Source organism: Jaculus jaculus, chromosome 4 (assembly GCF_020740685.1).
Source record: "Jaculus jaculus isolate mJacJac1 chromosome 4, mJacJac1.mat.Y.cur, whole genome shotgun sequence".
Taxonomy (NCBI): Eukaryota; Metazoa; Chordata; class Mammalia; order Rodentia; family Dipodidae; genus Jaculus; species Jaculus jaculus.
Window position 1 is genome coordinate 39,672,374 of NC_059105.1, and position 144,179 is coordinate 39,816,552.

A 144,179-nucleotide genomic window follows, 5' to 3' on the forward strand; every position below is an offset into this window, starting at 1 on the left:
TTTTTTTTTTTTTTTTTGAAGAGGATGGCCAAGACTTTGCATTTTAACTCAACAATAGGTCCATGAAAATAATAAATAGATATGAAAAACTGAAGAGCTATATGCTTTTAAAATTCTTGCATTCATACAGTTGTATCAAATGAATGAGAATTAAGCTGAAGTTTTTAATTCTCATCACCACCTGCAAGACACAGTAGACATGGTCCATGTTCTCCCCTCAGCTTTGAAGAGCTGAGTCAGCAAGACCTTGGTGGCCACAGGCCAATAGCAGCCTTCCAGCACCGTCAGGACAACCCCATCCGCACCACTAGCTCGTTCGTTCCTGTATTTGGTGTAAGGGTTCGAGAGGAAAGGTCATTTCTTTAGGAGAGGGAACACACAGCAGGGGAGAGGATACACATTTTAGGAGCAGACAGATGAAAGCCAAAATTTCATTGACCTTTGTTAGCAGCGGCTCTTGGGCACGTTGAAGATCACCCGCACCTTCATTTCGTCTCCCTGCTACATTCACAGCGCATGGCACCGCGTGCCGTAAGCTCGGTGTAAACCTTGACTCTCCTTCCTCTTCGCCAGTTGTGCTGGAAACAAGGCCCTAGGGTTGCGCATCACACATGGATGTCAAGAACACTGGAAAGCAATTAGCCCGTTACACTCATGAGCTATGTCTTGCCTAAATCTCACAAAGCAGCTTATGCTCTAAAGCCATTTAAAATTCCTCCACCCTGCCTTCCACTGGAGAGATGGCTCAGTGGTTAAGTACACTTCCTGCACAAGCATGAGAGTCTGACCCAGCAGGAGTTCAAATCTCCAGATCCCATGTAAACATCTGACTAGGGCCACATGTGCCTGTAACCCCCGGCCTACAGAGGAGCAGAGACCTGAGAGTTGTTAGAGCCCCACAAGCTCTGAACTCAGTGAAAAAAGACTGCAGCTCCAACCAGACCCAGGCAGAAGAGCAATGGAGCAGGATACCCCAGCATTCCACTCTGGCTACTGCGGGCAAGTGACCCCTCCTGGAGGCAAGTGTGTGACACCACACACACACACACACACACACACACACACACACACACACACGCACGCACACGCACACGCGAAACATTAAATAATAAAAGAAATAAATAAGTAATATCCCCACCCATCTTTTTCTTTATTCTTTTGTTTTCTTTTTAAATTTTTTGTTTATTTTTATTTATTTAATTGAGAGCTGAAGACAGAGAGAGAGAGAGAATGGGCACACCAGGGCCTCCAGCCACTGCAAACTCCAGATGCATACGCTACCTTATGCATCTGGCTTACATGGGTCCTGGGGTAGCAAGCCTGAAACCAGGGTCCTTAGGCTTCACAGGCAAGCGCTTAACAACTAAGCCATCTCTCCAGCCCCTTGTTTTCTTTTCAAGAAAGTGTCTCACTGTGTATCTTTGGCTAGCCTGGAACAACCCACTATGTAGGCCACGCTGGCCTCAAACTTGTGGTGATTCTCCACCTTCTGCTTCCCAAATGTTGGGATCATAGGTGTTTACTGGCATTCCCAGTCTAAGAATCTTAAAGGAACAAAGTATTAAAAGGTAAACTAAATGTGGAGTTTCTTCCTGGTTTTCTGCTGTATATTCTCTTCCATTCTTGCTGGCCAAAAGTTTTACAATTATTTGCAAATGATCCCGAAGACTTGGAACTCCTGGTTTGTGTGTGCAGACGTGTGGCAGCAGTGGTGGATGGTGGGTGACGTAGAAGTCTGAGTGGAAGCTGAGAGTGCAGGTGGAGAGGAAGAAAGAGATATTGTGCCTCAACCAAGAGAAGTGGGCACCTAGCACTGAGATGATGAAGCTTGGTCTGAAGACATCACGGAACCTCGTGCTTTCCCTGTGGCAATCTGCATGCATTCGACAAGCATTGCGGAGATTCTATCTCTCCCTGTCTCTCCTTCCTTCTTCTTCACTCCCTCCTCTTCTCACTGGAAGTCCTTCACAGCCATCTAGCAAAACAATCCCTTTGCACACCACTTAATCGCCTAATGCCTGCTTTGGCAAAATTGATAAAATATTGCTTCTGCTTGAGCTTCTCCCTTATAAAGAAATTTAGTCATAACAATGTAGAAAACTCGCTTTTCTTCCATCCACAAGGAAAACAAGTTCACCTGAGTCTGTAGAATGAGCCATTATTCTGATAGTTTTAGGAAACTGATTCAAAACCACCTGTTGCCAAGTCACCTGCCGGATTTGCTGGGACCGAGTGGGAGGAAAGCTGGATGAAGGGTGAGGTGCTTTCTGAGTGAGCTTGCCCTGCCCCTCCAAGCTCCCAACTTTCTTAGTTCCCCACTCGCTTCTACTACCCCCACCTCCCCCCTTCTTTAAACTCCTTTGGAATTTCAGCCTCAGTGTAGCATTTATCCAGTAGTCTCCCTGCCTGGAGGTGATCCACCTGAAGGAACTTTCCAGGCACAAAAACCTGCTATGATCAGGGAAGTGGAGCTGGATCATGCAGACATACTGCATTCAGATCAGTGTCTTGGTGTATTTGTTTGCTAGTTGGGCTTTAAGTAAATGCTTGTTTTAAAAAATAATGTAGGGCTGGAGAGATGGCTTAGTGGTTAAGATGCTTGCCTACAAAGCCAAAGGACCCAGATTCAATTCCCCAGGACCCACGTAAGCCAGATGCCCAAGGTGGCACATGTGTCTGGAGTTAGTTTGCAGTGGCTGAAGGCTCTCATTCTCTCTATATATCTGCTTTTCTACCTCTCTCTCTCTCTCTCTTTCTCTAAAACAAATAAAATAAAAATAAAGTTTTAAAAAAATGATGTAAGTATATAAAACAAACATGTAAGATTCCTCTATGGCAACATTCACTTTTAATTAGCTATTTGCAGATTCTTTTGCACTTCCAGTTTGCTCATGAACATATGAATGTGCACATGCATTATTTTTGTTAGTTTTTAATTTCCTTTTTCATTTTTATTGATAAATTTAATATGTGAACATGTTGTAATTTGATTCCCTCTTACGTTCTTTTGTTCCCTTTCTCTAATCCCCATCCCACTGAGCCACCTCCTCATTCCAAGCAGTCCTTCTTCTGTTTAGTTGTCTTATTCCTTTTGTCCTCCTCTAGTCTCTGTCAAAATGTTGATGGGCTCAAAACAATGGAGGTATTGTGGGTGTTTCTGCAACCACTGTGGGGTTATGAATGCACCACTCAGTTCATATTGGGAGGACAATGCCTCAGTGTATCCCTTTCCACCTGTGGCTCTTATATCTTTCAGTCCTGTAAACTGCAATGTTCCCTGAGCCCTGGAAGGTGTGAGAGATAGATACCTCATTTAGTATTGAGCTTTCAACAGCCTCTTATTTTCAGCTTTGATGAGTTTTGAGTCTCCTCAGCATCTACTGCCATCTCCATAGAGAAGCGTCTCTGGCTAGCAGTGACAGCAGCATTCATATTGTTTCTGCCACCTCCTCTGCAGTGTCCTATGAACCCTTGTGGGTGGGGTGGAGAATGACCCGAGGAGGGCTCAGCACTAGGCTTTCTCTTCTTCTCATCACCTTGAAGAGTCTTGGGTCTCCCCAGTATTCACTGACATCTTTAAAATGAAGCTGCCATAACCAAAAAATGAGAACGGCATTAATCGGTGAACACAAACAGGTACGTTAAGGGCAATTTGATGAGCTCAACCTATTCATTTAACCAAAGAACAGTGGAAGCTCCCCTCTAGGGCCCATGTCCTTCCAGCCATAGGCTTTTGACTCAGTTCTTAATACCAGGCATGGATTTCCTCCCACTGATCAGGCCTCGTCTCCAGTAAGAGAGCAGTTGATTACCCCCGTGGCGTATGTGTCGCTCTTGCATCATTGGGTACATGTTGCTTGCCTGGCCTGTTGTATAGTTGGCAGGAGTCACTGCGAGTTGATACTGTTGATGACTTTTCTCCCCCAGCAGCCTGCATAGCACGTTCCAGTACAATGGTAGCTAGCCACCTAGGAGATCGCTTCCTCCTCAGTTCCATCTTGATTTCTCAATGTCCTATAGCAGCAGCCTGCGGTGTCTTCAGTAATAGTCTTACCATGTTGTTCTGGTGGATAATAAATGCTTTGACAATGGCCTGCATTGCTCTGGGGCCCTCATAAGCCTCTTAGACGAATAGCTCACTGGATGGAGGTGACCCATTTCTGGCACTGGCTTCAGGGTGCAGCTTTCTCCACCCCAGCAGGATACTTCTGCCCAAACTCCATCTTTAAGCTATATCTTTTAATTAGCTAATGAAAAAAGTAGGCTTCAATCATAATGTCATTGGTTTTGTGTATACCTTCCTTCCTCACTATCTCTTCCCTCCTTTCCCCTGTCATCACTTAGACCTTTCTACCCCCATATTCTCTCTTTCCCCTCCCCTAATTCCTTTCCACTTCTTCTTCCACCTCATTCTAGCTTACTGGCTTCTAGTACTGATTCTTAGTACAACTTACAAATATTCCAGGCAAGGGAGCTGCATAGAAGAGAGACCCATAGTATTTGTCATTCTGAGTCTGAATTATCTCACTTAGTATAATTTTTTCCAGATCTGGCAATTTTTCTGCAAACTTCATAATTTTTTAGAGAGCAAGAGAGAGAGAGAATTTGTGTGCCACAGCCTCAACCACTGCAATCAAACTCCAGATGCTTGTACCACCTAGTGTGCATGTGTGACCTTGTGCTTGCATTACCTTTGTGTGTCTGGCTTACATGGGATCTGGAGAGAGATCAAATATGGGTTCTTAGGCTTCACAGGTAAATATATATATGTATGTTTATGAGATTATCTATTTTGCTATACATCTAGTCATTGTTTTTGTTTTGTATTTATTCTTGTGTCCCTTGGCTGTTATTACATTTTTTTTTACTTTATCTATTTGAAGCATTTTAAAAATACAAGATCATTATTAGCCATCCAGCTCTTTTCTATTAGCCTATTATTTACCCCCAGAGCGTATCACTGAACAAAGTCCTTTATTTCATGCATCTTTTATACTTCAGGGTGGGACCTCCTGGCTGGCATTCCAGTGGGGCCTTCAGGAGGCCATTCCAGTAGTGTCTGAGCAGCAGCGGGGCTGTGTAGCCCAGACCACGCTGTGTCCAATGGTCACGTCCACTTGGCTGTAGATTATTCTGACCAGATGCTTCATGGGATCTCAAGATGGTGGGTTAAGCGAGAGTCTGCTTAGAAGGTGGCAATGGACATCACCACTGCAGACAGAAAAGGCAAATCTTTAGCCAGAAAATCGATATCTGTCACAGTGAATCACTGTGCATCCCAGGAGGGAAGGAGTTAATGCAGTCACCTTGCCGCCACTCAGCCATGCGGAATCGGGAGAGATGCTGCCAGACTGAGGACTACCTGGCTCTGTGTTGGGCAGATGGGGCACCCTGAAACTGCGGGAGCTCCACAGTAAGTGGGAGACCACGCTGCTGGCCAGGCACAGCCTCTACCTGACACCACGACTCTCCTCACACCGTGTCAGCACTGGGATGACTGATGAAAGAAGCTGACGTGACTTTTTTTTTGTCTTCTTCATTGAAGAGTGGCTTTTTCCATTATGACCAGTGATATACACATGTGGCCCATTCTCAAACACCCATTTATGTACTTCCTGTCCACAGTCCTCCACTCTTCCACCTTCCATGCCCTGAACAGATGGCCAAACCATTGCTACTCCATGATTGCTCTAACCTTGGGTCACTTCTATTTGACAGGTAAGTGGATAAGCAGGCGTGCTACTCGAAGCTCTACCCGTTTGGGAGAATGTGGCCCTCACCATCTGCTGGAGGAACATCGTAGACACATAGCACCCATCTTGTACTTGCATGTGGATCCTACCTGTGAAGCAAGCTCAAATGCCACCCACCCCTCGGCCTGTCATGGGCCACAGCCCACCCCCCTCTGTAGCTCTAGGTGTGAACTGACGGGGAGATGCTGAGGCAATAACAATGGGCTCTGGGGTCTGAGTTCTAAGTGAGCCTGACTACAGCTTTCCTTCCATCCCTGCCTGTGTTGAACTAGGATGCTCCACTTCCATCCTGCCTCATTGCCTCTGGGCTTGCATGCTCTATGACTTGCATCTGAGTAAGATGCCTAAGTTATGGCTGTGCATGTACTTAAGAGAGAAGCATTACAGATTAGCAGCCAAGTATAAGAAGGATGGGAAGGGAGAGTGCTTCCCAGGCAGAGGGGAAAAGGAGGCAGCTGTCAACAAGAGGGGGAGAAAGCACGAAGAACTCCCTGAGAACTTCCTACCCTTGCCTCCCACCAACTATGTATACACAACTCCCAGTGCTATCCTTTAAAACTGAAGCATGTTCTGTGACCTATGCTCATTTGTATCAAAAGGCCAAGTCCTGGGGCTGGAGAGATGGTTTCGTGGTTAAGGTGCCTGCCTGTGAAGACCAAGGACCCAGGTTTGATTCTGCGGTACCCACATAAGCCAGATGCATAAAGTGGTGCATGCATCTGGAGTTCTTTGTGGTGGCTAGAAGCCCTGGCATGTTCATTCTGTCTCTTTCTCTCAGATAAAAAAAAAATGATAAAGATCAAATTCTTATGCTGGCCTCAAGATTTTGCATGGCTGCCAGCCACAACTTCCCAATCCCCCCACCACCACCACCACCAAGGTTTTTCTCTCTGTAGATACTTTCAAAGAACTGATACATAGCCCACATACTAGAAATCTACTTTTCTACGGTGCTGACTCAGTGGGTTTAGGTATATTCACATGGTGTAGAATCACCATCTAGAAACGCCATGCTTCACAGCAGTCACCTCCCCCTTCCACTGCTCCCACAGTCCTTTGCAACCACCCATCGACTATGCATTTGTTGATTTTGGACAATGTATGTAGATGGAGTCATATATGTGGTATATGTGGTATTTCATGTTTTCTTTCAGTTAGGTGGTGTTTTTAACGGTCATGCACACTGCAGCAGGTATCAGTGCTTCTCCCATTGTATGGCTGAATAAAATTCACTTGTGTGGGTATACCATATGTTATTTATTAAATTTTGTCAGTTTATGGAATGTTCCCCCACCTTTTGGCTAGTATGAAGCTTACAATGAACTTTTTTTTTTTAATTTATTTATTTATTTGAGAGTGACAGACACAGAGAGAAAGACAGATAGAGGGAGAGAGAGAGAGAGAGAATGGGCGCGCCAGGGCTTCCAGCCTCTGCAAACGAACTCCAGACGCATGCGCCCCCTTGTGCATCTGGCTAATGTGGGACCTGGGGAACCGAGCCTCGAACCAGGGTCCTTAGGCTTCACAGGCAAGCGCTTAACCACTAAGCCATCTCTCCAGCCCTGCAATGAACATTTTTGTGTAAATTGTTCTATAAACATGTTTTAAATCTTTTGAAGTAATCTGTTCTGTGTTTAACTTTTTGAGGAACTGCCAAATTATTATCCACTGTGGCTGCACTTCTGAAATTCCTTCCAGCAATGGACAATTCACCTTCTCCATGTTCTTCTACACCCACTATTATCAATAACTGTTAATTACAGCCATCATAGCTTATGGGAATGGCATCACACTACAGTTTTGGCCAGCAATTCCTTAATGACTAAAAAGGTTAAACATCTTTTCATGTGCATACTGGGTTTTTTAGACATCTTATTTAGAGAAGCTTCCATTTCCTTGCCCTAATTTAGAAAACTGAAAAGTCATTTGTCATTTCACTACTTAATTCTAAGTATGCTGGATTTGAGACTATAAATATATATGATTTGCAAATATTTTCTCCTATGATGTGGGTTTCTCCCTAATATTTTTCAGTTCTGGAGAAGAATCAAGAGCCTTGTACATGTAAGACAAGTTCTCTACCACTGAGCTACATCCCCAGCCCCCACTTTTTTAGGGGGAAACAGGGTCATGGAATGTAGCCCAGGCTGGCCTGGCCTTGCATTCTTGTCCCTCCTGCGTCAGGTCCCAAGTGGACGGAGCTGGCACTACCTTTTCAGTGTTAATGAAACTCATCTTATCTGCTTCTTTCCTGTGGCCCCACAGACTCTTCAGACAGGGTGTGCTGTGTACTGACAAGAAATGGTGGGAGAGAAGGAAAGCAGACAGAAATGGCAACATTACAGTTCTTACTACTAATAAAGTGATTTAGAAAATCGCTTTCACTAGACAGTGTAATTTCTGTTGGTAGACACAAGCCATAGCTGAATCACATACAAGTCATTATTCCATTTAGCTGGATGGGTCCAAGGACAGAATAATGGAGAAAATCACCTCAGAGGAAACCACTTAGTATTACATACTATTCAAAATATGATTTATAAATTGCATGAGTACATCTATCAAATCCTGAAGGGGTTATTCATGCAAAAGCAACACTCCATGGAATGATTTCTGAGCTGAGAAAATCTGGCTTTCATAGAGCATGTTAGAGCCCAGAGACTGCATAGATTCCTCCATTGACAAGAGCCATTCTGTTTTCTCCAGAAGTTTGCACTTGACTCATACAGGTACATTCCAAGGAACATAGGATCCAGGTTTATCTCTTGGAATCTAGAATGGAAGAACAAATTTGGATGTTTACAACTTGAAAAAACGTTTATGACTTAGGTTTAAAATAAAACAAATATAGGGCTGGAAAGATGGCTTAGCGGTTAAGGTGCATGCCTACAAAGCATAAGGACCCAGGTTTGATTGCCCAGGACCCACGTAAACCAGATGTACAAGGTGGCACATGTGTCTGGAGTTCATTTGCAGTGGCTGGAGGCCCAGGTGCATCTATCATTTCTATCTGCTTTTCTCTCTCAAATAAATAAATAAATAAAATATTTTTTAAAAACCAGTAGAACATAAGGAAGACTAAAACCACCATGTGCAACTGGGCCAGGGAGAGGTCAGAAATGAAAGCATGTGAAGCACGGAGGAATCCTAGAGAGACTTTAGCGAGGGGCCCTCAAGCTATGAAACATGGAGTCCATGTGGGGCCACAGGATCCCACACCAAGCCTGCATAAGAGGAGTGCAGGAGGGTTTTCCCTACAACAAAAGGAAGAACTTTCTGGTAGTCAGAGAAGTAACTGGATGGCTTGGCTTCCTTCTGCAACTGAAATCCTGTCACTGATGTTTGCTCAGTGGAGACGCTACTGTGGGAGACATTCCTTGTGCTTGTTTTGGTTGAGAATACAAATATTGGTTGTTGGAATCGCCTGAATTCCTGGCTGGGTGCCTAAGGTTCAGGGAACACGTAGAAGTAGGAACACCTATTCCTGAGCCAGATGTCCTTAGCAGGCAGCAAAGTAAGGGAGAAACATAAAATTAAGAAACAAATATTCTTTATGAAAAAATATTTTTTATTTATTTATTTGAGAGAGAGAGAGAAAGAGAATGGGCACACCAGGGCCTCCAGTCACTGCAAACGAACTTCAGACACATGCACTCCCTTGTGCATCTGGCTTACATGGGTTCTGGAGAATCGAACCAGAATCCTTTGGCTTTGCAGCCAACGCCTTAATTGCTAAGCCCTCTCTCCAGCCCAGAATATTCTACCCCCTCTTCAAGTGATGCAGAATAGCATGGTGAGCAGGGACAAGTTATATACAAGATATAAAGACACAACCCAAGCTGCACAAGTTCAAGGCCATACTGTTCTTCTCCTGCTCATGGGCCCTCGGAAATTCAACTTCTCTTCCATGAATAACCACAGTAGTGGGCCAAATACTCAGCCATGAAGTTAATGGACAGAAATTAAGGAATTTATGTTTTTTGTATGTATTGGGCACAACATACCATTTTTGTGAACTTGTCTTCACAGGCCATTCTAATCTTCTCTGGAGTCAGTGGACTACTGAGCATCAATGGTTCAGAAATGCCTCTCTCCTGTCGGGCTGCGCACACTGCATCCCGGATGGCAAAAAACACTGAACACCCCAAGAACAGCCCAGATTCTCCCACACCCTTGAGGGAAACAAGGAGCTTAGATTATGACACACATACATTGTCTCTTACTCTCTGAATATAGCGCATATATGTATTTGTACACACATGTACTATATGTTAATCTTTACATTCATAGGTTATACACTATTGTAACTAAGTTATATGGATTTGGTATATTTGTGTCCACCTGTGTACACACTTTTATGTATATGCACGTATGTATACATGTGTGTTCATACATGTAGATGTTGATGTTGGGTGTCTTCCTCAATCTCTGCCTTATTTTTCAAGACAAGGTCTCTCTCACTGAACCTGAAACACATTGATTTGGCTAGACTAGCTAGCCAGTAAGGCCCAGGGGATCTTCTAGCCTCTGCTTCCCCAGAGCTGGGATTATAGGATCATAGACATGTGCATTCTTTCCCAGCTTTTAGGGTCCACATGCTTGTGTGGCAAGCATTTTATTGACTGAGCTATATCCTCAGCCCCTATTAGTAAATTTTGTAGTTAAAAGGTAGTTTAGCCTTTTGACCCAATAGTCACATTCTAGGAATTATGTAGCCCAAGGAAACAATCCCAAACAGAGCAAGAAAATATGGGCATGAAGATGACCACGGTAAGATGAAAAATCAGATACAGCCTGATGGTAACAGAAGTTCATGGTAGGTTGTGAAATTTTTTTGGCATTTTATCATGTTGCTAAATTACTTTATAACCAAAATGTTTAATAAGGACTTTTCTCCCCTATAAGAACATCAACCAACCAAGAGATGAATATCTCTCAGTCTCACAGATGTCAAATAAACATGGATTTATTCATACAGCATAGCTTACCTTAGATGAATAGAGGGTGTTTGAGTTTTCAGATGGAGGCAGAAAAGAAACGTGCAGCTCTGTGGGGACGTCACAGATGGCAGGAATCTTGTACTGGCTGGGGCCACGGGTGTACAGAACGCCCTGAGGAGAATAACTCAGTTCCTCTATTGTATACAGCCCCATGCCTTGAATAAATGCACCTTCAATCTGAGGGGAGAGAGTTTCTACATTTAAGAGAACAGAACACAGCCAAGAACACACAGCCGTTCAACTTCAGGGTGCTTGTTTAAATCTCAGAATTATAGCTGAAGAGGGTTTCTAGGACATACTGGAGCATGTCACCAAATGTCTGCCTCAAAACATTTCTATACATCTCACTCTGTGCTAAATTCAAAGTCAAAGGACTTGAGTTCTAATCTTGATGTATCTTTGACATGAGAACTCTAGACGAGGCCTCACAGCTTGCCCTGCCAAACACTTTCATTTTTCCCACCAATCCAAGTGGTAGGAACCCTCATTGGCTGACTGGCCACACATAGCTTCTAAGGGCTGGATTATCACATACAAGGCTGTAAACCAGCTGGTCCGGCATCTCTAGATTATTATGCCCTTCCCTGGAACATGAAGGGTTTGAACAATATGCTCTGAAAGCTTCCTTTGCCCCTGTGAAACGCTGAAATTCCCAGACACTGGCATATGGCCCAAAGCACCAGGGATCGACCATGACGTTAGATAACATCCTCAAACTCCAAGCTTTCTCCAGGGCATGCCTTCTCCACCTGCTCAGCCACATTCCTGTCTTTGTAAAACCGGTACCAGCCACTCCCTCTCCCTTCATCTAGCCCTAGCTCCCGGCTGGCCCTCTCAATACAGGACCAGGGACCTCAGCCTAGCCTCATGCTAGCCACAGAAATAGCATCTACTCTATACATATGTCTTCCTTTAGGTTGATTTACTTGACTCTTCTTCTATCTGAATGTCTTTTATCATTCTTCCCTTATCTACCTAACCCATACAAACTTCCTTCCTGAAGCCTCCTTTGACTTCTTTACTCCACAATTTTCTCATCAGTAACAACACAATGCTGTGACTGGAGACATGCCACGGTGGCTCTCACTTGGAAGTGGTAAGCTGAATCACCCACAGGCTGAGCTAGTAACACAAGTGTGTGAAGATCCTGTGTCATCGGCAAGCAAGAGTATGACCCTCCAAAGGCGTAACCAACAACTTTTGCCCCGTGGGAATGCAAGTCTCCAGTGCCAGCAAATTTTCTGTGCTTAAGAGAAGCTAGGTTATTGGTGACTTTTCAATCTTGTCACCTACTTCAAATTCAAATGAAAATATCAGCTTACAGCCTGTCAATAGGAACTGCAGTAATTACTTGAAGCCTCTGCCCAACCTGACTTTAAACTCTGCGAGCTAGAACCCGCCACGTGCCCAAGACTCAGCCCGCAGCATTCGTTCCTCATGTCCCAGAAGTCTGGGGCCTTGGGTCACCTCTAGGCTCTGCCTGCCTTGCTCAAGCTTTCCCATCAGATTACGTTTCTTCAAATACTGCCTAGAACAACTTGCCTCCTCCACCTTTTTAAACATTAAGCAATTTGTGTCCTATAGCATGTCTGAATAGAGAGACTGACTAGAGTGGTTCCTGGAGCATGCTCATGTTGGGTAGATGATGGAGAATACTGGGGAGAACCAGGATACATTAATACATCAAGGAGAGAGACAACTGTCTACTGTGGGATGGGTCACGTCCACCTCATCTGCCTGGAACCAGAAGTCACTACTGAGGAAATGGTGACATGAAAAACATTTTCATGGCTGGCATGAAAACCAGTTCCAAGGAAATAGTGACGAGTTCTGTGGTCACTCAAACTGCATCAAAACAGAGATCCAGAGGGTACAGAGAACCCAACACTAAACCAGATCTCTGTCTTGCCTGCAAGGCTCAGAAATATTGTGGAAGAGGGGGTGGAATGATTCTAAGAACCTCAGGATGGGCGGGAAAAGCCTGAGGCACCGTGTTTCCCCATCTCTACAGAGACTTCTTGGTCCCCACAATGAATACCAATAACCCTGCTGAAGCAGACCCTAGCAGAATTGGGGCAGGGGTGAAGGGCTCTAAAAGTACAACTTTTGTTAACAGAAAAATCAGTAAATAATTTTTTTTAATTCTTAAAAAGAAAGATTTTGACTAAAGGGGTAGAAGAGCAAGATAATGACCAAATGGACTTTTTCCCCAGCAGACCTCAGGACAGTTTTTGCCCTTTCAAACAGAAAGCATGGCAAATTGGTTACACATACCTGGCCTATGTCAATGGCTGGATTTATGCTGTAGCCAACATCCATGTCGATGTCTGTTCTGATATTCTAGTAATAAGAAAAAGTTGAAGTGTTTATTTTCAGGCAGGTAACTTAGAGAGAAGGAGCTGGGAAATTCTTTTGGCCAGGCTGGCACTGGGACTGTCTTTCTTGGGGCGTTATTATTTCAAGAGAAAGAAGCAATAAAGATTTTGTGACAAAGTTTACTATGTAAGGTTGCTGTTTGTTTGCTGAGATAGGGTCTCCCATATTTCAGGCTGGCTTTGAATTTACTATATAGTCAAGGATGCTCCTGACGTTCTGATCCTCCTGCCTTCACATCCTGAGAGGCAGGATTACAGGTTTGCCCCACCAGGCCTAGTTTATGCAGTGCTGGGGACGGAGCCCAGAGCCTCATGGGTGAGCACTCTACGAACTGAGCTGCAGTCCCTCAGCCCTGTTATGTAGAACTTCCTAAGTTACACAAATACTCTCCGCCAGCTTAAGCACTGCTGTGTTTTTCTTGGAAATAACAGGACAAAATTAGTATTCTGAGTTTGGGGTTGATTCCAGATAGGTGATACGAGAGGTTGAGTCTTATCCTCTGCAAGCATGGTGACAGAGCCATAGAAAGTATCTACGACCTTAACGGCACTATTGTAAAACTCTGTGGCTACCACACAAACCAACACGCAGAGTCCACCTGCTTCAGCGCAACATGGAGTTCCAGATGCACCAGCAAAACAAGCCTTTGCATCACTACCTACTCTTCCCGGGTTTCCATTTTCTGGAGTAGAAACAATAACAAAACTGCCATTTCAACTTGCTGTCTCAGAGCTGAAAAACTTCTGTGTGTCTACACTTGAAAATTCTCTGCAAATCTCAAGACAAGTGAGCCGGAGAGCCACTGGCCTGGGGAGTTGTGGGGAGCATTGAAGTAGTGAGTATTCTAATCCCTAAAATACACTCAGCCAGAGCTCTGAGGGCTCCTCGGATCTTAAAACCTGTAGTATAAGAATATCTTCTGAGATTAGACTAAAGGCCAGCATCTGTCTAGGGTGTCTTCTCACTTGTCTATATTTTTCCTTTTGACCCAGTACCTCTGGGGAAAGTCTGTTGTTATATTCTGAGGACACTAAGAGAGCCTGCAGACAGGTCCATGCTAGGTATGGAGGGAAAATCTGAAGCCTTCAATCAACAATATGCAGTGGAGCTTAGAAGCAAATTCTCTAGTTCCCACTGAGCCCTCATCAAATACTTGCACAAACTTCATGAGAAATCCCAAGCTACAGCCAGCCAGATAACCAACTTCAAAATATCTGACCCTCAGAAGTTGGCAAGTTTGGGAGGTTGAGGAGCCATCTGTTACATAGCAGTAAAAGACTAATAGATATTGGCTCAAAGTGAGGGTAATTTTGTAGGAATAAATACAGTTTTACCAACATGTAAAGAACGGCTAAGAAACAAACTTTTACAGAGAAGTTCTGGTAGACTTCCTTTTGCCTATGAGTGGTGCCTACCATTAGGCTGAATGGCTGGTGCTGTCAGCACACACTCAGTTTCCCTCCAATAGTTGGCATATGTGGAGTTTAAGTGCCTCATAAGTACAGCCAGAAGAGCTTCCCAGGTGGGACTGACCTTGTGATTCCCCGTCAGGCAGTCTACTTCAACTTCAGAACAGGCAGCTCCACACACAAAGTATTCAAAGGGGTGGCCTTCTCCTTTCTCCCAGTCTATGTTAGTCTCAAAACCCCTGTGGGAAACAGAATTCTTGAGGGGCATGTGAAGCGGTCAAGTCCTATAATCACAGTCAGCAGACTTATAGGGAGCTATGCAAATCAGAGGGATACATTTGTACAATGATAAGCCAGCACATAACACATGATCAATAAATGTGTCAGACAAGTGAATGTTTGTTTCTTTGTTATTCAACTTGCTCTGTCTAATTAAAACCATCCAATTATTCCTAACCAGTGAATCCTTACTCCTAGAGGTAAGCTTCGGGCTTTATAATTTATCCTGTTGCCTGGAGCTAATATTGTATCATGTAACTGTGATTAGATTTGGGAAATTCAACCTGCATTTTAAGCCAAAACTATTTCAAAAGGCATGCTTGCCTGCTTTTTCTACCCCTCTGGCTCTGGGATTCAATGTTCTGTGTGAGGGCTACGGCTCACCGGCACACATTCTCTGGCATTAACCCTGGGCTCTAAGCTTGGTTTACTCTCTGCTTTTTCTTTTAAGGACTCTAGGTGGACAAAATGGTATGAGAAGTCCACACTAGCAGTTTGCCAGTCATCTTTCTTTATTCTCCCCTGCTTCCTCAGCCTAGCGGTGGCATTAAAGGTGCTTCCAGAGCCTATTCCAGATAGCCAGTCAGTGCCCCAGGACCTCCATGACATGAGACAAAGAGACAAAATAGGGTAAGACCTGTTCTTTGATGGCATTCACTTTCCATTAAAATGGCATAATAAACTGTTTGCACAATCATCTGGTTCTCATGTTTCTACATCTTGACACTGCATGGCTATTGTTAAATCTCTTTTTGCCAGTCTAGCAAGTGCCTGTCTTCTTTCTGGTTTAATTTTCATCCCCCTGTATTTGCTTCTTAACTTTAGGAATAGATTATGTATTTAATTTACCCAGTACTGTGGATTCCAAGCAGTAATTCCCAACATATCTTATTACTATTACTTGGTATGACTTGACTTTTCCTTCAACTCAGTTTTTATCTCTATGCCTTTTTTCCTTGCAAAAGTCTTTTTAGACACTTGGATTAACTAGAAGTTTAATGTTCTTTATAACAGTAGATTAACTGAAAGCAATCTATCTCTTTTTTTATTTTTTGCCAAAATTGAAACCGAACTGAAACTCTTTCTCAAGATACAACTATTTTCTACAACGAAAAGAACAATTACCTGAAGTATCCAATAGCTGAAAGGCTGATGCTATTGTCAAACGCAGCCTCTGCCTGTGAAGGAAGCATATACCAGGATGCAGTAAGGATATGCAGAGGGAATTCCTACTGACTTCAGTTTTAATTGCATTGCGTGTTAACTAAAGCTATCTCGAGCAAAAAGTAGGAAGACCCAAGATGATAGTCTGTGCTTTTCAGCATTCTCCATCTACATAAGCATTGTGGTTTACTGTGCAGAGTAGCAGCATTTGTTCAATGCATATGATGGCAATGCCTGACTGCCATGGCATGTTACGCTTCATAAGCTGAACTATAATGTAAACTCATATCCTACTTACGAAGAACTTGGCCCAATTGTCTGGAAACACTTAGCCTATTAACATGGTCCACTTTAGGAAACAATGGTTGGCTGGACATTTAATTTTAATATCATGTATCTATAACAGTTTCAGTCAAGGGGAGTAATTTTGTTAAACTGTACCATTAACAGCCAATGATCTCCTGATTCTGCATGTGCGCACTGTTGTCTGCTAAACAGAAAAATGGGAGCTAGGTCTCAAGTCTAAAGGAACCAGTGGGAGGTGCAACCGTTACCGAAGAAAGTGGGGTGAGCAGCAGTGTCTTGTGATGTGGGGTGGAGGGACTCTCCTGTGTTACAGCTAGATGCCGTTTTCTCTGGCCAGCCACCTTCAGCAGTTCTGGCCCCAGGCACCACCGGGCAGAGGCAGAAACAAAGATGCCCAGAAAGAATTGGCAGGCTTCATAGTCCATAAATATTAATTATAGCATGAGTCTTTATGGAATAGTAGGGACCTTGGAGGGGTGCTAGGAAATGAGCCAGAGCCACAAGTATGTTAAAGTGCACGCGCGCGCACACACACACACACATACACACAGAGATCTCAGTTCCGCAAGCAGAACTCTCCTAAATAATATATTACTAGACTGTGTTTTAACAGCAAAAAAACAGATAGTGTAAAGTCAGTATGGCATGTACTCCCAGAATTTATGACGTATGTTCCACACCATTCAGTACTTAATCACCTACTAGTTTGAAAAGTTTTCTAGCTGACTTGAATGTGCGTCTTCATTTCAACTAGACTGCGAATGTACTGGGGAAGCAGATGAATATTCCACTCCACCTAGTGCCTGCTACTAGTTGAATACATACCCCGTAGCTTGGATTTTTTGAATGTCTATACTTAGACTTTACTCCAGTATTCCTGCATTATTATTATTTTTGGCTAGTAGAGTCCAAAGATAGAAAACATACTTACAGCTGTTATCCAGAAAGTACTTAAACATTCCATAGAATGAAACATTAATTTCAACGTTTTTTCTTTTTGGCTTTGAGATAGGATCCATGCAGCCTGGCAGGTCTGAAATTTGTCACATAGACGAGACTAGTCTCTAATTTAGAGTCTATCCTTTTGCCTCTGCGTCTTTAAGGCTGTGCTGGGATTATAGGTATGTGCCAGTATGCATAGCCTTAATTTAACTTAAAATATGAGTTGTGGCAGAAACACCACCTTTTTCTGTAATAGAAACATTTCTACCACACACTGGTAGGACTTCTTTTTTAAAATTTGTTTTAATTTTTATTTATTTGAGAGCGACAGACAGAGAGAGAAAGAGGCATGGGGGGGGGGGAATGGGCGTGCCAGGGCCTCCAGCCACTGCAACCGAACTCCAGATGTGTGCACCACTTTGTGCATCTGGCTTACATGGGTCCTGGGGAATTGTGCCTTGAACTGAGGTCCTTAGGATTCGCAGGCAAGCATTTAACCATTAAGCCATCTCTCCGGCCCTCTGGTAGGACTTCTAAATGTCAAGCACTAAGGACCGTTTCTTTATCATTATGCGATGGTGGTGCCTTTGGAGCTGTCCTTTCTTTAACATTGAACTCATACATACTTCTCCTACTTTCCACCCTCCTTTTGTTTTTCAAAGACAAAACACAGAGAACCAGTGGCTCTTACCCAATCCTTCCAAGTTCCATGAGGATTCTTGCTGATGATGGGTTCAAGGCGTTTTAGAAGTGTCTGACAAGCATCCTGGGGATAGATTTAAATTCAAATTATGGTGAGAACTTCAGATGCACATCAATTTCAAAGTAACATGTTATAGCAGCTGTAGACTTATCTAAGAGGCCCCTGGGAACGTGGAAAAGCAGGACACTGACACCGCAGGGGGACTGCGTGAAAGATGTCACACGAATACGTGTGCATACAGGTCAATCACAAGCACATCTCAGAGACGGCTGTCTTGTAAGCTACACTAAGTCAGAGCCAACAGAAAAAATGTTGGCAAACCACTGACCACTGCTTTCAAACAAGATCAGATTTATTTTCTGGGAAAGTTAACTCAGCATGAGACCAGGATGAGAGGCAGTGAAAACAAAGATGGGGAGACAAAAGTCATCCAATGACCCTGGACACTCAAGGTGATATAATGGACCATGACAAGGAAGTGAAAAGATGTTGGGACATTTTGAGACAGAATTAGAAGGACATGGTGGACAATGAAATATCCAAAACAAATCATAGGAAAAAGCATCATTTATGTCATAGAACTGCTGAGTGCCGTACTATGGACTGAGCCTGAGACTGGGGAAGACGATAAGAGATGAGCAACTCTTATGTTCTCTGAGCTCCACCTATGGATTTGGCCTTAACAGGGTTCATGACTCTGATGGCCCTACATTGGCTTTTACCTTTATTGCCAACCCGTTGAGATCTGCTGTCATGGACCCTCCAGTAGCATTTGTGTTCGGGACGGTTTCTGTACTGGTCTCACGTAGGCAGATATTCGACATTGGCATCTTTAATTCTCGGCTGGCTACCTGGAATTTTGAATAGTTTCTTTTCAAAGGCTTTGAATACTGTAGGCCTGTGCACATACCCTGGTGGTATCGCCTGTGTGTGCAATCCCTGTAGGCATGACGGGAACAAGGGAGCAGAACCCTGTAGCTAGGCTGGAATCGAAGTTCTGAACACACTTTCTTTTTCTCTACAGTGGCATCAGGAACAGGTGGTAAGGCTCCATGTCAGGGCAGAACACGTGGATCAGAGAAGGAGGCGATAGTGCTCAGGCTGGATGCCAGCGTAAGGACTAGGCAGCTGCTTTATTCTATATTTTTAGTGCTAGACAAAATCATTTCTGTTGATTTAAATTTAGTTTCTCCCAGGATAGCAGTGTGGTTTGATAGAGATGTCCACAGCTTGTCTAAGGACATGGACATATGGAGTCCTTCTACATGCATGGCTGTCAGAGACGTGCCTATGCAGACCACACAGTCTCCCAATGCTAAGGTCTTTGGTGGTTAATTGAGGAAACGATTGAAATCTCACCCCTAAAGTAGAGAAGGGTATAATAACTGGCAAATTTCCAAGTGATTGCTAGCAAGAAAGAAAACATATATTCAAAGTTTCTGTAATAAGAAAAATCTAAATTATAGCAATAATGAAGCACCTTCTAGAAAATTATCAAAATTTTTTCAACAGTTCTTCATATTTACTGTTAGTTAATGGTGTACTGAGATAGATAATTTATGGGATTAAATTTAGTAATATGTGTCAAGTAACTTAATATTCACATTTATGATCTAGTAATTCTAGCTGTGGTAAGCCATTTTAAAGAAATATTCACTCATAGAATTATAGGTTAATGTAAAAAAAATTCATTGAATTGGTTAACAATTGGGGCAGAGTTAAATTAATTTCATATATATGTGTGTGTATGTGTGTGTGTGTGTATGTATGTATCAATTAAAATTATAGTTGTTGATAATGCTTTGTTTATTTTGTTTTTCACATAGGGTGTCACTATGTACTCCAGGTTGTCTGGGAACTTGTGATCTTCTGGCATCAGCCTCCTGAGTGTTGGGATTACAGACATTCCACTGCATGCCAGCAATTATTAAGAATATGACAGGATACAGTAGTGACTCTCAGTAAGAGATGTATGGAAAAATATAACAGCTGGGTATAGCGGTGCATGCCTTTTAGTCCCGGCACTTGGTAGGCTGCGGCAAGAGGATCACTAGTCCAGCCGGGCTCTAGAGTGAGCTGTAGGTCAGCCCAGGCTAGAGGAAGGCTATGCTTGGGATAAAAACAAAATGAAATAAAACAAATAAGCAGAACAACAAAAAAGAGAGAATTGAGTTGGGCTAGAGGGGTGGCTCAGTAAAGGGCTTGCTGACAAAGCCTGGCTGCCCAGATCTGATTCCCCACTCCCCATGTAAAGTTGGGTGTGGTAGTACATGCTTCTGGCGTTTGTTTGCAGTGGCAGGAGACCCTGGTGTATCCATACTCACTCTTTTACTCTCTCTTTCTCCCTCACTCTCTCTTAAATAAATGAATAAATAAATATTTTTAAAAATTACAATAAAGCACAAAATTGCATGTTAGCAATTTTTTGAAAAAAACAGAAAGCCCCTAAAGTAGTATTTCTAATAAACATTGGCTAGAAGTATCAAACCTGATATATATTATTGAGTGTTTAGAGACATTAATATTCAAGGGGCAAAAAAATAATGTAACACGTTTGAATTTACTTATTTCATTACCCAGCAATGACTCAAAAAAAGGCAACACAACTGTTAAGATATCCAAAAAAAAGCAGGAAATAAATATACAACCTCTTAGCAATACAACGATCTAAGACTCTTCTGCCACATGCTCTCCAAGGGTTCAGCTATCAAACTAGCTAAGCGTTTGCCAGTTTCTATTAAATAGCTTAAACTGCCAAATCTAAAGCCTTCTATCCTTTGTTTTGGAACATAAAAAACATCCACAGACTTTCTCCCATGAGCATTTCTAGGAGGACAAGCCCAACAGAAACCACCATTTGCATTCTTACCTGAATCATTTTAGTGTGGACGCCCTGCCCCAACTCAATCCCGCCATGAGTGACCAGCACAGAACCATCCAGATAAATGTGAACCAGGGCCGCTGCCTGAGCAGAAGATACAAAAGCAGAAGGAACAGAAGACATTCTCTGGGTTACCATTAGGACCTGCTGTGTCCGTTAAAATACTCCTGCTCTGAGGAGATGGCTCAGTGGTTAAAGGTGACTGCAAAGTGTGATGGCTTGGGTTCAGTTCTCCAATACCCACATAAGCCAGATGTACAATGTGGAGTATGCACCTAGAGCTCGTTTGCAATGGGCAGGAGACCCTGGCGCACCCATACTCACTCTCTTTCTGTTTGCCTCTTTCTCTCTCAATAAACAAATATATTTGGGAGGAGGGGATTGAGGTAGCATCTCGCTCTAGTACAGGCTGACCTGGAATTCACTATGTAGTCTCAGGGTGGCCTCAAACTCATGGTGATCCTCCTACCTCTGCCTCCCAAATGCTGGGATTAAAGTCGTGTGCCACCACACCCAGTTTAATATAAATATTTTTACTTACTTATGTGAGGAAGAGGCAGATAGAGAAAGAAAGAGAGAATGGGCAAGCCAGGGTCTCTAAACACTGCAAACAAACCCAGAGGCATATGCCACATTGTATATCTTGCTTATCTGGATACTGGGGAATCAAACCTGGGTCCTTAGGCTTTTCAGGCAAGTTCCTTAACCACTAAACCATCTCTCCAGCCCCCATAAAAAAACTTTTTGTAAAATACACTTTGTAGTAATGTTTTTCCCCCTTCTATACCCTAACCCCACGCCTTTAATCCCAGCACTCAGGAGGCAGAGAGGTAGGAGGATTGTCATGAGTTCGAGGCCACCCTGAGAGTACATAATGAATTCCAGGTCAGCTTGGGCTAGAGTGAGACCCTACCTCAAAAAAAAAAAAAAAAAAAAAAAAAAGTTCTGCCAGGAGATCATCATCCCTCAAGGGTTACACAGAGTCTCGGTGGTTTGGTGTTTGTGGCGGGACTATACTCCCTAAGGTACTGTTTCCTAATCAGGGCACTCAAGGGCATTGGTATTCCCAGGGACCCCCATCCCTTCCTCAGGGATGAACAAGACTTTAATTTCTTTATTTGTGGGGGGTTCTTCCATTTTAAAGTGCAGATGCGTGGGTTGAGGGGACAAAGACCAGCTGTATACTGCAGCTATATTACACAGAAGCAGAAATGCAAAGAAGACAGAGACTCCTGCATTGTTTTGCTGGAAAATGGGCTAGGATCACCCTAAACTACCCTGGCACAGCAGAGCTTTGGAGTTGGGAAGAACTTGAAGTAGACATCATCTGTTTAGCTCTTCACAAGGACTCAGAAGCTACCAAACTGCTCACAAAATTAAAGGCTCCAGACAGGCATGGTGATACATGCCTTTAATCACAGCACTCAGGAGGCAGAGGTAGGAGGATTGCCGAGAGTTCGAGGCCACCCTGAGACTCCATAGTGAATTCTGGGTCAGCCTGAACTAGAGTGAGACCCTACCTTGAAAAACAAACAAAAAAAAAAAAATTAAAGGCTCCTCTAACGAGAAACACCCAGACTAAGGGAACCACCTTTTACTGCTGCCAGGCATGCGTCTTCTTGCAAGGCTGCCTGGGTCAGAGAATGAAGACTGCAGGGAACAAGAGCATTTACTCACTAAGCGTCTCGAGTGGAAGAGCACAAGCCTAGGAGCTGGAGGAAATGCTTCTCTGTGGCTCACTGTGACCCAGGAACACAGTCCGTGCAGCTGTTCCAGTGGAAACGCAACCCCACAGACACCGTCCCTTACTAAAGCTCTGTCAGCGAGGCTTCTTAATATTCAGATTTCTATATAGAACGGTAACAACCTAGGATTTTTCATTTGTTTGGTTTTTTTTAAACAAGGTCTTGCTGCATAGCCCACTGTGGCACTGAACGCACTTTGTAGCTCAAGCTGGCCTCAAACTCATGGCAATCCTCCTGCTTCATCCCCTGAGTAGACATATATGTCTATAATGAGCTTCATCTAAGATTTGTAAAGGGTAGATCTATGGAAGTCTGGTAACAAGCTGATTTCTATACTTTATGAAACTAAAATTTTACTATGCATTTATGACCCCTATTACTTATAAGCACCTCTGGTCATAAGTGAAAGGGGAAGGAACTGCATGTCAGTCAGTGCATAAACCCAAGCGAAGGTCTATTTCCAGGTCATTATCTGCCCACCAGGGGCACTCAAAGCCCCCAGGGAGCTATGAAACATACCTGGAGAACTGCCTCTTTGTTAAGGTCTGCCTTGTCCTGGTGAGTAAAACCCAGAAACCTCCATCATCCCAAATGTAATACTTTTCAACAGCAAAAGTGGCCTTTAGTAACCGGGTCAGCAGGGGTATACTAACGTCTTGGCAAAAGGGGGTACCACAGTACCCTTCGGAAACAAAAGCACTTGTTTCAAGGCCCAGTGGGAAGTCTTATAGCTCAGAGCCAGAGTAAGCGTGCCTGTTTTACTGACAGCTGACACGTGACTACTGGAATCTCATCTCTAAATAATGAGCTGCGTTCGGCGTGGAGAGCGCCGAGCTGGCGGCCCTGGGTTGCGATGCCAGCTCTCACAGTCACTTCTGGGCTCTGTCACATGCGTTTCACCGCACTCTGGCAGAACCACGTCCTCATCCCTCCCCAGGGATGCAACAGCTTCTCCCAGGCAGTAGGTAGGGGCTCATCTCTGGTACGTTTGTTGACTCTGTGTGAGGCCTCTTTGGCTCTGGCGAGTGTGGGGGAAATCAGTCCTTGGAATCAGCACACGTGACTGAGCTACAATTAGAGTGGCTTGTACATGTGCTCCATGGTGTGGCCCTGCTGGGGACAGCACTCTGCCAGCAGGCCCATGGCAACATTTGTACTGGAGACTGCTGAGTAATTTGTCCCACGTGGTGCTGCAATCTCTTCTGACCATTAAAAATGTCAAATGTGGTTCAGTTAAGTGGTGCCACCGGATGGCTCACTGTTAGGATCACAAAAGGTAATTCTGTAAAGCTCCACCTATAAAATTGGTACGACTGGAGTGCTGAAACAGATTGCTCTCCAGCATAAATACAGGACTTTGTTGGTGAAAGTTAAATGAGCGATCACTGAGTTTGGGTAAGACATTAGCTCTCTCTAATCTTTTTTTTTTTTTTTGGTTTTTCAAGATAGGGTCTCACTCGGGTCCAGGCTGACCTGGAATTAACTACGTAGTCTCAGGGTGGCCTTGAACTCAAGGCGATCCTCCTACCTCTGCCTCCCGAGGGCTGGGATTTAAAGGCGTGTGCCACCACGCCCGGTTTAGCTCTATCTAATCTTGAGTCATGTCACGCAACATTTAGGATTCTACTCTGTATCCATGCTGTTGTAAGGTCCCAGAAAGGCAGAGGTCAACTAGATGCCATCTGTGTCCATGGGGAGGAACTGTGAGAATAAACTGTGGGAATGAACCACAAGAATCAAATATGAGAATGTAATAGGGGAAAGAACTGTGTGAGTATTTTGTGCGACCTTGTGTGCTGGCATCACCTTGTGTGTCTGGCTTACATGGGATCTGGAGAGTAGAGCATGGGTCCTTAGGCTTCTCAGGCAAGTGCCTTAACCACTAAGCCATCTCTCCAGCCTCAAGTAACTCTTTTGAGATTATTGCTGTGAGATGCTGAATTCCTTACTTGTAACTTGCCCTAAAGTTAATTTCACAACTATGTAATCTACCTGCTTCAAGTAATGTGGTTAAATTTCCTCTGCGTTGGTGTACCTTTGTCCTGAACAGCAGGATGACCCATGTTGACAAGCAGTGTTTACAGACGCTGACTGATCTTAAACTATGCTCTTGGCCCAATTTCCACAGTGGCCTGGTTGGACTCTTGACTCAGAGCAATTATGCATGTGTAAGAAGTGCTGACCGTAGCACTGAGGACAATGAAGTCAGCCACTACGGTCCCAACAGGCAACAGGTGGGCTTGGTGTGATTGCTCTTGTGATCAGAGTGCATGTGCTTCTTTCACACATGTCTAAGGACTATGCAATGTCAAAAGTTCCTTACCCTTTGCTCATGCAATATACTACTTTTTCACCTACTACTGGGTTTTGGCTGTTTAATAAAAGTGTCAACGGGCACCTACATGCAGAGGAAGCCACAGCCGCAGTTGACATCAGAGCAGCAGTGACAGCAGATGCAACAGGTTTACTAATGGATTAAACTAAATGTCTCCTCCATTTCTTTCTCCTCGGGCTGCTACTAAAGACTGCCAGCCCAGTCCTGGGTTAGATGTACCAGGAGTTAGCTCTCCCACTTTTCAAGATCTGCTCCTAGAAGCAGTTTGTCCACTTCTGGAAAGGAAAGTTCTAGAAGTCTTATAAATTGAGGGCTGTGTCCTCCAAATAAGGCATGTGTGATTCTGGGTTCACTGTTCAGGAATTAAGGATTGTGTACGTGAGATAGACTTGACTCTCTCAGCAGATGAACAAGGACTGCTTCTGCCCAGGGAGGCCTGAAACAATGGACCTTGAGGACCTGAGGCCAGGCATGCTGGGAGGTCAAATCTTCGTTCTGCCACCTATGAAGTGGATGACCTTGGACATAAGATCAAATTCCTATGGCCTTCCATTTCACCTTCCAGAAAACAGAATCACAATAGAGCTGAGATCAAGTTTAGCAAGCAGGAGACTATCAACTTGCCAGATCAGGCCTTCCCTGGAGAAGTGACTCTAATCCTAGTTTCTTAGTTTGCAGTGAAATACAGTCTTTCATGTGTATGTGTTCTCTAGGAAGCAGCCAGTGACTTAGCTCAAATCCCTCCATTCAGCCCTAAGCAAGGCTTTTAAGCACAGAAAGTCCATGGTGGAGGCTTCCTCCAAGCTTTTGCCTAGTCTCTTCTCAGGTCAGCTGAATCTCACCTCAGTTCCCAAGGGAGCTTTGAAGAGACAGTCTCAGCAGCTCCCCAGACCCAAGTTTCAGGCCTAGCCCAGCTTCTACCAGCTGTAAAACTTCAGGCAGGTCACTATTAAACTCCCTGGGCCTCAGTTTTCTTTTTGCCAAAATGAGTAAAGAAACCTTATAGGTTATACCCTGGGGTATAGTAAGATAAACTCTGGATGGACTTAAGACATAGTGGGTGCTCAATAATCTCCTTGGTGAACCTGCCCAGTCTGCTCAAGGATGGCCCGACTGGCCTCGAGCTGCCTGCTGGATGGTTGTACATTTCCTGCAAAGAGTCTATCAAAATCCATTGCTCACAACTTTTTTTTCCCAGTGGGAGCTTTTTCCCCTCTCTTCCTTTTAAATACATGCTGCCTTTGATCTTCAAACATAGCCTCCTGACTACCTCCCTCATCTGAGTAGATCAATCTTGTTCTGATTGCAGGGCCCAACTGTCAACCTTCATTCCAATCTGTGCTTGGTCAAGCTGGTCTTGCTGCAGAAGGTTAACAGTTGGGCCCTGCAATTAGATGGCTAATGCAATACAAGGGAGGTTTCCTGAGCACCTTGGTTTCCCTTGGGTCTCTTCCAGGTGGCACTCCCACATGTGTTTTGGAGAACTGACCTGACCAAGGACAATTGAGCCAACACTAACAGGATACTTCAGGGGGACCATTGTCAGTCCTCTCTTCTTCCAGTAATTCTCTGCATTGAATCTTTCCACTGCCGCTCTCCTTGCAGAGTAGGAAGACTTGGTCATACACTCTCTCCAACACTGGATGAGGTTCTTAGCATTAATCTCCTGCTTGTAGTGTGTTTCATCAACTTCCTTGTACATATTTATTGCTCGAACCTGTGAAAAGAAGGTTAAAAAGTGAGGGGAAATTTGGCAAACACTGTCACATCTATCCACTGTTCTATTGCAATTCTGCCCATCTTGAAATGTCCAGGTTTTAGCCAGTCCTTGCTGAAGCCCTGCACAAGGCACAGGATTTTTCTTACCCTCCACTCAGAGCCCCATCAACTATGATAGACTCACTTGTCTCTATACTGTTCTTGTGGAAGTTCAAAGGAAGGATTTTTTTTTTTATTATATTCCAACATCTCACCACAGTCCCAATACATTCCTAACCTTCCATTCTTGTATTTGTGGGTATTTTTTGAAAGGCATCTGGGCTATGGGGTTTCAATTATTCAAATGCTATGGAAAGATGAGACTGCCTACTTCCAAAGCAGATAAGTAGGGACATGATTTTAAATATAACTGTTGGTTAGGAGCTAGAACAGATTAGAAGATTCCATCCCCAGATGTCTGAAGCCCTGAGCAGAATTTTCATTTTGTGTTCCAAACATTCACAACTAAGATCCCTCAGCTAAGAGCAAAAGATGCCAAGTACCTTTCATTCTCAGTTGAAAAAACTCTCACAGTTGTGTCCAGCCTCCTCCGCAGGCTGACAGAGGCCTTTTTCACATGCCTTTTCTCCAACCCACATCTAACAACTTCTCAGATTGTCAGAAGAGGGGAAGTGGAAAGTAATGAGCCATGACATTTCAGGGAAAGCAGGTTTTCTGTGTGTGTTGTGAGGTCACATTGATGGACAGTAAAGAGGAAACTTGTTAGGTAGTTAGGGAAAGGACCTTGAAAAGAAGCACATTTGTTGTTGTTAAAGTGACTATTAGGGTTCACACAATGAGATCAAAACCCTGAGAAAGAAGAACAGAAGGGCTCGCAGCTGGCAGATAAGGACAGGGCTCTAGGAAAACCAACAAAGCCTGTCTCAGCTGAAGCTGGCTCCCGTGAAGCCTTCTTGGTTTCTGGCCTTGGTTCTGTCTTACTTCTTCCTTGCAAAGCTTGCAGATGGGTGCCAACCCCTCTCCTGCCCGGTCATAGAGACCAAATAGATGAGACCAGTTCCCTGATTGGAAAGGAGACAGATGGATACTCTGTGGATACTGATGATTGAGTCAGAACTTCACTTCTCCTTCTCTCAGACCAGTCATTCTAAACATCAACGTCTTTCTCTAACCCAGAAAGCTTTAGAAACCCCGAGAAAAAGAAACTCACTGGCAACTCACTTTCAGGGACCCTCGCTGCATAGAGAGCTTTCTCCTTTTGTTTCTTTTACCTTTCAAAGGGAAACCTGTGTTTGGGACCTCTGTTGTATAAAATTTCCCCCTATGGGAGCTCTTCGGTCTACTTTTTCTATACAATGGTTTGCTCTGGACACTAAGCTTTTCTTTTCTAAACTTGTTTTCTCTCTGTAACAGCTTCTTTAAAACTCTTCCTTATTCTGAGACTCGTTTATGAATTTTCAGGACAAAAGAAACCCCTGAAACCACTGACTCTATGGCACTTTGGTGACAGTTCCAAGTCTGGCACCCTGATTCTTGAGTTAAGCCCACCTAAGAGGTAAGACTCTGTCACTCTCACAGAGACCCATTGCAACATGTGTGAGTGCATGTGAAGGCCAGGGATTGATGTCAGGTATCCTCCTTGATGGCTCTCCTCTTCATTTTATTGAGGTTGAGTCTTTCATTTGAGCCCTGACTTGATGATTCAGCTAGTCAGGTTTTCCAGGGAATTTCCTGACTCCGCCTCCCACTGCCTCTCCATGTGCTGGGACTACAGTTGGGCCACTAAGCCCACTTGGGATTTATGTAGATCATGGGGATCCTCATGCTTATGTGCCAACCTCTTCCCTTACTGGGCCCTAAAAAGTAGTATTTCAAGAGGCTTTTCTGGCAGGAGGTGGGTCTCTATGGCTCTCTTCCCTTCTGCTACCAAGCTTGAAAGGACATTGAGGAGACAGAATGTGGTGAGGTGGTCAAGGAGGGAGGGACAAAGAGCCTTACAAGTCTAAGAAAAATGAAGATGGCTCTTGATTATGGGCATACAGTCCAGTGTTAACAACAGAAGGCAGCAGATGAATTTGGGACTTGGGCTCTCAAAGGTGTGCCAGGGCATGGAACAAAGAGGTGTGGTCACCAGACAGAATGTGGCATGAGGTGCCAAAGATAGGACAGTGAGCTAGCTGGAAGAAGTCACTTGGGGAGAGACCATATACTCTCCCAAGTCTTCCTCTTTTTCTTCCCTGCCTCCATGGGAGCAAGGGCTCAGCATGACTCCCCTACCTAACTCTACTTTCTGATCTGGGGTTGGACGCGGCACCAGGCATCGAACTGCCCTTGCTAGTGAGTGAAGTTGAGGCTGAGACTTGAAGGATGAGATGATGATGATGTAGCAACTGAAATGGCAAATGTTATGGCAGCTGTCTGAGATGTTAGGATAGGCAAACACAGAGGGGGTCTGCTGGCCTTGGTGGCAGTTATACCCCATCCGTGGTTTGGATGTGGTCTCCCCTACCAAAGGTTGGTGAGCTTGAGGTGGGGTTCTCTGCAGTGGCGTTGAGGTGGTGGAACCTTTCAGAGGGGAGGCCTAGTGAGAAAAGTCTATGTCATTGGTGATTCTTCCCTCTGAAGGAATTAAGGTAGTTCTCATGGAAACCCTGATAGTTCCCATGAGAGTGAATTATTAGAAAAGAATGGGTCTGATCCCAAAATATCTCTCTCTCTCTCTCTCTCTCTCTCTCTGACTTCCTGTGATGATTTGAACTAGGTGTCCCCCATAAACTCATGTATTTTTTAAAATATATTTTATTATTTAGTTATTTGAGAGAGAGAAAGAGGCAGAGAGAGAGAGAGGAGAGAGAGAGAGAGAGAGAGAGAGAATGTGTGTGTGTGTGTGTGTGTATGAATGGGTGCTCCAGGGCCTCTAGCCACTGCAAAAGAACTCCAGACGCATGAGCCCCCTTGGGCATCTGGCTTATGTGGGTCCTGGGGAATCGAACTGAGGTCCCTTGGCTTTGCAGGCAAACACTTTAACTGCTAAGCCATATCTCTAGCCCCAAATTCATGTATTTTGATGCTTGTTTCCCAGCTGATGGCAGTTCAGGAGGTGGAGCCTTGCTGGAGGAGGTGTGTGGTCGGTGGTGAGCTTGCCAATGTTCAGCTCACTCTCCTGCTGCTATGGTCCACCTGCTGGGGCAGAGGTGCTATCTAGCCTCATGCCATGCTGTCCCTTGACAACACTGAGCTTCCCCTCGAGACTGTGACAAAATAACCTGGAACCACTGACTCTGGCACTTTGGTGACAGTTCCAAATCTGGCACCCTGATTCTTGAGTTAAGCCCACCTAAGAGCCAAGAGTCTGTCACTCTCAGAGAGAACCATTGCAACATGTATGAGTGCATGTGAAGGACAGAGATTGATGTCAGGTGTCCTCCTTGATGGCTCTCCTCTTCATTTTATTGAGGTAGAGTCTTTCATTTGAGCCCTGACTTGATGATTCAGCTAGCCAGGTTTTCCAGGGAATTTCCTGACACCGTCTCCCATCCCCTCTCCCTGTACTTTCCTCCCATCAGCCACTTTTGGTTGGGTCCTTTGCACCAGCAATGAGAAGGTAACAGCATTTCCTACCTTGCCATGTGACCTCTCTGACATAAGATCCTACCTGGCCACCCGTTATGCACTCCTCACAAGAACCAAGCAGAGACCAGCACCATGTTCTTGGATCTCCTGAGCTACATATTAAGAAAATCTCGCCGGGCGTGGTGGCGCATGCCTTTAATCCCAGCACTTCGGAGGCAGAGGTAGGAGGATTGCCATGAGTTCGAGGACACTCTGAGACTCCACAGTGAATTCCAGGTCAGCCTGGGCTACAGTGAGACCCTACCTCAAAAAAGAAAAAAAAAAAATCTCTTTTCTTTATATACATGTAGGTATTTTGTAGTAACGATGGAAAATGAACTAATACAATTTCCAACAAATAGAAACTTCTCACTAAACAGACAAAAAAAAAAAAAAATCCAATGCTTGCTTCTCAAAACCTGTGTCCAGGATTTTTGAAGAGTCAGTGTCTGATAAGGATTGCTCAACTTCAAAGTACTGGCTCTGTATTAACTAGCTGACTGGGGAAACTCAAGCAAAGCATTTACCCGTCTAGATCTCAAGTTCATCCACCTGAATGATCCCCAAAGCCCACGCATCTGATATTCAGCACCTTTGACCTATGAGATGAGCACTACCTGCTCAGGGGGGAGGCCACACTTGGCTGCCACTTCTGTGATGCAGGCTTCGGTGATGAGCCCTGCCTGAGGAAAGCCGAAGCCACGAAAGGCCGTGTTCGATGGAAGGTTGGTTCTGCAGGCCCAGCCCCGGCAGCGCAGGTTGGGAAACTTGTAAGCGTTGTCCATTTTTAGAAGTCCCATTTCTACCACCTGTAGAAATCCACAACAGGTATTGAGAAGGCCTCTGCGCTTCTGTACTGTTCTACCACTCTGGAGCCTCAGACAAAAGCAAGGCTGGAAATGGCTGTCTCTCTTCATATACCATGTCCCCAATTAAATTTATTTTGCTATAAGATGACTTTAGGGGATTTGAAAAAAAATATTATTAGTTTTTATTTTCAAATTTTAAAACAAATGCATTTTTTTACGTTTCAAATATTCCCCCAAACCATGGTAATGTGTAAATTATAAGCACTGGGTCTATAACATAGAAATAAAGAAGTTTTGTATTTCTTCTAATGCATTGGTCCTCAATCAGTGAAAATCCTATCATCTGTGGATAGTTAGGATTGTTTGGAGATACTTTTGGCTATTAAGACAAAGATGGGGTTCCAGTGACATCTGTAGTCCAAGGGTGCTGATAAGCATACTGCAATGCACAGGACGGCCCCACAACAGAGAACTGTATACTCCAAAAATTCTCTGGTGCCAATGCTGAGGAAGTCAGATCTCATGCTTGCATTAGGAATGGGAAATGTGCAAAAAACACAGGTGCACTTAGCCAAGACCTCCACATTCCACCTGTGGGTTCCAGTAAGCAACTCATGGCTTTTCCTGCAATGAGAGCCTCTATACTTTCACTTGCACAATTAAATGTTATAGAAGGATGGAACAGTTTCTGAGTTAAGAATATAAGCTTCCTTTAAATCATTTACCCATAGTGACTCATCCTGGGAGCTGCCAGCATTGCAGTAATGTTCCATGTCCAGGGCCAAGATTCTGCCATCCTTCATGAATCCAGCCTGGGGGAAGACAATCAACCTTTGATATTGGTGGTGGGAGGGGAGGATCAAGTCTCTAGAAGCTTTGCTTGGTCAATTGGGGATTCTCCACACATGGAAAATTCTTCATGACATTAATTTGACAGATGTTTCTTGGCTATCTAGCTAGCTTAGTTGGTCTTAGGAAAGCTAAGTAACCTATCTGGCTGTCTGTGAAATGGAAGTAAATCAGGTGATGCATGGAAAATATGGAAAAATGACTGACACCTAGAAGGTGCTCTATGCATAAATTATTAGTGATAACATTATCTGTATTGTTATCTACTGTTCTGGTATTATTCTCCATAAGAAAATGCTATGTTCTCATAGTGTGAATCACTACCGTGATCAGGGCTTCTGTTTCTTTAACCAAGTCTCATTCTAGCGAAGGCCATTTCTATTTCCATGTCCTGTTGACACCTCTTCCCCAACACTTGCACACACAAGCTCATCTTTGTCCTTCTTCCCAGACTGGTCCCTCCTTGTAGCTTGTTTCTTTCTTCTAGAAACCTTCAATACATGCTTTGTGGTCTTGGTCTCCACTGTATTTGGACAACTTTTTTTTTCCAAAATATTGTTTTATTTTATACAGTATGGGCTCCTGGACTCATGTGTGCCACATCTTCCTACCATCTCTCAGACCTAACTGCTTCATGTCTAAACACATCCATCCTGCATCCTGCTGGACCGTCTGCCCCATCCTCAGTCCTTCCAGACCATCCTGTCCATGGTCATCAAACTACCCTCCTCCAAGTGACCATGTCCAGTTCTAGTATGTGACTGACCAAGGATCTAGCCAGTCTCCCTCCTTCATGTGAAAGCAAGTTTAAACTCCTTATTCTAGGGCTCCAAGCCCTCCTCAGTCTGACATTACCTAACATGTCCAATCTTCTCTTCACTACTCTCCAGGAAGCACCATGTTCCAACCCTCCCTCTCCCATTGCTCCTTCCCATCACACACACACCATGTTCCTTCTACTTCCATATTTTGCCCTTACTACATATTCAACCTCATCACAATCGCTCCTCTAAGAAGTCTTCCTACATACTCAACCTCATCACAATCTCTCCTCTAAGACGTCTTCTTACACACTCAACCTCATCATTTCTCATCTAAAAAGTCTTCTTACATACTCAACCTCATCATCTCTCATCTAAGAAGTCTTCCTACACACTCAACCTCATCACAATCTCTCCTCTAAGACGTCTTCCTACATACTCAACATCATATCATCTCTCCTCACAGCCTTACTACATGTACTTTATCGTTGACCTGCAATCATTATGCCTTCATTGGTTTCTTAATGATATCACATGTATAATCCCCTAAGGACAAAGTACACTAAATCCCTTTGAACTGAACTCAACTAAAATTTCAGCTTAAGGAAAAAATAGACATATTTATTAAGTTCTCAAAATATGTTATCTAGGGGCAGGAGAGACTGCTTAGTGGTTAAGGCACTTGATTGTAAACCTGACAACCCACGTCAGAATTCCCAGCACCCAGATAAAGCCAGATGCACAAAGTTACACATTGTGGTGGTTTGATTCAGGTGTCCCCCATAAACTTACGTGTCCTGAATACTAGGTTCCCAGCTGACGGAGATTTGGGAATGAACGCCTCCTGGAGGGAGTCTATTGTTGGGGGCAGACTTATGGATTTTATAGCCAGTTTCCCCATGCCAGTGTTTGGCACACTCTCCTGTTGCTATTGGCCAGGGGGTGATGTCCACCCTCTGCTCATGCCATCATTTTCCCTTGCCATCGTTGAGCTTCCCCTCGAGCCTATGAGCCAAAATAAATCTCTTTTTCCCAAAAGCTGCTCTTGGTCGGGTGATTTATACCAGCAATGCAAGTCAGACTGCAACACACATGCTTCTGGAGTTCATTTGCAGTGAAGTATCCATATTCTCTTGCCCTCTCCCCCTCTCTCCTTGAAAATAATAATTTAAAAAATTTAGAAAAAATGCATCAAGGCATACCTACTATGATAAGAGTCAATGTGATGTATTCAAAACTCCCTGTGTTCGTTCATCATGGGCACCACAGGAAGACTACATTTTCTAGCCACCCCTTAAGGTAGGTGGCAAAGCTAATACTAAAGATGTCCGGACAAAATCAAAGTCCACCGCTTATAGGCATAGTACCTAAGAAATTGCCCACATTACTCTCATCTTTCCCTTGCCCTCTGTCACCTGAAGAAGAGCTTGGAGGGGAGGATTCAGAGGCCCTGGGAAGACTTCTACTAAATTCTGGGATGATGGCAATGTTCTGTGTCTGTGCTGTCCAATATGGTAGCCATTAACCACATGTGGATATTGTACATGTGAAATATAGCTAATGCAACTATGGAACAGATTTTTAATTTTTTTTTTAGAGAATCAGCATTCTTTTATTTATTTCATTTTTAATTTTTTTGTTTATTTTTATTTATTTATTTGAAAGTGACAGAGAGAAGAAAAGAGAGAGAGAGAATGGGTGGGCCAGGGCTTCCAGCCACTACAAACGAACTCCAGACGCATGTGCCCCCTTGTGCATCTGGCTAATGTGGGACTTGGGGAATAGAGCCTTAAACCAGGGTCCTTAGGCTTCACAGGCAAGCACTTAACCGCTAAGCCATCTCTCCAGCCCTATCTTTAATTTTTTTATTAGTTAATTTACATGGACATTTTTCACCTTATGGCTAGTATATTTTTTAAAACATCTTTTAATTTTTTTGTTTATTTTTATTTATTTATTTATTTATTTGAGAGTGACAGACAGAGAAAAAGGCAGAGAGAGGGAGAGAGGGAGAGAAAGAGAATGGGTGCACCAGGGCCTCCAGCCACTGCAAACAAACTCCAGATACATGTGCCCCCTTGTGCATCTGACTTACATGGGTCCTGGGGAATTGAGCCTTGACCTGGGGTCCTTAGGCTTCACCGGCAAGTGCTTAACCACTAAGCAATCTCTCCAGCCCTTATGGCTACTATATTAGACAGTGCAGTCTAAGGACATGGGGTGGCATTCGGTGAAAAACATTGAGTCTGAATCATTTTGTGAAGCAATGCTCTCCCTTTCCCACAACATGCAGGCTATGTTGAGCTGTTACTTGAATAAAAATAATAAGGACTTAAGGTCATAATAATTATTTATTAGAATAACCAGCTTTGAGAAATAAAATTATCTCTTATAAAGCAAAAGAAGAAAAAAAGAATAATTACTTTCTGCTGTAGAAACTTTTCTTGGAATTTTTGCGGCACAGTTTTGTAAGAATACTCTTGATCTATTAAAAATGAAGGACCATTTGCAAATAGCTGAAACTTCAAATAACACTATTGTTATGGGAATTATTCTATTTTTACATCTATTATATGAAGAAGTATAGTTATCAGATCTACTTTCATGGATATATATAGTCACAGGTTTTCCAATTATTCATTCGGTAATAGGCAATTCTAGCTAGTATAATTTTGGCTGGTACCTTCTCTCAAACTGACATCTTTGAACAAAGCAGAAAACTTTGTTGAATTAGGCAGTAATTAAAATCATCACAAGGAATAGAAAATTAAATAGAAGTACTATTTGTTGGTTTGTTCAGTGCTAGTCCTCATCAGAGGACAAACATTTATAGAATGCTCTATTTGCAACACAAATCCTTCCCCCAACCTGTTCTGCTCACTTTGTATTTCCCAAGGTAAGGATGGCGGCCTCCAGTTATTAACATGTCCTCTCCTCGTTCCAGGATGCAGCGGACTGCACGGCCATGTCTGAAACAGAACAAAAAGCAAGAGAGGTGAATTTTTGCCAGGTAGGCATTCTCTAGAGATACACAGATCCTTGTAGGAGCTTAAAGAGCATCCATGCACAGTACAGACCTCCAGAGCTACTCCCTACACTCAGCACATTCTGTGGTTTCCTCTCCTCTGCATCAGGGCTTAGTACATAGCACCTGACACTCAGTACTTGCTAGAAGGAGGCTCTGAGGTGCCACAGGCTCCAGGATATTGCTGTAGATATTTCCTACCGTGAGAACACCCTCTACTACAGGCAAACACGTCCAAGGACACATTTTGGACTGGTTACACGTCTGAAGTGAGGTCTGCTTGCCAAGTAAGAGTTTAGGTGAGGTCTAACTGCCAATTACTCCCCAACTGGATTGTTCTGGAATCAAGATCTTTTTGCTTCCTGGAATAGAAGGACTGAGCTATATTGCTTTACAAAGAAATGAAACTTTCTAGGTGTGCCTGCCCCCAAACACAATTTTCTCTGGTAATAGTTTGTGAAACTCAAAAGATAATAACAAGATAAATAAATGTAAGCCTAACTAAAAATGCATCTATTTAAATCAGGAGACTAAGGATATATGTATGCATGTTTCACAAGGTCATATACTGATCTAAACAAACATACATAGCTCAGATTAATGGGTGCTAAGGACAGGTAACTTCATCCTTTCAGAAATTTTCTGTTGCCTACCCGGGGGCTATATACTTTTGCAATGGCTTTAATTAGAGGCACAGAGAGAGTGCGATAGAGAATGTGGGCATGTCAGGGCCTTCAGCTGTTGCAAATAAACTCCAGGTGCGTGTGCCCCTTTTTGTGCAAGTGCGACACTGCATGCTTGTGTCACTGTGCACTTGGTTACGTGGGACCTGGACATTTGAACATGAGTTCTTAGGCTTCGCAGGCAAGAGCCTTAATCACTAAGCCATCTCTCCAGCCCTTATCTTGGTTCTTATAGTACATAGCTTGACAACAAAAGATAAAGACATTTAACAAGTAGGCAGATTGTTTCTATATCTATATGTTAGGTATAATTTTAGATAATCTTGGTGTAGATTTTTCCCTAATACAAATACGAATATTAAGACTGCTCAATGTGACTTCCTCTTATCTGTTTGGCAGATTTCTTCCACTTACTTGTTGGCTGCAAATGCGGTGATGGCTGCCATGATGCTGGTTTTGACCACCTTCCCCCCAAATGCCCCACCAACACGTTTTACATGACACATGACCTTGTTGGCTGGGCGCTTCAAGATGAAGGCAACTATATCCTGTGGATGACAACAATTTTCTTTAATTGGACCCATCATCAGCAGGACTTGTGACCATCAGTATCATACCCACAACCTTAACAAAAAGAAACCTGTCCCCTGAAATAGGAGTGTCAGTGCCATCGCCATGACACATCTTGATTCCATAACGTTGTATATGGCATGCACTGTGGTTATGCTAAATCACAGGAAACCATCTGATAACTTTGCCATGCATCTATAAGCAGTCTCACTGATATGTGGCTTGAAAACATTGCCAAAACTATTGTTAATATCAAGTAGTAGTTCTTTCTGTGCTAGTGAGATTATTTTTTTGTGCTAGCTAGGCTTTTGAGTTTCCCCTAAGAATTTCATCCAATGTGTTCTTTGAAACACTAATCCCCAGGGATAGAGTTCCTGGAGTAGTAAGGTTTCATGGCCTTCCCAACCTCATCCAGGTTGGGTCTATCTCCTATGTGGAACTCTCTTCACTGGCAGGCAAGTACTTTCTCATGTTATTACTAGGTTACTATGAAAGTTGACTAGCTGGTCTTCCTTGGATGCAAGTCCCATTCTTTTTCCATCCTTAACAACTGATTTTTTTTTTTTTTTTGAGGAGAAGCCTGAGATAGATGGATTCATTGTCATACAGGGAATGAGGAGCAGAACAGAATAGAGCAGATTTCATCTGCCCACCCCCCTTTTTTAACGTGAGAGAGCGTGACAGCAAGAGAGAGAGGGAATTGGTGCACCAGGGCCTCCAGCCACTGTAATTGAACTCCAGATACATGCATCATCTTGTGCATGTGTCACCTTGTGCATCTGGCTTATGTGGGACCTGGAGAGTTGAACATAGATTCATATGCTTTGCAGGCAAGTGCCTTAACTGCTAAGCCATCTCTCCAACTCCATCTGGCCCTTTTAAATGGTTCATCTTCCCCATGATCTTGTTGTCCAGACCCTAACATTCCCACTCCTCTGGTAGCAGCACTGGGTCCTTAGGACCTACTGAGTCAAGATCCCTCTGCCTTGTTTCTTGGTGCCTAAGCCTTAAACATTCACGCTCAGGCAGGCATTGTGCCAGTATCCTTTCTTACACGAGTGCCTGGGACACAGAAAAGAGGCAACAGACGTTTGCAGAAGAGACAAGTAAGTGAATGGATGAGTCACATCTGATCTTACTGTGGAATTGCCTGGAAATAGCCTCTCTCTCCCTCCCTACCATCTAGACAAACCTCACTCCTACTATCAAGCCAAACTTAAGTCTTCTCTTTTGTAAGACTTCTTGGATGATTCAGAAAATTCTCCTTTTTCTCTTTTTTCTTTCTTTCTTTTTTCTGAGGTAGGGTTTTACTCTAGCCCAGGCTAGACCTGGAATTCACTCTGTAGTCCCTAGGTGGCCTTGAACTCATGGCAATCCTTCTACCTCTGCCTCCCAAGTGCTGGGACTAAAGGCATGTGCCACCATGCCTGGCTTTTACTTTCTCTTAATTCCTGCCTTTACTGACTTAGTGCCTGGCTATGAATTGTATAATACTGCTTCTAATACTTTTTCCCAATTAGGTAATATAACCTTTAGAGGGCAGCTCTTCCTCATTTGTCCTTTGCTTCTTAACTGTGCCAAGAGCACATCAAAAGAGCTCAATCTGTTGATTGCATAACTGATTTTCAAGTCATGGACTCTAAACAAAAGGCCCCTACTTTAATAGAGCTCTTTTCAAAGTTAGGAAATTATATGGCTACCATTAGCCAAATCAGTACAGCTCTTCTTAATACTCAGTATTGTTTTAAGTCCCTGAGGAAATGACAGTTCTGCTTCTAAGGGCTGTTGGCACATTTTGCTGGAAGAAACCACTCAGGCATGTCTTCTCCACCATGGCCCTGTGTTACCTGTACATGTTTGGGAAACTGTGTGGACACATAGACATCAATTTCTTGAGCTTCTCCCTTGGGAATAACAAGCATGCTTTGGGTTTCCATATAAAAATGTTCTTGACCTCCCATATGAATTTCACCTGTGACAGAAAAATATTTGGAAGTCAAGGAACTGTCAGAAAGAACAGGATGTCCTCCATTATCCTACTATGCAGAAACCACTACCGAGCTCCTGACACAGCAGCAGCCGTGAGGAAGGGTGACACACGTCAGCGGTTAGCTTTCAGTATATCTACGGCTTTGAAGGAGAGTTGTATAGAGGAATCGGTTGTATCTGCCAAAATGTGAGACCACAGCGTCCTAGGGAAAGATGTGACATTTCAGAGTCAAAATTCTATTATGGCAAGGAGACTTCTAGTTCTAAGACAAGATGGACTAGAAGTATGTCTGCCTGTTCTTTCTGTTAAATGCATCTAAGACCCTGAACATCATATGCAAACTAATACAAGCAGCTGATCATGCAAAATGGTGTCATTTCTATCTTAACCCCACTAAAATGGTGTCAAGAGTCCCTAGGAAAACCATTTTAGCTGTATATGCTGGTTCCAAACTGTCTTTCAAGCCCAATCCAAAGCAATGAGGGCCTAACTGCACCTCCCAGACTCTTAAGTCTCACCTTCCAAGTACTGACCATCAGAACATGCTGACTGCTGGGGTGTCTTTCCCATAATCTCTGTTGTCAATAAAACCCTAACCTTTTCCTCGGTTCTCTAAATATATGGAGGCTATCTTCAGGTTATGTTTATCTCCCAGGTTGCAATTCAAATTCAACTTCCAAATAAATCCTTTGCTTGGAGATTCCCATTCTCATCTCATGCATTCACACACTGACTTTCTCCGTTTCAACATGTCAGAAGGCTCTAAAAGGTATAGAGAAACAAGCAGAGCAGGTTGGGATTTCAACCATATACCAGCAGTTAAGATGGGTTTTGGAGTTAATTGTTATCATTTTCCTCAAATGTGCCAGTCTTAGTTCTGGAGAAGCCAGAAATCCAAAAACTACAATAAGTGCTCATGAAAGCTAAAGAATCAGGAAAAAGGGAAGCCTAAGCAGCCAAAAGACATGGAGACTATTAAACAGTCTAGTCCAACCAAACACCACAAAAAAACCTGCAGCCCCATCCCTCCCCACTAAGGTTGAGTAGGGATCCTGGACTCCACCTACACCCAGCTGTAGCGAGGCTTCCCAACCTCCTTGCTTGGCCTTGTCAGTGGTACAATGGGGAATTTGTACTCTGCCCTTGCATGACAATAAGGTCTCTCCCCCCAGCACTAGGTTTGTTCTAGTTAACACAGACTATCATAGTATTCAAAATGTCCCAGATACTACAAATTCCTTCAGCATTCCAAGAATCAGGAAAATGTGAACTACAATGAAAAAAGTTAAGTCATAGATGGTGACCCCAAGAGGATACAGATGTTAGGATCATCTGAAGTAAAGCCGCCAATGTAAAGTGCTCCAATGAGAAATGGCAAAATTTAGAATTTCAACAGATATGAAAATATCAAATGGAAATTTTATAATAGAGAAATACAACAAGCAAAATTCTAAAAGTTCAATAAATGAGCTTGACAACAGAATAGAGATAACAGAGGGAATGATTAATAAACAAGAATAAGAACAATAAAAACTGGCCAATCATAAAAATGGAAAAAATACACAAAAAATTGAAGTTCCTTAAACCTATGTGACCATACACACACACACACACACACACACATATACACACATATACATACACATATATATGGACCTAGCCAGCTGTGGTGGTGCATGCCTTTAATCCTAGCACTCGGGAGGCAGAGGTAGGAGGATCACCATGAGCGCGAGGCCACTCTGAGACTCCATAGTGAATTCCAGGTCAGCCTGAGCTAGAGTGAAATTCTACCTTGAAATAAAATTTAAAAAATATATACAGACCTGAAAAAGAATTAGCTAGAACTGTTCCTACTTAAATGGCAAAGCTGGGCTGGAGAGATGGCTTAGCGGTTAAGCGCTTGCCTGTGAAGCCTAAGGACCCCGGTTCGAGGCTCGGTTCCCCAGGACCAGATGCACAAGGGGGCGCACGTGTCTGGAGTTCATTTGCAGTGGCTGTAAGCCCTGGCACACCCATTCTCTCTCTCTCCCTCTATCTGTCTTTCTCTCTGTGTCCTCTCAAATAAATAAATAAATAATGAACAAAAAATATTAAAAAAATAAATAAATGAATGGCAAAGTTTAGTACCATTTTATGTTGTATTGTCCACTCCTGTGACTCCATCCTGTGTCCACAGTGACCTCTCCTCTTTAGATATTGTTCCCAACTCTCTAGGTTGGAGACCAATTTGATCAGCTCCTCCCTGATACACAATTTTATCCTAGTCTGGTTTTAAGAGTGATTCTTCTAAGCCTAGTTGGATTTCTAAAACACAAGGCCCTTAAGGACCAAACCACAATGAAAATAAGGGTGTGTCTATCTGTACTGCACTCAATAGAATAGGCAGGGGAAAGGTAGCCCATTCCCACCTCTCTACTTCACTTGTGAACCCATGCCAGAGACACAAGGAAAAGCATTTGTGAATGAGGTGCCTGTCCCCACAGAGCTACATCCATGGAGGCTGTCAGATGATTTCTAGAAGGCAAAGGAAGCCTTAAAGTAGATGTCCAGAAATCTGGTTACTTCTCCATCATTCAATTTTTCAGAAAGTTTTACCTTCAAGAATTTGATCCACCATTTTAAATGTTTCATCAACATTTCCATATTCCAGTTTCCTCTCTGACTCGAAGAAGGACTTGTGTTGTATAGCCTCCTAGGAGAAGAGAAATGCAAGGCAACTTGGGTAAGAAATCCAGCTCCCTGGTAGGTGCCACAGCAAGGCGTATCAGCAGGGTTTGGGTAGCGTTTCTCTTGATGTGGAACCCCAGCACTTGGAGCTAAGCTGCCAACCAGACGTCAGACTCCCCGAGGGGAAAAAATGCAAATATGCTCTGAGTCCAAAGACACTGAGCACGCTTCAAAGCATCTGGGACCTGAGGGATGCAGAATGGAACTGGTATTTTTTTCAGGCAGATGTTTCTCTTCCACCAATAGCCCCTTCTTTTCCATCAAGGCCACTTAGATGGGACAGACCTAGACAGAGCCATGTCCATTTTCTCCACTGAGCAGCGTTTGACGGTGCGCCTCTCTGAGGCTCATTGGTACAAGTGGCGCACATGGCTCCCACAGAGCTGTGAGAGGAGGCGTGGAAAGAGCCTCATGGCGTAACGTGTCAGATCACTGCAAGCTCAGAAACTAGTGACCGGGGTCATGTGGCTCTGCCTGCCAGTTCCAGGCATTTCCTTTGGGGAGATAAACACTTCATTTGCACAAGGCAGTGGGGTGCCAGGGACCACTATCCCTGGACTGAGGGTCCATACAAGCCTCTGCCTGGGTACCTTAAACCTATTCACATCTGGCTTCCCTGGTGCCCACAGGGGGAGTACCTTGATACATATAATTAGGGATGCAGCTACAATCACCTAGGCTGGTTTCCTTATGAATGAATTCAAAACTGGTCAGGGAAATTTTTTAAAAAGGTCTGATTTTTAATCCTCTTGACATGATTTTATTTTAATTTGAAAATACTGAGGAAGGGCTGGAGAGATGGCTTAGCGGTTAAGCACTTGCCTGTGAAGCCTAAGGACCCCGGTTCGAGGCTCGGTTCCCCAGGTCCCACGTTAGTCAGATGCACAAGGGGGCGCACGCGTCTGGAGTTCGTTTACAGAGGCTGGAAGCCCTGGCGCGCCCATTCTCTCTCTCCCTCTATCTGTCTTTCTCTCTGTGTCTGTCGCTCTCAAATAAATAAATAAATAAAAATGTTATAAAAAAGAAAATACTGAGGAAAATCTCCAGAATGGAGTGTCCGGTTCGTAGGCATGAAGCAGCCTAACAGGACAACATCACACCCAAGACCATGTTCTCCTTGCAATACTGATCATGGCCAAGTCATTTTCTGCTTCAGGCACATAGGGAATAACTTATTCATGATGTTGTGAAGATAACATTGTTTCCAGACGACACGCAGTCTGTATGCACTGGATCTAATCTTACTCCCATGGGTTTCATTCTTTTATTACACAGTAAGTTATAAGAACCAATGGAATGTAGACACTATCATTTCATGGAGATGAGTCTTACAACTTCTGTCAATTTTCAGCTTCTGTCTAGAAATTAGGGTAGAAAATGCAGTCCTCCAATATTCAGAGTTGCCAAAATGCCCGCAGGCATCATATGATCGGTGTCTCATGGATATTTAAGATATGCATTGAAGAATCTAAAAGTAGTTCCTCTGGTATTTGCTTCATGGAATATCATTCCCCACTGTGTGCCTGCCAGAGCCTCAGAGATGGAGAACCCCAGCTGTATGGTGGATCTATCGTGGGGACTACCTGCTCTGCATTCCTCTCACCTTCCAAACAATGCTCCCATTTCGGTTTAAGTCTTCAAAATTCCTACACAGTCCAGGCACTCCAAGGAAATCTGCCCCCACCTCGATCTATCCCAACAGCTCCTCCGCTCCTCTGACCCATTTTTAATCCGATGATAGGCAGGGTACCGTTAATGAGTCTGAATGTCAGGACTTATCACTGAATGTGGATAGCAAAGCCCAGAATTCCAGGCTGCCATTTGAGCACAGGAGATAAAAGTGCTGTGGGCAACAGTGAGAACAGACAGAAGCGAACCTAGGCTTAAGGAAATTGCTAATCCCGGTAAGAGTTTGGGGCCAATAGGATCCCTGTGCTTTGGGAGCCATTCAGAGTCATATTTCTACACCAAAAGCCTTTTGACCAACCCACTACTCATATATGATCACCTGGCCTCTGGCCTGGCACCACCTTCAACTCATACCTCAATTGTTAGGATCAGTGGTTCCAAGTCTTTGTAGACAATCTTCACTCGCTTTGCAGCTCGTTTTGCCTGAATCTCAGACTCTGCAACCACGGCACAGACAAGATGACCCACGCATAGCACCTACAGCACAGAAAGCCTTTGTCGTCAAGGAGGACCGAGGACGGACAACAGATCCACTACTCCCCTTCACTGTGACCCCCCCCCCCCCGGTGCAGTGCCGCCACACACAGTAAATGACTTCACGTGCACCTGTGACTGCAGTCACAGCTGGCTCGCTGACCCCCGGTCCTGTACTGCTGCAGAGAGGTGGGGTGAGGCAGCTTTCAGGACAGCTGACGCCAGCTCCAGGCCAAGAAAGGGGGCTGCCTATGAGAGCCAGTCCCAGCCTTGACCTGCTGAGATAGGCAGCTTCTGCTCTCGTGCATAGGGAGGGCCAAGAAGTTGCAGGTCATCTCAGCCAGAGAGAGAAAGGGGTGACTTAGGAAGGGGTGTTCTCACATGGTAACAACGCACTGCGGGCCAGCAAGTCTGCCCACAAACTGTGTCTAGGCTTCACCTGAAGTACGGTAACCTAACCAAGCACGAAGTGTTCCTCAGCCCGAACGACAATCGCTATTCTTGCAGCTGCAGGTGGGTCGGAGGATTCGAGAGCTCTTACAGGGACGAGGGCAGACATTTGGATGAGGAAAACAACTGGGACTCAAGAAAGGCTTAACAGTTGTGACTGAACAGTTACTATGACAGTCAAGTTTTCTCTTCCACTTACGGCATGTGTCACACCCAAGATCATTTACTTTAGACTAGTATATGCCTCTTTTTTTTTTTTTTTCCAATACATACATAGCAGTTTTGTTATCAAACAAAATAGTATTCGGTCTGGGGGATATCTCAATGATACAGTACTTGACTTGCATGCACAAGGCTCTGGGTTCAAGCCCCCAGCACTGGGGAGGAAGAGAAAGAGGAGGAGAAGGGCAGGAGGGGGAAGAGAACAATTGAACATGTTGACTTCGGCACACACAAGAAGGGTCAGTGGGGAGAAACACGAAACAAGAGTGTCATGTTGACAGGTGTTGAGGCTGGGTGGCCGCACCATGGAATCCATTTTATTAGTCTTCTCTGACTTTGTGTGTGTACGTGTGCAATTTCTTCGATGCAAGATTTTAAAAAGTCATAAAATGCTGAAAATGACTGTTTAAAAAGGAATTAAATCAGCATAGGCAATTACTCACAACAGCCCTACTCCTTGCTCTCCACCGATACCTAAGTACCTCCAAATGAAGTGGCGTTCACATGTCGCCCCTGAGATGCTCACAATCTATACAGCTGCGACTGGGCAGCTGGGGAGTCTTGCTTGTTTAGTTACCATTTATGCAAAGGTCACGATTCTCATTGCCTCTGCCAGGGCTGCATAGCATTGCCCTGGGGGAGTTTCAACCTTGAGTTCAGACTTGTGATGGCCAAGTTTTCATTTTCATTAATTAAATCAGCCAGTGAGAGCCAGAGGTGGAAACTGTTTCAAACTGTGAAGCACTTTTGGGTAAATACTGAATTTGAAAGTCTGAGATATGCAAAAAAATATGCTGAACACTGTCTTTATTGTATTGGGGGAGCGAAGATGCAGAGGCGGGAGTTAAGCAAGAACAACAATCATTTCTCTGTTGTTTACACTGCCATGTGGAGAGCAGTGTATGGAATATGCAGGTAAATCAGCGTGGGTCCTCAGTAGAGGAATTACGGTAGGTAGGAGAAGCATGGAAACCATATATGTAAATAAGCTCAGTGCAAGGAACACAATGCAAAGGTCCACCTTGTCTCTCTTCTGCACCATAAGCTTTTATGTAATAAATGCACATTGAAAAATGCCCATGGGACATATGGCAGTATGAGTGAATGAGTCAGCATCAGTGCAGAGGGAAAGAACTTCTAGATCAAGGGGTAGGGAGAGACTTCAATGATGAGGAAATCAGTTGAATTCAAACTTGAACTTTGGACACATTAGGACTGATTATTGCAATAGTAAGGGATTATCAGGGGAGAAATCTGCTAATAAAGTTATAGTACTCTGTTCATTTATTTTATTGGTTTTCTGAAGTAGGGTCTCACTCTAGCCTAGGCTGACCTGGAATTCACTATGTAGTCTCAGGGTGGCCTCAAACTCACAGTGTTCCTCCTACCTCTGCCTCCTGATAATTTATTCTTTCAAGCAAGTGCCTTTAACCACTGAGCAGTCTTCCCCAGATTTCATTTACTCTTTCATCTTTCTTTTTCTTTTTCTTTTTTTGTTTTGTTTTGTTTTGTTTTCCAAGGAAGGGTCTTGTCCTAGTCCAGGCTGACATGGAATTCACTATGTGGTCTCAGCCTGGCCTGGAACTCACAGAGATCCTCCTGCCTCAGCCTCCTGAGTGCTGGGATTAAAGGCATGGACCACCACACCCAGCTCATATTTCTTTTTGTTGCAAAACTAGTAAGATCTTTATTTTATATGCAATATAACCTGTACACGACAAAGAAAAATACTCTATCACGGTCATGATCAATATCCTCTTGTTTCTACTTGGCATATGATTTGAATGCCTGGCATCATTAAGGTTTTTTGTTTTTTTTTTTTTAAATCACACACAAAAAAGACCTATACAGTAATCAGACTAACAACTTTCCCCAAATAATGAATTTTTTCTCTTGGGTAGTCAGACCAGCATCTATTGACAGGGTAATGAAATGCAAATCTGACATTCACTTACAAAGAAGACTTAACTGTTGCTTTCAAGTTTAGCTTGGGCTGGCACAGAGCCTATCTTGACTATCAGCCACAAAGCACCCAGGATGAAAACAAGAGCACTATGGAAAATACACGCCTTTCTGTAGAATTTAGCCCCTCAATCTGTGTGAGCAACTTCCAGGACACTGGCGAGGCAGCAGCCTGGCTCTGGGGGCCCTGTTGGCGGGGAGATGCATTAGTGTGCACTCCCTGCTGATCCTTTGGCTGGGGTTGGGGGGCTGCTCTCTGCTGGCTCTGCTTGCTCCAGTCTTTTGGACGCATGACAGATGCCTGGCAGACTCTGGGTTGCAATTCTCTTGGTTCCAAAAGTTTAGCTGAATCCAAGACGATATTCTGTCTACGTAGCTGTCCTCAGGACATGAAGGCCAGTCTGTAGACTGCATTGTGTACCAGCTCTTATGGGAGACAAAGCTTACTCCCTCTTGGCAAGCAAGCTGTGCATTCAGGCACCCCACCCTGGCTATCCCCTCTTCATGTGCACTCTCATAGATGCAGCCATTGAACCAGCTGTCTGCATTCATCTGGTTCCCGCCCATATAATCCAGAAACTCCCCCTGCATGAACCACCGTGCAGCCTTCGTCTTCATCCTATAAACGAAGACTATAATGTTTGCTCTGGCTACTCTACTGAGCTCTTCTTTTGTGGCACTTGTGGTAGTTTGAATATAAATCCCACCCCCATAGGCTCATATGCTTCAAACTTAATCATCAGATGGTAGTATTGTTCTGGAACTTTAGGAGGTGAAACCTTATTGGAGGAAGTACATTGCTGGGGGCGGGTCTTGAGGTTTTGCAGTCCATCCCTATGTGTTCTCCACTCCCCATTCCTTCCCACTTCCTCTCTGATGACTTGAGGGTGGGGTCCCAGCTTCCTGCTCCTGCTCCTGCCATGGCCACGTGGACTCCGTGAAACCATAAGCAGAAGTAAACTCTTCAAAAAATCAAAATCAAAATAAAATAAACTTTCTTTCCCTATGCTGTTCCTGATTGGCTATTTTGTCCCAGCAACAAAAGTGAGTGACATACCAGTCAGACTAATAAATTTGTGAGAAACTTTTTCACTTAACTTGAGATGGCTTCTCCTGTATCCCCTTCTGGGTCAACAGTGAGGAAAAGTAAAGTTCAATTTGGCAGTGATGGAATACTATGTATTTCATCCGCAACTTGAAGCATATGTTTCTAGTTCTGGGCAGACATCAGGACAATGAGTGAGGTGGACATAAACCAATACCCGGTGACCCAAGTTGTCCTTGTCAGTATGGGGCTCTCCAGCAGTGAGTTGTAAGGGAAAACAGTCCTTTACATAAAGGCTTGCCTCTGGTTTACTGTCATTCCGTCTCCAGTTTCTCTTTTCTTTCTTGAAGTACGTCATCCCTACCAGTAAAGTCCCTCCAGTGGCAAATGTGACTGCTAAAGATGCCAGGAGCCAGGCTACATGATTTTTCATGAGGGGTGTACGAGCTCTGCTCACCTTAGGCTCAGGGCTTGTTGGGGCAGGGGGGAGGGTGAGACCTCCTAGGCAGCAGCCCACCAGAGCCCCAAGATCTGCCATACCTCCTGGTATCTTGCACAGAATGACATCACAATACTTTCACAGGTCTCGTCATAGTGAAGGAAGAGACACTAAAGCTCCTATTTCTTAATAGCACACTGTGTTACTGCTAGTTAATACCAAACACTAACATCTGTACAGTCAGTCAACCTGACTGGTATAGAAAATGAATAGACTTGAATGCATTCAATACCTATTTGAATATTTATGCTTTACAAATAACTTTTCAAAGTAGGTTGGGATCTTATGATAACCAAATTAGATGCTACCTTTTAGAAAATATGACGGGCTGTTAACCAGGAAAGTTATTCTTCAAACAGAAAACAAAAATGTAATACCTCGTCTGTTGCCAGAAATGACTCTGTGGCGAATGAATTTACACCCTGAAGATGATCCGCAGTCAAAATGTCCACCACTCCTGGCAGGCTAAGAGCTTCTGACAGATCAATGGACCTATGTAAAAACACACACGCAGTTTCTCAGAGCAGCCGTAGGGCTCAAAGAGCATTGAGAATGTGCCTAGTCAGAAAATAATATATTCAGGGCTGGAGAGATTGCTCAGTGGTTAAGACGCCAGTCTATAAAGCCTAACAACCTGGGTTCAATTCCCCAGTGTCCACGTAAGCCAGATAAACAAGATGGCACATGCATCTAGAGTTCATTTACAGTGGCTAGAGGCCCTGGGGTGCCCATACTCACGTTCTCTCTCAGTATCTCTCTGCTTGCAAATAAATAAATTGTTTTTTAAAAGGTCTATTAGGAAAAAAAGGGAAATGATATATCCAAGAACTGTGGCAATAGTTCTGTGCCAGACAATGAGAGTGAAGGTTAGGGGACAATGAAGTTATTATATAGAAAAATATGTAATAAGTGTCCCATTTCAATTCCACTTCACCTCTATTCTACATCAAATAGGAACAGAAAATGGCTTCCCCTCATCTTTCACTTCTTGATTAGTGTGGTGGAGTCAGACTTAAAGGCAATCATTAAGAACACTTACACAATCTTAGCATGAGCTCTTGAACTAGTTACAAAAGTCAGAAACAGCTCCTGGTCCACGGCAGGCATATCATCACAGTAGATGGCTTCCCCGGTGGCATGATTAATACCAGACAGGTGCATGATGGGACGGCCAATAGGGTCTTGAAGAAGTTGCTTTGGGTCTACATCCTGTTTAATAACCAACATATAATTTTTATATTTCTGTAGAGAAAGTGGGGCTCATAGTATGCACATCTCCCATAATCTATACCTTTACTTTAGAGTGAAAACAGTAACTATTTGTGATGATGCCAGGAGAGCAAACTAATTACAATAATTCAGTGGGCAAGTTGGACTATATAGCTATGATACCATTTCTTTTTTTTTTTTCCACTTTTGGACTATAGATCTCAAAAATCTCTAGTGGAAATTTCATTTGTATAAGTAAATGAATTTAAATCTGTCTTTCTGATAATATGATACATTCTCTTGTTTATGTTCATGTATTTTACATCTGGGGACTCAGGATGAGCAAGGATTTGAAGCAGCACCAACATATACCAGCTCATCTGATGAAACTCATTTAAAAGCTCTTAGCAATTCTCCTTTTCTTTTCAAGAACTGAGGTTGTGACCAAAAGAGGGGGAAAAAGAAAAAGAAAAAAAGAACACGAGAGCTCTATCAGGCATATTTTCTCAAATGTTGTAGATGGTAAAAAGTGATTCGTCTGTAAGGTATGCCCCAAAGTTCAAAAAGCTTTGTCTTGAGAAGCAAAATTCTAGAAAGCTCATAGGCTTGGACACTAAAGAAAAAGACAAGAATCTACAAAAGCTCCTGGAGTTTTCTTTCTATTACCAATACCTTTTTCTGTATATAATGAAACACAGAACAACACTGAAAAGTCTTTACAAACTTTGCTGTGTGAGGGATCAGCCAAAAGACTGAGGAAATCTCAAAGTACAGAGTAGCCAAATATGAAAACGTATTACATATTCATATATTTTTAGTTTTTGTTTATTAGAGAGAAAGAAGAGAGGATGAGAATGAGTGCACCAGGGCCTCTAGCCACTGCAAATGAACTCAAGATGTATGTACCACCATCTGCATCTGTCTTACATGGGTTCTGGGGAATTGAACCTGGGTCCTTAGGTTTCAGAGGCAAGCACCTTAATGGCTAAGCCATCTCTCCAACCCCATATTCATATTTTTATACCTCTACAAAATAGTCAGTTGGAATGAATTTATGGGTAAAAGTACTTGGTTGCTTCCATCTGCTTGTCATGTGGCTAAAAGATACAGCAGATCAAGTCTGTATCTCCTCAAACAGGTGGTCTCCTGACACTCCGCAGTATGGAGGGATGTGGAATGTACCCCAAAAGGCCATTTATCAGACACTTGGTCCTTAGCTGGGTGCTATTGGACGGAAGTAGATACTTTAAAAGGTGGAACCCAGTGAGAAACATTAGGTCACTGGGAGGAGTGGGACCACAGTCTCTTTCCGTTTCTTACTTCCTGACATGAGGCTAACAGCTTGTACAGCCACCCACTCTTCACTGGCATCCAGCCCCCATGCCAGAGCCCTGAAAGCAATGGACCTGCTAGAGCACGGATTGGAGCTTCCAAAACCATGAGCCCAAATAATAACCCTTTCCTCTTGATAAGTTAATTATCTCAGGTATTTTTATAGTGATGGAAAGCGTTGTATTAAAGCCTTTTTCAAAGCAAATGACTGACTTAAGGAAAGTGTTCATTGCAAAGGTTAAGTCCTCTAGCAGCCTGGACATTTTGTGTGTGGCAGAAGCCTGAGGAAAATTAAAAAACTTATCGAGGGCTGGAGAGATGGGTCAGTGGTTAAGGCACCTGCCTGTAAAGCCTACGGACCCAGGTTTGACTCCTCAGAACCCATACGCACAAGGGGATGCATGCACACAGGTGACACGTGCACACAAGGAGGCACACGCACCTGGGGTTCGTTTGCAGTGGCTGAGACCCTGGCATGACAAGTCTCATTCCCCTCCCCCACTCTCATTAAAAATAAGAGGAGAAAGAAACATCAATGTGAGAGATGCTCTGCATCCCAAACTTTGTCTTGAAATCTATCAGAACAAACCCCGTTCAAAAGCATCTTCTATGAAGATGATCAGTTTTCTTTGGATGAGTTGAGCCATTACTTTGTTGTTCACTGCCAAGGCATTATTAGGGTATCTTTCAGACAAAGATTATGAATGCTATATTTTACAGAACACTGGGGAAGATGGCAGCTGTTTTTAGCTTCATGATGTTCACTTTCAATGCAGTTTGGCATATTTGAATTTTTGAACATATTGGACCTAAAACCTCCAGGGGTATATAGCTACGCCAGTGTTCATTGCAGCTGTTATTACTAGATCCATCAGCAGATTGAGCGTACTGATGTTTTGAGAACTCTTCCTGTTTTTGACTTAATAAACCTCTGATCAAGTTTCCTTTTCTTTGTCTTGTTTTTGTTTTTTCAAGGGAAGGTCTCATTGTAGCTCAGGCTGACCTGGAATTCACTATGAAGTCTCCGGGTGGCCTTGGACTCACAGCAATCCTCCTACCTCTGCCTCCAGAGTGCTGGGAGTGTCACGATGCCCAGCCTTGATCAAGTTTCTTGATATTAACTTCAAGGAAATACACATCAAGTCTTACCCAGTTTACCAAGAGGATAGTTTCAGGTGATATTTTCTTAAACTATGACATAAAATTCTATTTGAAAGTTATGAAGGGTGCAATTCTAATATTAAGACTTCATTAGGAAAAACTGGAAAAACAGTTCTTGGAACTCATGTTTGATTCCACAATAAAATTTTGAGTCTCAGAGAAATCACTTGCACAGGAGGAGCTCAGAGAGGAAAATATCTCCATGTTGGAACAAAATTAAGCAGTGGCTCTTGCAAAATTTGCACCACAGTCATCCTGGGTCCTCTGAAGTGAGTACAAAGCAGCCCACAGCCTGTCAAAGAATGCAGCTTGGAAATGCTTCAACAGCCGAGCTGAGGGTAGAAGCATGCTGTAACTGCCAGTTTTCCACGTCCATGGCACAGGCCATAGTACAAAAGACATGACCTTGAAGATCAAAGTTAGCATTTTTTTTTAAGATTATCATTATTAGATTTATTTTTATTCATGATTCTTCATTAGTTTTGACTTTTTTTTTCCATTTCTTGTTTTGAGCTACAAGGTCCAACTCAGGGCCTTACATATTATGAGGCAAATGTTCTGCCACTTATATACCCCTAGCCTGGTTATAAAATTTTAATTAACATTGAGAAGACTGACAGTTTACCAGAAGGGAAGCTTAAGTCACCAAGATACAGTGGGGACATGCAGATGAAGACACTGTAAACTCAGTCTCTGAGTTAAAAAAAAAATAATAAAAATAAATAAAGACCAAAGGCCACTCACGTGGTAAGTTAATGTACTCCAGTGATGTCTGGGGCGAAGATCTTCTAAAGCACTCTTAGACTTGTCTGCCAGCCTAGGGTGGTGACCTGGGTTCTGAAAAAGAGACAGTGAGGAGGATATAGAATGTACCAGAATGTTTTGGGAAGGAGGCTAGCATGTTTCTCAGCAAGCATCTCTACTTTGAAGTCTAGTATCAATTACGGGCTCGTCTTTTCAGAACTCTGAAGGATAAGCAGTCCCCTGACGTCAGGGTATGAACAGGGACATATCCTCCCACTCGGTAGAAAGAGCCATGCGGTGTAGTGGATCACTGGCTGCCACCATCTCTGTTTCTTAAGATTCTCCAACATGCTTTGCTAAGTAATTTCAGCACTTACCAATATAACAGGAAGAGAGAAGGGGCTAAATAAAATAGACAAGAGGAAATTTAATGAGGGAAAGAGTCAGAGCCAAAGTCCATAACTGTGAATATGCATGAAACTGGTAGGTGCCAACTGGCCAAATGGACAAAAAGAGGTATAAAGATAGCACTCCTGCCATCACCTCTCAGGATGCCGCCTTCTGATCCCCAGAAAGAACATTCCTTGGAACAGAGGGAAATGGGCCACTTGAGACTATGCAAGCAAGATTTTAAACAATATACTTAATGCTTGTTTGTTATAGTTAAAATAGCTTTAAAAGAAAATAAAGCTGACAACAGCTGTTATTTTTTAAGAGAAGTTAAATGGAAGACATATTGCTTCAGGAAGAAGTTTTAGATTATATCACTTTATTCACTAAGAAATATTAGTTGGCTATTCACTGGGAGTATCTATAATTGGGTCTATTGTTTTCATTCTAGATTTTCTTATAAAATATGTCACATACATGGTTTCAAGCATTAAGTCTCAAAAGTTCTTAGTTATGTCTGTCTATATTGAGAAGATATGTTTTTAAAAGAAGGCATCTATCGCCTTCTTTCTCCCTCCCTCCTTCCTTCCCTCTTCAATAAATAAATAAATAAAAATAAAAATAAAAGATTGAGAGACAGGCTGGAGAAATGGCATAGCAGTTAAGGCACTTGCCTACAAAGCCAAAGGACCTAGCTCTGGTCCCCCAGGACTCACAGTAGCCAGATACACAAGGTGGCACATGCATCATCTGGAGTTGGTTTGCAGCAGCTGGAGGCCCTGGCATGCCCATTCTTTCTCTCTCAAATAAGTAAAATAAAATAAAGCAGGCTTTCTGTCTCCTATTTAAAGTTACCATGTTAATTCCATACTACCCAAGGACTCATGGGTTCTAGTCTAGTTTGACTGGCTGGCTGTAATGTGGGGTTGATGAGGATAATAAGCTTTGAGTCCCCTTTGGGTCCATAACATTTATTTAGAGAATTTTTTTTTCAGTTGCATCCTCCCTAAGCAACAATCTTATTAGTCAAATTGCCATCAAGGACACCAGGCAAAAGAAAGTCTGCTTGTCACTGCTTTCATTATAGAACTACTACGTCTACTAAGCAGCTCCTCTGAAGCAGGGGGGGACCCCACTGTCTTTATCCTACAAAGACATTCCACAATACTCTCATAGGGGCTGCTATCAGCATCTCATCATTGGAGACATGAAGGTGAAGCCAGGGAAGGAAGTCCAGCATCGGTGGTACATTTCAACAGATGGAAGCTACTCGGCAGGGGCTTGTGTCTCCCCACCTTGGGTGTCGACAGAGGCCCTGGTACCAGAAAAGCTACTTGTACAACCAGTTCCATTTACCATCCTCTTCAGAATCTGTAACACCTCCAGGTAGAATTTGAAGAGGAAGCTGACGACGAGGGTCCTCTTGAACTCCACCTTCCCGCCTGGAGCTGAGCCTGGAAGGCAGATTTCATCCAAAATCAGCCTGCATGCGGTATCCAGCATTTCTTCGTTCCAGGGCCTGCGAGAGGCAGAGGAGGCTCAGCCTGACCGAACTCATTATCTCACAAGGCTCAGCTAATATGGAAGGCAAACAGCTCCAGTTTATTGTGGAAAATAATTGCTGGAGTGTAAGCACCAGTCCGGCCACAAGTTCAAGTCAATCAGTCTGCTCTCTCACAGTGCTTGGCCTGGATCTCACCAAAATCTCATCATGAAAAATCCTTAGCCCAGGAGTAACGGCCCCATCTATCACTAGGTCATTTACTGCATCCCAGGTTCTGCTTTAAGCAGTGTGTGGATGTTCCCTTATTTAGCTCTCTTAAATATCCTACAAGGTGGGCGTAATTCCCATTTCTGACAGGTAAGTAAACTGAAGTACTAGAAGGCTAAGCAAATTGACTGAGTTCACATAGTTAACAGGTGAAATGAGATTTGGGCCAAGCAATCCAGCTCATTAAAGGCTTAAATTACATGCTTTTGGTCACTATTCCATTAGTTTATCTAGTAAGTGCTTAAGAAATGTTAGCAGCTGGAATTACCTGTAGATGTAAGAAGTCATATGAGCAAGTATAGTTAGCAGTTAATTACAAAACAAATGTACATGATCTATTTTTCATTGTGGTAAGTTACTTCCCTACAATAAAGAATGCAAATTTGTACAACTGGAGACTTCTCTCCCACCCTCTCCCCTCTCACACATATACATAGTTATGAGCTTACACGCATGCACATGCAATGACTATGTAATATTTCCATCTGAATTCTCTAAAATCAAGGCATGAAAATAATTATGAAATCTTATTGGAATCCCCTGCCATTAAGCTTAAAGGTGCTAATGAGGCAATTTTCTTATCAATACAGCTCCTCACAGGAAAGGTTGTTCTGTTACCTGGAGTCTAAGGACATGACACCTTACCTTCGGATGAGCTCCTGGCAGGAATTCTTAGCACAGATGGTGGTTGGACCGACACCTCCATAAAAGACGGATAACTCTTTAATGATGCCATTCTCGTCTCCAAAAAGAACTCTCATTCCCGAGTTGACTATTGCGAGCGCATTCTGTTGCCTCTGGGCTTGTCGGAAGGCTGACACAAATTCCCACTGAAAGAAAAAGTTGACACTTGTAGAGCCACACTGAGTGACAACTATGGCTCTTTTGGTCCACACTGCATCTTCTTTTTTAAAAACATATTTTATTCCCCTCTGTTCTTTATTTCTCATCACATCTTTTACAGGCTATTTTGCATGTCCCCAAAATTCAAACATTGAAGGCCAGAGAGATGGCTTAGCAATTAAGGCACTTGCCTACAAAGCCAAAGGACCTAGGTTCGACTCCCCAGGACCCATGTAAGCCAGATGCACAAAATGGCACATGCATCTGGAGGCCCTGTTGTGCCCATTCTCTCTCTCTCTCTCTCCCTCCCTCCCTCCCTCCTTCCCTCTCTCTGTCTCTCTCTCTCCCTCTCTCTCTCAAATAAATAAATAAAATGTTTTTAGAAATTCAAACATTGTAATTTAGACCCAGGACTTCCATATTTGGACATAAAAATCTAAGCAGGTGACAGAGGAGTATGACAGGGGGTGAAAATAACCATACATATACACACACCCATGAAACAGGGATGTCACAGCACTGACTGAAGTGAGTGTCCATCCTCTGTAAACACATTTCACTGTTTCTGAGCACACTGACACAGGGAGAAATGAGCTTTAGGCTCACAGGTGACACCAGAAATCGAGAATGTTCTCACCTTCCTGGAATAGGGGATGTTCACTGAGACCAAGATTTCTTGAGGCTTAAGGTCATTTGCAGGACATTTGCGGAGAAACTGATCGTTCAAAGGGATCTGTCGCCCTCCTTCTATGGAAAGAAACCACACCTTCCATGGAATCTTTAGTCTGTTAAACAAACTTCCCAACCTTGAGAAATAATTCTACCAAATTCTCCAAGGAACCAATTCTTTCAGGGGAAAGAGATGTTCTCCAGTGGTATCTAGCAACATTTCTTTCAGGCTAGCTAACCTGCCCCATTTTTTGTTTTTCTTTAATTCCATGCTTGCTTATAGGTTATCCAAATAAATCAAAATTTCAGGTAGAATGGGACCTTAGCAGCATCTTCCTAAACCTCACATGTCTCCTGGAGCTCCACCAGGAGGGAGGAGACATAATATCCCTTGATGATAACCATCAAGTCAGTGCACAAGCATTTCACTTATTATTTATAACCAAGAACTCTATTGGCTACAGTGGTGATTTTTTTAAAAGGTGAAGTGTTATTTCATTTGCTTAAACTATTTCCCTCTCCAATCATCTAAATAATTTCAGTTCTTTGATCAATATATTCGAGGAAGGAACATAATAAGATATGATTTGAGGATAAAAGCTTTTGGTGTCTATAGTCCCATCACAAAAACTTGGTGCTTATGCCATGTTTTTTTTTTTTTTTAAACAAAGGGATGTTACTTAAATTGAATGCTCTGAATTTAAATCTTCTTCCTTAGGAGTAGTTAGTAGTTTAGTTGATATAAGGAGTAGGTGTTTTACAATAAGGTAATAGAAAATTAGCTCACATTTTTAAATGAAGAAAACCTCTAGGTTCATAGAGGACCGATTAGAACTTCCTAATAATTATTGGACAAACTAGAATAGAGGAAACCAAATTCTTATATTGAGCTTCTGTAACAAAAATGAAGTACATGAATATAGGCCGAGGCCCAGACCCTGTCCAACTGGAAAAAGACCTGCAGCGTAGGCACTCAACAAAGACCCATCACGCAGAAGCCTGAAGCATGCTATGGAGGCCCCGCTTGTACCACCCAACTTGTGTCTGCAACTTCGGACCCAATAGTTCACATAGCTTATGGTTCTTTCCAACAATCAGCTCACATCTGGGCATTAACCAGCACATGCATGTTCAATGTTGGGTGACCTATATGTGAAGACATCTAGGGTAAAGTCTCAAGAAGGAGCAGATGACAAGACTGAGAAAGAACCAACTTGCTCAGACTCCATAAAGGAATAAACAAGTTATTAATACTACAGAGACTTCCCCTTTTCCAAACTGGACTTCCTGCCACCACAAAGAGGAAAACAGAGGAAGGAACAGGTAAGGTTCAGTAATCCCCAAGTGTGACCTGTCACTTACCTTTTGACAATAAGTTGAGGGTACAGTTACCCACGGCCAGGAGGGGATTCAGATCTGAATCCAGATGTCTGCTCACGATGTGGCCCCCTAAAGACTTTAAAATATGGTTATTTTCACTTCTGCCAGGTAATTATAAAGCATCAGCCATGCTCTCAGACACACACAGCCATGTTATCAGATACATACAGCCATGTTCCTGATCTGGGACCCAGCCAGCGTTCTCAGGTGTTTCAGGAGAGCACGGAATGTCTGTGTCTTTTCTTCTGGGAGCTTCTGGACCACATCAGCCAGGATGTCCTTCACCTGGGCCAGGCTGAGGCTCGCACCCAGGGTCAGCCCTAAAATAAAATCTCATGTAAGTAATGCAATGTACTCGTGATGGCCTCAAAATATGGACTAATGCTGCGGACATGGACGTGGAGTCTTAGCAGTGATTGCATGCTGCTGCGCTTACTGGTGATGGTAATGGTGATGGAGGCAGTGGTGGGGGTGATGATGGAGGTGGTGGGGAAGTAAGGAATGCTGACTTCTTTTGAGGATTCACTGTATCAAGCACGATACTTACTACTTTAGATAACCTCCATGAATTTGAATAAAATTATAAGATATTAGCAGGCCCAATTTACAGATGGCAAAACTGAGATGTATGTGGAGTCCCTGCCCTAAGATCTTACCGCTTCTGTGTGTCAGAGTCAAGAGTTAGATTTCAAAAGCTGTATTCCAAATCTGTATTATGATGACTGCTTCGTCCCTTTGCCATTACATCAATTTTCTTTATAGGAATGGAAAAGCCAGTCAGTGAACTGCTTAACACACGAAGTTGTTTTGTTTGCTACCGTGTCTGCACTCTGCAGAGCAGAGACAATGCCCCATTCATCTTTGTCTTTTGTCCAGCACTCAGCATAGAACCTTCCTTGAATAGTTGTTACAGTTCTTGGATATTGCAGATAGGAAAGTTTCTCAGCAAAAATATAATGACTGAGCCAATATCCAGTGGAATTCCAAAGTAAATTATTTCTGGAGGTCCCCTGCCACCTCCAGAATGTTACCATTCTCATGAAGAAAATCTCTGTATATTATAACTAGGAATAATTCTCACTGTTTGGCTGTTGGACAAAATAACAAAATTGGTGAATGACTTTAACTAAGAAAGCAAGGGCCTTAAGGACTTACCATCACTCGCCTGGTTTACAACACTCAGTTCTTCGATTCTGTCAGGAGAAATTATGACTGGGTGGAAGATGCCTTTAAATTTTACTTCAGGCCCTAAAGGATTAGGGAGAAAAGCAAAACTAAGATAAATGAGGCTAACTGCCTCTTCAATTTTTTTTTAATTTTTTTTAATTTATTTATTTGAGAGCGACAGACGCAGAGAGAAAGACAGATAGGAGAGAGAGAGAATGGGCGCGCCAGGGCTTCCAGCCTCTGCAAACGAACTCCAGACGCGTGCGCCCCCTTGTGCATCTAGCTAACGTGGGACCTGGGGAACCGAGCCTCGAACCGGAGTCCTTAGGCTTCACAGGCAAGCACTTAACCGCTAAGCCATCTCTCCAGCCCTGCCTCTTCAATTTTGAAATTATGCTTCAATTGAGATTTTTGAACAAATGAAAGTTGCTTCTATCTATTGACCTACTTACTGCCAAATCACATGCAGAGAGAATGGCTAGATGGATCTTCATCAAACTTAAAAAACTCTGCCCAGTGGGCTGGGGAGATGGTTTAACAGTTAAGGCATTTGCCTGCGAAGCCTAAGGATCCCAGTTCGATTCCCCAGCACCCAGGTAAGCCAGATGCACAAGATGACATATGTGTCTAGAGTTCGTTGACAGTGGCTAGAGGGCCTGACATGCCCATTCCCCCCCCCCTCTTCCTCTCTCAAAAGAAATTTACAAAATATTAAAAGACAAAACTTAGCCGGGCGTGGTGGCGCACGCCTTTAATCCCAGCACTTGGGAGGTGGAGGTGGGAGGATCACCGCGAGATCGAGGCCACCCTGAGACTCCATAGTGAATTCCAGGTCAGCCTGAGCTAGAGTGAGACCCTACCTCGAAAAGCCAAAAAAAAAAAAAAAAAAAAAAAAAAACCTCTGCCACCATTGTCAGCAATAAGACCTGGGAAATAGGGCATAATCAAAATTCTCTTGGAGAAAACTCTGGCGGGGAGGGCACCTGAAAGAGGGGGCCACCAAAATGAGCCTACATTAGGTATGACCAGAAGACTGAAATTGCAGCTTAGTCAAACCCATCACACCCACTGAGACACCGCCCCGAAAAGAAACAGCAGTTTTAAAAGGAGACACAGAGCGGTGCGCTAGTGGAAAGATAGGACAGCTGTCAGGGTACCATGGCTACTGGTTTGCCAGCTCAGCGATGGCCCTGGAGATGTTATCCTCTAATGACAGGAAGGGTCTTGGACAGTACTGAAGAAGTTGAGCCCCAAGGACTGGAGAGATCTCAGACTGCTTTTCCCCATAACATACATCTAAAAAGCTATTTTCCCTCTCAGCCCTTTTCCTCATTTCCTCAGAAGTTCCTGCGAGCTACATACCCACAGAGGTGTTCCCCATAACAATGGGGGCCTGAGGATACTTGAATTTAGCTTCCACAAGTCCTGTCAGGGTCACTGGGGAAATCCATGTTACTCTGTCACCACCAAAAACTCTGGTTTTCTGTGGTTGTTTCTCGGCCATTATCTATTGAAAAAGAAAGATTTGAGATGCTTTGTGACAAAATCCCCATCTGTTTCCACTTTATTATTTTTTTTTTAATAGAAACAGAGACAGGAAACACAAGTCTTCTAAAAAAATAAAAGGTGAGACCTAAGTGTAGAGCTCTACCAAGAGTCTCAGGATGAAAGTACAAGTGCTTTGCTCATGGAAACAGTAACTCCCATTGGCTTACATCTCAACAGAATTGATTACAAATGTTTTAATAATATATGGACACGTTCCATGTTGTTATATCATCCTAAGGAAAAAAATGATCTTCAGCATAACTGGAAGCAGAAAACGTATCTACATCTACCTGTGTAGTGATGCCTTCAGTAGCAGACACCACAACTGCTTCTCACAGTCCACTGACCTCTCACGTGGCACCACCCTCATTCCTCGTCTTCTCCCGTGGTCCACACTGTTGACACCCTGAGGTAATGATCCCAAAAGGCTGTACTATTTGTCCATCAGCTTTAAAAATGCCCTTTCTGATATTCTACCATACATCTCAGTAGGGTGAGCTTAATACTGCCTTCCTTACCATTAGCTCCGGAGGAAATATCAGCTCTTGGGTTGGATCCAGTGGTAGAAACTCCTTTTCTGAGAAGAGTTCTAGACTTATCTTAAACAAAGAAAGTTCCAAAAGTTATAGTAGTGCCCCCTTATTCTCAGAGAATATATTCCAAGACCCCCTGTAGATGCCTGAAACTATGGATAGCATTGAATCTTACAGGATAAATATGTACGCTATATTTTTGTTTGTTTGTTCTTACTGTGAATATTAGCAACATACTCTAATACTCAGCACACAACTCTTCATTTCCTTATTGTGTGGAGAATAATACCTTTTCACTTAAAGGAAGCACTCACTTCATGGCTACTGGCATCATTAATTTTCTTCTTTGGGGGTCTTATTAAGTAGAACAAGGGTTTCTGGAGTACACCAACATGGTGATACTGCTGCAGTTAGGGTGGTAACCAAGATAACTGAGGAATGGGCAGGTAAGTGTATCCTGTGGATGCAGTGGACAAAGGGACAATTCACATTTCAAGTGAGACAAGAAAGAAACGCTGTGAGGTTTCATCCGGCTACTCAGAACAGGATGCAACCTGGAAATTATGAGTTACTTCTGGAATTTCCCTTTTGATATTTTCAGAATGTGCTTGAGTGCAGGTAACTGAAGTTGCATGAAGTGAGACTGTAGCTGAAAGGTAACTATTGATTGCTGTCAAACTCCTCTTCTTTAAACATTTTGTGGAGTGAGGCTGGAAGAAGGTGGATTGACAAGCCAGCTTTGGTAGTACCTGCCTGTTCTAACAGTCTTTCAGAGATAAAGGCAGGATGATTAAGAAGTTCAAGGTCATCTTTAACTGCACAATGGGCTCAAGGTCATCCCAGGTTATATGAGACCTTATCTCAAAAACCAACCAACAAAAAAAGATGGATCGACAGACAAATAGCATATAAAAAAAAATCAGCCTACCAATCACAATCCCTAAGCTCCCAGTCAAGGGCGCTGCCACTGCCCTTGACCTCTAGGCTTTGCGCAGTTTATCCGCAGGCCTCACCTCCCTGCGCATCCTCCCTGAAGTCTGGGGAGAGCAGAGGAGACGGGTGTAGCTGAACTGTCAGGTCCCTTTCATTATGCGCTCTGCCTGTTGTCCATTTCCTGACTTCTCTACTTTGCTTCTGACTCTTGAAAACATCTTCAAATTGCTTTGTAACACTTGAGAGGTTAAGAGTCATTGTGTTTTCCCAGTTGTATTTGAATGGAACTAATATCTGGAATGAGGGACAAAGTTGCTAGGACAGACCTTTATTCTGTTGTTTGTGTTTTCAAGGTAGGGTCTTGTTCTAGACCAGGCAATTCACTATGTAGTCTCAGGGAGGCCTGCAACTCACAGTGATTCTCCTACCACTGGCTCTGGAATGCTGGGATTAAAGGCGTGTGCCACCATACCTGGCCAGGATAGACTTAAAATAACATTTTTAGAGACTGGAGAGATGGCTCAAGTTAAGGCACTTGCCTGCAAAGTCTAAGGACCAGGGTTCGATTCTCCAGTACCCATGTAAAGCCAGATGTACAAGATGATGCATGGGTCTGGAGTTTATTTGCAGTTGCTAGAGGCCCTGGCATGGCCATTCATTCCCCCCCCCTCCCCCTCCGTCCCCCCCCCCCCGTCTCTCTCTCTGCCTCTTTATCTCACCCTCTCTGAAATAAAAAAAATTAATTAAAAAAATTAATTTTAGTGTGTGTGTATGTATATGGTGTGTGTGGTGTACATAAGGATATACATATATGTAGATACATGCATACACGCACACATGTGAGAAGACCAGAGGAAGATGTCGGAAGTCTTCCTCTATTGTTCCTCTACCTTATTTCCTTGAGACAAGGTATTTCACTGAACGTGGCACTTGGCCTTTTTGTTTGTTTGTTTGATTGTTTCGCTTCACTGGCTGACCAGTGAACCCCAGAAATTCTCCTGTGCCCACTCCCCTTGGTGCTTTACAGGCATGCTTGGAAACATCTGGCTTTTTATGTGGGTGCTAGGGATCAAACTCAGGTCCTTAAGCTTGCGCAATAAGTGCTTTTACTGTCTGAACCATCTCCTTAGCTCCAGAGATTTTTCTTTTAACTTTAATTGACCCACTAATTACATGTATTTGTGAGGCTGAGTCTGACATTACCACACATGTGCATAATGTGTAATGATAAGATCAGGGCAACTGGCAGATTCATCATCTCACACATTAATTATTTCTTTGTGTGTAGAACACTGAAGATCCTTTTTACTAGCTATTCTGAAATAGTCAACTAACTGTTGTCAAGTGCACTTACACAACTGTGCTACTGAACAAGTGGGGGTCCGATACCCAGGCACACCTCTGCATTGTTAATCTGCTTCTCTCTATTCTCCCTCTGCCCCTTCTTAAATTGAGCTTTTAATGTGTAGCGATGGTGTGAGCACGGCATTGGGAACATGTTGGCGCAGCTCAAATCAGCCAATTTGGGCAGCCAGTTATTCTTCCCAAGGATAGACCAGCTGCTGTTCATGTCCTGAGACTGCAGTGCAACAACCTTATCCTTCACTGACCTTGTGTTGTTCCTCAAATTCGGGCACTCCATTTACTCCTTGATCCAAACAGCAAACCCCATTTTCTCTGCTTTGACAACAGCTAGATGTCTAATAGGTTAAAAAAAAAAAAAAAAAAGCCCAAATAAGTCTGTAGGAATTTCATGGTGATTCTACTTTGTTAAAACTTGGCAGGCACAGTTGAAACATCATAACATAGAAGCAATATTGTCAGATATCATGAAAGAGATTTGTACTTCAGTATGTCCAAACTAACTCTAGTGAAAAACCAAGCTTATAAACAATTGTGAATAGAATTATAGTACTGATTATTAAAGTATATAAAGATAATATAACTAAGCCTGCTATGTAACAATACATATTAACCGTGATTATTAATACTAATGATATTGCAAATATTACTAATAGTAATATGATGTAGCCTATCAGTTCTTATTTATGATGTACTGATTTCATATTAAACTTCCAAAAGTAATTTTATTTCTTCATTTCAATGTTTTTATTTATTCATTTAACCTATTTCAACTAAGTAGCTACTAATTAGTGCATGGTGACCTGGCCTTGGATATGGAGAGCCTCTGTGGCCAGCAGTCCATAGTCCAGTGAAAAGACTAGCAAATGGACAAATGTACCATATAATGACCAATGCTATGCTGTGGCACTCACATTCCATGTTCACTGATGGCTACAGGGACACCCAGAAGGGTTCCTGACCCAGACAAACTGGTCAGGAGTGATTCCTTGGAAGGAATGACTTAGTTAAAACCAATGTCAAAGCCCTTAGGTGCTCATGATATAACTATCCAAGCAAGTTCAATGCATGAGGGTGAGCCTCCTGCTCAAGACCAAGTAACAGATAGGATTTGTAGACCTTGAAGCAAGTGACCTTGTGTTGGCAACATGTACCCACTGGTGCAATAGTGGCATGACTGTTATGGGGGTAACTAATTATTTTCTGCTTGGACTTGAGGCCTGCTCCACAGGAGGAAATTCAGAACTTATACTATAAATCTGATTTAAAGCTCATGGCTTGGGAGATCATAGGCCCTAGTGCAGAAGCTACTAATGTTGTTTTGCTAAATGGACATGTTGTGCCCATTAAACTGCCACATAAGTATCAATGTGTATGTTCAAAGATCAGTGCTACTCTCAGATTTGGTCAGAGAAGCTTCTTTTTGCAGTGGGCAGCAGCTATTGCAAGGAATAAGTACTGGTCAAAGTACTGAGAATCAATAAGTGTTGAGTGTTCAGTGTCAAGTGGAACTATCTCATCCCTTCCAAGGCTCTGGGAACATCAGAGAAGAGGAGGTGGAAAGGCTGTAAGAATCAAGAACAGGGAGGAGTGCTGTGGAGTGCTGTGTTCTGGACATGCCATGGCCACTGCACTAATGAACTCACACAGGTGTGGCTCCCTGCATAAAACCTGCACAAGACTGGGTCTATCAACATTCTGTCATGGGTGTGGGTGGGGAGCCTCATGAGGCCCCACCTGCTCTGAGAAGTTATTGGCAGTTAATAGCTGCTGAGGGGCGAGAAGGCATTTTTTTTTTAAATTTTTTGATTTTTCGAGGTAGGGTCTCACTCTGGTCCAGGCTGTCCTGGAATTAACTCTGTAGTCTCAGGGTGGCCTTGAACTCACGGCGATCCTCCTACCTCTGCCTCCCGAGTGCTGGGATTAAAGGCGTGCGCCACCACGCCCGGCTGAGAAGACATTTTCTTTAGTGGTATAGCCAGTGATAAATTACCCATGCTTCAGCACATAACCCCCTCTGCCATGCTCATGCAAGACGAAGTCAGTGGGTCACAAGGAAAAAAAAGATGGAAGTAGAAGGAAAGTAGTAGGGAAGAAGGGGCCCAGCAGTAGTGGGAAAGGGACAAGATAAGGTAATTGGGGATGAAGATGATCAAAATGTATTATGTACGTGTATAAAATTTTCAAAAATCAATTAACAAAAAAATCTACAAAAGCATACTAAAATGAAGAGAAGTCGTCCCGTGTTAGTAATAATGACTGTTGCTTTAATCATACATGCTGACCCATACGTGCTTTGTTGCATTGGAGAAAATAATATTGAGCCGTGTGTCCTTTTCTACTTACCTTACAGAAGGTCTTGCATGCATCAATTATGGGTCTGTACCCAGTGCAGCGGCACAGGTTCCCTGAGGGAGAAAAGCCCACCTCCGTTACCTTACCTTACTGAGCAATTTTGTTGTTGCATGATATTTATACTGTTGCCAACACTGCTCTAAGCAAAGTAGTAATTAGCATCCTTGCATCTAAATCTCTGTCAATGCCTCTAAATATCTCCCTTTTTGTGTGTGTGTGTGTGTGTGAGGTAGGTTTTCACTCTAGCTCAAGCTGGCCAGGAACTCACTCTGTAGCCCCAGGCTGCCCTTGAACTCATGGTGATCCCCCTACCTCAGCCTCCTGAGTGCTGGGACCAAAGGGTGCTCCACCACACCTGAATCTTCTCTGTTTCTGTTGACCACATCCTTGGAAGTGAAATATCCGGGTCCAAACTCAGTGACATGTTAACACACTGGCCTGCATGACACTCTGTCAAGCTTTATTGAAAGAACAGTCTAGAATTGATGAGTCTGTACCCCTTCTGTCTCTCTAAAATGGTTCTCCTAAAGGAAATGGTTAGAACTGGAAATCATCATGAAATACAAGTACATACAGCATGTTTTCATACATGGAATCTTGGGGTGAAAGACTTGTAAGTAGACATGCACCACTGGGGAAGAGGAAACGGGCAAGAGGAAGGCAGGAGAGAGTAATGGGATGAATATGATTAAAGTAAATGGTGCGCATATGAAAATATCACAATGAAACCTATGACTTTGTACACTTAAGATACTCTGATAAGCATATTTAATATACACCAATAAAAAGGAGAATAAAATAAGAAAAAGAAGAAAAGAAAGACTCCCTCATTATGGAAGAAACGGAAGGAGAAAAAACAAGGGAGGGAGGGGAAAGAAAAAGGGAAGAAGAGAACTGCAGTTGCTGAATTGAAGACATTCTACAGCACAAAGGTAGTTTCACTAAGTGTTGGAAACAGGCACAAAGATATCTTCACAAATGACCAGGACAGCGTTTCACTTGCAGAGTCTCTGTGTTTGTTGTCTGTCCTCAGTCTGAGATCTTATTCAAAGATAAAGCCAGAGGCTGGAGAGATGGCTAAGCCGGTAAGGCACTTGCCTGAAAAGCCTAAGGATCTGGGTTTGATTCCCTAGTACCCACATAAAGCCAGATGCACAAAGTGGTGCATGTATCTGGAGTTCATCTGCAGTGGCTAGAGGCCCTGGCAGGCCCATTTTCTCTTGTCCTGCTTGCAAATAAATAAACAGATAAAAGTAAAGCTATACAGTCAATCAAGCTCTCTGGTGACCGGTTCCCTAAAATCTTCATTATTTATAAATTTCCCATGTATGTCTTTTTAAAATATTTTATTTATTTATTTGAGAAGAAGAGAGAGAAAGAAAGAAAGAAAGAAAGAAAGAAAGAAAGAAAGAAAGAAAGAAAGAGAGAGAAAGAAAATGGGCACGCCAGGGCCTCTAGCTACTGCAAACAAACTCCAGATGCATGTGTGTGCATGTGGCTTTACAAGGGTACTGCGGACTTGAATCTGGGTCCTTAGGCTTCGCAGACAAGTGCCTTAGCTACTAAGCCATCTCTCTAGCCCTTTTTTTTTTTTTTTTTTTTTTTTGGTTTTTCGAGGTAGGGTCTCACTCTGGCTCAGGCTGACCTGGAATTCACTATGTAGTCTCAGGGTGGCCTTGAACTCATGGTGATCCTCCTACCTCTGCCTCCCGAGTAGCCCATATATTTTAATTACCCTAAAAATTTCAAATACCTTGTCACTTGTTTAGATTGTAAGTAGTTATGAAATAAGATGCACAATGAGACCTCTTGTGTCTCTCCCACTTTCAGTTTGCTCTGGTTGTTCTTGATACACTTTGCACTTTGCAGAGATAGTGTACACATGAGCTTCAGGTTCACAGAAGATAAACAACAAACACAAATAAAGCCAGGGAGAGTTTCTGCAGACTTATGTTTAGGCTATTATTTAGGGGGGCCAGTTGTGGTGGCACATGCCACTAAATAAAGTGCTGAAGAGCCAGAGGCAGGAGGATCAGGAGTTCGAGACCAGCCTTTTAAAAAAGAAAAAAAATTAGGGGAGCAAGAGAGATGGCTCAGAGGTTAAGGCATTTTCCTGCGAAGCCTAATGACCTGGGTTTGGTTCCTCAGTACCCACATAGAGCCAGATGCACAAAGTAGCACATGCATCTGGAGTTCGTTTGCAGTGACTAGAGGCCCTGGCATGCCCACTGTCTGTCGGTCTATCTCTCTCTGCTTGCAAAATAAATTAATTAACTGAAAATGGTTCATAACCTTATTGATGAACACACACACACACACACACACACACACACACACACCCTGAGCTGAACTTGGTGAAAGCATTTCATAGTGGATAAAGACCTGAAAAATAAATTTCACCAGAGGCTGGGAGCTTAGGTCGTCAATTGTTTGTCTTGCAATCATGAGGAGCTGAGTTTGATCCCCAGAATCCATGTAAATAATAAAACAACAGCCATGGTAGCACATGCCTGTAATCCCAGCTCTGGGGAGGTAGAGGTAGGCAGACCCTTGAGGCTTGCTGGCAGGCTAATCTAACCTCATTAGCTGAGTTCCAGGCCAGTAAGAGGCCTGGAACTCAGTACACAGCACTTGAGGAATGAAACCCAAGGCTGTTCTCCAGCCTCCATACAAATGTGCGTGCATGTGTATGCATGCTCCCACATACACGCACAATCCCCCGCCTCCCCCCGCCACACAGCTTCTACAGCCCTCTGGTACTTGATAAATGGTCATGAAGACTCAAAAGCTGCTTTTGCTAAGGGGCATGGACTATTGGCTGGGGCCCTCAGATGCTGATGGGGAACCAAACCCAGAGTAACACTGCCTCTGTTTTTCATTTTGTATCTGTCTCCTTACCTGGCTTAAACTTTTGGGTTAGATTCCTGTTCAACTCTCATTACTTACAAAGTTTTCTCCTAAAGTTGCTATTTTCCCTTCAAGGCTGAGCACACTACAATAACTAAGGTATTTTTTAAAGAGTTTCAGGGATATTTCCAATACACTATCCACACCCGTTTGAGTGGCGCTTAGAAGTCCTCAGTCAGGTCCCCATAGTTCCCGAGAGCAGTGAAGCCCTACAGCAGATCACCCATGATGAGCCTGCTCCAGTGAGCACTTGCCTCATGGGAACTACATCCATGATCACAGGCCCAACAGATGAACATGCTGAGAAGGAAGTGGAGATTATCCCCAAGCAGCTGCAGTGTCTTCTTTGGTAGCAAATGGAGAAATAGAGGCAATCTCCTTGGCACCAGTAGGACTCTGCTATGCAAAGCCCTTGACACTCACCTCTGGTCTTTTCCCTTTAAATCTATTTTTTTTAATTTTATTTTAGAGAGAGAGGGAGAGAAAATTGGTACTCCAGGGCCTCAGCCGCTGCAATTGAACTCCAGATGCTTGCGCCACCTAGTGGGCACATGAGATCCTGTGCCTGCCTCACCTTTGTGCATTTGACTTGTTGTGTCTGGAGAGTAGAACGTGGGTCCTTAGGCTTCACAGGCAAGTGCCTTAACTGCTAAGCCATCTCTCCAGACTTGCCCTCTAAATCTGAAAGCTCATGTCAGTGCCCTGAAAAATGGGGCTATGAGGTGATCTCCCTCCTTCACTCAGTATGATCAAGCTGAAAATGCCATTCCTTTCTTGCCTTTCACCATTACCTTTTCCGTTTGCTTTCAAAGATGAGTGCCTGGTTTGTTGGGACTGCCCAGAGTCAGGTCTTGGACCTAAGACTCTGGGAATAATTGCACTCCACAGGAAACAGTAGTGAGAGAGCAGCATATGTAGTTATCTGCTCACTTCCCAAAGGTTAATGAATAACCTAGCTTCTTGACAATTATCAATACAGTTAATAATATAAAGAGAGAAAATCTTACAAATTAAGCAATATATGAATCAAATGCAACATGTAGATCTGATTTGAAGGTTGATTTCAAGAAATCAACTCTGCATATGTGGAATACTTTTAAATAAATGTCAGTTTTTAAACCAGTTTCATCTTCTATAAAATGAGGATAATAATAGTACCTTTATGACAAAGTTATTTGAGATAATCTTTAAATAGCATTTAATTCAGCATGTGGCTGAATTTTAGCTGTCATCATCACTTAAAAATAAAATCATACTTACCACCAAGGGCATCAGTTAGCTGATCCAGAGTGGGCTCTGGATGATTCCGAAGCAGTGCATAGATGGACATCACCATCCCAGGGGTGCAGAATCCACACTGGGTGCCGTGACATTTGGCAATCCTCTCCTGGAAGTACAAAAAGGTTAAGACATGCAGAGCTTGCATGCTGCTCCACAGTGACTGACTCAGAAGCAGCACCCAACGAGGTCCCCAGGGGATTCTCATGCTCACTGACATGGGAGCAGCCGCCACCCCTGAAACTCTTATCTCAGGCGCCTCCCACTGGGCTGGGTCATCTGACCACTGAGCTGCTAGCTTCACTGAAAACGGAGGCCGTGGTCCTTAGGAATCGCCAGGGGAGCTGTGACGTTTCAAGGCCCCAGGAACAGCCCAGATCACTTAATTTAAAGTCTCTGGGGTGAGGTGCCATCATATATATCTTTCCCTTTTGGGGGGGTGTGTCCCTGGTACTAATGTGGAGGTCAGTAGGGTAACTTCAGGTGCTGGCCCTTGCCTTCCTCTTTGAGGCACAGTCACTCACTGTCCACCGCTGTATTTACCTGGATAGCTGTCCTATAAGCTTCTCTAGTATCTGCCTCTCATCTTGCCATGGGCATGCTGGGACTGCAGACATACGTTACTGTGTTGGGTTCTAATTAAATGCTGGAGATCTGAACTCAGGTCCTCATGCTTGAGCAGCAAGTGCTGGATCCCGTGAACCATCTCCCCAGCTCTGCACACATCTTTCAAAGAGTCCTAGGTGATCTTGATGGGCAGCATGGTTGTGAATTACTGTGGTACAGTAAGTCCTCCAGAGAACTCACCAACTTACAGTCAAGTTCAGAAACAGGAGGGAAAAAAATATCACCTTGTGGGTGCCTTTGATCTGCCCATGACGGTGCTAGGGCCCCAGTGTGTAGGAGTTGGTAAAGCACCATTCGTAATCCAGATAATCAAGATGATGCCATCATCTTTATTTCCTCCCTACCTTTCCAGTCTCCATCATTTCCTCTTGGAAGTCTGACTTCCCAGGGACATATCCACTTTGTCTGCTTCCTTCTGGCAACATGGTGCCAAGAGGTGCTCAGCGAGAGTTAAAAATGAACAAGTGTTCTTCTACCTGTGCTGAATCAAGACTCATAGCCTATCTAAGGCGGATCCTTTCTCTCTAGCTTAATGAGTTTTCTTAACATTAAACAGAGCCCAAGATTCTTTCATGTATAGAGAATCTGAAATTTTGTCATGTTCTAGGTGGCTCCAATCTTATCCTTCTTTTTACCTACTCCCTACAAATGATCCTCAATAACTAAATCAAAACAAGTAGCAATGGAGGATAGTGTATGCACGGTGGAAGGAGTGTGGGTCTGAAGGTGCCATTTCCCTGGAAGGAGGAGCTGCTTCAAGAGAAAAGCCACAGACTCTGTGGGGAGTGCCTGGCCATACAAGTCCTAAGAGGAATGCGTCTGTTCAGTGGATGGTTGTTTTAAAAATATTTATTTATTTATTTATTTACTAGAAGGGGGAGAATAGGTGCGCCAGGGCCTCTACCCACTGCAAACAATGCCAGATACATGTGCCACCATGTGCATATGGCTTACGTGAGTTCTGGGGAACCGAACCTGGGTCCTTAGGCTTTGCAGGCAAGTGCCTTAACTGCCAATCCAGCGCTCTCCAGCCCAGTGGCTGATATTTTGATTCACCTTTATAATAAGGTTATTTTTCACTTTCCGACAACAAAAACAACCCAAGAATTACATCTCTCTATGCACATGGCTCTAGTTTCTTTGTGAGCTTTGGAGGAAAGAGATGAATACACCCCATCTAATTAGAGCACAGAACTTGGTCATGTCAGCATTTTTTTAATTAAAAAAGGGGGGATCCTCTAGTCTTTCTAAAGCATCTTCACAAGAAGTAAATCACAAAACACACTATATCCCAATGTCCCAGGTTCATGCTGAGCTCCAGTTAGATTTTAATAGTGGTGAATAAGCATCAGAGCCCATGTTCTCTACTCTCCTAATCTCAGGGACTCATGATGCTATTAAAGGTCTGCTTTCAGATTCCTTCTAAAGAAAAAGGTGTGCTCTCACCTGAATAGGATGAATCCTTGTTTTAGTGCTTCCTATGCCTTCTACTGTGGTGACAGCCGTACCATACAGAGAACAGATGGGGGTCAGGCAGGCAGTGGCTGGATAATGCCTTCAGAATGCAAAACAGAGGCACAAATTACATCATGTCCAATGGAAAAGGAAGACCAAGAACTCACTGAGCACCTCCAATGGGCAGGTTTTGATTGCTGTCCCTAGGCTCTGTGTCTTCATCTCATCCTTAGCTCACATGCAGTTTACAGACATTGAATCTGAGAATCAGAAGCTTTTTTTTTTCAGGGTCACAGCTGGAGAGTGCCATGGCAGGGTTAAACTCGACTTCCTTGTTATTCCAGTTCCAGAAGTGCTTCAGCCAATGAGGAGTTGAATGTAACTGACCTCTAAACTACCATTTATTCCAGCTTCTAGACAGAGCTGAGTTAAAGTTTCTGAAGTCTGGTTGGGCAATAAAGTGAATTGATACTGCTCCTTCAAAGAGAAACAGTGTCAGATATAGAGCTACTCAGTATCACAAACCATTGTTAGAAAATGTCCACTCAAGCTGAGTGTGCTGGCGCATGCCTTTAATCCTAGAACTCAGGAAGCAGAGGCAGGTGGATCACTGTGAGTTCAAGGCCACCCTGAGACTACATAGTGAATTCCAGGTCAGCCTGGGCTAAAGAAAGACCCTACCTTGAAAAAAAAAGAAAAGAAAGAAAATGTCCAATCAAAATGACCCCTCATGTGCCAAACATAACTGGAGATAGGTAATGAATACATAAGGCAAATTTCAACTTCAAAATAATCAGGAGCTTCAAATTAAGCAACAAGAAACACCATTTTAATCAGATATAATGACAAATGGTTTCAAAAGTTCTATCTAGCATTAACAAAGGTTTGGGGAAGCGGGTCTTATACAGCTTGCAAGGATGTAAGTGACACTCTCCCAGAGCTGTTCTGGGAAACAGTTCCTTGCAAGACCAAAAAAAATTAAATGGACACACTCTTGTACTTTGAAATTCTACCACTATGGATTCGTCATAGAGAAATAGTCATAGACATGAATATATTTACATCCCGTACTGAGTACATAAAAAGCTTAAATAAGTAAATTCTAGTAAATGATAAGTCATCCCAAGAGAAAAGATATATCTGTTCTTTATATATATATATATATATATATATATATATATATATATATATATATATAACTATATATATATATAGTTGTTCTCTTCCTGAAATGGAAGAAGAAAGAGGGATTTGCCTTATATAGGGATAAAGAAGCTGGGCGTGGTGGCGCACGCCTTTAATCCCAGCACTCAGGAGGCAGGGGTAGGAGGATCGCAGTGAGTTCGAGGCCACCTGAGACTCCATAGTGAATTCCAGGTCAGCCTGGACCAGAGTGAGACCCTACCTTGAAAAACCAAAAAAAGGGGGGGGGGAATAAAGAGACTCCAATTAACTTTCAACAAACCATTAGGACCACATGTGGGTAGATATAATGGGTTATGATACAAAGATGGATTCTTCTCCAGCAGTGCTCACTGGGTGCTGGAGGTGGTGCCCAACAATGAGGGTGAGGAAGAATTGAAAGGAAATCTCTAGTCTCTTACACTACCATTTCAGCCAGGCCTCTCCTCCTCTATTGTACAGGAGTCAGGCAGCCTTTTCAACTTTTGACAGGAAATTCTTTGACCACATGTTATTCTCATTGTTGGGACATTTTTTTCAAATCTATTGATATTCTTGTTTACCATGGGATTCTCACGACTTAGTACTTACTGTTCCTTTCACATAGTAGGTACACAGTATACATTACCAAATGATGAAATGAGGCAAAGTTCACTAGAGTTTGTTGCACGTTACCTTATCTGCTTGGTGCTGGGATTATATCGTGAAATCATCACTGTGCAGGCACCACAGCCGCCCCCTCCACAGCCATACTTAGTTCCTGTAAGTCGCACTGGAAGAAGCTGGTCAAAGACAACTCATTTTCCATAATTTTCTTCCTAGAACAGCCATGACCTTAGAAACCAGCACCCAGACTCTTAAATTCAAAATATATTTATCCAAAGACATATGTATATCTAAGATGCTTTTTTCCTAGGATAAAGTCTTGTTCCTCTTTATATATTACAGCTTCTGTCCTGCCTTTGTAAGAAACTGGATTTTAGAAGCTTCCAGAAACAGAGCCAAACTGAAAGGAGGAGGAGGAAGAAGAGAAGAGCCTATGCACATAGGCTTTTGAGAATTTGCAGGTATGAACACATTGCATATTTTTTCACCTTTATCTGAATCTTTGATGACATGCATGGAAACTGTTAAATGGTAAACAGTGTGTGGAATACCAGCATCACTATAGCCACACAGTGTGTCGTATGTCTGCTTTTCATTGGCAAAAGCTTTTGGCTATTCCCCAAGATCAACATCTCCTTATTTCATAACAGTACAAACGTCCAATCTTAGTCACACACAGAGTAGAAAACGGATGTTTCCAACTTCCTTGTCACTAGATGGGGTCATAAACAATGTAGGGCAGTGAAATGCAAATACAAATAATACACATGGCTTCTAGGAGTGAAGGGTCCTCAAGAGAAGAGGGTGTCCCTCTCTTTGTGCATTACTTCTATTTTTTAGAATTCAGATATAGCAGTTGGGCCTCACTTGGTCACCTCTGACTGTGAGGAGAATGACATGAAGGTGATCTGTAACAAAGCTTTCTCACAGCCATGGGAACATGCCTCAGGAACAGACTCGTGAAACAGGGACGAACAAGTGTGTTGGTACAGAGACATGGAGTCCTTGTCAACTATCCCTTGTGGCTTTGATGTACATGTCCTGGCCAGACCAGCAGCCTAGGGCAAGGCCCATCTAATTTCTCCTAACCATTACCAGTTTGGATCTGCCTTGTGACCCAAGGGCTCCCCAAACCTTCCCTATCTATCCCCTACCTTTGTTCATGTAGATATTTCTCCTAACAAAATGTTGTCATGCAGTGGCTCTGGTTTTTGCCATTTACTTCCTGGAGAACCTGACCCAATTTAGTGACAAACAAATAAACATCCACCTTTTATCCAGTTTACTAATAGTGAACCCAACTTTAAAATCCTATATGTAGGTGCTATGGCTGACCAGAAAGTTAGCACTCATTGTTCTCTTGTTCAAAGATGTCAAATGACTTTCAGAAACATATTTGTGTCTTAAAAGTCATTATTTATGCTTTGCAATTTTGTGCTCTTTCAGGGAGTATCACTATTCCCAGGTAGAGAAATGTACTAGCTCCAATTATCACATAATTTTGCATAGGATTTAGTGAGAAAATACCAGTCTTTGGAAGCCTCTGACGTTTGTGCATAGCAAGCTAAGAAAGTTTTATAGTTATATGTTCAGCTGTAATTTCTCAATTTTTCGGTGATTTTTGGGATCTTTCTGATAAAGATTGGGCATTGAAGATAAAAGTATAAATGTCGTGACTCTTGATTCCAAACAATGTTTACTCTATCATTTTAGCATCCATCACTTTAATTCCCATTGCTAGTTTGTCTATTTTATACCATCTATATAGCTGCTAAAACAGAGATTAAAGAACTTGGTTCTTCTGAGAGCCACAATTAAAAGCAGGACCTAAACTGGGCATGGTGGCGCTTGCCTTTAATCCCAGCACTCAGGAGGCAGAGGTAGAAGGATCACTGTGAGTTTGAGGCCACCCTGAGACTACATAGTGAATTCCAGGTCAGTCTGGGCTAGAGGGAGACCCTGTCTTGGAAAACCAAAAAAAAAAAAAAAAAAAAAAAAGTAGGACCTAAGAGCTTCTCAAAGGCAAACATAAAAATGAGACAGACAAAAGTAAAGATGTTCAAAGGTGAGACAAAGATTCTCAGTGTGTGCCTAAAAAGATGAAACACCACCTGATGAGGACATTCAGGCTAAACTCACACATCACACGAAGCAAAGGATATGATTCTTCCTCAGGTAGGGTAACAGCATTGTTTCAGGGTCGACATTTTTTTCTATCACCTATGCAAGAGAATAAACAGTTATGCACACAAAATGGAGAGATCTAGTGTAGTGTTCACATTGGCAGGCTCGCGTTAATGTGCCTGAAATGCAAAGGATCAATCCTTCTACTAGTTGCCAATTAATTTCACCCGTGGCACACACATTGCCATTCAGGTGTGAGTCTGAACCTCCACCTCTCCCATTGTGCCTCTGTCCTTCAGCCTGAATCATGGCTGTTCACTAAGGTGGAGTTTGTTTCTACTAACACGAGGCCGACTCCTCCCCGACACTAGTACAGTGAAATAGAAGGGGTAGGGTAAGGAGGAGAAAAACAGAAACAGATTCGAGAAGTGTTGGACAAACGTTGCTTCTGAAAAAATGATGTGGCTAACTTGAAGGACTCGTTGTATATTGAATACATGGAGACCACAGCCAACCATGGCCCCAAAGTAAAGAAACAAATGTGTACGTCAAGCAGCGCAGAGCTGCGTGGCTGCGCACCCTCACACAAGTTGAGAGACTGCTGGTTGCATGCTCTGCAGCGGCAGTACTGAGGGGTGGCGTGTCTGGAATGTCACCCTGATTGTGGTTTTCTAGAAATTCTGTTTTTTATTTTATTTTTGTCTTTTTTATCATATGTATTTCTTTTTGGACATGAAATACCATTTTATCTCCTTGCCCCAGATTCCATTACCCTGGGGACCCTCCTCTGTGGGGTTATGGTATTCCCTGTGGGATCATGAAGGCATCGTATCAATCAGTCCCTGTGGGGTAGAGATGTGTGTAAGGGGAACTGTGCCTGCCCACTCTGTGGCTCTTACAATCTTTCCACTCCTTCTTCTGCAATGTTCCCTGAGCCACGGTAGGCTTGATAAAAGTCTGATGCGGTGTTGAGTTCTTTATAGCCCCTAGTTCATTATTAGTTTTGATTGAAGTTAGCATACAAAGTAATAGGCCTTTGGTATTTTCATGCTTATATGTCATTATATTTGGGTCTTACTACCCTCTCCTTTCTGTCCTCCTCTTTGCTGGTCTCTTTCCTCCCTCAAAATAATCCCCCTTTCTGGTTTCATGTCACATGTACTTAAGACTTCTTTTGCACTTAGAGAACAGACAGAAGCATGGCTTGCCGCCCAAATGTGTAAGCCCAAGTCATCCTTCATCACATTACAGTGATTTTCCCTTCTGGGAAGTAGATGAGGGGAGCCATATGCTCCTTTAGCACCTAGTCCTCAGCCACAGTCTACAGAGGAATGTGCTGGGCACAAGCAGGACTTACACCAGCCACCAGGTGGAGCTGAATCCCAGCGGAACAGGCAGTGGAGAGATGTGTGCGTGGAGACTGGATTCACTCGCTGTTGTGTGACTGTCCTCTGAGAACAACAACTATTGTCATCTTTATCAGAAGCAGTTGTGACAATCCACAAGAAACTGTCAAGATCTGGTCCCACTGATGTGCCCCCACAGAAGAGAGCTGGGAGGGTTACCAGACCCTCACTTGAGGCCCCAGGCACCCCTGTGCCAACTGTATTCAGTACAGAGGTCTCGTGCTCTAGAGGGGGAGGTGGTATATACAGAAGGTTGAAGAGCAGGGGATGGGAACTCCATCTATGCTGGGCCGAGACTTTCGATGCTACAGCTGCTTTGGGGTCTCATGCTCCTGGTACGCCTCACCCATGCTCTATAAGGAGGTCCAATAAATTAATTGGTGTGCCAGGATAAACTTTTGTGGAATTGGACTTGAGTCTGTCATGGGTGCCCTGCCTGTGGGAAGTAAGCACTTATCAGTCCCCTCCCCCAAGAAAAGAGTTCATAACACATGCACACATGCACGCATGTGCATGGACACACACGCACGTGTTCTGTAAGATATGAAAATAGGGTATCCTCAACTGGCTGTCAGTGGAACTTTTCATTTTAATTTGTAAGCTTACTTCTTCCCTTCTCTTCCCCATGCTGACTCATAGCCTCGCCTCGCGTACTACTATTTTTAATTTTCTTTCAACCTATTGCAACCAGTGTCACCAAGTACTACCACTTGCACTTTTGAAAGGATTCTCTAAATGCCTTTCACCACACTGCCACCATTAGCGGGAGCCTTCATCCTGGAGTCTGAACACCTGTAACAGCCACTTCACACCCCTCCCTGTATGAGCACCCTGGGTCTGAATCCTCCAGGTGCTGAAACACGGCTCTCTGGAATCAGACCTTCTGGAACAGGAACCAGAAAGTGTGCTGCATTAGTGAGCATGCTGGGCTTCGGGAAAGCTGTACTAGAGTCCCTGGCATGCAAGAAGAAATTTGAACTCTTTTTTAAAAATTTATTTTTAACCAGGTGTAGGAGGATCACCATAAGTTTGAGGCTACCTTGAGATTACATAGTTAATTCTAGATCAACCTGAGCTAGAGCAAGACTTGACCTCTAAAGCCAAAAAAAAAAAAAAACTATATATATATATATATATATGTGTGTGTGTGTGTGTGTGTGTGTGTATGTATGTATGTGTGTGTGTATAAATATAAATATATATATAATTAATATATATATACACATAGATACATATATATATTAATTATTAGAGAGAGAACAAATAGGTGCTCCAGGGCCTCCAGTCACTGCAAAGGAACTCCAGTCACATGCACCACCCCGTGCATCTGACCTAGGTCCTCAGGCTTCACAGGCAAGCACCTTAACTGCTAAGTCATCCCTCCAGCCCAAAAGTTAAACTCTTTAGCAATGTGTCTTTGATAAACTGCCCTCTCATCGCCTGCCAGTTGATGTGCACCACCTGAACTCTGGTCTCACGGGAGAACTGGCCAATCCCACAATGGACTTTTAACTTCCACCACATTTGCTTTCCAGGATCCTTTCATGCCGCAACTGCTTCTGTTCCCCTTTACTTGGCAGATTACATTGCCTGTCACTCGATGGCATTCAATGTCCTCTGTGGAGAACTTGCCCCACTTCATTCCCTAAATAACCACTTTCCACTGTCCAAGGTCCTCTCTCTGTTGTGGCCCATGTTTCATAATCATTTGTGTAGCTGACAAGCCTCCCTTCATTCTCCAGAACCACCACCTTCTGTTGTGCTTTGTTTTCAAACACAGAGCTCAGAGCAGAAGGTCTAGCATAGGGGCAAAATCAGCGTCAACTAATGCAATGAATAACTTGAACCTGGTATACCCAATCTGCTATGAGAACTCCAAAGAGGGAGGAATGACCTGGCAAACTGTTGGCTGTGTCCCTGCATGATGAAGTGGCTACAACTCCAACAGCCACCTTACACAAGGCAGAAACACAGTAACGGCAGGAGAGGATATTCCAGAAAACGTGAAGAAGCTTCCGGACCATCCTCACAATTTCTCCCTCTACAATAGGGAAACCGACGTGCGTCTTGTTTCAAGCAACTACTAGCTTTAAGTTTATTACATGCATTAATACACACAGTGGATGCACAGATGGACTTACAAAAAGTGAATGGCCTACAAAGTAAAGAATAGCATTAAGCTGGAGGGATTTTAATTAAAATAGATGGAAAAATAGTCACATGTTTTTAGGAAGGAAAAGAAAGATACCTTGTATTTATTTATTTTTATTTATTTGATATACATGTTCCCACAAATGTTTCAGATTAGTATCTGATTCAAATGGTACTGGCTTGAAATACATTTGTTTTTCTTGGTTTGGTGGGTGGCTTGCATGGGAGAGGGGTGTGGGAGAAGGAATAGAGTAAGCATTGTGTCCTGGAAGGCCAGAGGAAAGCAGGGGTTCAGAGCTAACCTGGTGGCTGGGGTGTGGAACAGTAGCAAAGGGAATTCTTCTCACTGGCTCTGGCCTGGGAAGATGGCCCAGAAGAGCCCAGCTGCCCTGAGGTAGAAGTAGGGTACAGGCACTGTACGTGCCCATCTCAGCATAGCCTTGGGGGCTGTGAATCTGCCCTCTGTCTCCCTCCCATCCCCCCGCCCCCACCCCCGCCCCGATCTTCCGAGAGAGCCCAGGTTCACACCACATGAGGCTCTGCCAGATCTAAGAAGCACAGGAGGAACAAAGAAAGAAAGGGAGGAAGGGAAAGGGGAAAACAAAGTCTGGGAGGGAAAGAAGCGTCTGGGAAGGAAAGAAGTGCCTGTGAACGCAGCAGGGCAACAGGCAGAGGTGAGGGACTGTGGGCCCATGGGGGGCACAGTTAGTAGGAAGCAGCCTTCCAGCAGAGGAGGCAGCCAGGGACGGTCACTGGGACACTCCTGCTTCTCTCTCACCTGACACTTCTTCCTGGCTCAGCTGAGTCTACCCTGAGCTACTGCAGCCATTCGAGCAGCCCTGCAATGTCCTCTCTTCCAAGGACCCCAGGAAACACTAAGCTATGCCACCAGCTGACAGTTCTTTCTAAATTCCTCCATAAACAGCAGGCAAGGACCGCTGCTGCCTCTGGCTACACCTCAGTCCTCTTGAGGCTTCTGGGCAGGTTCTGGCTCTGCTAAGGAGGCAGACTGCTACTAGTCTGGGCATGAATAATAGTCTCACCCTGTTAATCAGGCTCTATGGAGTTTAATTTTCACCCCAGTTTCACAGGAAATTGTACTTCTACCAGCTCCATTTTGCAGAGGTGAAAACAGAGGCTTGGAGATAGTAAAAGCCTTGCCTAAGGCTCCCTGGGGGCAGAGTAGACTTGTGGGATCCACTGCTTTGGTCTCCAGGCTTCATGCCTTATGTAGGTTTGTAAGTGGAGCTTAGAAAGCTGGGTCGATGGTAGGCTTGAATATTGATTGGCTCTTCCTTTCTCAAACCTATGGTAACTGGCCTCCTCTTCTTCCACGGCCCCTGTAGTGGAGTATGAGATCTCCCTTTAGCGAGGGCTCTGACCACTTGCTTCCAGACAGACCCTTAGCTTCTGTCTTGATGCCCTGGGGATATTTGCACAATGACAGACCAGAGGCAAGCCAGTTATCAGAATTTTCTAACAGGTTTCCAGGTTCCTTTCAAAGGCAGATTTTGAATTCCAGAGGTCTTGTCTGACTTTGAAGTCACTTCTCTCTGTGGTTTCTCTCATACTTTTGTAAATAGTCCCTATTCATGCAGCAATCAGGCTTGTTGCCAGTACCGGAGAACACATGTCAAAGAGTTAGGAAGAGAGTAGGAAAGGGGTGACGTGAATTTCTTCAATGAGGTAATTTCAAAACCGAAATTGGTATTTCTATTGTGTACTTTACATACACTTGCCTGACATTTGGTCCCCAGAAAAAGTGGGTATGTTTATTCGTAATAATCAATAGAAGCTGGGCATGGTGGTGCACTCCTTCAATCCCAGAACTCAGGAAGCAGAGGGAGGAGGATCACCAAGAGTTCAAGGCCACCCTCAGACTACATAGTGAATTTCAGGTTAGCCTGGGCTAGAGTGAGACCCTACCTCAAACAAATAAAATAAAATCAATAGAGCATAAGCTGGTGTTGTGCATTATACTAATACTCCCAATGTAGTTTGCTTGGAAGCGGAGGGAAAGAGGGAGGGAGGGAGGGAGGGAGGGAGGGAGGGAGGGAGGGAGGGGAAGATTGCAGATTCAGAATGCTTGTTGCCTTATTGAAGTAAACCTTACCATCACCTTGCTGTGAAGCTGTATTCTGGCTCCTGGCCATGTCTCTAGCCCTACCAATCTATTCCCTAAGACCACAGAAGCACTACTTCCTCTGGAATTTTCTGACTGAAATACTCTTTACAAAGATGTTTGCTTGGCTTGTTCCTACTTCATCCCAGACACTACTCAAATGTCATCCTCTCAGCCCAAACACCCATCTCCTTTCGTCATCATTTCCTCTCCATCTCTGTCCCCTTACTTTGCTTCATTTTTTAAATTTATTTGAGAGCGACAAAAAGGGAGGGGGGGGGAGAGAGAGAGAGAATGGACTTCCAGCCACTGCAAAGGAACTCCAGATGCATGGGCCCCCTTGTGCATCTGGCTTATGTGGATACTGGGGAATTGAGCCTCAAACCAGGGTCCTTAGGCCTCACAAGCAAGGGCTTAACTGCTAAGCCATCTCTCCAGGCCACTTTGCTGCATTTTTACACCGGCACCTGTCGCTGCTTCATGTTACACAGTCTCCATTTATGAATATGCTTGTTGGCTCTCCCCCAGCACTGGGTAAAGTCATCAGCAGGGACTCTGTCATTGCTGTGGTCTGCTCTATCCCATAAGCCTAAACATAGTTTGACATATGTTAGGCTTTTAATAAATGCACAGATATAATGCTCATGACGACCCTTGCTTAAGTGATTGGCATTTCACCCTTTTAGGAAGGGAGTGAACCTCTAAGAGGTTCTGCTAGCTCAGCGAGAGAACTGCAGTTGAATTCTCATTTAAATAAGACACACTGTTAGGCTTACTCTATCACAGGTAAACAAAAGAAGAAAACTTGACTGTAAAGTCAGCCACTTCACCCTAGTTTTCTTAGTTCATCCTCACAGCTATCCTGTGAGGGGAGCCCAAGGGAGCCCATCACTGATGGAAAACACAAGCTCATCTTATCCCAGGAAGAACACAGGCATTAGGAGCAGGTTTTTAAATTTAATTCTTCTCTTCTCTTCTCTTCTCTTCTCTTCTCTTCTCTTCTCTTCTCTTCTCTTCTCTTCTCTCTCTTCTCTTCTCTTCTCTTCTCTTCTCTTCTCTTCTCTTCTCTTCTCTTCTCTTCTCTTCTCTTCTCTTCTCATTCTAGGGGCTTGTACAACTTGGGAGATCAGAACAGGCCTTACATGTGAGGGGCTTGATGCTAAATCTTTCTTAGCTTTTTTGAGATAGAGCCTTAGTAGAAAGAGTGAGGACCCCCTGCTCCGCATGGGCGTCGTGGAGAGCAGCCCCGCAGCCCCCTTGCCTTTTTGCCTCGGTTCTCCCTTCAACATGCTTACCAGTGTCCTGAGAACGCTCAGAGCAGGCAGCACCCACACCCATACCCGGGGGGGGGGGGTATTTTAAAGACCGCCCAGGAGCCTTTGCTACTCCTCGGCCACAAGCTTTTGCCTGATCCGAGGTCTTCAGAAGCAGAGGACAGAAGCCACTTTCAGCAGAGGACCCTGGGGTCTCCAGAGCCTGGATTTGGTAAACACCTGCTGTGACTTTCAAGTGTCACTTTTTTTTTTAATGTACGAAAGCCCAAGGGTGGCTTGAAATAGGCCTGGGATCCTGTCCCCGTTGGACATTGTTTAGTGCTCATCCTGCGCAGCTGGGTTGAGGCTGTAGATTCAGTCTGCTGGAAGATGTAGTCCGCTGGCGTTGGGAGGGAGGGAAAAGTTTGGAAGCGTTGGCCTAGACTGGTAGGAGTAACACTTTTTCCCTTTTTGTTTGCGGAGGGTGCAGGTGGGGGGGGTGGGGGGGAGCTGCTTATCAGACTCTTGAGCCGCGGAAGGACAAGGATAGCGAGAGCAAGGAGCGAAGATTGCGGGGCAGCCCCTGAAATGTTTCTTTCACCCGTGAGGATGCGCAAGTGGCGACCTAAAGGCAGCCGCGCGTCCTTTGGCGCTTTGGAAAGGACGAGGGGCCCGGGCTCGAGATGCGGGCCGCCCTTCCCCAAACCCATCCCCATGCCCATGCCCATGCCCATGCCCACGCGCTCACCTTGCGGCCGTTCACGTAGAAGAGCAGCTCCGGGACCAGGGCCATGGCTGGGGCCGACCGGGGCGCAGCGGCGGCGAAGGCTCACGGCCGGCCGACCCGGGCAGGGCAGCCGGACTAAGTCTCCGATGGCAGGGCGGGGCGGGACGGAGCTTGTCAGAGCCCGCAGTCCACCCACTGGCTAGAAAGTTCTGGAAGTTCAGCTGCTTGGACAAACTCTGCCCTGATGATTGTTATTAGCGCGTGTGGACGGCGCGGGCGCGCGGGGCGGACCGAAATTGTTTGCCATAGATGGAATTGCGTCCCTGGCCTTGCCCGGTTGGGTCGCGGAGCGTGGGTGCCATCCTCTCTTGGCTCTTAGATGCTGTGGTACCCAAGATTTTATCAAGCCACTTTCCAGCTAGGCTCCCTCCCCTCCCCTCCACCACGGCAGCTCATTTCTGCTTTCGTTTTCTGTGCTGGGCATGGTACCCAGAGCATCACTCGGTCACTCGCTACATGCCCAGGAGTTCCATACTCTTAAAGCAAATTAAGTTCCTCTATTACTGCAAGTCTGCGGGAAAGAAGCTTAAGGACAACGAATGGCTTTACGACGTTATTTTTCAGCTCTAGAGAGCATTATCCAGAGTTGGGAATTTAGCTCCCTGGAAGAGCGCATGTCTGACTAAACAAGCCTAAGACTCTTGAGTGTGGTCTAAAAACCAGAAATCATTATTCGTAAGTCTAGTTTTTAAATCAAGAGCCCCCCCCCATAGAATTTTTCAAAAAAAAACAAAAAACAAAACGTGGTTTATCACTCTGATTTATCACTCTTGACAATTTAGCCAGTAATTAAGTACAGGCTGTCTCTGGCAACTATCAAGAGATGTAAAACTTCATGGAAACTTTTTTTTTTTAACTTGGAAAATACTTATCTATACTCAAAAGTATAAAGCTGAAAATCACTCAGAAATTGCCACTTTACCCTCACATTTTTTTGGAATCTACATTATAAAAACTTTCAAAACCTCAAAAGAGAGCAAACTACCCTTCAGACTTTTCTCTTAATACACTTTCCTGTATCATTTCATTTATGTGAACAGAAATTTGTATTGTGAAATTTTCCAAAAATTTTTACCTGAAAGAGAAGAGCATCTCCCTACTCAAAGGAGCTTTAGCAGTTTAACACTCCCTTTCTTTTCCGAAATTCTCAGACATTAGTTTACCCTAAATCCTTCAGTAGACATCAAGCGGTGGTACACATATGCATTTTCTTAGTCACATTACTTTTTCCCAGGGTCCAAAGAAGGCTTTTTACGATTAACCTTTGTGAATCTAGAAGGATCCTCACCTCCCATTTTTGTTTCGCTTTTCTAAAATATTTTCTATCATTATTTATTCATTAGATACAGAGGGACAGAGAGAAGGGAGGGAGGGAGAGAAGGGAGCGCCAGGGCTTCTAGCCACTGCAAATGAACTCCAAATGCATGTGCCACGATGTGTATCTGGCTAACGTGGGACCTGGAGAATCAAACCTGGGTCCTTAGGCTTCACAGGCAAGCGCCTTAACCGCTAAGCCATCTCTCCAGCCCCATCGTTTCCTTTTTTAACCTATTGGTTGACCGACAGTAATTGTACACATTTGTGGAGTGTAATGTCATGTTTTCACTCCTACATACATTGTGTAATAATCAAAACAGAGTAATGAACATACCTATCCCCTTGTAATTTTACCATTTCCTTATGATGAGTACATTCAAAAAGCTCCTTCCAGCTGCTTCGAGATATACAATGTTAAATGGATTCACCCTACTGTGGAATAGATTGTACCTGTTGGCCAGCCCCTCCCATCCCCTATCTTCTACTTTTCTGTTTCCAGCGTTTTGGCTCCCAACTGGAGAAAGGAGCATATGGCCCGGGCGGGTGTGCCTTTCAATGCTATTCCATGATTGCAGCTAGCTCCCGTTTCCTGCCTGATGCAAGGGGAATAATTTTCCCTGCCACATATTCCCACTGCCATGCTGTTGTGCACAAACGGACGAGGCCACAGAAGACACGGACTGAGCCGCTGAAACTCTGAGCCAAGCAAATTTTTCCTACCTTTAAGCATTCTGTCAAGTATTTTGTTCTCAGTGATGCAAATGAAGCCAACACATTATCTAAGGAATGATGGGGACCGACATAGAGGGCGAAAGTTGGTATTCAAAGATTCTCAAACCAGGCCATGGTGATACCTGCACACCTTTAATCCTAGCACTTAGGAGGCAGAGGTAGGAGGATCGCTGTGAGTTTGAGGCCAGCCTGAGACTATGTAGTGAATATGTGGTCGGCCTGGGCTAGAGGGAGATCCAACCAGGAAGCAGCACTGACCACCACCCAGCACCCACCACCCCTCCTGCCTTCCTAAAGTGCTAAAGATGGAGGTTGGGTACCCCATCTTCTCAAAGGTTAGGCCTTTGAACAAACTGACTTCCCTTCTGATTCCTGGTTTTTTTTTTTTTAACAATTTTTTTTTTATTTATTTGAGAGCAACAGACACAGAGAGAAAGACAGATAGAGGGAGAGGATGGGCGTGCCAGGGCTTCCAGCCTCTGCAAACGAACTTCAGATGCGTGCGCCCCCTTGTGCATCTGGCTAACGTGGGACCTGGGGAACCGAGCCTAGAACCGGGGTCCTTAGGCTTCATAGGCAAGCGCTTAACGGCTAAGCCATCTCTCCAGCCCCTGATTCCTGTTTTTTAATAGTGGCTTTGAGCAACCAGTAGAACTGAACTGTCATTAATGACAGAATGGGGGGGGGGGTGTAACCCAAGATAGCTTGAGTTGCAAGAAATTTGTCCGGAAAAGAATGACTATAAATACTAGTTTAGTAATTAGTATGGAAACCAACATTCAAACAATAATCAGAAGAGAGAACAAAAAGAAAAAAACCTTCATCTATACTACTGCTTAAAAGATCAAAATAGCTAAGAATAAAATTACTGAAAAAAAATCTATGAGGAAGACATTAAAATTTCCTACTCTACAATTTACTGAGTATGGTATTGGGTATAAAATGCCATACTGGTGACAAGACAGGAAAAAATAATCATAAAAAAATTTAAGCACCATGGAAATGGAGATAATATGTGTGCGTTTGTCTCTGTGTGCATGCAGTTCAAATCAGTAATGGATAATATGGACTTTTTACATTAATGGGAGTCATTTAGGAAATGGTAAAAATTACATGCACACTTCATGTTATAATAATAGAACAAATTCCACATAGATGAGAAATTTTGATGTAAGGAAAATTTAAACCATGGGTGCTTCATAACCTGGGAAAAGAAACTGTTTTCTTGCTGTGACTGAATTCTGCCAATAGTAAAAGAAAAAGTTTTATATAAGCCTGATTATGTAAAATATGAAGTATAATTTTCATGGGAAAGGAAAAAGGGAAATCTCATAAAAAGGAAAAAAGACAGAAATAAACAACAGGAACAAAAAATACAATCCCAGGAATACTAATTCCAGGAGGTCCAGCTTTAAAATACTTCAGGAAATTGATCAAAGATTATCAAGGTACCAAGCTCTTAACCACAGCATAAAATGTTATTCAAAAAGCCCCCAGCATTTATTCAAGTGATTTTGTTAGGTGGTTGGTCTATTTTAGCAGAAATGTCAGCCTATTCCCCAGCAGTAGTCTCTTAAAACTTTAGTCCTAGCTAGGATGATAGCCTATAAAAGTACAGAAGTGTTTGCTGAGGTGTACACTACTGGTTCATCCCTTCATTGACCACAGGTTGTCCAAGAAAGCTTTTATGTCTATGCTGGATAAAGCTGGACCGATTGTGTGACTATCAACTGTGTGTTGACTTCATATGAGTAGGATTTATTATTTTGTCACTTTTACTTGAGAGAGAGGGAGATTAGGCAAGCCAGGGCCTTTAGCACAGTAAATGAACTCTGGACACAAGCACCACCTTGGGCATCTGTCTTACATGGGTCCTGGGGAACTAACTTGGGTTCTTTGGCTTCACAGGCAAATTTCTTAACCACTAAGCCATCTTGCCAGCCCCCTTTCTTCTTAAGCTTATTCCCTCCCCCACTTTGGGATGTTTCATTTACCATAGGCTGGCTTTAACTTGCTTTGTATCAAAGATGACCTTGACTTTGTACTTCTGATCCTCCTGCTTCTACTACCTCCTGAGTGCTGAGATTACAGGCGTGTATCACTACACGGGGTTTGATGTGGCACTGGAGAAAAAACCCAGGGCTTGTTGCATGCTAAGCTAGCCCTCCCCTGATTCATCCCCAGCCCCAGGGCTTTATTTTTTACTACTGGACCACTTTGTAATCTTTAAAATAAAATTATAAAAACCAAATTCAGAAGTGCTTAAAAAGCTATTCTCAGGCTGGAGAGATAGCTTAGTGGTTAAAGTGCTTGCTGACAAAGCCAAAGGTCCCAGGTTCAACTACCCAGGACCCACATAAGCCAGAGGCACAAGGTGACACATGCATCTGGAGTTCATTTGTAGAGGCTGGAGGCCCTGGCGTACCCATTCTCTTTCTCTCTGCCTCTTTCTCTCTCTAAAATAAATTCATAAAAAATAAAAGATTTTTTTTTTTTTAAAGCTATTCTCCCAAGCCATCAAATTATAAACCACAGAGGCACAGAAGTTAGCTCCTAACCAGTATTTCTGAAAACAGAACAATGATGACAGAAAACTCATACTGGCTGGGGTATGTGGTAACTTTCAAACACACTTAGATGTTAATGTATATTGAATAGTTCCAGTAAACAAAACAAGATAGCCTGACATACAAGATGACCAATGCAAAAGTATGCATTATTATTTTATTTTATTAAAAGGCTAATAATAATTGAATAAGGGTATTAGGTAGAAACAAATTAACAAGGAAATAAATTATAGGATGACCAATATGCTTTCAAAAGTTTAATATTTGCAATATAGTTATTTATGCACACATATCTCAGAAGAAGAATGGAAAAAACAGGTCCATGAACAGCCAAAAAAGGAAAACAAAACAAAACAACTTGGTCCTCAAATGGTTCATCTTCTGGTCTGTCTTCATTTTTACTCTGATTCATACTTTTGAAAACTTGGAGAAAATAGAATCCAGGTATCTACCTCATCTTCTCATTTTCCTGCAAAAGGTGGGGAAAAAAAGGAAGGTTAACAATAATTCCAAACTAATGCTTTTGCTGGGGATAGAGAAGAAAAGTATTGCCAGCAGCTGTTTCCTTAAACCGCATACTTTGCCATGTACTTTGAACTGGACAGCCTCTGCTTTCCTTTGTAGTTCTGACCACCAACCACCTATGGTCTGAAGGTGCTTTTCTGTGCCTCAATATTTTCATGTAACACCTTACTCATTCTGAAGTCTGTCTTTTATAGAAATATTGAACATGCTCACTTTATATTCTACTTGATACTGCTATTAGTTGTTTCTGCTGGAATCTGTTCCCTAGTGTGTGTGACATGTTGTTTTTTGTTTGCTTTATTTTACTGTAATCCAGCTGTTAATTTCCCTTGGAACTTCAGCTTTGGAAGATGTGTTGAGGTCTGCAGTGAAGGAGGACTCTGAAAAAATATTTGCTTCTTAAAGACAATGTGAACTAAATTCAAGGACTACTTAAGACCCAATCCTTGACTTGAAGTCTCCTGTGCTTTCCAGGCATCATGAGATCTGCATGAGGGATTGATTTTTGGTATGAATTCTCAGAATATTCACTCCTAAGTCCCAGATAAGATTTATTACCCAGAGCTGACAACGCCACTGAGAAGTTATTTTTACTTTGCTAGTCTACTGAGAGAATAGCTCAACTTTATTGGAAGCGATCTACTAGTAGACTCTTCATTTTAACTAAGCCCAGGATTTCTTTTCTGTCCCTGGCCTCATAAGAAGAGTATGAATCCAATGCCCCCGTTCACCGAGACAATTGCATTCATACAAAAGGTAGTTTGAGGCTCCACTTACCTCTCTTGGTTTCTGCTTTTATTTCTAATAGATACATTCAAGTTATTTTGTTAATATTTTACAGGTAATATTATTTTGTCAGCAAAAGGGCTGATCTACCTAGTAGCTTGTGCTCTGGGAAGTGGCAAAGTTTTGATATGCTGAACAGTTGGCAAAAGAGACAAACACTACCCTAAATTAACCAAAGAGAAAAAGCAGGCTGGCCAGATGGCTCCATGGGGTGGGTGTGCTAATGCATAAGCATGAGGACCTGGCCTCTGTGACCAGCATTCACATACAAAGCTGGGCATGTAACCTCAGTGCTGAGAGAGGTGGAGACAATAGAACTGCTGGGCTCACTGGCCAGCCAGTCTGACCAAAAAACAGCAAGAGCACCAGATTCAGTGAGAGACTCCATCTCAAGGAAGGAAACAGGCAGAAGAGGACAGCAGATGCTCTCCTCTGGCCTCCCTACACACAAGGCGCATGCGTCTGCACACATGGGTATGTAACACAAACACACACACACAAAGAGAGCAAAAGCACAACTTTAAAAACTGAAGAGTTAGGTGATCAACGAAGGAAAACAAATTTTTTTATAGGGCTGGAGAGATGGCTTAGCGGTTAAGCGCTTGCCTGTGAAGCCTAAGGACCCCGGTTCAAGGCTCGGTTCCCCAGGTCTCACGTTAGCCAGATGCACAAGGGGGCGCATGCGTCTGCACACATGGGTATATAACACAAACACACACACACACAAAGAAAGCAAAAGCACAAGAGATACTTTTGCCTATTTATATAAATGATTTCCTTTTTTGTTCATTTTTATTTATTTATTTATTTGAGAGCGACAGACACAGGGAGAAAGACAGATAGAGGGAGAGAGAGAGAATGGGCGCGCCAGGGCTTCCAGCCACTGCAAACGAACTCCAGACGCATGCGCCCCCTTGTGCATCTGGCTAACGTGAGACCTGGGGAACTGAGCCTTGAACCGGGGTCCTTAGGCTTCACAGGCAAGCGCTTAACCGCTAAGCCATCTCTCCAGCCCTATATAAATAATTTCTTAATGGAAATACAAATGACTGAAATTGACCCCCATCTGATTAAAAAAACTTATGTAGACGATGTACACCATTTTTCTTTCCTCCCCCACCCATAAGGCCTCACTCTAGCCCAGGCTGAAGTGGAAGTCACTCTGTAGTCTCAGGTTGGCTTGGAACTTACAATGATCCTCCTATATCTGCCTCCTGGGTGCTGAGATTCAAGGCCATGTGTCACCATGCCTGGATTTTTAAATTTTTTATTTATTTATTTGTGTGTATGGGTACATGTGCCACAGCGTAAGTGTGGTGGTCAGAGGACAATTCAAGGTGCGTAAATTCCACCTTCTTGGAGACAGAGGGTTGTCCTGACAACTGCCAGACTACAAAGTGTCTGATTAGCTGACCTCAAATTCTCCTGGCTCTGTCTCTTGGTAAGAGCAGTTTGCATCCAGCTTTAGTGGGTACTGGGGAATTTAACCTGGCAGGCCTTGCAAGCTGCTGAGCCACCCCCAGTCCCAACAGAACATTTTTCATAAAGGAAATAAGATATTAGGGAATTATTCTATAAACATAAACAAAACCCAACCCTCTCCAATCCTTCACATCCATACAATATTAGGCAGGGATTTTAACAAGAATTTTTAGGGCTGGAGAGATGGCTTAGCAGTTAAGCACTTGCCTGTGCGCACCCGTCTGGAGTTTGTTTGCAGTGGCTGGAGGCCCTGGTGTGCCCATTCTCTCTTATCTCTCTCTCTCTCTATCTGCCTCTTTCTCTCTCTCTCTCACTCTCAAATATATAAATAAAAATGAACAAAATATATTTTTAAAAAAAGAGTGCACCACCATGCATGGTTGTGTCAACTTTAAAAAAAAAGAATTTTTAGACTACATAGTTCTAACACACTGCAGATTATTTCAAAAACTACAACTGAAGAACTTCCTGATTCTTTTAATGAAGAAAGTATAATACCACAGCTGTGATAGATAAAAACAAATCAAAGAAGAAAAACTATAGACCTGTATTAGCTATAAACAGACATAGAAATTAAAATTCTAAACAAAATGTTTTAAAAAACATAAATCAACAAGACATTATTAAAAAACATATACCGGGCTGGAGGGGTGGCTTAGCAGTTAAGACATTTGCCTGCAAAGCCAAAGGACCCAAATTCTATTCCCCAGGACCCAAGTTAGCCAGATGCACAAGGGGCACACGCATCTGGAGTTCGTTTGCAGTGGCTGGAAGCCCTGGCGTGCCCATTTTCTCTCTCCCTCCCTCTTTCTCTGTCAAACAAACAAACAAATAAATAAATAAAAGAATGGTTCAAGGTGAGCCAGGCATGGTGGCACATGCTTTAAAAATACACACACACACACACAACAAGCGAGGCGTAGTGGTGCACGCCTTTAATCCCAGCACTTGGGAAGCAGAGGTAGGAGGATCGCCATGTGTTTGAGGCCACCCTGAGACTACATAGTTAATTCCAGTTCAGCCTGGGCCAGAGTGAGACCCTACCTTGAATAAACGAAGGAAAGAAAGAAAGAAAAGAAAAGAAGGAAGGAAGCAAGGAAGAAAGAAAGAACATATACCATGACCAAGCAGAATTTAGACTAGAAATACAAGGTAAACTCAACATAAGAAAAGTTTTCCCATTATGGATCAAAATTATTGAAGGGTAAGCCAATAATTGACCAATTTAACTATATAAAACTAAAAACTTTACATGACTTAACCAGTCAAAAGACAACTGATATATGAAAAACAGATTGGCAACATATACCACAAAGGCTAATTATCCCTAATGGCTGAAAGCTATTTCCTCTTAATTCCTCTGAGAATGGAAGCTCCTAACACTCAGTAAATAAATGAAATGTTCACAAAGTCATCCCCCAAAGTTATATAAGCAGTAACCGTTGCGGGGGAGAAGAGACCAGTGGTCTGAGCTGACTGCAAGTTGTTCAGGGAGCTCTAGGATGGCTCTTTGATAAAGAAGCTGCCTTAGGGCTGGAGAGATGGCTTAGCAGTTAAGCGCTTGCCAGTGAAGCCTAAGGACCCCGGTTCGAGCCTTGATTCCCCACAACCCATGTTAGCCAGATGCACAAGGGGGCGCAGGCATCTGGAGTTCGTTTGCAGTGGCTGGAGGCCCTGGCGCGCCCATTCTCTCTCTCTCTCTCTCTCTCTCTCTCTCTCTGTGTGTCACTTTCAAATAAATAAAAATAAAAAAATTTAAGCTGTTTTGGAGTTGCATGTGCCCTTTTCGTCAATTCTACACCTATGTTCCTGTAAGTAACCACAATAAACTCCCTGGTTCACCAAGCTGAACCCAGCTAAGGAGTGGTTATAACTGCAGCATGACCACCTTTCCCCATGCAGTATGGGAAGATGTGCTTCCCTGCCCTGGTGCTGGTTGCATGCTCCCCGCAGTGGGTGGTGAGAGCAAACAGAAGCCAAGCCACCTAAGAGTAGCATATCCCTGGGGAGAATCCCGCACTGTTTGTCTTCTATGAGGCACATACGCTGCCTTCCTACAGAGATGCTCTCAAAATGGCTGATGGACTCAAGACTATATTGCTACCCCTGAAAGCAAGTGCACACAGGATGGGATTATGAACAGGTTGTGGCGTCAATTGCACGGGATTTGATGTGGGTGATGAGACATCCAATGGAGGCTGAGCTCTTTCTAGAAAGAACTTGCTGAAGTACAGGAAGAATTACAATGGGAAAAAGTTACTGTGCGTTCTATCCACTGCATTAACTTCTGATTTGGCAGGAACTGTGGAAAGAAAGGGAGGACGAGAAAGAGGTCTTAGCCTTGCATTTTCATGCAGCTGCCAGGGTGTAAAGGAATGACTGTGCCAAAAAGCCCTTCTCGGGATTAGAAATTTGGAAACCATTGGAAGAATCAAATAAGGGGAAGAGAACATGCAGATGTGACAGACAATACCTCTCAGGTCTGACTTTCAATACAGAAGACTGGGAAATCCCATGATTCCGCATGCAGATGAGGGCTTTAATAATGGCCCAGTATTTGAAAAAAAAATGACATTAATTGAATATTCAGCATGTGCATTACTTGAATTGAGAAACACTTTCAATCAAGAGCTTGAAAGAGCCCCTTACAGGATACATGGAGATAGAATTAGTTTGAGGGCCATGGGAGCACAGAAACTGAGTCATATAAACTACCCATCTGTCCTTGAGATAAAGGCAGCATACCCTAAGGTAAGATGGAATAGTATCCCCCATACATATCATTGCACCCTACAATGATCTTTTAACAAAACTGATACAAGATGAGATTATTTTATACTGCAATTGTTTAGTATCCTCTTAGCTGCCCAGTATACACTATTATTTAGAGTAGATAGCAATGGGCCTTCAGAATGCCAGCCCACCCTCTGTAAAAAGTTTCCAATATATAATGCCAGCCCTTGGGTCTGCTACAGATTTGGAAAACCACCTGGAATAGGAAAAAAAAAAAAAAAAAAAAGACAGTTGAAGCGTTTGAACAAAGGTACCATGCATGAGTGGGAAAAGGGCACTCCCAGGAGCCAGGGTTTGGCTAGTTCTCCATGAGTTGAGGACCAAAGAGGCCCTTGAGGGTACATAAACCATAAGGCTATTGCCAGTACTCTTGGCTATATGCTAGAACTAGATAGTAAGACCCTATTGCTGAAGGCACTGCAGGTTTTGGTTGCAAGGCCTGGAGAAATCAGACTGCAACAAAGCTAGATGCTACCTCTCTGCTGGCAGCTTTCATGGTGCTATGCAGGCTACTGGGGAGAAGGGGAACTGGCAATTCTGTTCAGTTCTGAAACCTGAGTGCTGCAGTAGCAATATGTGAAGCCAGATGTGTCTGCTAGTGCAGTAGTGGTACAACTGTTATAAGTGCAACCAACTGCTTGCATTTAAGATCTAGTCAATGGGAGGAAGATTATATCTGGTACTGTAAGCAGGGAAAAAGCCTATGTCAAGGGCAGTCATAGGCCCTAGTGGAGAAGCAATTGCTATTCTTTTGTTAAGTGAATATGATTTGTCTTCAAATTGCCTTTTAAACATGTGTGTTTATAGCCACATATTGCTGGAGATATCAGCTGGTCATAAAGGAACACTTTCTTTTTCAGTAAACTGCAGAAATCTATAGCAGGCCAAGCTCCTGAAAATCAGAAACTGTTGCTGTGTCCTAGTATGAAGTCTGGTCAAATAAACAGAAGCTAATCTGAAAGGACTTCTAATACCAAAGTTCAAGAATGCTGAATAATGAAATAAAGATTGACAATATTGGCTTTTTATGTAGAGAACAAAATAGATAGTTATCAATTCGTGCTAATATAATAAATAAGGAAGCATGGACAGTATATCTTTACAAAAGAATTTCAAATAAAGTAGAAGGAAAACAATAAGAGATTCAGGAGTAGTTAAACATCACAATAGTACTCATTGCAAGCAAGATCTAAAAATGAATGCTAAAATTAATAAAATGAACATTTGAGTCACAAGCTATACAGATTCAAGTAACTTCCTAAATCCTTTATGAAGGAAAAGATAAAAATTTTACAGTGCAAAAAAGGCCCAGCAGCCATCATAGTAGCCAAGTGCTCTGTACTATTTTTATATCATTTCACTATGCATAAAATTAGTTCAATATAAAAAGTTTATTTCAAAACTCATCAAAAAGACAAATAATCCAACTGAGTGTCAAAGACTAGTAGATATTTTCCCAAAGAAGGTATATACGTGGTCAATAACCACATGAAAAGATATTCAACACTGTTATCATCAGAAAAATGTAAAGCAGTACCTCAAGAGACCTGGCACGTCCATTACGTTAGTAAAAAAGTCAAGCAAGGGCTGGGGAAGTGGCTCAATAGATAAAGCACTTGCTGTTCAAGCCTGAGTTCAATCCTTCCTAGACCCTATGTAAAAAGCCAGAAGCTATGACAGGCTTCTAAAATCCCAGCACACTGATAGTGAGACGGATGGCAAAGAGCATCAGGGCGAGATGCAGAGAGAGAAAGAGAAAGGAAAAAAAAAAAAAAAGAAAAAAAAAAACCTGGCTGAAAGGAAATAGAATAACGAGGACAAACAACGGGAAAGATGTCCTCCGATCTCCACATGTATGTATGCCTGTGGCACACCTCCACCCACACTCTCACACACATGAAAATGCCATACATGCCCATGAACACATATACATGTCAAACGTACCAAGCATTTGGTTCTAATTCCCCAGAAACTGCTTTGGAAAATAGTGAATATGGTGGTTTGAATCAGATGTCCCCCATAAGTTCATGTGTTCTGAATGCTTAGCCCTCCCTTGAGATAGGGTTCTCCTTTGTTGTTCATGCTCCTGGTTCCACCACCTATTGCCAGAGGACTTCAGGTGCATGTACCACTTTAGTCTGGCTTTATGTAGGTGCTGGGAAATTGAACTCATGCCAACAGGCTTGCAAACAAGTGCCTTTAACTGCTGAGCTGTGTCCTTAGCCCCTGAAATTCTAAACTTTCAGAGACACAAATAAAAGTGTTTGAGAAATGAAATCACTTCGTATAAGGAATTTGCTTTAAAAATACAATTAAACGAAGCAAGTATGACAAAATATTGATAATTATGGAACCTGAAGGATGGATAAAGTCAAGAAGGGCTGTTTTTTTTTTTTTTGGTGGTTGTTGTTATTGTTTTGTTTGGTTTTTGTTTCTTTGGCTTTTTTGACATTTTCTAGGGAATAAGATAGGAAATAAGCCAGATGTAGTGGAACACACCTTTAATCCCAGACTCGGGAGACAGAGGCAGGAGGATCATTGTGAATTCGAGGCCACCTTGAGACTACATAGTGAATTCTAGGTCAGCCTAAGCTAGAGAGAGATCCTACCTTGAAAAACCAAAAAGATAGAAAATAAATAAATGTGGGTAATAGGTATGAAACAATAAATAAATTGTTAAAAATTTAATTACCAATCATGGAAAATGTTAATAAAAATTAAAAAAAAAAATTTAATTACCAAGTTGTAGCTTAAAAATGACAGTAGAAGCCGGGTATAGTGGCACATGCCTTTATCCCAGCACTCGGGAGGCAGAGGTAGGAGGATTGCTGTGAGTTCAAGGCCACTCTGAGACTACATAGTGAATGCCAGGTCAGCCTGGGCTAGAGTGAGACCCTACCTCAAAAAAACAAAAAAGAAAAAGAAGAACGGGAACTAAACAAAACTAAAACCAATTTAAATCCAGACCAAAAAGAAAAAGAAAGAAAATGCCTATTTCAAGAACACACATTTCTTCATTTCTACAAGATCATACTGTGGGTGTCACATGTCAACAATGTGTATGTGAGTGTTCAAATATCAACTCAGGCAGGAATGTTCAAAAAAGCAGCTATTTGATAACAGCATATTGAAATTACTGAAATACTTGCCTTGCAAGACTTGGCTCTTTTAAATTGACAGGCGCACACTTTCTTTTTCTTCTTCCCAGCTCTGGAGGTGGGTCTTCTAACTCAGTGTCAAACTTAGCAGTGTTACTTGAAACAAAAGTGGTATCTGTCAAGTCCTTGAACATTCTACTACCTGAAAAGAAAAATTTCAAAATATTTGTAAAATAGAGATATGGAAATAAACAAGGGATTTTGTGGTTTGTGAATGACTTAACTTATAATTCAGTTGTGGAGAGGAAAAGAACATAAAATTTAAGACAAATCATTCAAGAAGTCTGCATCATTTTACTCTGAAATCACTTATAGGATAACAAAAGCTCTTCATGGCTCAATTCCATTCACAGAACCATAGCAATGATTGCATGCACACAGCACTGGTCACTTACTCTGTGAAAGGCACAATGAGGAAAAAAATGGAAAGATGGTCCCCAGTCCTGACCCTTGTACTCCTTTTGCCCAGTATGCCTTCTGCCTGGATAAGCCACATCCATCACAATTCTAGTGTTCTATAGACATCTATTGAAATGTTGGTTCTATGTAGAAAAATTTTGGAATAGAAATTTCTAATCTTACAAAATGTTATAAATACTATTAATGACAAAGGATTATCATTAAGATCAGATGTTACAGGAAAACTGGGGAAAAAGCTAATGTTATACAAAGTAAGATTTCAAATATGGACTAAGGATTCATGTATTCAAGTCTATATGCATATGACAAATGTGTGACCACAGTTGTTCTTTATACTGTTTTCTTTGTTTCTGGTTTTCTATAAGTATTATTTTAATAAAAAGAGGAAAATTAAAAGTAAATACTAATAGTAAGTCTTACTAAACAGCTTCTTTTAATCAAACTTTCTCACATATTGTTAGCATAATTTGTCTGCTCTTATTGATAGATTTAACACCATAGCATGTTTGTTACATCTGTCTGAGGATAGGAGTTGGTCTCAATGTTGCTTTGATCATAATAAATAAATGCTAATTGATGGACAATCCCACCACTCAAATGGTCTTGATATGTATGGTCGTTGATAGGATAAAAATAGTGCAATTTCTTCTTCATGCATTTAAAACACTCAATTTCCTTCAAATGCATGACAAAGGAAGTTATCTACTTAAAGCCATTAGATAACTTTGTGGTAAAGGCCTCATTAATGTTTGTTTTTTTAGGTTACAAATGTCCAAGATGCCCTATTACAAACTCAAAATACTGTAATTTCTTCATGCTGCTCCTATAGACCATAATATAAAGCTCTACACTTTTAAAATTCCAAAAACACTCATTTTAACAGAAAGCACATTGTTAGTTAAAGATACACAATTCTAAAGTGTGATCATTTTAGATGTTGACTTACCTATTTCTGAGATTTGTGTTCTCCGCTTGACTTTACGATTCCCCTCTTTTATCTTCTCATGCTCAACATCATTTACTTGAAAGATGGGTGAGCTCACTAGGGCAAATTTTTCTTCTATCATCCAGTTTTTATTAGAAGTAATACCCAAAGGTATTAAGCTCTCACATATACTGTCAAAGGAAGAATTTTGTATGTTAGGCGAACAGATCTGAGATAAAGGCTTAACCACCTTTGTGCAATGGTCTGGCTTCATTTTCACAATTTTATCATTCTCCAGATAGTTTTCCTTATCAGTTTGTCCAGAGTCAAGTGACTGTTTGTGAATGGTGTCAGGTATTAGCTCCGGAAGGGCAACTGAAGAGAGCTCAAAGAGGGTCTTCCTTGATTTTGATTTGGATGTCACTTTACTAACTTTTTTGGCTGGGCAGTTTCCTTCTTTTACCTCTTCCAAGCACAGGGCATCTCGTTTTGTATTCAAAGTTACAGTTTTTCGCTTCTGGTTCTTTGGGTGTTTAATGTTGTTTTCAGCATTAGAATCTGAATAATTAGTGACATGTTTTAAGCTGGATCCGAAGGAGATGGGCGCCTTTGAAGAATCTGGTAACTGAAAACTGGGTCTGTTTTTATCTTTTACCAAACTGTTCTTTGCTCTACTTGATGACCTTTGCCTTCGTTTTTTAACTAGTTTGTGAGGATCTGGAACTTGATCACGATTTTCATAATTATTCATTTCCATATAGTATCCACTGATAATGTCTTGGCATTCAAGTTTTTGTTTAGATTTGTTTATTTTAAAATCAGGATCATTTGTATAGTTTTGCCCATTCACAACATCGGTATCTTCATATATGTGGTTCATTTCAGAAATGATTTTTGTCATACTAGCTTTCGGCCTAAGCTTATTTAACTTTGATACGTCTGGTTGAGTAAGTTGCATACTAGTAACATGCTTTTGCAAATCCAAAACATTTTGGGCCTTCTGATCACATAAATCCCCATATTTGGTGGGAAGGTCAGCAGTTTGAAATTCATGTGCAGGTTTTTCTGACCAAGTTTCTCTATCTTCTCTGGTTAAAGAAAAGTTGTCTTCTTGTAGGTCATGTACGCCTCTATCATCATTCTCATATATCTGGTTGACTACCGAAATTATTTCTGTCTTTTGACGCACCTTTTGTCTAAGCTTTTGATCGATTTTTGAATCATTTTGACAATCATAAGCATGGGTTTTTATCCCACAAACAGTATGAGTCTTGTAATCACAGAGCTTTCCATTATCTTCGGTACAAAGAGCAGGAGTTTGAAAATCACTGGCATCGTTTAGGTTTCCAAGGATAACTTTATCATTTAGTAGGTAGAAAGAGTTGTCCTTTTCTGAGAAATGCATACTTTTGTCATTATTGAAATGATTTGCCTCAGATATTATTTCTGTCTTCCGATTTACTTTCTGCCTAAAGTTCTTACTGATTTTTGACTCATTTTGCTGAACAGGGTACGTGTCAGAGATCTGATTTTGCAAACCCAAGCCATTCTGGGTCCCACACTCACGTAAATTTCCATGCTCTGTTGTGAAAAGAACAGGTATTTGAAACTCCCTGGAAACTTCTGTGTCTCCAGAGACAGTCACTTTACTCTCTTGGGGTTGGTGAAAAATGTTACCCTTCTCTGATCCATGCACATTTTCATCATTGTCCTCATACATTTGGTTTGTTTTAGAAATTATTTTTGTCCTCCGACTTATTTTCTGCTTAAGCTTAGTTACTTTGGATGTATTTTGTAGAGCAGGCTGAGTAACAGTGGCATATTTTTTTAAATCCAGCATCTTCTGGGTCTCATGTAAATTCTCACTGTCTCTAGCAGAGAGATCAGCTGTTGGAAATTCATTTGGAACTTCTGGGTCTTCAGAAATAGTGTCTTTATCCTTAGGGTTTGAGAATAGGCTATCTTTTTCTAACTTATGAATCACAAATGTCTGTCTAGAAACTTTACTTTTATTATTACATGTTAGGGAATTCTGACACATATCAAATTGACTCTCTTGAAGGAATTGATCTGAAACTTGGGAGAAACAGTATGTTTCATCTTGCTCATTTGCTATATGTACTGGTTTACTTTTATTAAACTGTACATTTTGTTTGTCATCTTGATCAAAGCCATTCTGAAGGGTTATTTTCTTCAGTGTGTTGGCTTGAGTCAACTGTTCAGTATTGAAAATAAAATTTGGACCTTCTGAATCTCTTTTGTCATCTATGACAATGGGCCTTCCTTCTGGTCCATTTTCAGTCTTTTCCTTATTATCCTCATCTGAACTATTATTTTTACATTTTCTCTTTGCTCTTTCTCTCTTTTTTTCAGAGCTTGGATCTTTCACTTTCCTCAAAGTTTCCATTCCACAATTTGCCTTTTTCTTACTTCTATGTTTAATGCCTTTTGAAACCGCAATAATTTTGCTTGCATCGCTGGCAGTTAAATCCATGTCAGCAGGTTCATGCACAGTTTTTTGCAGCTGAAAGTTATCAGAACTCTGAACATCAATTATGTTCTCTGCATCAGGGTCATAGGCAGACATAGAAGGTAAGGCAGGAAAGCACTGCCCATCTCTGTGAAGGCTACCATTTTTTTCATTTGTACAAGCATTTATCTCATTATTCCAATTTAACCCTGAATTTGAAATCTGTTGGTGATTTAAATCTGTCACACTGGGAGTGTCTTCAGTAGGATTCTTTGACTCCCAAGAAGAGCCACGCTTCTTCCGTTCAGTCACATTGCTGAGAGATGGTGTCTCCCTTCTGGGGCTGGTAGAGAGGGTAATTTTCATTTCACTCACTAGAGAACTGGAACTTTGGTCTGTGTGGTGATGGCTTTCTACAAAATAAATGAAAATAAAATCCAAAAATAAGTAGTAATAACAATTAACTAGTTAGAAATAAAGCTGTTTCAAGAGAGCATTTCTAAAAATCTGCTCTATTCAAATCCTTATAATATTAATAGTCTATGCTGGCAAAACATGAACTAAAAATGATTAAGAGTATTCAGAGTCATATTTTACATTCGAATATTTGGAAAATACATACTACTGAGAAGTCACTTGGCTTCAGTACTAGTAAAGCCAATAGTATAGTCATTAATATTTTTAGAAGTGGGTTAGAAGGATGGTTTAGCAGTTAAGACATTTGCCTGCAAAACCAAAGGACCAGGTTTGATTCTCCAAAACCCATGTAAGCCAGATGTACAAGGTGGTGCATGTATTTGGAGATCATTTGCAGCAGCTGGAGGCTCTGGCTTAACCATCCTAACTCTCTGTCTCCTACTCTCTCTCAAATAAATAAAGATAGAATACTGAAAATAAGTATTTTTAGAAAAATGAACTCAAATAGTGACAACTGCTAAGGATACCTATTTACAAGCTGTTAGGCTGTGTATGATTGCACAAAGACAAAATAACTCTAAACTCTGTTTAAATATATTTATTTATTTATAGGCAGAAAGAAACAGAGAAGGAAAGAATGGGCACACTAGGGCCTCTATCCACTACAAACTAATTTCAGATGCATGGACCACTTTGTGCGTCTAGCTTTAGATGGGTACTGGGGAATTAATTGAACCTGGGTGTTAGGCTTTACAGGAATCTGCCTAAATTGCTGAGCAACCTCTAACAAACGTGTAAGTGCCACAGATTATGTTGCAGAATTATCATTTGGGAATTCCAAATAAAACATAAGCACCACCATTTCTTCTTAGTAAATCATTGTCCAAGTTCAAACTTTTGCTTTACCACTAATTGGTTATGATCTTGAAAGAGTGACTACACTTATCTAGATCCATAATTTTCATACTCATGAAAAGAAAAGGACAAAAAAATTTAATTTAAATATATGGTAATTTCAAATTATAAATTAAAATATTAAGAAAATCTTCTTGGGGGCTGGAGAGATGGCTTAGCGGTTAAGGCGCTTACCTACAAAGCCAAAGACCCCAGTTCAATTCCCCAGGTCTCATGGAAGCCAGATGTACAAGGGGGGCATGTGTGTTTGGAGTTCATGTGCAATGGCTGGATGCCCTGGTGTGCCCATTCCTCCCTTTCCCATCTATCTGCCTCTTCCTCTCTCAAATAAATAAATAAATTACAAAAAAAAAAAAAAAAAAACCCAGAAAATTTTCTTGGGCTGGTAAAATAGCTCAGCAGTGAAGGTGTTTGCCTGCGAAGGCTAAGGACCCCCAGATCAATTCCACAGGACCCATGTAAGCCAGGTGCACAAGGGGTGCATGTGTCAGGAGTTCGTTTGCAGTAGCTAAAGGCCCTGGTGCACCCATTTTCTTTTTCTCTATATCTGCCTCTCCTTTTTTCTCTCTCTCAAATAAATAAAATATTTTTTTTTAAAGGAAAAGAAAGTAAGTAAGTCTTCTTAGGCCTGCTCCCTTTTTTTTTAGAGAGAGAGAGACAGACAGAATTGGCATACCAGGGTCTCAGCCACTGCAATCAAACCCCAGACACCTGTGCCACCTAAGGGCCATGTGTGACTTTGTGCTTGCCTTATCTCTGTAGGTGTGGCTTATGTGGGAGCTGGAGAGTCAAACATGGGTCCTTAAGCTTTGCAGGCAAGCACTTTAACTGCTAAGCCGTCTCTCCAGCCCAAGGCCTGCTCACTTTTAACCTCTTTCCAGACTAATGGTGCTAGGCTACTGTGGAGCTGACATTTGTCAGAATATTTGCTTTTAAATTAAAATTTTCACCAGCTGTTTTAAACATTTTCTTCAGTTTTTAATTTATTTATTAGACAGAGAGAAAGAGAAGGAGAAAGAAGGAGAAAATGGGCAGGCCAGGGCCTCTATCTAGCCAATGCAAACCAACTCCAGATGCATGTGTATCTGGCTTACATGGGATCTGGAGAATCAAACCTGGAACCTTAGGCTTCACAGACAAGCACCTTAACAACTAAGTCATCTTCTCCAGCCCTCACCAACAGTTTTAAATGGCAGACATTAAGTGAATCTGTACCATAAGAGATCTATCTTATTAGTGGTTTATACAATATTGCCTTTGAGAAGAAAAGTTGATGTATAACTAGAGGAACTGTAACAATATCTCACCTTTGGGAAGTACATCAACAGTGGAGAAAGTGTGCTCTGAATGATGTAAACCACAGGGACTTTGATTATCTTCTTCAGGAAGCAATACTTTCAAATCACACTGAGGTGATGATGAAGGTCGCCTTGTTGACACCAAAGAAGGAATACCAGGTGTTGTCCTTGACATGACACTGTCCTTACATTGTGCTTTCTGCTTACCATCATCACCATCACCATCATCCTCATCATCATCATTTGAAGTTAATGGAACCCTACAGGCAAGTGAGAAGGAAATAAGTTCTGTGTTTCACAAAAATTACTCAGAGGACTGGAGAAATGGCTTAGCAGTTAGGGCACTTGCCTGTGAAGCCTAATGACCCAGGTTTGATTTCCTAGTATCCACATAAGCCAGATGCACATGGTGGTACATGCATCTGGAATTTGTTTGCAGAGGCTAGAGGCCCTGGTATGTTCATTTTCTATCTGTCTATCTGCCTTTTTATTGTTCTCTCTCTCTCTCATAAATAGATAAGTATATAGAATAGTTTTTAAAAAATTACTTAGAAAGAAATGAAAACATTACTACATTTATGACAATAATTTAATCCTTTAAATAAAAGAATGGTTGAGATGAGGAGGTAATATGATGGAGAATGGAATTTCAAAGGGGAAAGTGTGTGGGGGGAGGGTATTATCATGGGATATTTTTTATAATCATGGAAAATGTTAATAAAAATTGTGAAAAGAAAAAAAAAAAGAAAGATCCAGTTGGGAGCTAATTATAATGTTATGGAAATCAATATCCAGATATCCTTCAAGCAGCTCAAAGTATTCATGATATGATACACTTGGTCCCTAGTATTTAGAAAAGGTGCCATAGTGGCTTCCTGGCATATCTATGTCTATAGAAAAGAAAAGAAGCACTAACTCAAGATGAATTGGGAACTGGGGGAACTGCATCTTTATAGATGTAGAGTAGAAATAAGATGATCCTTTTGGGTTGCGATCTAAAGATTTGCAAAAATGGTCTTTGTTTTCAAGGACTGTCATGGGAAATGACAACTCTGACACACTTCACATGGCACTGTGAAGCTATTGGGAAAGTGTGTTTATCCTTCACCCCTCCCGATGTACTAGAAACATGGCTGAGACCTCTCCACAGACCACTGACAAGAACTGATGTGTCACAGCTAAATGACATCTATGACTTTCTGGGAAGGAGGCTTAGGGAACCACACAAACCCAGGTCACTGATAGGAGGGTATCTCAACAATAACATGAGTTTCTGGATCACTGTGGTTTTCAGGTTGTCCATGTTGTTGTTGCAACTGATGTGGAAATGTGGCTCATTCACTTAAGGAATACTACTGTGGAACACATAGTCACAAGCTACTGTAGCATACAATTGGGATGAGTTTGAATTGATAGTCAGATTGTGCCTTGGAAAGGAAATGTACCTTTAGCTGGGGTTTTGCTGAAGATTAGAGAAAACATACTTGATGGCCATGTGGTAGATGTCTACCCATGGTGGAAGGTGTAATGCCAAAGACCATTTGTGACCATGGCATCATATTTGAGTCTAATGATAGTAAGATTCGTGCAGCCTTCCTTCTGGGATATTAATACCAGCAACGAGTCCAGTATCTTAACTCCTCACTGTCTCCTGAGGAAGCCATCTACTAGGGCCCTATTATAGTCCAAAGTTTTTCTAAATGTTGGAAGAAACTTGGTATCTCTAGCAACTGAGTGTTCAGCCCTGACAATCTATGTAGTTGCATCAGTGTTGAGAAAAGGCTATACAACATTTAATGCAGCCACAGTCAAATCTATTAAAACAATATAGTAGCCCCCTTACACAGTCTTATATCTGAGTGACACACTTTTAAATAGCAGCACATATATGTGGCGGGGGGGGGGTGATTGTGGGTATGGCCAATAAGCAAACGTGCAAAAGAAAATCCTATTTCGCACAGTGCAAATAGAATCTGATTTGAATCATCAGAATACATGTGTCATATATACAAATCATATGTTGTAATGATACTGCTGATAAAAGTCAGAGAGAATGATGGAGAGACAGGTTTGTATACCACAGATTGTTACTAGAAAAATTTCGTTGCTGAGGATGTGAGTTCAGGTCTGGAATTCACTATCTTTCTGAGTGCCAGGATTATAGGTATGTAGCACCATCCTGGCTGCAAGTAGACACTTGAAACAAAATGTAAGCATGACAGCTAATAAAGCTTTGAAAAAAAAATAGTAGCTATACAAAACAACAAAACTTATTATTTTAAAGTACACTAATTACAATGTGCTGGTAAAAAGTAGTAAAAATACATATAATAGGTAAGTCAATAGAACAAGCTAGAATGAAAAGGAAGTAGTACAATACACAGGAGAATGTTAGCATGATCTAGAAAGTATTTCTTGTTTAGTGTTTTCTTTTCTTTCATAATTTTCTTCTTGAAAGACAGAGGGAGAGAACTGGCACTCCAGAGCCTCCAGCCACTGCAATCAGACTCCAGGTGTGTGCATCACCTTGTGTGCATGTGCAACCTTGTGTGCTTGTGCCACCTAGTGTGTTTGGCTCATAGGACATGGAGAGGTGAACATGATTCCTTAGGCTTCACAGGCAAGTGCTTTAACTGTTAGGCTACTTCCCCAGACCATTTAGTTTTCTTAAGTGCACTTAAGTTCATCCTTAGTCACTACTGATATTTTGGTAAGTAACCTTCAAAATTTTCTATACATGGGAACAAATGCACATGCATAGACCCACATATACACACATTCTTACACTTAGAAAATTCACATCTACATATCTATTAAGTAATATATATATATTTTCTTAAATGTCCTTAAGTTAAAGAATTAAACCTGAGCCAGATGTGGTAGCACATGCCTTTAATGCTAGCACTCGGGAAACAGAAGCAGGAAGATTGCTGTGAATTTGAGGCCACCCTGAGACTACATAGTGAATTCCAGGTCAGCCTGGGCTATTACAGTGAGACCTTACCTCAACCCCCACCTCAAAAAAAGAATTAAATCTGCTATTATATAACTGACACAAATTGGCCAAAGATTCCACTCAATACTATTAGTTCAACAAGATATTTCACTTCTCACAGACTTGGTAAATATCTCTTAATATGACAGATTTGAAATAGGGTATCTTTTATGATTTATAACCTAATTAACTTTTTAGAAAAAAGAATTTTAGGGCTGGATTGCAATGGCTGGATACCCTGGAATGCCTTCTCCCTCTCACTCTTAAAAGTCCTTTAAAAAAAAAGGGGGAGAATAACAAGAACAATAATCCAACTAAAAAGTGACCAAAAGATCTGAGTAGAAACTTCTCCAAAAACAGCTTATTAGTGGTGAATATGCAGACTGGGGCAACCATTATGAAAAATAATATAGAGCTTCTTAAAGAGATTAAAAATAGAAATATCGGGGCTGGAGAGATGGCTTAGCGGTTAAGCACTTGCCTGTGAAGCCTAAGGACCCTGGTTCGAGGCTCGGTTCCCCAGGTCCCACGTTAGCCAGATGCACAAGGGGGCGCATGCATCTGGAGTTCATTTGCAGTGGCTGGAAGCCCTGGTGCATCCATTCTCTCTCAATCTCTCTCTCTCTCTCTCTCTCTCTCTCTCTCTCTCTCTGCCTCTTTCTATCACTCTCAAATAAATAAATAAAAATGAACAAAAAAAATTAAATAAATAAATAAAAATAGAAATATCGTATGATCAAGCAATCCCTTTCCTGGGCATATGCAAAAACAAATAAAACCACCACAATATAAAGATATCTCCACTTCTATATTTTTTAAATTTTTTAAATTTTTTATTTATTTATTTTGAGAGCGACAGACACAGAGAGAAAGACAGATAGAGGGAGAGAGAGAGAGCCAGGGCTTCCAGCCTCTGCAAATGAACTCCAGACGTGTGCACCCCCTTGTGCATCTGGCTAACGTGGGACCTGGGGAACCGAGCCTCGAACCGGGGTCCTTAGGCTTCACAGGCAAGCACTTAACCGCTAAGCCATCTCTCCAGCCCATCCACTTCTATATTTTTATAGTCTTATCCATAATCACAAGATGTAAAAAGAGCCTTTGTGTCTCTGTCAAAAGATGATGGGATAAAGAAACGATGATATATATCTACAGTGTAATGTTTGCCTCTAAGAAGGATGTGTTGCTATTTGCTACAATGGACTTAATCAATGAGAGAACACTAGCCTAAGTGAAAGAAGTCAGACACAGAAAGAAAAGTAATTGATGTCACATATACATGAAATGAAGAAAATGCCAAAGTACAATAGCAGACAATGAAAGGAAGGTTGCCAATGTGGAGGAGTGTGGAAGTGCAACGAAGTCTAAATGTCTGCGGTGTAACACAGGTGCTAAAGCTGATGGTAGTGTATTGTAGTTAGAAGTTTGGTAAATGGGTAAACCATAGCTGCTCCTGCCACAAAAAAAGTGAAAATGGATAACAATGTGAAATGATTGGTATGTTCATTTATTTCACTAATCATTTTATTATGCCCCTTAGATGCTCACAATAAAGGTTATTCAAATCACTAATAATGCATTGTACTTTAAATTTTCTCAAAGAATAAACTTTAACTTGTTAATAAAAAAAAAAAAGGGGGGGGGGGAGGTCTGGAGAAATGGTTTAGCGTTTAAGGCATTTGCCTGCAAAGCCAAAGGATCCAGGTTAGATTCTCCAGAACTCACATAAGCCAGATGCACAAGGGGCACATGCATCTGGAGTTCATTTGCAGTGGCTGGAAGCCCTGGCAAGCCCATTCTCTCTCTCCTTCACCCACCTCCCTCTTTCTCTTTCCCAGACAAATAAATAAAACATATTTTAAGAAAATACTAAAAAAAAAAGGAAATTTTAGACAGAATAGCAAAACTGAAATTCAGTCTCTCTCTCTCTCTCTCACACGCTCACTCTCTCCATCTCCATCTTTCTCTCTCTCAAATAAATAAAATATATTTTAAGCCGGGCATGGTGGCACACACCTTTAATCCCGGCACTCGGGAGGCAGGAGTAGAAGGATCTCCATGACTTTGAGGCCACCCTGAGACTACATAATGAATTCCAGGTCAGCCTGGGCCAGAGTGAGACCCTACCTCGAAAAACCAATATATATATATATATATATATATATATATATATATATATATATATATATATTTTAAGAAAATAGTAAAAAATAAAAAGGAATTTTAGAAAAAATAGCAAAAATGAAATTCAGTCTCAAAGGCAAGGGAAGGTAAAGATGGAAAATGATAAAGGAAGATAGTTATCAAATTTAACCAGCAATAAACAAAAGTAAAAAAAGAAAGCATTAGGCAGTAGGTCACTATTTCATTTATCTGTATTTGAAGTTAGTTTCTTTGGAGTCAGGAAGACCTTGCCTTCATAGCAAGACAGTACATACCATTCTCATTCCTACCTCAGTAGCACACTGTACAACATACACAAACAATGATTGCTTTATTAAATCTCTATGCACTGAGCTTATAGAATTCTATCATGTAACTAATGGTCCACCTGTACCAGAGATTAAAAGTGAAGTGTATGAAAATGTGTTAAAATTCCTTTTAGTCATGAAATGTTAACAAGTCAAGGTTAGAAAGAGATCTTATTGTTTACCTTTAAGCGTTCTTCTGTTTCAAAATTGCAGGCCAAATAACCATTCAAAATCCAACCTAACATTTTCTATTGTAGAAGCTTGCAAATCAATATTTAAGGAAGTTTTAAAACAATTACCTTGCAAATGGAAGACGCATCAAGTTGCACTGCTTACTAATCCTTTTCTTCTTGGTGGTTGATGGTAGAAAAGAACTTTGATGGAACTATTTTTGAATAAGACAAAAAAAGGGAAGAAACAAAGTCTCATTATATCATATGTGTCATTAAAATATCAAATTATACTAGGATCCCACCACCAGAACAATTCTTATACTAGCCTTTTTTGGGGGGCAATCACTAACTAATGAAGAAACGGGCTAGGCAAAGAAACAGCACCAGCAAATAAACAGAATCTGTAAAGAAACAAATAAAAATTTAGAACTGATCAATACAATAACTAAGATAAAATAATATGAACAGGGCTTGACAACAAAAGCATAGAATGGGGTGAGAAGGAGTGAGGAATCAGTGTTAACAGTAGATATTACATACTAAAAAAGAAGGAAGAATAAAAAAAAGAAAGCAACAGACACCGAAAGATGTGAAGAGCTACGAGGGCAGAAGCAACAAGTCCAAGTTGGGATGCTAGTACCAGCCTTCAGGTAAGAAAGTGGTCTCGGATGGTGAAAGAGGGTCAAGAACTCTAGATTGATCCTGAAAGGTGAAGCTTGAAGGACTAACTACAGTAACACAGATAGAGGTGATAAAATGAAGGCATCAAAAGGGACTGGTCTGAAGGCAATTCTGAAACTGGAAATGTATCTTAAAATGCTCAAACAGATGGCACATTAGTGGTTAGATATGTACTGTCTGGAACTTGGAGATGGCCCAGCTGAAGATGCAAATTTAGGAATTATTGGTGCATAGAGGTAACAGTTGAATTTCTAAATTACTTAGGAGGAATGAGTAGAGACAGAAAAGAGAAATCTAGGAACTGAACTGGAGGCACTCTGAAAACTTAGCTGTCCCATAAAAGGAGTCAACAGGCTGACTGAAAGGAAACAGCCCCAATGGGATCCTCAGGACAGTGTTGCGGCATCCTGAAAGTCTTAAGATGAAAAGTCCTCTAGCCGCTGCAAACGAACTCCAGATGCATTTGCCACAATGTGCACCTTGGCTAATGTGGGTTCTAGGGAGTCAAACCTGGGTCCTCAGCCTCATAGGCAAACACCTTAACTGCTAAACCATCTGTCCAGCCACCCCCACCCTTTTTATTTTTAAAGATGAGGTATATAGGACTTGATGAGAATAACCAAGAGGAAAAATTTAATGATTCAGGGGAGTAAGTCAATACCAACAAGACAACCCAGTTGCCTAATAATAGAAGCACACTTAAATAGATTAGAAGCCCACTCCTCAGCAGTCTAAACAAGAATGTGTATGTATTCCCTATAATCATGCAAGACATGTGAAAAAACAATCCTAATGCAGGTAGTGTAGTGTAAATTAGGTAAGTATTTATAATTTGTACTTGTTTTTATATAAAGAAACAATTGAAAACAACAACCTGCACGCAATATAAAGAAAGGAAAATGGCAAAGTACAGGCAAGACACAAGTAGGTCCAATGTTAGATCACATGTCTGCATTACCTGTCACCCTGCTCTTTTAGTAACAAAAACGAAGAGGAATTTAAAAACTTGGTGAGTGTGTGTGCTAGGTAATAATTCCAGGAGCGTGAACACCAAAACTAAGCACTGCACCTTGTTCCCCAGCTCCCGCCCTGTATGCTCTGCACTGTTCCTCGCTCCTATCTAGATGCAGAGCGCAGCCCTCTCTGACCTCTCCAAAGGGAAGCACATGTGAAACAGGAAGGGAACAAACAATGCCATAGGTGAGCACATGAAGGAAGGAGGCTTTACATCGTAATTCACAACAAAGAGTCAAGTGGTATGTTAGGGCTGTTCACTGTTCCTACAAGTTCCTACAAGAAAGCTCACTCAGGCTGGAGAGATGGCTTAGTGGTTAAGCGCTTGCCTATGAAGCCTAAGGACCCTGGTTCGAGGCTCAGTTCCCCAGGTCCCACGTTAGCCAGATGCACAAGAGGGCGCACGCGTCTGGAGTTCGTTTGCAGTGGCGCACCCATTCTCTCTCTCTCCCTCTGTCTTTCTCTCTGTGTCTGTTGCTCTCAAATAAACAAATAAATAAAAAAGTTTTTTAAAAAAAGCAAGCTCACTCTTTCCACATCTCAACTAGTAACTTCTTTTTCTTAATCTACAAGTCAATTCCTGTGCTGATTCTGCATTCTCTATTTCTATGTCAAATGCCAGCCTTAGTTTATTCAGTGCCAGTCAATTTCTGCCCTATAAGCTGATCAGCCCATTGCTTCCTTCATCTAGTAAAAAACATTTCTTGGGCTGGAGGGATGGCTTAGCAGTTAAGGCATTTGCCTACAAAGCCAAATGACACAGGTTTGATTCCCCAGGACCCATGTTAGCCAGATGAACAAGGGACACAAGCACGTGCAGTTCTTCTGCAGTGGCTGTAAACCCTCACACGCCCATTCTCATTCTCTCTCCCTCTTTCAAATAAAAAAATAAACAAACAAACATTTCAACTTCTCAGAGGATACTAGCTGTTTAAGACATACACCAAGGCTTACTGGCCATTCTAGGTCTCACATTATAATGCTAACAGCTAGCTAAATCATCTATAGACATTATTTCACAGGGATTACACACATGCTTTTACTATCCAAACATGGATCAAATAAGAATCATTAAGTATGTATTCTCTGGCTAGCTTTTATAGCAGTTCTGACAAAAGCCATATTGTTCACAGAAGTGGAAATGGCTTTTGTCTTTTTGACCATAGAGACTATACATTTAAATGTTAAGACCTTAGCAGTGACTTTCAGAAGTTTTTACAAAAGTTAAATTGCTGGCATGCGTTCTTATCATAGAAAGAATGCAATAAATGTTTTATTTTTTGTGTACTTTTATATGCTTTCTATGATCAGAACGCATGCCAGCAATTTAACTTTTGTAAGAACTCTATAGTAATAACTAATACAATACCTACAGTCTTGCTGATAAGATTTCAAAGAGCTGGGCTACAGAGATAGCTTAGCAGCTAAGGCATTTACTTGAAAAGCATAAGGACCCAGGTTCAATACTCCAGTACCCAAAAAAGCCAGATGCACAAGGGGGCACAGACGTACAAGGGGGCGCACGTATCTGGAGTTTATTTTCAGTGGCTGGAGGCCCTAATGTACCCATTCTCTCCCTCTCCGTGCCTCTTTCTTTCTTTCTTTTGTCCTTCCTTTCTCTCTCACACACAAAATAAGTAAATAAATACTTTAAAAAAAGAATTCAAATAGCTTAGGTTCAAGGTCACAGAACGTAGAAGTAGCAAAGCTGGGATATATATAAATGTAATCCTATTTAAAAGCCACCCTCTAAAGCACCAAATTGCCTCAGAATCTATAAGGAATTTGTACAAAATTGAGAATGTGTTAACCTTTGTTCATTTTATATATCATATACCCTTCTCATTAATTATTCCTTCTGAACTGTTTTTCCTAGACAAACATTTGAGCTAATATCACTAGCATTGGGTCCTTTACCCTCTACTGATTCTTTTTCCTCATGCTAGATTATAAGAACTTCATTACTAACATGAATGCTTCGCATGACATACTCATTTTCCAGTTAGCCATCTCTTATTTTATTTTTATGACTTAATTTTCTAACACTTTTTTTTGTTTTGTTTTTCAAGGCAGGGTCTGGTCTTGCTCTAGCCTAGGCTAAACTGATATTCACTATGGAGTCTCAGGGTGGCATCGAACTCACAGAGATTCTCCTACATCTGCCTCCCGAGTGCTGGGATTAAAGGTGTACGCCACCACGCCCAACTCTAAAACATTTTTGAGATAAATTATCAGTAGTTTTCTTTATGGTTTTAATATTTACTTCTAGGCAGAGAATGGTCTCCTTCACCCACTGAACTCACCAGTACCATCTCATTTTTTTGATTCCTTTTGTTGTTTTTCAATATATCCAGAATTTATCTTAGAGAATGGAATAGAGTAGGATCTACCTGTTTTTCATCCAAAGAGATTTTTAACTGTGTCCACCTTTTTATTTTAAAATAAACAACATTCTTTTCTAACTTAAAATGCTACCTTTCTACGTCTTTTTGTTTCCAAGTCTGTTTAGGGGCCATAATGTTCAAATGATCTGCTTAATCCTATTAAGTCAAAATCTGATTTTATATAATAATTTCAACAACAAATTATACAAGATGATAATGTGCTATTAGTCAGTTAAAGTGAATATTATAAGTGGTTATTGTCATTTCTTTGTACAATGTTTGAAATAGGAATCTCTAACCTTGATGCTATTTAATCTCAATGAATCTCAGTAATACTAAAAAATGACAGTACTCACAGGAATTCACTTACCTCAGCAAGGCTGCTCATTTCAATTGCGGTTATCAAGTTATTGTTCACAAGTGACTCAATTTCTATAAGCTTCTTATTCTGTGTATGTAAAATGAAGACATCTTTTAATCAGTTAAGATTTGTACTTTGTTATAATACTTACAAATACCATTACTGCAAGAAGACTCAACTATTTTCTTTATTTTTTATTGATTTGTTTGTTTGCAAGACAGTGACAGTAGCCCAGGATAGTCTGGAACTAACTATATACTCAATCTAGCCTTGAATTTATGGCAATCCTCCTGCCTTAGCTTCCCAGCTGCTGAGATTTCAGACACAAGCTATCATACTTAACAATTATTTTATACTAAGATCTCACTGAGCTCAAAGGTATTATAATGAGGTTGGGGAGATGGCTTAGTGGTTAAGGCATTTGCCTGCAAAGCCAAAGGACCCAGGTTCAATTACTCAGGACCCACATAAGCCAAATGCACCAGGGGGCACATACATCTGGAGTTTGCAGTGGCTGGAGGCCCTGGTGCACCCATTTTCTCTCTCCCTCTCTCTTTCTCTCTCTCTGCCTATTTCTGTATCTCTCTCAAGTAAATAAATAAAAATAAAAATAATATTTTTAAGAAGTATTATAATGAATAGTTCAAATAGCTACCCATACACATAGATATATTTTGAATCCTTGTCGGAGATTAGCCAAATTTTCCTACATTTTCCACTTTCTCATAGCAATATATTACATGGTAAGTAAACATTTTGGTCAGTAATATTAACTTAACCATCAAGTACCTCAAGGCATTTTTCCATTTTAAATTAATTCTTGCTCACTTTGATCTAAATCCAGTCATTTAGCTAAACATGGGCCACACCGTCTGTAGCTAGATCTGAAGTTGGAAGAAAAAACAAGTACAACAAGCACTGTTCTGTAAAGCTAGTAGCCAGTGAAATGCTAAGATTAAAATAAGAATAGAGATGTTCTGGAAACTTCTTTCCCTGCAATTCACTGGAGGAATTATGCTTAGTTTTAAAATGTACTAACAACACACAAAGCAATTGAGTGCTGACTGTGGGATTACAGTGACTTGCAGAGCACAAAAACACACATTTAGGGTAAGACTTAAGATGTCTATTTTACTAACCAAGAGGTTTGTCCTTTAAAACAGATTTACATAACATATTGACTTTCAATAATTCTTTATAGCAACTGGAGATTCGAAAAAGTTTTAGAGCTTTATAGTAATAAAGTTAGAAGACTAGTTTTAAATTAGAATTCAAAAACAATGTGGCTTCCATACCAAGTTATTTAGCTTCAGGCGAAGAAAGGTATTCTCAAAATTCAGTTTCTCTACTTCTTTTTGCAATAGCATCTTCTCAGTTGTAATTCTTCGAGAATTCTCTTTCTCTCTGCTGAGAGCCTGAGCTAATGCTCTGTTGTTGTGCTTTAGAGAGATTTTGAGAATAGAAGAATTGTCTGTAAAAAGATTGTTTGAAAGAATTAATATTAAACTTTACGTTTGCTTTAATAATGTTTTATACTCTTTAGAAAATTTATTACAAAAAAAAGGAAAAATTATTACAGAAAAAAATGTATTTTACTTTGTACATAGTTACTGATGGTTAGAAAAAAAGAAAATGTCAATACAAATGTAGTTTTGGAAAAAAAAAAATGTGCCCAGAGTTTGAAACTAAAATATCAGCTCACCAGAAGAGGAGTTGTGAGGTGTGCAGAGGGAGTAAGAGACTGGTGATAGAAAGCCAGCATTCCACACAGAACAGTCACAGAAATGAACTCATGACGGTCATTACCCCACCTTCTTCTTCCTGCCTTTGACTACAAGGCAGAAAAGTTGGTCCTGCAGGTGGAACAGGTGATGGCCCATGGGAGTTAGGGTAGCCAATCTGGAAATTTTAAAGCCAGCTTGCTTGTATGGCTCAAAACTGAGTAAAATAATTTATATTCTCCAAGTCTATTTCTTAGACCTTAAGAGAAAGGAGGGCATTCATATTGTAATGTTGGGCAGATCATCTACCTCTTACCAAAAGATCTGATCTTTTATTTCTAGTAATCTACTTCAATCTAAGCTTAACCTCTTCTCTGTAAAAGTAGTGTGGTAGTTTAAATTAGGTGTCCCCCATAAACTCACATGTTTGGAATACCTGGTTTTCAGCTGATAGCAATTTGGGAGGTGGAGCCATGATGAAAGTGGTGTTATTGTGAACAGACTTAGCAGTGTTACAGTCAGCCCCCCCACCCTTGTTAGAACTGGGTTATCCTGCTGTGGCCACAAAATTATACACAGCCTCTGCTCTACCATCTTTCCCCTACTATCATGGAGCTTCTCCTCAAGACTGTAAGTCAAAGATAGATCTTTCCTCCTGTCAACTGCTTTAGGTCAAGTGATTTGTGCCAGCAATGGTAAGTAACTGCAACATAAAATTAGTACTGAGAGTGAGATTGTTGCTACTAGAAACCTGACTGTATTGTCCTTTTGGAACTGATTTGCAGAAGAAATATGGAAGGATTTGAAACCTTGGCCTAAATGACACCTTATAGTTCTGTAACATTTTGATGGGTTCTGGTCAGAGTTTGAGTGACCTAAATGAAGAAAGAATTGTGAACCATGTAGGCTTGGCTTATGAGAAGAAAGAGCTTTGTCTCGACTGGGCTAGAGGCAGTTTGTGTGAGAGGGTACCTGCATTCTTTCAGAGAACTTGAGTAGGGTTGTATTATGTAGAAATCTCCTGTAAGCAGATGGATATGGCACAGAAAGAAATGAACATTATCAGACTGGAGCCAACACTCCGTTCAGCTGCAAAATCACCACCACTGAGATTGGCTGACTATTGAATATTGGGACAATAGCAGGAAGAATGCTAACTTTTTTGAAAGTAAGAGGCCAGAATGCTGAAGGAGTGTCTTGTTCTTTAAAGTTGACTTTATCACCCCCTGGATTAACAAATTTGGTAGTCCACAAGGTACTATGGGAATATAATAAATGCAAGAAAAAGAAGGTCTTTGGAAATGTCCACTGAGTAATATAGGACAGGCTTGTTGTAATGCCTGTGTGAATGTCTGGTGGAACCATAAAAATGAACCATGGGTTACAATGGAGACTCCAGGAGATGCAAGAACTATGGGATGGCTGCCAAAGAGAGCTGCCAGCTTGGGATGGATTGTTCCCTGGGTTGTGAGCAGTGAAACTGAAACCCCAGAGCCTTTTGTCACTAGTTAATCAGACTTGAAGCTCCAGGATTTTTTGTTTCCCTGTTTGTTCAATCTTCCCTTGCAATGTGAGTGTTTATCCTGTGCCTTTTTTCTTTCTTTCTTTCTTTTTTTTTTTTTTTTTTGGTTTTACAGCTCAGTTAAGAGATTTTAAATCACAGAGATATTTGAACAGAAGGGGGATTGGAAAAAAGAAACTATGGCAACTTAGAAATTGGAATGAATGCATTACATTGTATATCATGGATGGTCACTAGTTTATAGGGTCCAGTGGTGGAATGTGGCAGTTTGAATTAGGTATCCCCCATAAACTCATGTGTTTTGAATGCTTGGTTCCCAGCTGGTGGCAGTTTTGGAGATGGAGCCATGCTGGAAGAGGTGTGTTGTTGGGGGAAGGCTTAGTGGTGTTATAGCCAACTTCCCCTTGCTAGAACTGGCCTTCTTATCCCGTGCTATTTGCCACCTGCTGAAACAAGAAGTGATGTCCATTCTCTGCTCTACCATCTTTCCCCTGCCATCATGAAGCTTCCTTCCCCTTGAGAAAAAAAATCCTTTCCTCCCTCCAGCTACTTTGGGTAAGGTGCTTTGTCCCAGCAATGAGAAGTAACTGCAATAAGTAGAATATAAATATTACTTCAGTCACTATGGAAATGCTACTCTGTTAGTAGCTAGGGGATTTCAATGTGAATTATTTGGCTAAATTTATCTTAAATGTATTAAAACATTTAAAGTACAATTATATTTTCATAGCGTGGATATGTCAACAATCTATTATACAGATAAATGTACAGTATATGTAAAATAATTCTTTTTTGAGATAGACTTTTGTTACATAGCAGCAGGCTATGTAGTATGTGCTTATAAGCTCAGTGCTATGGAGGCAGAGATAGGAGGATCCTTGTGACTTGTTGGCTAAACTAGTCTAGCCTAACTGTCAAGCTCCAGGCCAATGAGAGACCTGTTTCACAAAATGTGATCCTGAGGAGGGACAAATGAGGCTAACCTTTCACTTGCTCACAGGCACCCCTCCCCCCACATACACACATGTACACAGGTACACATACAAAACCAGGGTCCAAAATAGTAGTCTCACATAGCTCTCCTTAGCATATCCAGCAGAAACAGATGACAGCTAGTTAATTTCCAGAAACTAAAGAGGAATATCATTTTTCTATATCCATCAGACCCAGTATAAGCAAACAGTGAGTATACAATGTTCTTGCCAAAGAGAGTGGGAAATAACCACTGTGGGTGGGGGACTAAGTCACAAGATGGCCCTAAAGACCTGCTTATTTCATAAGGCACATATCCTAGAAGTTCCCACATCCTTTTTGTTGTTGTTCTTTGGCTGCCTTTGTGATTCCTTTTCCTCACAATTCATGACACCCAAGGTGTTCAGTGTTTTCTTGGTGGGCTTTGGCTATATAAAATCATGTATTACAGCACCCTTTCTCTGCCAGCCACCTGTAAGTTACCCATACCACAGCATGCCCTCCTTTTTCAGAAAAGTCATATTGGTGTTTTTTTGTTTTTTAGGCCATCCCAGCCTCATTGTTTAAAACTCAGTTATAACCACTAAGGGTAAATCATCAAAACTGTCTGGTACTGCCAGGCACAGGCTGGAGCCTTCAGGAGAGGAACCTGAGCTTTCAGGCATGGCTATGAGCCCCCAGGCTACAGGAGGCCACTCCCTCTCCAAGCAAGGCACACCTGAACTTAGGTTCTGCCCATAGCCCTGTGACCTTTGGCCAGTTGCCTAGGAAACTCCTTACAGCCTTCACACAGCCCACCCTCCTGAGACCCTAGATTGCCTGACTCCCCCCATTGCCTAGTGCTAAAATGAATGTCTCCATATGCTAATTAGGCATCAGAAATGAACTTGGTAAATCCAATCCCCTTAGGGTCCACCCCTCTACCCTCAGATGCTTATAAACCCATTTCACTAACAATAAACAGAGAGAGCTATTCAACTTTCTCCAGGGAGTGTTTCTCTCCTCACATGCTCACCCACCTCCAGTTGCCTGGGTGCCTTGGGGGCCAGCAGTGGGGGGGGGGGGGGAGGTGGACCGCAGCTGGCCCCAGGAGCAAGAACCCAGGAACCCACAACAAACGAACAGCAGTTGAAAGCCCCAACAAGGATCAAATAAAACCAAAGTATCAGCTAACAAAACAGCCATTTTAGTGTTTTCTATACTTAATAAAATAAGTAGCAAACAGGGCTGGAAGATGACTCCATAATCAAAGGCACATGCTTGTAAAGCCTGATGGCCTGGGTTTGATTTCCCAGCACCCGTGTAAAGCCAGATGACAAAGTAGCACCTGCATCTGGAGTTTGCAGCACCCACCAAGATACCGTGGCAGACCCAAACTCTTTCTCACAAACAAATAAATAATATTTTACATTTAAAAATTAAGTTAACCCCAGCCCTAACCACTTGGAAGCATCCAGCTGTGGGTGAGGTTTTCCCTCAGCTGAGCCTGGGCTGGCTCAGCCGGAGGATCCCCCAGCCCTGACTCTCCACATGGGTTCTTTATCCTCTCTAGCTCCCCATATGGCAGAAGCTCTTTGACCTTTCTTTTTTCTTTCCTTTCTGCATTTTTTTTCCAGGCCCTCCACACGGAATCTCTAGCCACATGGGTGCCTTTCCTTGGCTCCATACTTACCTCAATAAATATAATAATTTAAAAAATAAGCAACAGCCAGGTGTAGTGGCACACGCCTTTAATCCCAGCACTTGGGAGGCAGAGGTAGGAGGATCATCATGAGATCGAGACCACCCTAAGACTACATAGTGAATTCCAGGTCCTGAGCTAGAGTGAGACTCTACCTTGGAAAACCAAAAAAAAAAAAAAAAAAAAAAAAAGCAAGCAACAAATCAATTCCTTAGGTAAAAGAGGCAGAAGTATGAGTAGACTTTAAAATGAATGATACTTACTTATTATTTTTGTTTTGATTTTTGAAGCAAGAGAGACATTCAACTTTGTCTTTGAAATTCTTTTGTCCTTTACTCGTCTCTTAATTCCTGAGATGACAGAGTCATCGTCCATCACTGAGTACTCCATTACTAAAGTAAAAGGAAAAGAAAGAGAAGGTAAATTACAGTATTGATCAATAAAAATAAACTGGCAATTGATTAATATATTCTGGAAAGTAAAAATCATGACTTACAATATATTTTCTACATAACACTTTGTATAAAACCTGAAAGATTAAATGTAATCAAAAGTAATTTAAAATGAATTAAAAACTGGTAAATAATTTTCCCCATTCAAATCTATATATAATAGGGATGTAGAGATGGTTTAGGAGTTAAGGCACTTGCCTGTGAAGCCTAAGCACGCAGGTTTGACTCCCCAGAACCCATATAAGCCAGATGCATAAAGTAATGCATGTGCCCAAGGTAGCACATGTGTCTGGAGTTCAACTGAAGTTGCTAAAGACCCTGGCATGCCAATTCTCTCTCTCTCATAAAAAAAAAGAATAAAAATAAATCTCTATTTATATAAGATAGGTACTGGGGGCAGATTACAAGATAATGTTCCTGACCCTATGGGAAAAATAATCCAGTTTGGATACAGACATTGTTTTGATACCATGTAAGAAGTATTACCTTAGATAAATGAAAGGGTTTGATGGAAGTATGGAAAATGATAAACTTAAGGGAAAGGGAAGAACTAGGGGAATAGACAAAGTTTTAAAATGTTTTATCTATTACATTTATGGTTTAAGATTGTAAACTCTAATAGTAGAAATAAATAAACAAAAAATAAGAATGAAACAGGACAAGAACGATGGCTCTAACACACAGTACACAGAAGTGGCTAGCTCTGTCTGGACAAAGAAAACAGATGAGAGCATTTCACTAGATGCAGCTGATGTTGAACCAGGTACCTGAACAAGACCAACCTCCCAAACTTCTTCCCAAGTCTCCCTGCCTCCATCTGCACATATCTAGAGAAACCCCATCACCCTGCACATCCTCACTCCAAAACTCAGTTGGCTCCATCCCTACTTGCCTTGAGTCTATAGGACTGCCTCACCATTCTCTTCTGGTCCATCACAAGAATCCCTAGACTCCCAACCCCCACCTCCTGTCATCCTTTAACTCCCTCCAGCTCTGTACATCCTTCAACTGATCCTGCAATAGGCTAGAAAATAACACTTCCCAAAATATCAGGTCCTCATAATTCTAAATCTGTGTGGAAAGAGTCTGCAGATGTGATTGGGGATCTTGTAAATGGGGAAAATATTCTGGATTATCCAAAAGGTCCTATTAACATCACAAGTGTTCCCTCAGGAGATCAGAGATTAGGGTGGTACTGCCACAAGCCAGAAACAAGTAATAGATTCTCCTGTGTGGCCTCTAGAAGGATCCTTGAGAATCCTCTGGATTCAGCTTAGTTTTTTGACCTTCAGGACTGTAAGAAAATAAATTTCTATTGCTTTAAATCATCTTGCTTGTATCAATTTGGCTACTGAAAATGAATACAGTCTCTAAACTGTACCCCTGCCTGTCTCGTGAAGTTCTGCGGACTCAATCAATTATCAACAAAACCTTCACTTTCTTCTCTGAAAGTTCCCTTTGTCCCTGTGAACCAGCTGTCCCTTGCAGATGCAGATTCTCCAGCAGTTGGACAGATACTTAAATTACTAGCATACTACAGAACTTAATTTACTGTCTTCCCCATCTAGAATTTGAATTCCCTGAGGTCATGAATTTTTATCAGCTTTTTTCACAGATATCAAAGCCCAGTTCTCATTAACCTGATTATGAGTAGCACTTAAAACGCTTATCCAATACCTTCCTTTGGAAATAGTGTCTTCACTTGCCTTCTAAAACAGTGCATTCTTTTGTTATTTCCTCCTACCGGTCACTTTCCAATCTCTCAAACCCTACTGGAGTGACCCAGACCTAAATTCTTGGGCTTCAGCTCTTTCTTATTTCCATTTCTTCCCTGGAGTTTAGTATCCTAGCTTTTAAATTTAAATACTGGTGATTCTCAATTTTGTAATCTTAATCTATAGATTTGTCCCTTGAACTCCAAATTAATTCACCTGCTTAGTCTTCATGTTTAGTTTAAATATCTAATATAGATTTCTTTCCTTTTTAAAAAATTTTTTCGAAGTAGGGTCTCACTCTAGCCCATGCTGACCTGCAATTGACTATGGAGTCTTAAGATGGCCTCGAACTCACGGCAATCCTATCTCTGCCTCCCAAGTGCTGGGATTAAAGGTGTGCCACCATGCCCGGCTCTCTAATATAGATTTCTATATTTTTTTCCCTTTGGTTATTATGAAGAATGAAATCCAGGGAATTACACTAGGCTCTACCACTGAGCTCTGTCCCAATCCCTAAATATATAATATGCATCTCAAATTTAACACGCCCTAAACTCCCCACCACGTTCTCCTCATCTCAATGGTAACTCCATCCTTCCAGTTACCTCCAGGTCAAAAGCTTTTCGGTTTTTCTTTCACAAACATATCCACTTTATCAAGCGTGCTATCACAACACATCAACACAGGCCACTTACTACTAAGTCTACTGCTTCCACTCTGATCCAATGATTGTCTCAAATCTACATTATTGCTATAGCTACTGAAATGGTGTTGGCTGCTACTACCTTCTCCCTCACTATTCTCATCTCAACAACCACAATGAGTCCTTTAAAGTTAAGTAAATCAACTGGGTGTGGTGGCACACATCTTTAATCCCACCACTAGGGGGGCAGAGGTAGGTAGATTGCTCTGAGTTTAAGGCCACCCTGAGACTACACAGCGAATTCCAGGTCAGCCTGGGCTAGAAAGTGAGACCCTGCTCCAGAAAAAAAAAAAAAAAAAATAGGTTGGGCGTGGTAGTGTACGCCTTTAATCCCAGCACTTGGGAGGCTGAGGTAGGAGGATTCCTATGAGTTTGGGGCCAGCCTGAAACTACATAGTGATTTACAGGTCTGTGCTAGAGCAAGACCAGACCTCAAAAAGTTTAAAAAAATATATATATACATATATATATTTTTTTCTATGTTTTTTTACAAAAAGCCCTAGTGCCTTTCCATGTTACTTGATGTTTTAGATGGCCTAGAAATTGATAACCCAATTTGACACTTTTCCCCTTCCCCTCTTTCCTACCAGTGCACCTTTAGACCTCTTCACTAAGTTCCTACCATACACTTGTAATGTGCTCCCAGTTAAGAACCTTCACATTTCCTTTCCCTTCAACTAACCACAGGGTTTGTTCATTCCCTCCAGGTCTTGGCTCAAATATTACTTTCTTAATGAACACAAAGCCCGCAAAATTGTTACATCTGACATACCTGAAAAAAAAAAAAAAACTTAAATAAAACCCAAAGCTGGGCTAGAGAGATGGCTTAGATTCAATTTCCCACGACCCATGTCAGCCAGATGCACAAGGGTGCACACGCATCTGGAGTTCCTTTGCAGTGGCTGGTATCTATCGCTCTCAAATAAATAAATAAAAAATTTTAAACCCAAAGCTATCTTTCAAAACTTCCACTCAAAAAATTCAAATTCCCCAAGCTGTTCTCTCACTCTTGGTTGGAGAATCTCTTTTATTTTACAGAGGGCAGCGAAAACGAAGGGGAACCAAGATCCATCTAGAAGACAAGAAGATAGCTGAATGCCCTTTAAAGACTTGCCACTTCTACCACATCTGCCAGGGCCCAGGAGAAACTGCAGTGGAAGCGGCTAGCCTGACAACCAGTTCCAGGATGATAGTGACAGACATGGTGATCAATCAAAACCTATCAAAGCAGAAATCCAGAGGCTACAGAGAACTCAACAGTAGATCAGACTGCCAAAAGGGCTGCCATGGCTTAGGAAACATTGCAGAAGAGGGGATGGAAAGACTGTAAGAGCCACAGAGGCAGTAGAAACAGCCTGAGGCACAGCCCCCACCCTCCCACCCCATAGGGACCAATTGAGGCTGGCATAACCCCACAGTGAATACAATAACCCCATTAAGGAGGGCCCCCAGGGTAATGAGTGCCAGGGCGAGAGTATGAGTATAACCTGTTATAATATATATTATTTTAAAAAATCAAATTCTATTTTACTAATTAGTAGACCACAGCTGAATTTTCCTCTCCAATAAGCTGATTCTTACATTGTCCTCTAACTTAATGAATGTGCTGTCACCCATCCATATGATCAAAGCATCTTCCTTAGCTACCCTATCACCTCCCACATCAATGACTTCACCAAATGTCATTTCAGAAGCAAGAGTCGGACTCTTGGAACAAACACAGTTCCAGAGTGAATTACTATATAGACACCAAATCATGACAGTGGTTAGGATTGTGTTGGAGCCCCAGACCAAACATTTCATATCTAAATAGCTTTAACATCTCTCAGGCTCAGTTTTCAAATCTATGGTTACTGACAATCAGAGCATCACCTCACAGACACTAACTGGACAAATGCATATAGTTCTTAGATGGATCAGGTGCATAGTCAGCGCTAACATCATCCATTTATAATTCCTCTGCAACGTTGGTCCAACTCTCATCTCACTTATCCCTAAATTCAAAATACTGGCTCCCACATATTCTGTAACCCTAAATTAGACCCTGCATCTAGAAAAATCATCTCCATTCTCTACTAAAATCCTGTTCGTGTACATCAACAACACCCAACTCAAGCTCTAAATTCCACCGAGTTTCCCATCACCCCTTCGCCTTCCGCCCGCCTCGGTTCCGAACGCGAGTTCGGTCAAGCCCCCGGGGCCAGCAGCCGGAGCAGTCCGTCATTCAGGCTATTTACCGAGCTCGCACAACTCGCTTGAAATCCCCGCCGACTCGAAACAGAGCAGTCACGAGGACAGAAGTCACATTCCTTGAGGAACTCGACCCGTCGCCGGCCTGGGCGCTCCAAAGCCGGGAACAAGAGTGAAGGACCGGAGCCACCCACCGGCCCCGCGACCAGACCCCCTCCGAGCCCGGGTCCCGGAGGACGGAGGTGGCCAGAGACCGAGGAGCACAGCGCCGGGAGGCCCAGCTCCAGCAAGTCACCGATTCCGCCAGGCCCGGGCGGCCACGCCCGCGTCGCAGGTCTCAGACTCACCGCTCCTTTGGCCTGGCGCTCCGCCACCCGCCTCCGGGAGCTCCGCGCCCAGCCTCCGCCACGACTCGGGTTTAAACTCCGCGGCAGTTACCAGTTGCCACAGCAGCCAATCAGATTCCGAGGAAGCAGCGCAGAGGAGCACGGGTACCCGGAAGTGGGAGGAGAAGGGGGCGTGGCCTGCAGGCGGCTCCCAACGAGAGCTAGCCGGCGAGACTCCCGCCCTGCAGTGTGGCGCCTGGGAAGTCTCCTGCTTCCTCAGCTCCAGTGAGAAAAGAAAGGCACCTCCCACAGAATTGTTTACTAGACGTCTACGAGGCGTGGCAGCCACTCCCACTCTATGGGAAGTCCTAATGTGGACTGTAGACGAGCTGCCAGCATCCTTGCCTTTCCCAGTCTTAACAGCTTCTTTAGTATTCTCTTGAGCCGAGCACAGTGAAGTTTCATTTTAGCAGAATATGCAAGGATGGCATTTTCCTGCCGGGCGTGGTGGCGCCCGCCTTTAGTCCCAGCACTCAGGAGGCAGAGGTGGGTGGATCGCCGTGAGTTCGAGGCCACCCTGAGACTACATAGTGAATTCCAGGTCAGCCTGTGGTAGAGCAAAACCCTATCTCGAAAAGCCAAAAAAAAAAAAAAAATAATAATAATAATAACATTTTCCGTGATCACATCTACAGTGTACATGTTTAATGTATCATTCCCTTTATTTGCCAAGTCCAGTTTTTTAGTTTCCTTTCACAAATGTCTCATTATACAAAAAATTTAGAGAAATTTATAAATGCTTTTCCAATTGCTTGCTGTTAGGTTAGAAATGAAAATAACGTATTAAATCTACATTTAATTGGTTATATGGTAACACAGTTAAGTTCACATCGATCTTTTGTTTGAGGATTATAACTTTACACCGTATCTTAAAGAATCTAAATAGTGCAAGAAGTATCTTTTTATTTTATTTTTTCATTTACTTATTTATTTTAGCGAGAGAGGAGAGCATGGTGCTCCCTACCTTGAAAAACCAAAAAAAAATAAAGTTAATCCCTTCTCAAGGCATGCTCCCAATGATATAAATACCTCTTCTAGACCCCACATCTTAAAGGTCCCATCACTTGATAACATGACAACATGAGGATCAAACCTCTAACACATGAGCCCTTGCTGAAAAGAAATTAAAAAAACAAACAAACAAACAAAAATACTTGAGCCCTAGCACCTTCTTTTCTTTGAGGATAGCCACCAAGCTGTTGTATTACCAGGGTGTCTCTGTTCTGCCTTCCCACCCCCTTCTTTAGATTAGATGATTTGTTTAATTGAAAGAGAAGTCTATAACTATACATAAATTTCAGTGTGTGTAAAATAAATTATATGTCTGTAGGGCTGGAGAAGAGATGGCTTAGTGGTTAAGGCACTTGCCTGCAAAGCCTAATGGTTTGAGTTTGATTCCACAATATCCACATAAAGCAAATACACAAAGTGGCTTATGCTTCTGGAGTTCCTTTGCAGTGGCTGGGGACCCTGGCATGCCCATTCTCTCTGTCTCTTTTCTCTCTCTCTCTCTCTACTTGCAAATAAAATAAATAAATATACAAGAATATTTAAAATTATATGTCTGTATAAAAATAAATTTGCAAGCCAGGCTCCTTTAATAACAGCATTGGGGAGGCAGAGGTAGGAGGATCGCTGTGAGTTTGAGGCTACCCTGAAACTCCATAGTGAATTCCAGGTCAGTCTGGGCTAGAGTGAGACCCTACCTCAAAAAACCAAAAATATAAATAATAATGATAATAATAATAATAATAATAATAAATTTGAAAAATAAATGCAAACAAAATGCAGAAAAAAGTGAAAATAGTTTGGACAATTTGAAATGGCAGGCAAAAAAGGAAGCCTAGGAAGGAAGGGACTTCCTAATGTTTATGTAAATAGCTTTCTCTTTTCTTTAATTTAGCCTGTAGTGCAAGATCGGGTATTCTAACCATATCCCATATCCTCCCTTCCTCCTATTCTTTCTCCCACCTCCGTTTTCTCCCTCCTACTAATCTCCTTTCTTCCCCTAGTCTTCCTTCTGTTTTCATGTCTCATATATGTGTGTATGCATATATGTGTATAGTTCTGAAGAACTTTAGGACCCACAAATGAGAGAAAAACATGATATTCACCTTTCTGTGTCTGACTTATTTCACTTACTATGATCTCCACTTTGTCTATGTCAGGAAGACATAGGGAAAACACTACAAGAAATACACAGACTTTCTACAAAGGACCTCAATAGCTCAGGAAATGATACCAAGAATTAACAAGCAGAATTGCATGAAATTAAATAGCTTCTGCAAGCAAAGTAAACAAGTGAAAACAACCTACAAAATGGGAAAAAATATACTAGCTTTATGTTTGACAGGGAATTAATATGTAGAATATATAGAGACCTCAGAAAACAATATCAAAACACCAAGCAGAGCCAGGCATGTGGTGAACACCTTTAATCCCAGCACTAGAGAGGCAGAGGTAGGAGGATCACTGTGAGTTCGAGGCAACCCTGAGACTACATAGTGAATTCCAGGTCAGCCTAGACTAGAGTGAGACCCTATCTCGATAAAAACCAAATTTTTTTTAAATCAATTAATGGCTAATGAAATAGACAGTCCATAAACGCAAAAAAAATGTTCAACATCTTTTTTTCCTACAATTTTTTATTTTTATTTATTTATTTGAGAGCAATAGGCAGAGAGAGAAAGAAGCAGAGAGAGAGAGAGAGAGAGAGAGAGAGAGAGAATAGGCCTGCCAGGGCCTCCAGCCATTGCAAACGAACTCCTGACGCATGTGCCCCCTTGTGCATCTAGCTAACATGGGTCCTGGGGAATCAAGCCTCGAACTGGGGTCCTTAGGCTTCACAGGCAAGCACTTAACTGCTAAGCCATCTCTCCAGCCCAACATCTTTAGCCATGAAGAAAATGTGAATTAAAACTAAGACTCCATCTCACTCCAAAAAGGCTATCATTAAGAAAAGAAACATTCCAGGCATGGTGGCACACGCCTTTAATCCCAGCACTTGGGAGGCAAAGGTAGGAGGACTGCCGTGAGTTCAAGGCCACCCTGAGACTACAGAGTAAATTCCAGGTCAGCCTGGACCAGAGTGAGACCCTACCTCGAAAAACAAAAACAAAAACAACAACAACAAAAAAAGAAAATAAACAAATGCTGGCTGTGATGTGGGAAAAAGGAAACCCTTATTGACTACTTGTGGGGATACAAATTAGTTCAGCCACTAAGTAAATAAATGGGTGGACCCACAAAAAAAATAAAACTATAACTTCCAAATGACCTAATGATACCACTTCTAGGTATATCCCTAAAGATTCTAAGGCAACATTCCTCAGAAATACTTGCACATCCATAGTTAATGCAGCACTATTCATAATAGTTCAGTCCTAAAGAAGAATTAAATTATATAATTTGCAAAAGGTGTTTTAGAGTTTAAAGGTTTTGTTTTGTTTTGTTTTTCGAGATAGAGTCTTACTCTAGCCCAGGCTGACTTGGAATTCACTATGTAGTTTCAGGATGCCCTTGAACTCATGGTGATCCACTTACCTCTGCCTCCCAAGAGGTGGGATTAAAGGCGTGTACCACCACGCCTGGCCTAGAGTTAAAATTTTTTATTGTAATGTTTCAAGACCAGTCTCCCAACCAATCAAGTTACATATGTTTTATTTTTAAAAAAATATGGAACAAGCTGGGTATGGTGGTGCCTTTAATACCCAGCACTCAGGAGACAGAGGTAGGAGGATCACTATCAGTTCAAGGCCACCCAGACAACACAGTGAACCTTCAGGTCAGCATGAACTAGAGTGAGACCCTAGCTCTAAAAAAAAAAAGAGTGCTTCACGAATTTGTGTGTCATCCTCGCGCAGGGGCCATGCTAAGCTTCTCTGTATTGTTCCAATTTTAGTATATAAGCAAAAAATGTTTGTTGCTTGATTGGCTAACTGCTAAAATTACACTATAATAAAAGCTTCAATAATCTTGTTTTAGCTCTAATCTCAGCACTGAGAGGCTAAAATGAGAGGATAGAAAGTTTCAAAGTTTCAGCTCATGGGCTGGAGAGATGGCTTAGTGATTAAGCTTTTGCCTAAGGACCCCGGTTCAAGGCTCGACTACCCAGGACCCACGTTAGCCAGATGCACAAGGGGACGCATGCGTCTGGAGTTCGTTTGCAGTGGCTGGAGGCCCTGGCGTGCCCATTCTCTCCCTCCCTCCCTCCCTCCCTCCTTCCCTCCCTCCCTCCCCCCCCCTCTCTCTCTCTCTCTCTCCCCCCCCTCCCTCTCCCCCTCTTTCTCTGTCTGTCACTTTCAAATAAATAAATAAACATAAAAAACAACAACAAAAAAATTTTAAAATTTCAGGTCAGCTTGGGCTATAAAGTGAGACCATGACCCCAAAAATCAAAACCAAAATAAATAAAAATAGTAAATTGAGCTGGGCGTGGTGGCGCACACCTTTAATCCCAGCACTCAGGAGGCAGAGGTAGGAGGATTGCGGAGAGTTCAAGGCCACCATGAGACTACATAGTGAATTCCAGGTCAGCCTGGGCTAGAGTGAGACCCTGTCTCAAAAAAATAAAAAAAAAGGGCTGGAGAGATGGTTTAGCAGTTAAGTGCTTGCCTGTGAAGCCTAAGGACCCCGGTTTGAGGCTGGATTCCCCAGGACACACGTTAGCCAGATGCACAAGGGCGCGTGCACATCTGGAATTCATTTGCAGCGGCTGGAAGCCCTGGCGCGCTCATTATTCTCTCTCTCTCTCTCTGCCCCCCACCCCTGCCTGTTGCTCTCAAATAAATAAATAAAAATTAAACAAACAAACAAAAAAAGTAAGTTGTTTATAATGTAATATACATAAATTTCTAGTTACACAAGAGTTAACTAGTCTAATGCATTAAATGGTCAGTATGTGTTTATTCCTTAAATTTGTCAGGGTTCTACCATTTAATGGTCATTTAATTTCATTCAAGTTATTGTATACTTCTGGGCCTCTGTTTCTTATTTAATTCAATAGGAGCTGATAACAACACCCAAAATGTTTTTATAATGGTTCTGGTCAATGGATACTTTTGCTCGGCTACATTAATATCACTTTCTTCCTATGATGGTTAATAAGATTGCCCACTTGACTGAATGTTGATCATCTAGGAGAGACACCAATCAGAATGGGTTTGGAGGATGTTTTCAAGGAAGTCTGAGGAGGAAAGACACATCTTGAATATAACTGGCACCCCACACTAGGATCCCAGACTGATTAAAAAGAGAAAAAGAAGGAAGCTAACTGAACACCAGTATTTATTTCTCCTGCTTCCTCACACCAGAAGCAATGTGACAACTATCTCATACTCTTGTCACCATGGCTTCCCCACCATGAGGTCCTATCCCTCCTTAAGCCATGAGCCAAAATAAACCCTTCCTTTCTTACCTTTTTCTTGTCAGGTATTTTTCATAGCATTGAGAAAAGTAATGCATACACTGCCCAATGGACTTAGCTACAACTCAAACCTAAAATACCTAAGAAAGAGATATGGAAGTCACAGGCAGTACGGATGTTAACAACTAGAACAAGGGCTGGAGAGATGGCTTAGCTGTTCAGGCACTTGCCTGCAAAACCTAAGGACCCATGTCCAACTCCCCAGAAACCACAAAAGCCAGATGTACAAGGTGACCTAAGTGCAAGGTTGTGCATACGCACAAGGTGGCGTGTCTGGAGTTCCACTGCACTGACTGAAGGACCCGGCATGCCAATTTTTTCTCTCTCTCTCTTAATTAAAAAAAAAAAGTAGAAGAGGTGCTGAGGAGATGGCTCAACAGTTAAAGGTGCCTGCTCATAAGCGTGAGGGCCCCAGTTCAATTCCCCAGCACCTAAGGAAAGCTGGACACAGAGTCCATGTATCTGTTATCCCAGCGCACTTGCAGCAATTGGAGCTGGATGCCGAAGAACCTGTGAGCTCAGAGGCCAGCTAGACTGGGGCACACACCAGGACAAAACAAAGAGTCCAGAAGGAGAAGAAAAACATCTCAAGGTTGTTCTTTGATCTCTACACATGAAGTGTGCACCCCCTCACACACGCAAATCTACACTTACAAACATCCACATAAATAAAAATAACAGGACAGGAATACAAATACCTTTTTGTTGTTGCTTGTTTTTTCGAGGTAAAGTCTTGAATTCTTGGTAATCATCCTATCTCTGCCTCCCAAATGCTGGGATTAAAGATGTGTGCCACCACACCCAGCCTAATAGATTTTTTTTTTTTAAGTATGCTATTTTATGTCAGACCAATTAAGAGACTAAAAGGGCTTTGTAACTTGTAAAAGGATTTTGAAAATGCAAATTCTTTTGTGTGTGTGTGTGTGTGTGTGTGTGTGTGTGTGTGTGTGTGTTTGGAGATAGGGTCCTGGAATTCACTCTGTAGTCTCAGGGTGGCCTACAACTCACAGCAATTGTCCTACCCCTGGCTCCTGAGTGCTGGGATTAAGGGCATGCACCACCACGTCTGGCTGAAAGTGTAAATTCTTATCAGACACAACCCTAATCTAGCAAATATGAATAGTTGGACTAAATGTAACCTGATTTCATCTCTTGGTATACCTCATGGTATAATATATAGGAACAGGAGAATTGATTTAAGTGTCTGGAGACATGATTAGTTTTAACTCAGCTGTTAGCTGTTTGTTCCTTCCTATAAATTTCTTATCTATAAAATAAACTGTGGGCCTTTCACACTGGCAGTATTATAGCCAATGAATGAAGTTTATCTGAGGCATGATTGCTGCTAATTAAATTAAAAGGAGTTCACAGTTTTATTGTGTTTTTTTTTTTCTTCCTGAATTAAACACTGGCTTTTCTCCCTTCCCTCTGTTTTCCTTTATCCTTACAGTCATTAGTTGCCTGATTTTCTATAGTTAAGGCTGAATTTCAGGCCATTAAATTTTGATCATCCTGAGGCACAACACACACACAAAAAGAAAAAAAAAAAAAAAGCAGAGGTACAGGAGGGAAGGCCGAGAGAAAGTGTGAAAGCTACATTTTTTTTAATCCTCTTTTAACAGACTGGCAGTGGTAAAATAAAAAATCATCTAAGAAAAATGATTCCTGAGCAGGATCCAGGCAAAAGACACTGCAAATCAATAAGACAAAGAAGAAATAGTGTACTTTCATTTCATTAAACCATCTGATCTTCTGATTTGTACCATCCTGACAGGTTGAATTGCACCAAGAAAAATAACCCCGGCTGATAGGAGCAGAAAAGGATATTGTGCGGTGTAGGGCATTTATGAAGAGGACAGAAAAGAATCCTTAGCAGAAGGCAAGGTCCTAGCCATAGTCATGCTACTGGAAGAGCCCAGAGTGGCTGGTGCTGATCTTACATGGCCAGCAGTGTCTTGGATGCGCTGGTTGGGAAGGAAGCCAGCTCACTTCATCGGACATCCATAGCAGACAGAGAACCACCAGCACTTTAGCAAGTACAAGCTCACTCAGGACAGAGCTGGTAGGGATGGACTCATGATCTTTCCCCAGTGACACACCTACTCCAGAGGGAACTCTGCCTGCTGAAGATAGGAAGTTTAGTCTTAATCAAAAATACCTGAAGGCTGGAGTGATGGCTTAGCGGTTAAGCGCTTGCCTGTGAAGCCTAAGGGCCGTGGTTCAAGACTTGATTCCCCAGGACCCGTTAGCCAGATGCACAAGGGGGCGCACGTGTCTGGAGTTTGTTTGCAGTGGCTAGAGGCTCTGTCATGCCCATTCTCTCTTTCTCCCCTCCCTCTCTTATATAGATAAAGAAATAAAATATTTTTTAAAAAAGTTTGAAAAAGCAGAGGAAACAAAGGCAGCTGGTTCATTATGAACAAAGGCTTTCACTGGAATGGTAGGGGTCCTCAAGCTGCAAATCCATTGATTCGGGTTTTATAGAGCCGTCCACTTGCCTTTTCACTCCCCTTATGCAAATGGTGAATCCAGTTCCTCATCTTTTTATTGGTCTCTCTCTGGTGGTGCAGCTTCTTCCTTTGCTTGTGGAGTCTATGTTTCCATCCCTATGTTCTGTCTGATGTCTGCTCGTCTGCTTGATGTAGGCCAGCTTCCTTGATCCCCTCCCAAGTGCACTGGGGGGGGGGGGGAGAGGTGTAGAAGAAGCCTCCTTCCTCACATAAGTCAGCACCTGGATGCCTCTTTTTCCACTTCTCCAATGCTCTGATGCCCTTTCATTGCAGCCCTGGAGGGCAGATGCTGGCTTCATATGTGTGCCACCCCAGCCTGCCCTATTGGCAAAGGACTGGTCGATCAACTGGGAGCGCTGGTGCTGTAGGCTGCTGCCACTGGAATGGCAGTGGCCAGGGCCTGGCTGCTGCACCCGTGGATCTTCTCAGCGGGAAACCTTGGGCAGGGTCTCTGTGCAAGAGCAATTACCACCTGCCTTGAGTTGCAGTCACTTGAGGGTCAACAGTCTTGCTTTGCCTTTGGCTACCATTCCCTACTCCTCAGCAGCAGTTCTATCTCTTGTCTGTGCTTTGGGAATTGAATGGTTAAAAGGAATGTTAGGGTTAAAGAAGTAAAGTCAAAAACTCGGAGAAAGAAGACCAGCTTGCATGTGATAGTCAAGCTGACCGGGTAAGAGGAAGGATGGGGCTCTGGCAAAAACAGCTCAAGACACTTCTTGGCAGATGTTGGCTGGTCCCCATGGTCTCCCCAGGCTTGTTTAGTGTCCTTGATTCTATTTTGCTTCTCCCTTCGAAAGCTGATGGTGTGCACTGAACTCTCTTCTGCCCAGTTACTGAGACAAAGAGAGAAATACATAGATCCCCTCAAGGGGATTGACAGTTGGGCCCAAACTATACTTTTCTGCATTTCAGTCTAGTCATTTTAATAGATGAACTCATTTCCCCAGCCAGAAATTCTTATGAACTCTTAGACAGTAGTCGGCAGGCAGCCACCTGCTCAGGCCCCCTCTCTGCTACACAGCATTTTTCAAGTCTCCATAAACTTAGTGTAAGCTTTTCTGTAAACTTGTTTTCTCTCTCTAACAGTTTCTCTTTTCAAATCCTTCCTTCATTGTCCATGAGACTCATTCCTTGATTTCTACAAGAGGAAGAACCCAGAGCGCCTGACTCAGTAGTGCATTGGTGACTGTTGAGAAGAATCTGGGCACCCTACTTCCTGAGTTAAACCCACCGACAAGCCAAGATAAGTCTCCTGGTCTGGTTGAAAGTTGTCTTGATCATACTATGAGACAATTAATCTAATTTACCATTTTCAAAATGGCAAAATAGTTGTGTTGTGTAGCAACTTCCTTCCAATTGAAACATTCCCTTCTGGAGGGAAGACTCAGGAAGTAAACAACTCACAAACCCCAGGATGTTCCTGAAATTTACAAGATTAACAAGGCCTCTCCCCAGTGTGTACAAACAGTAAACGGTTGCTAGAGCAGAGACAAGCTGACAGTTGGAGTTGCCTGTAAGTCATGTAGTGAGCTCCAGGAATTCATCGGTTAGGTGCTGTCACCCGGCTGGAGTTGGATTTTTGGCGATACATGCAACTTTATTTGGGTTATGCAAGTTCCTGTGAGTAATTCCAATAAGCTTATTGGTTCACGATGGTGGATTTTTGAGGCGATTCTACTTTGATCTATTCTTGGCGTCCTATGTGAGGTCAATAGATATTTGTGTCTTCTCAGGAAAAAGTTCATACAACAACTTGTTCTACAAATATTTATCAATCTATCCATCTTTTCCCCCAGTGGCTTTAAGCCACTTTAAAATTACTTTAAACGAGGCGTGGTGGTGTATGCCTTTAATCCCAGCACTCGGGAGGCAGAGATAGGAGGATTGTTGTGAGTTCAAGGCCACCCTGAGACTCCATAGTGAATTCCAGGTCAGCCTGGGCTAGAGTGAGACCCTATCTTGGAAAAAAAAAAAAAAAAACTACTCTAAATTTATGTATCAGTTAGGATCTATTGAGTGGACTTAAACTAACTGCAATGCTCCTACCTCCATCGCCCAAGTGCTGGAATTAAAGGCATGTACCACCACACCCAGCTTTAACTTTCTTTCTTTCTTTTTTATTTTTTTCCTGGTCTACTTCTCTATTCATGCATTGGTATTATATGTAGATTAAAATCCAGTTGCTGGGCGTGGTGTGAAGAGTAAGGGCTAGGGGTCCCTTCTAGCTGGGCCTGGGCCTGGACCTAGCCAGTCCAGCCCATCTGAGTTAAAAACCCACAGTTGGAAGTTCCCAAGTGGTCAGAGAGCCTGCCCTCTGCTTGCAAAAGTATTTATAACCTTATAGTGGTGAGCTGTTTTCTGGCTCAGGTGAACCAGAAGGGACAGATGGTTGGTTATGGATAGAGGCTGTCTCATAAAGAGGCTAGCCCTGTTACCAAGTTCCAGGGGGTGAACATGACCAACTGCAATGATTCCTATGGAAGACCTGCCTCCAAAAAGGGTCCTGGTTGTTTGTAGAAAGACAGGTCTAGGGAACTAGGCAAGAGATAAGAAATCAGATCATCTTTGATTTCTAGCAAGTGCAAACTTTCCTATCTTTTTTACCTTCAGGGGTCCAGTCACCCTAACTATACCCCCTCTCATGAAAAGACACCCTAACTGCTGTTAAAGGAAAAGGGACAGTGACATCAGATCATGAACTTTTTACTGCAGAATAGGGCACAGAGTTGTGGCAATAATAGTGTTTCCCAAAGACGGGAAGTATTCTAAAGGACTCTGAAAGTATATTGGAGGAGTGCAGGAAGATAGTCTTGGAAGAAAACTTTAGGGCGAAAGAATAAAAGAGGTAATGAGATGCGAGCACACAGCAAACTGATCGCCCTTAGGGTTATCCTTCTTGTAGACTTTTAGGCCTTGGGAAGCATTCAAGGGAACCCAGATAAATGGAGTTGGATTGTTTCAGGACCATCTGAGCATGATATGGCTGAGATTTTCTTCCAGAGCTGTTCATCAAATGGCACAGTAGTGTTTGACATGGCCTGAATCTGTTAATGTATGGCTTGTAAAATAGATACAATATTAGCAGAGTTATCAGGAATATACATTTAACCTTGATAATGGTGAATATACCATACTTTGCATAATAACCTTCCAGAGTGTATCCTTTTTAAAAAATTTTTCCCGGAGGTAGCCAGGGCCAAAGGTTGGTACCATAGAGCCATTGGGTGCCATTAAGGGCTGTACAATAAAGGGTTGGTTTCTTAAATGTTCCCCAAAGCTATGTGTTAAAAGGCTTGGTCTTGAGCCTCTGGCAGTATTGGCAGGTAGTGAGTGGAATGTTTAATAAGTGGAAGTTAAGATATTGGGGCCATGCACTCAAAGGGGATATTGGGTCCTGGCCTCTTCCCTTCCACCTTCTCTCTCTTTGCTTCTTGGGCACCATTAGGTGAGCAACTTTGCTCCCCCATGCACTCTCCACCATGATGTTCTCTCTCCAGAGGTCCAAAGCAATGGGGACAAGTGACCTTAGACTGAAACCTCTGAAACTGGGAGTCAAAATAATCTTTCCTCATTATAAGTTGTTTATCTCATGCATTTTGTCACAACAATGGAAAGCTGATTAACAACATTGAAACTTCAATTGTCAAAGTCATCCAAAACTCCAACTTTACCAAATCTAATGGACCTTTGACTTAGTGCCATTTGACAGTAGTGACACTTTGCTCTCTTGGGTCTTTTCTCTCCATATTCTCTCTCTCTCTCTCTCTTTTTTTTTTTTCCCGAGGTAGGGTCTCAGTGTAGCCCAGGCTGACCTGGAATTCACTGAGTAGTCTCAGGCTGGCCTCAAACTCACAGTGATTCTCTTACCTCTGCCTCCTGAGGGCTGGGATTAAAGGCGTGCACCACCATGCCTGGCACCATATTCTTTTTTCCCTTCTCCTCTGACTCTTCCTTCATAACCCAGTGGAGTCGGTGGTTCATCCTGTCTCAAATGATCTATCCTTTTTATAGATGATTTCACACTACTCCATGGCATTAAGGCTTATGCCTTCCAAATGTACACTTTCATTGCTTAAGATATTCAGAGGCTATTTATTTATGCTTGGATATCTGTTAAACATCTGAGTCTTACTCCAAAATCTAGGTTCCCAGTTTTTCATGGTTCCCCCATAATGAACCATAAAAGTAAATTGGCAGTGTCTCTTCAAGCCAACATTTTAGAGGTAATCTTGCCTTTCTTCTTTGTTTCTCCGCATGTGGGAATCATGACAATGCAGCCCTCAGTTGTAGGGAGCACTGTGCTCTGAAACCCATCACTGTTTGTAGCAGACAGCTTCAAGTTTGCTGAGATGAACTTCCAGACCAGGCACAGTTATGGAGGAAGGGTTATTTATTGAAGCCTACAGATCCAGGGGAAGTTCCACAAATGGCAGAAGAAGCTGGCCTGCCTTCACAGGACCAAGCAGAGAGAGAGAAGTACAAGCCAAAAGCCAAAAAGCCACACAGCATAGCACACTTCAGCAACTCCAGCTAGGTACACTTTGCATATTTTTAGATTGAAATCTGAAACCCACCACCACACCTAAAGATCCACCCAGTGACATTGCCTCCAGCCAGAATTCAATCTACAACCAAATAAACAACTTAATATATTGGGGGCCATCTATTCTATTCAAACCACCACAATTAGGGGCCAGGGGCAGAATGTGGTGGTTTGAATAGAATAGATGACCCCCAATATATTCAGTTGTTTGTAGTTTGTATCTGCAGACACCTGGCTGAAGGCTTGATTCACCAGGAAATGTTGTAATTTCCATTTCCTATGTGTATTATATGCATCCATCCACTTTCACTATAGTCATCACAACTTAAGTTTCTCCCCTGGGTTATTGCAGCAGTTGGTTACTTTCATTTTATGCCTTTCCAATTTATTCTCATTTCAGTAGCCACATAGACCTTTTATTTACTTAATTTTTGGTTTTTGGAGGTAGCATCTCACTCTAGCCTAGGCTGAACTGGAATTCACTATGTAGTCTAAGGGTGGACTCGAACTCATGGTGATTTTCCTAACAAGTGATCCAGCCTCCCAAGTGCTGGGATTAGCTGGGATTAAAGGCGTGCGCCACCATGCCCCAGCTGGTTTACTATCAACTGGGCATGGTGGTGCACACCTTTAATCCCAGCACTCGGAAGGTAGAGGTAGGAGGATGGCCATGAGTTCAAGGCCACCCTGAGACTACATAGTGAATTTCAGGTCATCCTGAGCTAGAGTGAAACCCTATGTTGCAAAACAAAACAAAAATTTAGTAAATCAATCATGTTACTCCCTTGCTTAAGCCCTGCCAATGATCTCATTTTGCTTAGAGTAAGATTTAAACTTCTACTATGGCCGCAAGATGTTTCAAAATCTGACTTCCAGGATTGGTTGTGGTGGTGTGTGCCTATAATCCCAATATGCAGAAGGCTGAGGAGGGGTGATAGCATGCTTCAGGCCAGCTTGGTTACAGTGTAAGACCTTAAAACCAAAAGTTAAAAACCAAAACCAAAAACAAACAAAAAACCTAGCTTCTACCTCATTCTTCAACCTTATTTCTTTTCATCTTCTTGCATGGCCCAGTGCCCACCAAGTTTCAGATGCATTAGCTTCTGTTGTTCTCTTTCTACAAACTGCCAAGTACTTTTGTGCTCCCACATCTTGCCATTTGCTCTCTCTTTCCCCTACAATATTCTTTCTCCATTTCTTCGGGACATGCACTCATTTTCATTTTCAAAGCTCTCAATTTAAGTTGCTTTCAGTGAGGAATTCTTCAGTCAAACTCCACCCAACCTGATAGTGCCTCTTTGTCTGTAACTAACTCCCCCCCACCCCCCCCCCCCGCCACTTTTTTTGTTTGTTTTTTTGAGGTAGTGTCTTGCTCTAGCCCAGGATGACCTGGAATTCACTATGTATTCTCAGGGTGGCCTCAAACAGCGATCCTCCTACCTCTGCCTCCTGATTGCTGGGATTAAAGGCGTGTGCCACCACACCTGCCTGGCTTCTATAACTATTTTGATTATCATTTATCTTTTCCACTTGAAAAGAAGAAAGCTATCATTACTTTTTTTTTCTATAACCCGTGGTCTAAGTAAATTCTGAAAAGTTTTCATATTTTAAATCATTTCATTACCTGTGAAGTTGTTATTTCAGCCTCTATAGTAAATTGGAACCCAGTCAGTTCTTTCTTTCTTTCTTTCTTTCTTTCTTTCTTTTCTTTTTTTTTTTTTTTTGAGGTAGGGTCTCACTGTAGCCCAGGCTGACCTGGAATTCACTATGTATTCTCAGAGTGGTCTCGAATTCACGGCAATCCTCCTACCTCTGCCTCTTGAGTGCTGGGATTAAAGGCATGCACCATCATGTCTGGCTCATTCAGATATATATGTTTGTTTCCAGACCACATTAACAGAGTCAATGTGTTAAGTATGGCCTGCAGATCCTAAAGTATTTAGAGAAAATTTTTATGAGCTTGTGATGTTTTATCTTTCATTGTCCACTTGGCTAGAATTAGAATCATTTTGTAGATTAGTGAAGCACTCAGAGGGGAAAGCCTACCCTGAATGTGGGTGGTACCACCTCACCTGCAGGGTGGTACAGCCTATGGGCTGCCTGGCAGAATAGCAGCATTGCCATTTGTCTGCTTTATGGCCTGCAATGATGTGAACTGTTTTGCTCTGTTAGGCATTCCTTACCATGATGAATCCACACCTCTGAAACTCTGAAGCAAAATAAGTCCTTCCTCTTTTCAGTTGTCTTTGTCAGGCATTTTGGTAACAGTGATGAAAAGTAAGTAAGGAATACAGTACTGCATGATACAACGTCATTGTCTTAATCAGCTGTTCAGTCACAGTGCCTGTGTTGTAGCTCATGAGAAATAATTATAGTTTGAACAAATCTTTCCTGTCTCCCAAGACTATTCATAGCTGAAGTGCTAACCTCTCCCTGGTTTTTCTTCTAAGATTCAAGCAGAAATTAGGACCATATTAGTATGGACTCTGATGAAGTGTCCAGAAAAGAGAACTGTGTTTTATTAAGCATGTAAAAATACACAGCATTACGGGAAAACTAGGTTACACAGCAATAGAGTGGAGAATTAGGAAATTTATTCATGTCCACATGGACTCAGGGAAATAACTTACAAGCCTGAGTGCTGAACTCTTGATAGCTCAGAGTTGTTTTTTTTTTTTTAAAGATTTTTAAAAATTAATTAATTAATTAATTTATTTATTTGAGAGCGACAGACACAGAGAGAAAGACAGACAGAGGGAGAGAGAGAAAATGGGGCGTCAAGGCTTCCAGCCTCTGCAAACGAACTCCAGACGCATGTGCCCCCTTGTGCATCTGGCTAACGTGGGACCTGGGGAACCGAGCCTCGAACCGGGGTCCTTAGGCTTCACAGGCAAGCACTTAACCCCTAAGCCATCTCTCCAGCCCGAGCTCAGAGTTTTTATAGACAGTATGGCAGGCGGTCTCACATCATCTCGAATTCTTCTACATTACTGGTGGTTTACAAGTTTCTAGAGTTAAGTGATTTGGGGCACAAACAGAAATGCCTTAGCAAGAAGTCAGTGATAAGGAAGCACAAATGCAGAACAGAAAGCTGTTTGTTCAGGGTGCTTTTTACTCAAGGTCTAGTTTTACAAGATTATCTGACTTGGGGCAGGACACAGTGACACAGGGCACATCTGCTCCAAGGCCTGATCAGCGCAGGGTTTTATGTTTTCCGTTTACCTCCTTTTCAACTTAGAATCCGAGACGTTTGCAAAACACTGCTTTGCACAGAAAGGGGCGAGGGGCTTCAATTTGATTAAAATCTCCACCACAGTAGCGCAGTTCCTTACACAAAGGTGCAGCTGGAAGGTGAAAGAATGATTTTGGTGTCAGTAAGGCAAAATTAAGTAGTTTCTGCGAGGCACTTGGAAAAGGATCTGGCGTAACAAGAGCGTCGGGTTGAATGTGTGTGCCGTGCATCACATATTCCCAACAAGAACAAAAATCGCACCTTTTGCAGGTTTAAGAATGCTATCCGTGGGCATATTCAAAAGCTAAACATTGGTGCATTAGTACCTGGCACGAAGTAGTTTTATTCCACGCCACGCCCCCGCCCCCACTGCGGTAAGAAGACCTCTCTTGGCCAGTGGGGCTGGTCCTCACGGGCGAGACCCCCCCGGCGGGGACGCGTGGTGGGCGGGGACGGTAGGAGCATCGTGGGCGGGGCGTGCCCGGCCCGGCCTCCCGCTCTTCTGCCGCAGCGCGCCAGGGGGCCGCGCGGGGGCGCCGCGGAGCCGCTCGCTGCCCGGCACTTCCGCGTCCGGCCCCGCGGCGCCGGGCGGCTGCGCTGAGCGCCGGGCGGGTCGCAGGTCAGTCCGGAAGTGTCCGCTCCGCCCGCCGCTGCGGTGCGCGGCGCACGTGCGCGCCCGGTGGGCCGTGGACCCCGAGCCACTGGGGCGTCCTGGGCGAACGTGGGGCTGGCGGCATCGAGGGGGCTCCGGGCCCGTACGGTTCGGGTTTCGTCCGGCTCTGCCGACTCATGTGAGCCCCTAGGCGGAGTGTGAAGGCGCAGCCCGACCTCGGTGGCCCGGGAGTCTGCATTTCCAGCGGGCGTCCCTGATGCTTCTCGTGCAGGCGATGAGAGCGTGGCTCTCGGCGCGCAAGGGGCGGGCACCTTCCACAGCAGAGGAAGCCCAAGTTGGGCTCATCTGAGGATGGGCTCCGGAGTGCCCACCCCACACCCCCCCTTCCCAACCCTGCTGGTCTTGTATTGGGGATAGCTCTCTGCCTTAGGAGAGGCTGTTTGGGTGAAATGGGAGAGCACCTCTTAGCCCTAATATATTGGCACTTTGTTTTAAAATACTTGTTTAGGGCTCAGGGTGCTGCTGGGCCCCGGCAGCCATCCTGCAGGGCTTCAGATGGGCATCTGCTAGTGAGTGAAGGGCCTGGGTCAGGGCCCGTAGGGGTGAAAGAGTATTGATGGAGGCGGTATGGGGGCGCAGCGGGTGCTCCCAAGGTTGGTCTAGCTCCCCTGAGCTGTGGCTGGCTCCAGGGCTTATAGCAGGCAGTCCAGTGGACTCTGCATCTGCACATACCTTAATGTTATTTTTTCTTTTTGTGTCAGCAAGGACAGTCATTCCTGTCTGATAAAGCTCTTTTTTTTTTTTGGTGTATTAGGTAATGTCTCCTAGTGTCTATGTCTCCTTTTAGTGACAGGCACATAATAAGCATTCAGTAAATGGGAATTATTAAGAATGACACTGTCTTTGCCTTTCTCAGGCTTACAAACCAAACATTAAACAAGTGGGATAAGATGCGGACAGAAGTTTGGGTAAAGATTCCGGCTGAGCAGGGTTCTTGGGAAAGCCGTGCAAGAAATGGTGCTTGCCCCAGACGTTGCAAATAAGTTTCCAGGGAGCTGGTAACTGGGGCACTGAATCAGTTGTATCCATGCCTCGTTGCTTAAGAGTGCTATTCCCATGATTTGGGCAACTAGTGTGTCTGTAAGTGTGTTTGGAAGACAAGGCCTTAGGTTCACAATGGCTTTTGTGTGCTGGTCTTCCTGGGATTGTAATTGTCTACTCGTATTTCACTATATCCGGTGAAACTGGTGCACCCAGCAAAGGAAAGGCGTTTAACTGATAGGTTGCTAAAAGTGAGAGGGGTGTTTATGCCTTTGGCGGCCATTTTTCAAACTTGCTATGCACGGTGGGTAGTCACTTTTTCAGCTCAGTCCCATTTTAGGTTCCATAGAAACACTGAAGGTGGTTAGTAAACTCCAGAAAAACCTTTAACATTTTCCCAAAGGGTCAACCATTTTAGAGTGAGCAAGCTGGATGACTGAAGAGGTATCATTTGCATAGTTCTAAGAACAGTCTGGTTACTGGTCTATGTAGAATTCTGATCTCAGTCGATAAAGTGATATGTTAGTAATATGATTTAAGAATTATTGTTAATAATTTATGCTTTTGTGTTTCTTTAAATCTCCAAAGTGAGTAGTGCCAAGCCCCTCAGTATATATCTTATGGTACAACTTGTATCATACATATGGTGTGTCATTTATTATATATTTAGTCTGAGCCACAGACCATTGCACATGCTTTTTTATATGTTATGCTAACCACTCTCTGATAGTCCTTTGGCCATTGCTGCCTCCATTTTATAGATAAGGAAACAAGAGAGATAAGCAGTTTTCCCATGCATTTGCACCCAGAGCTAGTAAGCGATAAAGCCTAGCCTCTAATTTCATGCTCCAGGACAATCTCTGCAGTCTAGAAGGTTCCATCACACATCCTGTAGTTACAACTTTATGTGAGTGCTGAAGATCATAAGCATGCCTTACCTTTGCTTTATATGTAGTTAGCCATGCGTCCTTTTGTTTCATTCTTTAAACAATCATTTAACAGCTGTGATTTATTGTTTATTATTGATTTATTATAGAATATTATTTATTCTATACTGTAAGTCATCAGGGTCAGAATCTCATAGCTTCTTAGCCTATCTCATGTGTCTTTCATATCACTTGACGTTTTTCATTTCAGTGTTGCCAGTTCTGAAAAATCTATTTGAATCATATTAAAGCTTATCTTGCCCAGGGTTTGGTTGGAAATGCAAGTGGTGCTCCTTTTGTCCTTTGTTTTTGCAGAGATCTGGCACTGCCTTTGTTTTGAAGTTTCTGACAGCTTTGGGCATCCAAAGGAGCAATGGCGGTCCATAAGGCAGAAGAGGTGTTAAATGTTCTTCGGCTGAATGTGGGGGGCTGTGTCTACACAGCCCGGCGGGAGTCTTTGTGTCGATTTAAGGACTCTATGCTGGCGTCTATGTTTAGTGGTCGGTTTCCTCTAAAAACAGATGAATCAGGTAAAGTCTGGAAGCATGATTGTGAATACTCATTAAAGTAAGAGTCTTATTTTAAATTCCTTTTGATTTTCCTAATTACATTGGAATGTACTAGTGTGCTAATAAGTGAGCTTATCAGGGCTGTGTGGATATTCATTAAGTACATAGAGAAATTAAATACCAGTTTCTAAAGTTCTGTGATGCTGTTGCAAAAGTTGACTAAGAATTAAGAGCATAAAATCCACCCAGGACCTAATTATGAGGATTGGCTCTATTTTGAAAATTATTATTTTGAAATATATCTATTTATTTATTTTGTAATTTTTTCTTTTTTGGCATTTTATTATTGACAACTTCCATACTTACAGACAATAAACCATGATAATTCTCTCCCCTCCCCCACTTTCCCCTTCACACATATATTTTAATTTTTTTTATGAGAGAACAAGAGCAAAAGAAAGAGAATTGGCATGCCAGGACCTCCAGCCACTGCAATCAAACTTCAGACACGTGCGCCCCTTGTGCGCACGTATGACATGGAGTGCTGGAGTCACCTTGTGTGTCTGGCTTGTGTGGGACCTAAAGAGTGGAACATGGTTCTTTAGGCTTCCCAAGCAAGTGCCTTAACCACTAAACCATCTCTCCAGTCCTGTTTATTTTAAGGGAGAAAGAAAGAGAGGGAGAGAGAGAATGGGCATGCCAGGGCCTCTAGCCACTGCAAATGAACTCCAGACACATGCACCCCCTAATGCATGTGGTTTCCATGGGTCCTGGGGAATTGAATCTGGGTCCTTTGGCTTTGTAGGCATGCACCTTAACTGCTAAGCCATCTCTCCAGCCTGAAAGTTGTTACTTTCGTGTGACATTATGGGTGATGGTA

The 144,179-nt window shown here is 42.4% G+C and overlaps 3 protein-coding genes and 1 non-coding gene across 8 annotated transcripts in view; 1 reads left to right on the top strand and 3 right to left on the bottom strand.

The window, feature by feature from the left end:
• Nucleotides 1-8,086: 8,086 nt before the first annotated feature.
• Nucleotides 8,087-83,333, bottom strand: Aox1 (aldehyde oxidase 1). The gene is made up of 35 exons (XM_045147693.1): nucleotides 83,236-83,333; nucleotides 75,594-75,651; nucleotides 73,501-73,597; nucleotides 71,635-71,743; nucleotides 69,544-69,670; nucleotides 65,368-65,429; nucleotides 63,270-63,359; nucleotides 60,712-60,792; nucleotides 60,008-60,152; nucleotides 58,634-58,726; nucleotides 57,647-57,798; nucleotides 57,461-57,554; nucleotides 56,067-56,176; nucleotides 55,232-55,416; nucleotides 54,172-54,334; nucleotides 52,426-52,518; nucleotides 49,019-49,188; nucleotides 48,357-48,471; nucleotides 43,682-43,804; nucleotides 41,507-41,603; nucleotides 38,769-38,893; nucleotides 36,766-36,899; nucleotides 35,525-35,612; nucleotides 31,759-31,845; nucleotides 30,842-31,033; nucleotides 26,383-26,610; nucleotides 20,802-20,897; nucleotides 18,655-18,783; nucleotides 17,921-17,995; nucleotides 15,943-15,995; nucleotides 14,663-14,777; nucleotides 13,028-13,093; nucleotides 10,742-10,930; nucleotides 9,758-9,925; nucleotides 8,087-8,525 (listed from the first exon to the last, which is right to left on the bottom strand). The coding sequence occupies exons 1-35, from the start codon at nucleotides 83,278-83,280 to the stop codon at nucleotides 8,475-8,477; spliced, it is 4,005 nt and encodes a 1,334-aa protein (XP_045003628.1). The 5' UTR covers nucleotides 83,281-83,333; the 3' UTR covers nucleotides 8,087-8,474.
• A 4,803-nt stretch (nucleotides 83,334-88,136) lies between these two features.
• On the bottom strand, nucleotides 88,137-124,559 carry Sgo2 (shugoshin 2). 3 transcript variants are annotated; one of them, XM_045148090.1, is made up of 9 exons: nucleotides 124,462-124,559; nucleotides 119,318-119,446; nucleotides 114,454-114,629; nucleotides 113,168-113,245; nucleotides 108,845-108,930; nucleotides 103,089-103,339; nucleotides 98,001-100,862; nucleotides 96,626-96,776; nucleotides 88,137-88,359 (listed from the first exon to the last, which is right to left on the bottom strand). In XM_045148090.1, the coding sequence occupies exons 2-9, from the start codon at nucleotides 119,442-119,444 to the stop codon at nucleotides 88,344-88,346; spliced, it is 3,747 nt and encodes a 1,248-aa protein (XP_045004025.1). In that variant the 5' UTR covers nucleotides 119,445-119,446; nucleotides 124,462-124,559; the 3' UTR covers nucleotides 88,137-88,343. The 3 variants fall into 3 exon arrangements, with proteins under 3 accessions (XP_045004025.1, XP_004653786.2, XP_045004024.1); XM_004653729.2 differs by lacking the exon at nucleotides 124,462-124,559 and adding an exon at nucleotides 124,162-124,280; XM_045148089.1 differs by lacking the exon at nucleotides 124,462-124,559 and adding an exon at nucleotides 124,162-124,280 and having other exon boundaries at nucleotides 96,626-96,772; nucleotides 97,997-100,862.
• Nucleotides 124,560-128,318: 3,759 nt separating this feature from the next.
• LOC123460386 lies at nucleotides 128,319-128,421 on the bottom strand. Its single transcript, XR_006636951.1, has one exon. It is a non-coding gene; the product is annotated as a U6 spliceosomal RNA (small nuclear RNA).
• Nucleotides 128,422-140,766: 12,345 nt separating this feature from the next.
• Kctd18 (potassium channel tetramerization domain containing 18) overlaps nucleotides 140,767-144,179 on the top strand; it is a 19,844-nt gene continuing 16,431 nt past the window's right edge. The window contains exons 1-2 of one of the 3 annotated variants that reach the window (XM_045148515.1): nucleotides 140,767-140,829; nucleotides 143,106-143,320. In XM_045148515.1, the coding sequence (XP_045004450.1) occupies nucleotides 143,164-143,320 (157 nt within the window). In that variant the 5' untranslated portion in view covers nucleotides 140,767-140,829; nucleotides 143,106-143,163. Of the gene's footprint in view, nucleotides 140,830-140,896; nucleotides 141,002-142,199; nucleotides 142,309-143,105; nucleotides 143,321-144,179 lie in introns of those variants that run through there. The other 2 variants (XM_045148514.1, XM_045148513.1) reach the window with 2 other exon arrangements.

Coding starts and splice junctions, on each gene's coding strand:
- Aox1 (XM_045147693.1), bottom strand. CDS start 83,280: ATGGCCCTGGTCCCGGAGCTGCTCTTCTACGTGAACGGCCGCAAG. Junction 63,360..65,367: donor CATGCAAGACCTTCTGTAAG/GTAAGTAGAAAA, acceptor TTAACCTATTAG/ACATCTAGCTGTTGTCAAAG. Junction 60,153..60,711: donor TATTTCCTCCGGAGCTAATG/GTAAGGAAGGCA, acceptor CTTTTTCAATAG/ATAATGGCCGAGAAACAACC.
- Sgo2 (XM_045148090.1), bottom strand. CDS start 119,444: ATGGAGTACTCAGTGATGGACGATGACTCTGTCATCTCAGGAATTAAG. Junction 103,340..108,844: donor ATGCGTCTTCCATTTGCAAG/GTAATTGTTTTA, acceptor ACTTGCCTGTAG/GGTTCCATTAACTTCAAATG. Junction 100,863..103,088: donor TGTTGATGTACTTCCCAAAG/GTGAGATATTGT, acceptor TTTATTTTGTAG/AAAGCCATCACCACACAGAC.